Source organism: Myotis nattereri (assembly GCF_964212035.1).
Source record: "Myotis nattereri genome assembly, chromosome: 16".
In the NCBI taxonomy this organism is placed as follows: domain Eukaryota; kingdom Metazoa; phylum Chordata; class Mammalia; order Chiroptera; family Vespertilionidae; genus Myotis; species Myotis nattereri.
In genome coordinates, this window is record NC_138091.1 from 11,635,460 (window position 1) to 11,779,638 (window position 144,179).

Genomic DNA, 144,179 nt, shown 5'->3' on the forward strand with positions numbered 1-144,179 from the left:
CCGTACCTCCGGCATGCTTCCCATTGGCTAATCAGGGCGATATGCAAATTAACTGCCAACCAAGATGGCGGCCAGCAGCCAGGCAGCTGAAGCGAACAGGAGGCTTGCTTGCTCCAGTGATGGAGGAACCAAAGGTTCCCCGCCTGCCACTGCCGGCCTCTGAGCTGCACTCTAAGAAACAATGTTGCAATTATAGAAGCTAAACAAACCCCAGAAACCTGCTTTCAGCCAGCTGGGCCTCAGAGCTGGAGCTGCAACAGTGTTTCAATTATAGAAGCCAAATAAACCCAGATACCTGCTTTCAGCAGCCGAGGTCTCAGAGCTGGAGCTGAGCCTCAGAGCTAAAGCCAGCTCTCAGTTCCAGTGACAGCCATAGAAGGTAAATAAATCCCAGAATAAAAAGAAAAAAAAGAAAAAAAGGAGAGGTTGGGAGCTTCAGTCACCCACCAACCTGAAAACGGCCCTCAGCCCCTCACCCAGACTGGCCAGGAACCCCAGTGGCACTCCCACCATGAAGGGGGTGTGACCAGCTGCAAACAGCCATCATCCCCTCATCCAGGTGGGCCAGGCACCCAAGCGGGACCCCCACCCTGATCTGGGACACCCTTCAGAGCAAACCAGCCGGCCCCACCCGTGCACCAGGCCTCTATCCTATATAGTAAAAAGGTAATATGCAAACTGACCCTAACAGCAGAAGGACTGGGAATGACTGGTCACTATGACACATACTGACCACCAGGGGTCAGACGCTCAATGCAGGAGCTGCCCTCTGGTGGTCAGGGCACTCTCACATGGGAGGAGCTCTGCATCAGGCCAGGCTGATGGCTGCCAGTACAGCGGTGGTGGTGGGAGCCTCTCCTGCCTCCTCAGCAGCACTAAGGATGTCCGACTGCAGTTTAGGCCTGCTCCCCGCTGGCAAGTGGACATCCCCTGAGGGCTGCTGGGCTACCAGAGGGATGTCTGATTGCCATCTTAAGCCCAATCCCCTGGGGAGCGGGCCTAAGTCAGCAGGTGGTCATCCCCTGAGGGGTCCCAGACTGCAAGAGGCCAGGCTGAGGGACCCCCCTCCCCCCACAAGTGCACAAATTTTTGTGCACCGGGCCTCTAGTGTGTATATATATATATATATATACATGTATATATATGTATATATATGTGTGTATATATATATGTATATATATATACATATGTATATATATGTGTGTATATATATATGTATATGTATATGTGTGTATATATATATATATATATATATATATATATATATATCTATCTCCAATTCTCACTCTTGATTCTACTTGATCAACAGCACCATTTGGTCCAGTGGACTCACTTGATTCTTCTCAAAACAACTTTTTCTCCTACTTTGTCATGCCAAGCTCATTTTCATCCAACCCCACTGGATGCTTTTTCTCATATTTCCTTTTTGATTACTCTTTCTTTATCAGTCTTTATTTATAGAATGCCTCACATCTCAGAACTTTGTCTTCTTCATTTTTCCATTTATGCTCTCTCCTCAGGCCATGATTAAATAGATTTCCATGGGTCTAAATGCATTCAATAAGCTGGTAGCTCCCACATTCTATCCTTAGTTCCAATTTCTCCACTGAGCTCCAGATTTATATTTGTCTATTTGACATTTCCATGTGGATGTCTAATAAACATCTCAAACTTAGCATGAAACTGGATTCTTATAAATACCGCGCGCTAACCGATTGCGCGACTGGAGCTCCGAAACTGTATTCTTGATTACTGCTCCCAAACCATTACCTAACTGATTTCCCTAAATATTCCTCATTTATTTAAGTGGCCCAATCATTTTCTGAGTTGCTTAGACCAAAGACCTAGGAGACATCCTTGTGTCCTCTTTTCCTTATACCTCACATTCAATCCATCAACTGATCCCATTTATTCTACCTCAAAATATACATTTCAAATATCCCTTCTCACATTACCATCACCAATAACACCCTCTTTCAAGAGATCATGATTTCTTTCCCAGAAAACTATAATAGCCTCATCATTGGTATTACTGCTTGTTTTCTGCCCCCCAGCCAAGAGCATATTCTCCACACATTACTAGAGTGAACTAATATGCTAAGTGTCCAGATGTCCATTCAACCAAAGTGCAATATGCTAATGATATACTAAGGCCACTCAACCACTTGCTATGACGTGTACTGACCGCCATGGGGCAAACAATTGACCGGTAGACCAGTTGCTATGATGTGCACTGACCACCAGGGGGCGGATGCTCTGACCGGTAGGTTAGCTTGTTGCTGGGGTCCAGCTGATCAGACTGAACGAGATGGACCAGACATGCCCTGGAGCCCTCCCATGGTCCCTCCCCAGCTGGCCAGCCTCCCACGTCCCTCCCTGGCCTTGATCTTGCACTGGTGGGGTCCCTCAGCCTTTCCTGCACCCTCTTGCAACCCAGGACCTCCCAGGGGATGTCAGAGTATACTTGTGTTTCAGCCTGATCCTGCTCAACACAGGAGCTTCCCCCTGGTGATCAGTGCGCTCTCACAGGGGGAGCACTGCTCAGCCAGAAGCTGGGCTCATGGCTGGCGATCACAGTGGCGGTTGTGGGGGCCTCTCCTGCCTCCACAGCAGAGCTCAAGATGTCCGACTGACATCCCCCAAGGGCTCCTGGACTGCAAGAGGGCACAGGCCGGGCTGAGGGAACCCCCCAAAATGCACGAATTTCATGCACCAGGCCTCTAGTGTTTTTAATAAATGAATAAATAAAAACAAAAACAATAGAGTTTATGATTATAAGCTTGGGATCTGATATCAGATTACCTCTGGTCGTATTTTGGTGCCACTAACTGTTATGAGATCTGGGGGATTCAACTCTCTAAGGACTCTTGATTTTAAGTGATAGAAATCATTCAAGTGTCTGAAATAAAAACTTAATTGGCTCATTTAACCAGGACATTCAACGGGGTGATTCTGACTTCAGGTATATTTGGTTGTAGATGCTCAGATATTATTGGGTATTTGTCTTATTTCCTCCATAAATCAGCACAGGTTCCCCTTGTGTATTTTTCAATGTCAGGCTAACTCTCTCCACAATGGGGCAAAGTTATCTGTTTTATTTTATTATATAGCTAAAGATTCAATAGTAAAGAGTATTTTTTTTCTGAGAGTTTTAGCAAAAGTCTTATGAAAGACTCTAATTGACTGGATTTGGGTCATTTGCTTGGTTGTGAACCAATTACTGTGGCTAAGTCCTGGGTCATGTGCCCACCCCTCTACTGGATCCATGCTTTCCAAACCACATGGACTAAGAATGGGGAAGTGCTAACTCCCCAAAAAGATGTTTTGGGTCCTTGACATGTAAAATGAGACAAAATAGTTTCTACTTGTGTATAAGGCTCACAACACAATGTCCAACACATAGCAAGTAATTATTACTTATATGCAAACAGCACATAGAAAAATTTTGGAATATAAAGTTATACTTAGATTTAAAAAAAATTATAACCATAAAAATTTTATCAGTGAATAAGAAAAAAATAAGAATAAATAAAATATGATCTTTATTCTTGCTCAAAATTCTAGAACAGCACAACAAAATTTACCTTAAAAAAGAGAAGAAAGGAAATAATCAATGAATCAGAAAATAGAAAATGGGAGTTGTACTTCTCAGTTGCTACTTTGAACAACATAAATAAATTCACACTGGTAAGCTTAATTTTTTAAAAAGGGAGGACGAACACAGTGCACTAAATAATAATTAGAATTATGCTATAAACACAATATTTTAAAAATCATAATTGAGTGTCATACACAATGTGAATACCTTGATGAATAGAATTATTTCAACATGCTTTTAATGTTTATTAAGCAAATATTACACAAATGAAACATGAATATATTGTCATAGAATGAAATTGAACAAGTATAGCAAAAACAAGAATGTCCCCTTTCCCATATCCCTTCCTTTACACTTTTTTTTTAAAAGTAGCCAATCTCAAGAGTTGGGTGTTCATCCCTCCTCCCCACTGATTCATTTACATATTTGTGTAATCATGTCTTCCATGTCATATGGGAAAATCTACATGAGATATACGGTTGCCCATAATGCTCTGGAACTTACCTTTTCACTTAAGTAAATGAGTTGGTGACATATGGACCCATCTCATCCAATTTTACAGCTTCAGAGTGTTCTTGAGGAAGGTACTTAACCACTTCTCTATTGATGGACATTTAAGAAAGCAATTTTGCTATGACAAACAACATAAAAATTGAGCATGTCTGATATACATCTTTAGGCTCAAGTGCAAGTAGTTCTTTAGCATAAATTCCTAAAAGAACTTATCATTTCTGTTTTGACAGAAGGTGTCAACTTGCCTTCCTAAAATGTAACAACAATATGGTTTTCACATAACTCATTGAGCTTTTCTATTTTGGCTCATTCTTGAAAATATTTTCTATTATCAATATTTTTACCTTGCCAATTGGATGGGTTCACCAGTAATTCATTTTATGTTTTCACTGCTCCCCAGAAGCAATTTCTACTTGTTGATTAAAGGGGTCAAACGATAAAGCTGCTATCTCAGTTTTCATCTCTCCAGACTTGGGAATATTCATAACAATTTTCAGGATTATGTCCATTCAAAAGAATGGTTTCTGGGGACTGAAAGAAGACATAGGAACAGAATGAAGCCTTAACCCAGCTCTGCCCTGTTATGTTTCCACTCATTGTCTTTATTTACTCATGAATTTTAGAATGGGAGAGAGGTAGAGTATTTTTTTCATGTTTACTCATTTTTTTACAGTCACTATTATTCTGTATTAGTTTCAGGTGTACAGCATAGTGGTTAGATAATCACACTTTTTAAAGTGCTTCCTGGTATTTCCAGTACCCGCCTGGCACCATGCATAGATATTACAATATTATAGACTGTGTTTCCTATGCTCTATTTTACATCACTGTGACTATTCTGTACTTCACAATCCCTTCATCTTTTTTAAATATTTTTATTTATTTCAGAGAGAAAGGAAGAGGAAGAGAGAGATAGAAACATCAATGGTGACAGAGAATCAAACCTGGGACCCTTCAGTCCACAGGCTGACGCTCTATTTACTGAGCCAAACTGGCTAGGGCACCCCTTCATCTTTTTTACCCAGTCCACCAACACCTCACCCCTCTAGAAACCATCAGTCTGCTTGCTGCATCTTTGAGTCCATTTCTGTTTTGTTTGTTTATTTATATTGTTTTTTCTATTCCATATTATTTCACTTGGCATAATACCCTGTAGGTCCATGTATGCAGTCACAAATGGTAAGATTTCATTTTATTTTATGGTCGAGTAATGTTCATCTGTATATATGTACCACTTCTTTATCCACCCTTCTATTGATGGGCACTCAGGTTGTGTCCATATCTTGGCTATTGTGAATAGCACTGCAATAAACTTAGGGGTGTCCATATTCTTTTGAATTAGTGTTTGGGTTTCTCCAGATAGATACCAACAAGGGGGGTATGCTAGCTCATAAAGAAGTTCCATTTTTAATTTTTTGAGGGAACTACATACTGTTTTCCACAGTGGCTGCACCAGCCTGCAGTCTCACTCACAGAACACGAGGGCTCTCTATCCTCCACATCCTCTGCAACACTTGTTTGCTCATTTATTGCTGATAGCTATTATGACAGGTGTGACCTGATATCTCATTGTAGTTTTAATTTGTAATTCAATTACGATTAGTGATATTGAGCATATTTTCTTAAGTCTGTTTGATATATGTATGTACTCTTTGGATAAGTGTCTATTCAGATCCTTTGACCAGTTTTTAATTGAGTTGTTTGTTTTATTGGTGTTGAGTTGTATAAGTTCTTCATATATTTTGGTGTTTATTTTTATTGAATTAATTGGGGTTAATCCCTTATCAGATGTGTCATTGACAAATATGTTCTCCCATTCAGTGGGTTGCCTTTTCATTTTGTTAATGGTTACCTTTGCTTTGCAGAAAGTGTTTAGTTTAATATAGTCACATTTGTTTATTTTCTCTTTTGTTTCCCTTGCCCAAGGAGATATATCAGAAATATTATGCTAAGTGTCTGAGATTTTACTAGCTATGTTTTCATCTAGGATTTTTATGGTCTTACATTTTAATCTTTTGAGTCTTTACATTTTGAGTCTTACATTTTAACCTTTAATTCGTTTTTAGTTTATTCTTGTATATAATATAGGAAAGTAGTCTAGTTTCATTTTTTGTATGTATTGTTCAATTTTCCCCAAACCATGTATTGAATAAACTATTTTTACCCCATTGTATGTTTTAGCCTCCTATGTCAAATATTAATTGACTATAAAGGCATGGGTTTATTTCTGGGTTCTCTATTCTGTTTCATTGATTTATATGTCTGTTTTTATGTCAGTGCCATACTGTTTTGATTATTATAGTCTTACAGTATAGGTTGATACCAGGTAGTATGATGTCTCCAACTTTGTTCTTCTTTCTCAAGGTAGCTGTGGCTATTCAAGGTCTTTTGTGGTTCCATATACATTTTTGGATTATTTGTTTAAATTCTGTGAAATACCTCACTGGTATTTTGATAGGAATTGCATGGCATCTATAGTTTCCTTTGGGTAGTATGGACATTTTTAATTATGTTAATTCTTTCTACCCATAAGCCTGGTATATGCTTCCACCTATTTGTATCTTCTTCAATTTCTTTCCTTAGTGTCTTATAATTTTTTTGAGTACAGGTCTTCACTCATTCATTAAATTTATTCCTAGGTATTTTGATTTCTTTGATGCAATTATAAATGGGATTGTTTTCTTAGTTTCCCTATCTTATAGTTCATTATTTATATATAAAAGTGCAACCAATTTCTGAATATTACTTTGTATTTTACTAGTTTACTGAATTCATTTATCAGTTTTAGTAGTTCTTTGGTGAAATCATTAGGGTTCTCTATATATGGTACCATGTCCTCTGCAAATAATGACAATTTTACTTCTTCCTTTCCAATTTGAATACTTTTTATTTCTCCTTCTTGTCTGATTGCTGTTTTACTCATTTCTTTAGGTGTTGGGATATATATTTCCTGTGAATAAATTTAAATCTTAAGGCTGAAAGAAGTCCAGTTGATTTTTTCTATAAATACAATATTATCTTTATCCTCACTGATGATATTAATCTTACTTATTGGAGTGTTTTTGCTCTTGTTATTTCCTCTGTAGGTCATTTTACCTACATGTATTGTGTTTTCTCTTAATACAATTAAATATCAATTTTTCTGGTGTTTCAAATCATGTTAAGCCAAATGTCATTACTGATGTTTGGCTATTTTGTAAGCTACATAAACAGCAGTTTCATATTTGGCAAGTCTTACAAGAATCTGTTTTTCTGCCTGTGCTTTTCTCTGTAATTGGTCACTGATAGCAGTTGGAAGCTGTCTGCATGTGGGGTAAGCTGGCCCTTGTGAACCACAGCTCTGAGGGCTTCCCACTGCGGAGGACCACAACGCGAGATGGGTAGTGGGAGGGGCAGAGGGAGAGGGCTGAGTGTCACTTCCCCTTTCATTACCTCGAGGAATTCCCCTCCACTTCTTGAACTCTCCCTTTGACTACAGCATTGGGACTGTATGGGGCTACTCTCTTTTTCTGCAACAGCTCTTCCTACAGTGTTTTGGATAGCATTTGCCTCCATATATCTAACCTAGTTTTCTGTCTTGCTTTCCTGCATTCTGCAACATTTCTGATTCTCTTCTCTGTGGATTCACCTTGAGTGGATGAAAACGTGGATGACTGCGTTTAGTTTATTATCTTGATGCCATTTCTCATGAATTGTTTTAATGAATAATTACTGATTCAGAAAAAGGTAGGAAACCCTGAATGTAACAATCATGAAAAAAACGCGTCAGTGAGTAGCCTTCCACATTTGGGCTCCAGATCTAAATTATTGTATGCATCATTTTGAAAAATATTTTATTGATTTCAGAGAGGAAGGGAGAGGGGGAGAGAGATAGAAACATCCATGATGAGAGAGAATCATCAATCAGTTGCCTCCCGCATGTCCCCCACTGAGGATCGAGCCCGCAACCTAGGCACATGCCCTGACCAGGAGTCGAACTAGGATCTCCTGGTTAATAGGTCGATGCTCTACCACTAAGCAATACTGGCTTGGCTGCCCAATTTTTATATTACTTTTAAGAAATATACTTCCCATAAATTATTTATGCTCTTCTAGAGCACAAAGAATATAAAGAGTTCTCATGTAATCCTAGAGAGCTAATTTAATCATACTTTAAAAAAAATGACAAAAATTGAACACCACAAAAGGCTGGACTTTTTAATGAATATGGATAGATGCATGTATCCCAAATAAAACCTTAGCAAAACACACAAAATAACAAAATAAAATAATAATAACAATACCACATTGACAAGATAGGAAATGTGAGCGCACTGCAACATGAAAACAAATTCATGTATATGTATTTTAAATAAACAGAAAAACCAGAAAAAAGCAATTACCTCAGTATTTAGTACCCGTGAACGAGATGTAATTAATATTTAAAGTGAAGTCATACCGGTTGGGGGGGTGGGGGGGGCTCATAAGAAACACGGTCGCACAGAGGAAGATGGCCTTGTGAAGACAGAGCCAGAAATTGGAGCGATGCCTGTACAGGTGAAGGAACACTGAAGATTGCTGACATCCACCAGAAGCTGGAAAGAGGCAAGGCAAGGTCCTTCCCTAGAGCCTTTGGAGGGAGTTTTGCTCTTCTGACACCTTAATTTTGGACTTTTAGCTTCTAAAAGTATGAGAAAATAACTTTTAAATCCATCCAATTTGTGATAATTTGTTATGGCAGCCCTAACAATATAATACAATGTGCATAACTAATATTGTACTTTTAGTTACTTAATAATATGACTGGAAAAGCTATATTATTATGTAGAAAATAAAAAATTAGAACTAAAAATATGTATTTATTTTACTGTTGTACTACATGTGTTTTTATTTTTTAAAAAGATGCAATCATCCCTGGCTGATGTTGCTCAATTGGTTGGCCACTGTCCCATGCACTGAAAGTTGCTGGTTCAATCCCCAGTCAGGACTCATGCTCAGGTTGCTGGCTGGATCCCCAGTAGGAGGCATGCAGGAGGCAGCTGATCAGTGCTCCTCTCTTACATAGATGTTTCTCTCTCTCCCTCTCCCTTCCTCTCTCTTTCTCAAGAACTCCATAAAAATTCTATATAATAAAAGGCTAATATGCAAATCAACTGAATGGCAGAAGGACCAGTTGCTTGACATGCACTGACCACCAGGGGGCAGACACTCAATGCAGGGGCTGCCCCCTGGTGTCAGTGTGCTTCCACAGGGGGAGTCCTACTCAGCCAAAAGCCCTGAGCCAAGCTCACAGCTGGTGAGTGCAGCGATGGTGGCGGGAGCGCTAAGGATGTCCGACTGACGGCTGTCTGACTGACCCGTCAGTAGGACACCCCCTGAGGGCTCCCGGACTGCAAGAGGGTGCAGGCTGGGCTGAGGGACTCCTTCCCCCCTCCCCCAATGCACAAATTTTGTGCACCAGGCCTCTATATTTAAATAAAATAAAAAGATGCAATTATTTAGTTTCAGTACAACGTTTAAAAAACTAGTAGATGAGAAAAGAGAGAAGATGGACATTAGTTATCTAGGTTGGCATCATTTGGGTCTTCTTGGATTGTAACAATGAGATGGAGAAACCAGTAAAGAAAGGTGTGTTTGCAAATCACATTATAAGAGGCTGAGAATATATCTGACCTGGAACAGAAACCCCTGGGGGACAGAGAATAAAACATGTCCTCTTGCTAGCCACTGTCTACTTCCTTTTTTAGCCACCCAGCTCTTTACTGTGTGTGTGTGTGTGTGTGTGTGTGTGTGTGTGATTTTGCAGGTAATGCAATATTTTCTATCATTTATGAAATTTTATTTATTTCTCACCATCACCCTATATTTTACATGCTTTATGGACTTAAGTAAAAGGCAAATTTACTTAAGTGGAATATGGCATTACCGGAGGAGCATCCACAATGAGTATTCTATGTCCAGTTATTATTCCTGCTCAGCTGGATTAGTCATTTTTTTTCTTTTTGTTTTTTAAAAATCAATCACTAGCAGGGTAAATGAGATGGGTCCTAAGAGAACAATCAATTTAAATCTCATCCTATAAATATGAAGCTATTTATGTTTCTGTGTCTGCATGTTTATGTATGATATGCACATGTCTTATCTAGGTATTCCAGGGAACAATGGAAAGGAGATTATTTGGGCAAAGAGAATAGAAGTGATCTCTCATTTTGAATTTAAAGCACCAAATCTTAAAAGCCTTGTGAACATTTATTAACTTGATCAAGTAAGACCTGTTTATACTCCAGGAGATAAAAACCATCCAAACTTTAAAACTGTAAGTACTTAACTTTGCCCATGTTTTATTTTCTGTTCCCTCTGGTGCATAAAAAGTCAGCAGTAATCTTGCACTCCTAATTGCTGAATAATAGGACTGAAAAAAGCTATATGATTAGGTTGAAATAATATCACAACTGAAAAGAAAAATTAAAATAGCATTTGTTAAAAGAAGTGGTATCTGTAGGTGTTTTAAGGCATGCCTTATGCTTTCATGAGTAAACTAAGCATAGGGGCTTATACCTGCTTCCATGAGTGTGCAGGCACAAAAGGCTCAGGCTGGGAAGTTAGGTGTGCAAATATAACTCTTTTGTGCTTTTGAAAACTGACCTGACTTTCCATTTTGATTGTGAAAAATGTCATCTCAGTCCACTCCGGGTAATCTCAGGGTCTCCCCAGACTCTCCCTGCTCCCACACCTTTATTAGTTCCTCTGATCTCACCCTACAGCTCCAATATGGTCTTAGAGAATTCCAAGATGTCACAGGGAATCAGGGCTCTGACGAATGCTCCCATCCATGGGCACCTGATGAGCTGCACTTTTCCCACCTGTTCATGGGCAGCAGCTCGTGCTCTCCAGTTGTGTCAGGACGTGTTCCTGGCCCCCATCTTCTCCAGTCTGTGCTCAGGCCTCCAGACCTGCTTCCTCTGCATCTGTCTGGGCCCTTTTCCAATGCCTCTGGGGCCCAGACGGAGCTGTGGCTGGTGCGTTCTGCCAAGGAACACACAGCCCTCACCTCTTCCGCCTGATGCCACTTGAAGGTGGGGGCCTCCCTGAGGACTGGGGCACATGTCTCCTTTGTTCTCAGGATCCCCCCAGCTTACCTGTGGCCTATGCCTCCCCTCCCATGTCTGTTGGGTGTATGTCTTGGGAGTGGGAGGGTCAAGACACTGGCTCCTGCTCAGGAGACTGCAGGCTATCTCTCACCTTCCCTCTGACTGGCCTCTCTCTTCTCCAGCACAAGGAATGTTTTAGAAATCAGTAGAGGTGAGGGACCATGGAAACTCACTCAGACTCCCCTATTTTTCACCTCTATTATTTATGTCCCACAATCTTCTAAAAGTCACCTAAAGATTAACTTATTTTGTCTACTATGAAAAGTATGGTACAGTATGTCCTCGAGTTACGTCCGAGATCCGTTCCTACGGGGGGATGTAACACGATTTTGCCCGGAAGTCGGAACCCACCTACATGAGCACCTACGTCACTCACAGGAAGCACATACACAGCAGCAATGAAGTGAAACAGTAAAAAAAAAAAAAATTAAAAGAAAGACAACAATTCCTCACCTTTACTTGTGGTAAATAAATAAAAAAAAACATAAAGCACATATGTACATACATCGAAATGATGGAACTTGTTTTTATATATAAATAAATGGGAGATGGCGACGTAACCACGAAACGACATATGTCGAATCCGATGTAACCCGAGGACTGCCTGTGTCTTAAAATAAAACAAGGTATCGGTATTATAATAAAACAAAGAGAATTATGGACTCAGTGGTCTCTACTTTCAGAAGAGAAACTGAGAGGAGAACAAATAAAATAACTAAACAACCCTCATTGAATCAACTTTAGCCTCAGGTTACTTATTTGAATAAGTTCCGTTTTTGTTTGTTTGTTTTTTTTAACCAACAGTTCATCTTTCTTCTGTTGTTTAATTTTTATTGTAACCATGAGATTTTGAAAACTGGATGGTCAGTTGACTGGAAAAAAAAGTTTCTTGACCCTTTTGCATGCCAATACATTTCTTGATGCGGTAATTTTCAAAACCTGCACCTATTTTTTTTTTTAAAAAAAAATCATGTCACAAGATCTAAAAGAATTGACTTAGGACAGAAGCAGGAAGCCTGAGGAAATTTCTGTGTAATTATCAACCTTTCCCATTATTTTTGGCCAAATCAATAACTCATGAAAATTGCCATTTGTCAAGACATTATTTAAGACCCTATCCCTTGGGGAATGTTGGTCACTGGAGAAATAACAGAACAAAAGAGAATCCCAGATAGTCGGTGAAATGCCCCTGCCCTCAGGCTAAACCAAGGTCTCACCATGTGCAGCTGAGACCCCGGTATGTTCTGCAAACATTAGTCCTCCGAGGTTCCTGGCAGTAGCCAGTCCTATAAAACTTACTAGTAGGTCCTGTTTCTTTATGTGTGTTCCTCAGAACAGTGAATGTTACTGGACAGGGCAGGGGTAAAAGGATTCCATGGTCCCAAAAGCTTGGCGAACAGTATACGAAGCAAAGTTTATCCAGTTTCTTTATTGAAAAGTCATCTCACAGACTTCTATGAGGAATGCTCCTGTTTATCAAGGATGCTCAAGAGGTAAAAATGGTTTCCCAAAACTTACTTGGCTACAGGCTAGTTTGTCATGGAGAATTTCTCAGGGCTAGGGTTGTATTGAGGGAAACTCTGGCCTCTTTCAATGTTGGAAATGACAGGAAAAGACCTGCCCATCCACTCAGACTAAGATCTGCTGCCCAGCACACTGGTATCAGTAAACATCAGCCCCTGCTCAGTATCTCTCCCTCATCACCTTTTCTTGTCCAAACTACAAAGCGTTTTGCTCACTATTATTGATGAAAACACTCCTGAATGTTGCCTTGCCTAACTTTCTGCTTTATTTTTATTTTTTCAACCTGGAACAACCATCTTGCTCATCTTCACCTGAAAAAAATCTTACTATTTCTTCAACAAGGTCCTTCTTAAATTTCACTTACTTTGGGAACTCTTAGTGATATTTCTATTTTATTTGAATTCTCCATAACCCATAGCTTAGCAATTAATGTATTTTTAATCATCATGTCTCTTGAGATTGAGAAAATAATTTTGCCCTCAACATGCGATGAGTAGGAATCATGTATGATTTAGAGAAAAAGTCACTGCGATCAAATAGTCACTGTGATTTCATTTCAAGCCTGATCCAGCTTTGAGGAGCTCTGGCTTGTCACCAAGGCAGTACAGGTCCTTCTGGTAGTGACTGGACCCAGCTTCCAATCCCACATGGCCACTTGAATGCTACTCACTGAACTCATCTCTCCAGCCCCACTGGCAGGTCCCCATCCCCAAGTGCACCTAGAGCAAGGCACCAGCATCCTGACTGTACAGACAGAGAAATAAAAACCAACTACAAACCAACACAAGGCCAGTGTGGAAGGACCGACTCAGTGGGGACACTTGGAGTGGCTTTTGACTCTTACTTTCCCTTCATCTGCTCTATCTACCCTATCACAGGGTTTTGTTTCTTTCTCTGTAAGATATTTTAGATTCTCTCTTTTTGTTCGTGCCCTCTGTCAACACTACGATTGGCATTCTGTGATTTCACGGCCAGCATCTAATTCCAGCCTCTCCATTGGGTTGTCTCCTATAAACTTTCCTAATCTGTATAGCATTCTGTTTTCAAAGCAATTTTCCAAAATGATGCTTTCATAATTCCTGGGGCTGAGAACAAGAAATCAGCACTTAAATTTAAACGCTGAAGATCCTGGACCCCAATTTTTGTCTCTTAGTTCTGGTGTATTTTAATTATAAAGAGTTTATGGTATCAGGTAGTTTTATATCCCAAGCAGTGGTGAATCAACCTTTTCTTTTTCTAATAGTGTTGTGATTGAAATAAGTTGAGAGAGGCAAAGATTTCCATTCATGAAAAATAAATCCTTTAAAAAAAAAATAAATAAATCCTTTAAAATGGTATTCAAATGATGTGCACATATTGTTGAAAACAATATGTGTATCTGTGTATAAGAGTCAGCAATTGAATTTCGAAACAAACATTTTTTATTTATAGTAAAAAAAATTAGTCATGTCTTAAACCCCCAGTAGGGTAAATAAAAAGGCAATTTAAATGTCAGGATTAACTTACTGCCTTTGAGCTGGTCTCCCTCAGAGTCAGGCTAGGTGACCACAGTGTAGGTCTGGCTGATGTGCTGGGGGCAGGAGAACAGGTACAATCAGACAGGTGAGAGCAGGTGGTTCCTGGGAGACCTAAGCTGGTGAGCATGAGCGATGCAGGCTGGGGGCATTAATAGGACAGGAGGCCTTACTTGACCCGGCACAAGCCTGTTTGGGGGAGCAGAGGAACAGATGCGATGAAATCGAGGAGATATGCTGCTCTAAAATCCCAATGAACACTGAAGATTACGGCAGCAGAATGTACTCCAGGGCAGGAATGAATCTGAGATCAGATCAAGTTTCCTGAAATCTACCTCTGTTTCCTGTGTTGAGTTCATCCCCGGGTAGATTTCGCTCCAGAGAGGAAAGTATGGCCGCCAGCAGCTCGAGCTTGTATCCCACAAGCTGGGCAAACGTAGGGCAAAGGACAAGGTTTTCCAGGAACTCCAGCCGGGTCCTGCCTCGGAACCTTTGGGGCTGGCTTGATTTACTAGCATTCTCTATACAGACCCTGTGCACTGGAACATGGACTACTGTGACAGCTTAACCCAGGAGTTGAGCGCAGCTATCTCCAGATTTTGTGGCATGAGTAGAAGGAGGAGTGTTGGCCAGAGGAAAGCCCAGATGCTGCCATTAGAAGAGCAGGCAAAAGTATGGCTCTTCACTAGAATATGTATGGGCGCTTCCTATCTCTAGTCTAGCTTCTCGGTGTTTATGGCTGAAAGCACCTCTTCCCAGGACCTCACACGTGTCATAGGCAAACTTCATCCCGGAGTTTCAGCATCCCTGTGAGAACTCTTGACAAAGAGAAAGATGCTTATTTTATGCCCGAGTTAGTGTGGCTCAGTGGATAAAGTGTTGGCCTGCGGACTGAAGGGTCCTGGGGTAACCAAGGTACATGCAGGCTCCTGGCCCTGGTCAGGGGCATGTGGGAGGCAACCAGTCCATGTGTCTCTCTCACATCGGTGTTTCTCTCTGTCTCTCCCTGTCCCTTCCACTCTCTCTAAAAATCAATGGAAAAAACTGTTCTCCAGTGAGGATTTAAAAAATAAGAAAAAAGATACTTTGTTTTCAAAACGCTGTCCTGCCCTCTCACAGAAACTGTCACCATAAATTACAAATCTGCATGGCGCCCATGCTGGTGTCTCTGGAATGAACGAAGGGGAGTGAAGCTGGGATCTGTGAGTCCTCACACTCCCCTTCAGATGAACATGGCATTTCTGTGAGGTTCCTCGGTCATTTCTTGACCACAGTTTATCCTCTTGGGTCTTCAAGGTAGTTTGTGGCAACACGATGTCTGAGGCAAGTCTTTAGACAGAGAGAACTGGCGGGAGCAGGAATGCTGGGTGAACAGTAAGGACAGAAGAACGTGGCTCCTCACCGCATTCTCTCCTGACAGCAGTAACATCACCCAGAGAAAAGCAGGGTGCCTAGTCAGACAGACACTACAACGTCACCGAGAGGCCGAGGCAGTTTCCAAAGGCTGTGAAAATCACACGTCTGCTTCTAGGAAACCTTCCTGCATTAACAGATAATTGAAACATGTCCCAGGGCTGAAAGGAGGATGAAGGGAGAAGTGGTCACAGTTCATGGTCAGCATTTTTATTGGCTGCCTCTCATGCCTGCAGCATTGGTGCTTAGCCCTTGTGACCCCAAACACCACGCCCCTCAACCAATTCCTCAAGATTCATTTCAAAGTCCACCACCTCCACTGAATCTCCCTCCTAATTTCAAGCTAATTATAGATGATCACATTTTCTCTGTTCTACCTAAAACTGGGATCTTGACAATGCTAGGAGAAAGCATTTTAAAATTTTTTCTTTATTTTTAAAAGTATTACAGATGTCCCCTTTTTTTCCCCATTGACCCCTTCCACCCCACACTCATTCCCCTACATCCAGGCCTTTCCCACACTATTGTCGGTGTCCATGGGTTATGCATAAATGCATAAAAGTTCTTTGGTTAATTTCTACCCACCTACCACCAACCCCCCCTTTCCTCTGAGATTCTTCAATCTGTTCCATGTTTCTATGCCTCCGGATCTATTTTGTTCAACAGTTTATTTTGTTCATTAGATTCCACATATGAGTGAGATCATGTGATATCTGTCTTTCTCTTACTGGCTTATTTTGCTTAGCATAATGCTCTCCAGGTCCCTCCATGCTGTCTCAAAGGGTAACTACATATATAAATATAGATATATTATAATATACTAGAGGCCCAGTGCACAAAAAATTTGTGCACTGGGCGGGGGAGGGGGGGGCCCCCTCAGCCCGGCCTGTGCCCTCTTGCAGTCTGGGACCCCTTGGGGAATGACCACCTGCTGGCTTAGGCCCGCTCCCCAGGGGATTGGGCCTAAGCTGGCAGTCAGACATCCCTCTGGCAGCCCGGGAGCCCTCGGGGGATGTCCACTTGCCAGAGGGGAGCAGGCCTAAGCTGCAGTCAGACATCCTTAGCACTGCTGAGGAGGCGGGAGAGGCTCCCACCACCACCGCTGTACTGGCAGCCATCAGCCTGGCTTGTGGCTGAGCAGAGCTCCCCCTGTGGGAGCGCACTGACCACCAGGGGGCAGCTCCTGCACTGAGTGTCTGCCCCCTGGTGGTCAGTGTGTGTCATAGTGACCAGTCATTCCCAGTCACTGATCTTTTTGATCATGCCCTGCACTGGGGATCAAGCCTGCTCCCTGTGCCCTGACTGGGAATTGAACCATGACATCCTGGTTCATAGGTCAATGTTTAACAATTGAGGCATGCTAGTTGGGCTGAGATTATATTTCTAAGTTTAAAATAAAGTTTAAGTAAACACTCTGGGTAGGGATGAAGGAAGGTAAGTGATCTCTGGTACAGTAGAGTGGATGGGTCTATCAGACCCAGGGCTAAGAAGGGCCTGCGGGTAGGAGGCGCTGGAGGATGGTGGAGCTGAAGTGGGAGCCCACCAAGGGGAGACAAGCCTGCAGGGAAGGAAGCTGGACGGCAGGGAACATCACCCTCACCTGCCTCTCCGCTGCGCACAGACCAGCTTCTACGGCGGCAGGAGCTTTTCCTGGAAGAACCTGTGAGGAGTGGCCATGAGCTTTCTCCAGGAATGACAAACAGTAAAAAAGAAACAAGAAGGCCTGGCAGCAGCCTCCACAGCGCGTCTTGGTATTTCGGTACCCGTATTTCTCCCTCCAAAGTTCCACAATAATGGTTAGCTGTGACTGGCTGCATTCTAACAAATGCCCCCAAGTGAATGGAAAGAAGCTGTTTCTCTTAGTAAAGGGTTGTGGTGTGACTGTAACTGATGTTATCATGGGAGTTCGTGGGACTTTAATCAATCTTGTTATGATTAGACATATGCCACATATCTGTCCCCTATTGTTTTGTTGGTGGTTTTTTTCTTCTCTCTTTTTTTTTTTTTTGGTTTTGGTTTTCTTTGTTTGTTTTTGTCAAAAATCTGTCTCTCCCCCTGACCCTTTGTTGAGGACTTGCCTTGCGTGGGCTGAGCTCCTGCTCCACTTAAGGGCCTCCTTAGATGACCTTTTCCTTCTGGTTGGGATAAGCTCTCCTTTCCTTCTTTCCTGAGACTGAAATGTGGTAACAACCCCAATGCTGTAGTCCTAGGGTGTTGCATTGTACCTTCATATTGGCCTTTCCTCCTACTTTGTAACAAATCTTTTGTAAATAAGCCCTCCAAGAATTACCCTAATTTGAATGTGCTACCTGTTTTCTGTTGGGACTCAGAGATAAACCCCTCTTACCCATCTGTACTGTCCAATGTGGGAGTCACTAGCCACATGTGGTGTTGAGCACTGAAACGTGGCTAGTCCCAACAAAGAAGTGCCGGAAGGCCCTAACCAGTTTGGCTCAATGGATAGAGCATCAGCAGGTGGACTGAGGGGTCCCAGGTTCGATTCTGGTCAAGGGCATGTGCCTTGGTTGCTGGCTCGATCCCTGGTGGGGGGTGTGCAGGAGGCAGCTGATTGATGTTTCTCTCTCGTTGATGTTTCTAACTCTATATCCCTCTCCCTTCCTCTCTGTAAAAATCAATAAGATATATTTGAAAGAAGAGCTGGAAACGTGATGTTGAAGACTTGGTATGAAAAGAAAGAACGTAAATGACGTCCATTATTTTTATATTGATTACATATAAAAATCACACGTTTAGGTGTAGTAGATATATTACTAAGTTTAATTTCACCTGCTTCTCTTTACCTTTTTAAAGGTGGGTTAGATATAATGTATCTATATGTAAAGATAGCTGCCTCCTGCACGCCCCCTACTGGGGATGGAGCCCGAAACACAGGCATGTGCCCTGACCTGGAATCTACCATGACCTCCTGGTTCATAGGTCTATGCTCAACAACTGAGCCTCACCCACTGGGCTGTAGCTCATATTTATTTCTAACTAGAGGCCCGGTGCACGAAATTCATGCATGGGCAGTCCCCTCAGCCCAGCCTGCACCCTCTCCAATCTAGGGCCCCTTGGGGGATGTCAGACTGCCGGATTAGGCCTGATTGGGCCTAAACCAGCAGTTGGACATCCCTCTCAGAATCTTGGACTGCTGGCTCCTAATCGCTCACCTGCTTGCTTTCCTGGTTGCCCCTAACTGCCCCCCCTGTCAGCCTGATTGCCACAAACTGCCCCCCCCCCCCGCCAGCCTGGTCGCCCCTAACTGCCTTCCCCTGTTGGCCTGGTCACCTGTTACTGCCCCCCATGCCAGTCTGGTTGCCCCCAACTGTCACCTTCTGCTGGCTTGGTTGCCTCCAAATGCCCCCCTTCTGCAGGCCTGGTCACCCCTCATGGCCCTCCCACTGGCCTGGTCACCCCACGCAGCCTGCATACAGTCATTTGGTCATCCCTAACTAACCCCCTGCTGGCCTGGTTGCCCCATACAGCCTGCTTGTTCAGTCCTTTGGTCATCCCTCACTAACCCCCCTGTCGGCCTGGTCACCCCATGCAGCCTGCTTGTTCAGTCGTTTGGTTGCCCCTCACTAGCCTCCCCGCCTGCCTGGTTGCCCCATACAGCCATCTTGTGAGGGTGTGAGGGTTAATTTGCATATTAGCTCTTTATTATATAGGATGTACAGTGAGACCCTGGATATCTAGTGAGTGGTCCCCAAAACGCACATCTCTCCTACATAATGTGTATTTCTAACACCCACATGGAGGAATCACCTGTGCTGGAAATGTGAAAGCAGAAACACAATATCCCACAGTGTGGGAGCTGGGAGGGGGCTTGGAAGCCATCGTTTTCAGGAGGAGAAAAGCTAGACATGTTTGTAAGCACTTACCGGACTGCAAATGTTTCAGAATAACTTTAAAATGGTCTGATTTTTTGTTGTTCGTTTTTCTTCTGGAACGCAGACTGAAATACCTAGAGGAAAAACTTTAAAATACACTAAATCTCAAGTTAGTATTAAACCTCAACTGGTTTGTCGATATCCAATTTTAGCACACAACGAGGCATTAAAACTTGGCAGGATTTGTTTGTTATCCTTGTAAAAGCCCACTGCTTTATGGCATCAGAATGTAATAAGCTCTTCGCTGGCTTGTGGAAGAGGCTGGGATAGGTGCTTCATGAACATAAAACTACTCACGTCCAGCACCGCGCATTTATCTATCCAGCGGGCACACGCAGCTACTTTTCCCAGCACAGCTACAACCACTCCGGTCCCTTTGGAAGGTTAAAATGGACTTTCCTGACTGCCACTTCCAAGGCCATACAGAGCTCAGCCGAGGGGAAGGGCGCACAGTCCCAACACTGGGCAGCAGGAGTCCCCCAAGTTTCCTGCCACACTGATGCGCCCGCTGTGGGCCCTGGTCAGCACCCAGGCCGGCCCAGGCTGCCTCAGCCACTTACAGGGACTGGTATGCCAGCCAGGCTACCGCCCACATTGTGGGGCGTCCTGCTGAGAGGAGGAAGCCAAGAAATCAGGAACAAATCGGGTTGGAATAAAGACCTGCCTCATGCAGGTTCCATGGCCCACCTCCCTCCATTAAACTGCGGGGCGATTTGTAGCCCTTCCTGACCTGATCTCCCAGGGGCGCAAGGAGAGGATGTGGGGTCACGGGAGGCAAGAGAGGGGAAATCGCCATTTATGAAAGGACATTTAACTCCTTTACACACACACACACACACACACACACACACACACACACACCATTTAAAAAAAAATCCATCATCAAAAACTGGGCATATGAATTTGGAATCGAAGTTGATGTATTTTTTTAATCTTAATTTCTCCTCTTGATTTATTGGCTTCTCTCCTAAGAGGTTGTTCCTTTCTAGGTCGGGGAACTCCTGATCATCCTAAATTAACAGAAGCGAGAACAATCAAAAAGAGAAACAACTACAAACAGAGCCGCAGGGAGACCAGCCTCCCTGCAGGGCCTCCGCACCTAAGCGGTGTGCGCGGAGTCGCCGCGGAGGGCGCGGAGGGATCCCGCCCGCTCGGGACACAGGGCACAGCGCGCAGCAGCGCTGGGACTGCGCTGCAAAACTTCGGAGGGTTCAGGGAGGAGCGGGCGGGGCGCGGGAGGACAGCGCGACCAGGCGGGCGGGGAGAGGGGCGCCGGCGACTCGGACGGGGTCAGTGCTGCGAAGGGCTGAGCCGAGCCGGAGGCGTTGGGAACCCCTAATCCAGGGAGTGTCCGCCGGTGGAAGTCAGACTCGGGGATCTGGCGGCTCTGGCCGTCAGTCCGACGTCCTGGTGGCCGCTGCCTCCAGCTCCAGGAGAGGGGCGCGGCCGCCGGCGGGGGAGGGAGGGACAGCGGCGTGGAGAAGGGGCGTCTCCCTGGCCGCCCCCGCCTTCTCCGATGTCATTGGGCTGCGGCTGCGGGGTCCGCGCCACCTTTTCTCGATCCCACCCGGCCGGTCCCGGGGCTGGTCGGGCCCACCGTTGACGTCACCTCCAAGTTTGCTGCCCTGGGCGCCCCACGTGTGGCGGCAGCGGCGGCCCGGGAGGCCGGAGGGAGCGCCTGCGAGCAGCGGCCGCGGCGCTGACAGGTCCCTCGCAGCCCGACCGGCCGCGCGGCTCCCAGGTAGGGCGCCCGCGCGGTTGGGAGCCGCCGGGCGCGCCCCGAGAGGGGCGGACTGCGGGGTGCGGGCCTCGGGGGACCTCGCACCAGGTCCCTAGGAAGCGGAGACCGGGACTCGGGGCCGGGAGGCACTGTCGCTACCGCGGTCTGGAGCGCACGGAGCTCAGCGGCACCGCAGCAGCAGCAGCGCGTCCCCCAGAACGGAGCGAGGGATGCCCGGCCGCTGAGCGGAGATCCGGGCTGAGTGCCTCCCGGGCCGGGCTAAGACGCGTCCTCGCCACCGCCGCGGAGACCCCCCCTTTTCCGCGACTCTGAGAACTGGGCGCCGAAACCTGCCGCCAGGCTCCGGACTTGGCGAGTCTCAGACGATGGTCTCTTAAGCACCGCACCGCGTCTCCCGTCCCGCCCCGACCCGAGGCAGGGCTCCCGCGCCGGCTCCCGGGGCCCGGCTCCCCAGCAGGGGGGCAGCTCCCGGAGGATGTCCTGGCGCCCGGAGGAGTCCCGGCCTAGCATGGCCCGCGCGCTCCCCGACGTCGCCTCCGGCTAGGATGGCCCCTCCGGGCCTGGCTGGCGCGCACCCCGCCCCGGCCGAGCCGCTGTCCCGCAGCATCTTCCGGAAGTTCTTGCTGATGCTCTGCTCCCTGCTCACGTCCCTGTACGTCTTCTACTGCCTGGCCGAGCGCTGCCGGACCCTGTCGGGCCCCGTCATGGGGCTGTCGATTGGCGAGGAGGCGCGCGCCCCGGGTCGCGGCGCCCTGGCCGGAGGCCCCCGGGAGCTGGCGGCGTGGCCCGCGGCGCAGAGAACGCGCCTTTGGCAGCTGCGGCCGTGGCGGAGGCTCCGGCGGCCCCCGGGGCGCGACGGCGGCGAGGAGGCGGCTTGGGAGGAGGAGACCCCCAGCCTGGCCGGGAGTCCCGGGGGCTCCGGGGCCGGGAGCAGCGTGGCTGAGCCCCCGCCGGGGACCCTGGCGCTGCTGCTGGACGAGGGCAGCAAGCAGCTGCCGCAGGCCATCATCATCGGCGTGAAGAAGGGCGGCACGCGGGCGCTGCTCGAGTTCCTGCGCGTGCACCCCGACGTGCGCGCCGTGGGCGCCGAGCCCCACTTCTTCGACCGCAGCTACGACAAGGGCCTCGCCTGGTACCGGTGAGCTGGCGCGGGGCACTGGCGGGCGGCAGAGCGCTGGTGTGTTTGGGGAGGCAGTGGAGGGAGGGCTATAGAGAGCCATGTTGACCCCCTATTCACCTCCCTCCCCATTTCAGGAAGAAGGCAACAGGTCCTCAGTAATTGCCCTTAACTCGCGGGCGCCTTCCTTTTACCAGGAGAGAGGGTGATCTCCACTTTGCAGGTGGGTGGGTGGGAAACTTGGGCCTTCAGGGTTTTTTCCTTAGTCCTCAGGATTCCCTTTCCCCCAAATAGCAGATCTCATCTTTTCCTCCTGCTCTGTGAGAGGATGTTTGTTAGCTAAAGAAGAAAGAAACCTCACACAAGCTAGATCCTGTTTATCAATGATTGGGTGGACACCCCTCTCCGGAGGAAGCCTGTTTCTACTTCTCCGTTCCCTCCTGGGCAATTCCCTGTGATAAATGCAGTCTTGGCCCCCATGTATTTATTCACCTTGACCCCCAGAGCCTTGTTCTAGGTGGTAATATAGAAACTTCATAAAAGTGTCAGGAATCAGAGTCCAGGAAGTTGGGAAAAATATGTTGGAGCAAGTGCCAGCAACGGGTCACTGTGCTTCAAAGAAGGCGTCCTTGGAAATAACTTTTGTTTGGGGCGAGGAATGAGTTTTGCCTGGTGCTATCTATATTTACAAAGGAGAGTAAGTACCCTTTGTCTCTGGCTTGGCGGAAACTTTTCCAGAAACTTTTCCTGAGCGCTTCAGACAATTCTTTTTAGAAATTAGGTAGTCAATTAAAAAACAAACAAACAAGAAAACAAACAAAAAAAGGAAGAAGAGAGCAAAATATGAGGACTCTGGTTATATGGTGAAAAACCCTCCTAGTACAGTTTAGGAAACAAGTCTGATTTAGATCTTAATCTTAAATGTAGCAGTCCTCTCAGATTCCGTCCACTTTTAATAATAGAATCAGCCAAACTCTAAGAAATCCTAGTGTCACCTGGACTTTGTTTGCCATAAAATACTGGCCTTTTTCTTTACTCCGAGAACAAGGAAAAATCATGTGGCCAGGACTTTCCATTCCACAGTTGTAGCTTGTTCATTAAGTGTGCAGTCTCCTTGTCATTTGAACAGAAACAGTATTACAAAGGTTACAACACAATTTAAATATATATCAAAAGCCCACTAAATCAACCATGCATCCCCCCGAACAGAAATGGACATGATTTGACAAGTTTATTTACATGAGGGGTCAGACACACTCTCAGATAGCTTTCAGGAGCTGAATTTACAGTAACCCAACTCATGAGAAAACATTTGGTCCTAAAAGTCAAATTCAAACATTAAATACTTTAAAACAGTAACTTTTCATTGGTTGGAAAGAAAAACAAACAACCTTTCCTTTATATGGGATATATATCACTTAAAATCATCAGTCTCTTAAAAAATCCCCTTGTGTTTCTGTCATTTATGTTGTATCCTCTGGGAAGTTCTTATAAAAATGACCTGTTGAATCTGAAAACAACAGGTCCTTCTTTTTAGCACAAAGGCAGCTCTGTTTTTTCCATCAAGGACACAAGAAAGAAGTGATTAAAGACCCCTAAAACTCTTATCTGTAACAGTTCCCAATGAATTCAGCCTCGTACAGTGTATAAGTGAATGCATTGCAAGCTGACTGCCCCGAATATCTAAGACAGTGTTTGGCTCTGGGGTGCTATACTATATGGTCAAATGTATAGTACTAAAACTCTATTTAAATTTTACCTTTTTGACTTTATTTCCACAAAGTAGGATTGTTTCTTCATATTCCAGAAATGAGTGTTTGAGGGCCCAGTGTACGGTATGTAGAGACCTGGAGACCTGGATCTTATTTTCTGTGGGACTTTCTGAGCTTGTGAGAGAGAAGGAAGGCTTCAAGGTAACTAGAAACACAAGTATTGGGAGAGAGAGCGAGAGAGAAGGGGGAAAGTCATAAACATTTAGAGCACTCTCTATTTGGAAACGGGATGCACGTTGTAAAGTAAATCTTTCTTTGGATTGTTTACTCCAGCAGAGGAGTTCTATAAAGCAATTTATGGTGGTTACGAAAATAACTGCACAGTAGACTTCATGGTTTGGTGAATTTAATTTTCCAAGTGTTGGAGCAATGTCTTTGTTTTGCCATTTGCAATGGGTTTTTATTGGATGCATAAATTTAAGTTTAACTCAATTACATAGGAAACTCATTACAAAAAAAAAATCCAAGCTGTGGAGCCTGGATTATGTGATTATTTAATGAAATTTTGCCACAGTTCCCTTTCATTTGGCCCTGAAGTTAGAGTTTGATGTTTGTGAGAAAGACTGAAGACTTCACCTTGAAAAATAAATCTCCCACACAGAATGCCACTTAACTATTAAGCGCGTTTTAATTTTTTTGTTTATTGATTTTTAGAGAGAGGGGGTGGAGGAAGAGAGAGAAACATAAACTTGTTGTTCCACTAATATCGATGTATTCATTGGTTGCTTCTTGTATGTGCCCTGACCAACCATGGAACCTGCAACCCTGGCATAGCCGGTGGACACTCTAACCAGCTACCCTGCCAGTGGTTAGCTATTAAGTGCATTTCAGCTGCTTGTATTTAGCCAGTATTTTAGAATAAGGGGTCCAGTTAGACTTTCTTGAGTTAGACCAAAATTTGTAATATAGCACTTCTAATCCACACTGAGGACCACTTGTGTGTGCACACACACACAAACAGGAAGGCCTAGTATTTGCACCCTGATGTGAATTGTGGAAGAGAAAAATCTGTATAATAGCTTTTAGATGCTCAATGAATTATATGGGAGAATCATTCATACATGTCTAGCCCTGTTTTTCTGCCCATAATAGTTTGTTGTGGCAGTGCCCCCTACTGTCCAGACAAAGGGAGCAATTTGTTGCTGTTAGGAAGTTGGAGAGAATTCCTTGGGGAATGAGTTTGAGGGTTAGAAGTGCCTTGCTGGGACGTTTCAATATATTTATCATGCTGGGGGAAAATAAGGTGCTTTATAAACTGCATCCAAAGAAGAGTGTAACCAACTGTTTCTTTGAACAAATTGGTAATGAAGGCAAAAAGAACTTATTTAAGAAGGATTTCTTCTAATTAATTTAAAATGTCCTAACATTATTCTAAAATAAATGAGACAAAAAAGCAAATTTTCACGTTCTAGGAGATTTGTCAATGATAACTTAGGCTGCTTCAGTGTAGTTTTCTGGATATGAAACCACACTGATGAGTTTAAAATAGCAGACATGATATCAGTACAACAAATGTCTTTGGCTTGCACGTCCCGGGAAAGCAATCCTTTGCAATGAATAGTCTCCATTTCTGTTGTCCGTGTGGTGGGCTCATAAAGCAGAGCAGGGAGTTGCTTCATTGGCTTCTAGGCATTCAGATCTTTTCTGGAAGTCACGACCACATGCCTCTATGGGGTTCGAGAGCAGGTGAGCTTAGGATTGCATAGGAGGGCCTCCCGAAGACAAGGCATACCTACTCATGAAGGATTTAAAGATGCGTGTATTTATGTATATGGGTGTGTCTCTCTCTCTATGAATATATATATACACACATGTTTATATGTGTGTGCGCACAGAAATGTTTGGTTTCTCTAGCACTTTAGTTTCATATTTTAGGACAGGATAATAAGTATTTATCATCCTGTCGTTTATGCTGGCACATCTATTTCCTACGTTTTGATTTGCTTTCTTTGGTGAGACTGGACAGTTTCAGCGGAGATCGGTATCACCTAAATCGTTTCACTCCGCAGCGTTCAGGAAGATCAAAGATTGCTTCCTTGGTATTTGGGAGTCGGTTCTCCCCCGACCGAAGTTTTGTGGCCTTCCCCCATTACCATGTTTTTTTCAAGTCCAGGGAGGGACAGGCTGAGCGGAGGAGCTTCGGTTCCTCTCGGGCAGTCGGCGTTTGGCAGCAGCTGGGAGCAGCTGCAGAGGACCTCCGTGTGCAGTTCCCACCCTCCTGAGCCGCAGGCCTTCTGCGCGGAGGCTTGGAAACGAAATGTGAGCCAAGGGAGCTGCAGGGCTGGCCACCCGGGCTCGGTCACATGGCTGAAGTCCGAAGCCGTCTCTCTGTCCCTGAGGCCGAGTTAAGAACATGGGGAGGGGGCTAGGGTAGGAGGAAGCAGGCCGAAGTTGCTTTCGACCCTGAGTCTAGGGCACATGTCTACGGGGGGGGAGGGTATAGTTTCTCTCCTACATACAGTCCCTGGAACTCTCGGTGGTGGCCACCTCCGTCCCTGAGAGGTGGCACACTGGCCGGTGGAGAAGCCACAGTGTTGTCACTTGTTTGCGGAGCGTCGGCCCTGGGCACCTCCTCCCGGCAGACTGCCCAGCAAACAAGTCAGATAGGCTGGTTCTGTGAGTCTGTGGGTTGCATCCCCACACGCACTTGGGGCAAGACCAGACACCTCCAGGAGGGGGAAGGGATGGGACTGGTCACAGGAAAGTTATGAAGTGGTTAGAAACGTCTGAACAATATCAGTTACCCCGCTATGGGACAGACGGTGGGGATGCTGAGGCCAGGCCCTAAAAGCAATAACAGCAACGAAGCCACATTCAGCTTGGTCCTGGAATACCTCGTGTGAGCAAATATTTCTGCATAACAACGCGATTGATGATGTGCTGTTATGTTTCCTGTCAAATGCATAGCCACCTATGAGTGAAAATCCTCCACCATATTAACATCTTCTGCCTTCCCCTTCAAAGGAAAACACTCTGGCAAAATAGTTGTCTCGTATACGTGTGTTGGTTGGTCAGGAAATATGTGTCAAATCAGTATTTTTGGAGGGGTCACGGGAACGCCCAGAGCCGGTGCAGTTAGTGATGGCGGATGCTCCATCCTGCGGAGGAAGTCAGACAAGCAGGCCGCCAGGTGTAAACCACAGCGCGCCTCGCATCTCCAAGGGACGGATTTGAACAATCACAAACTGCGGTTACCACCAGTCCAAGGGCTGGGCCAAGTTGGGAATTTTATATACTTAGCACATTTCCTTAGGGGGATGTCTTTCTCCACCAAGTAATAGTAAACCTGGCTGCTAGAACGTACCATTTCTTGGTGTGTTTCCCAGGTATATTAGATAGACTCCAAGCTTTTAGAAATGTGTTTCTGCTTAAGTGATGAGCTAACATTGTGAAATTGAGGTTTCTTATTGAATATATGTTTTCAATGTGTAATAAGAGAAACTACACCTAAGTATTATTTCAGCTTCCTAGGCTCTGCAATTATAAACCTGTCTTAAACATGCTTGCCAGCACTTAAATGTGACACAGCTTAAAAATATCTGCAGGGGATATTGATATAGTTACTAAATAAAATTATGTGAACAGAACTTAGAAACCGAGGAAATGACCAGTTCAGTGGATTGAAGCATCTTTCCAGTTTTTTGCCTTCAATCATAGAAACTTCTGCTTTTTTGCAGTATTCACGTGGTCCCTATGATGCCTCTAACATTGACATTCATCCTATGAACACATCGAGAAGGGATTTCAGAAGTTCAAATTAGGCTTGATTCAGAAGTTGTCAGATGACAGCAAATGTCAAAAGAAAAGGGGAAGTGTTTATGAAGAATGAAGTACTTGACATTAAGCTTGTGGTATTCTTGAAAAAAAAAATTTTAATCTATTCACTGACTCCTGAGTGCAGCTTACTTTGAATGTGACCTGTAGCGCCACCTAGTGGAAGGGACAGTCAGCAAGGAACCGAATTGGCTGAACTTTGAAAACAATATTATCCCAATCTAAATTCAGTCTCAACTGAAAAAGGGGTGTGGGGTGGGGCTGTGTTAGGGAGCACTTACAGCAAGTACGATCTGCTGGTGTGGCTGAGCTGCCTGTGCTCGCTTCTTTTAGGTAGGGAGTTTATCCTTTGGAGAGGAATAAAAGAGACTTGCCTTCACAATAAATCTGAAAAACAAGATATAAATGATTAGGAGATTTATATTAGAAATGCACATGACTGAAAAGAATGCCATATGCCCCAGATTAGCTTTGTTAGTGTGTTTTGCCTCTGTTTCTGAAAGCCAGCCTCCAATGAAAATACTTCCAGATGATTTTATTTCAGCAGGCAGCCTTCTTCCTTCCCGTGCTGTGCAGGCTCTGGAGGAAGGTCCTGTGACTCCTAACGGGGAGCACACAGAAGTCCGTTTAACCCTTCATGCCCCGCGATGCACTGCCAAGGCCCTGCTCACCGGGATGCTGAATGGGAAGTGCGTCTAGCGTTCCAGGAAGCCTTCCTGGGACCCCCGCCCAGTGCCCAGCCAGGGCGGCATGCGGGGGGAGGGGCTCAGGGTAAAAGTAATGCAGGAGGGAAGGGAAAAATAGGAATGTTATGGTGGAGAAATCTGGCGGACACCACCCCGATCAAGTGGTAAGGTTAAAGTTAGTTGCCTTGTTATCATGTGGATGTCCCCTCCCCTCACCGCCCAGGGGGATTCTCCTCCCAATTCCATAATCTCACTGTAATCATGAGAAGACATTTGACCAACCAAATGCAGGGGCATCTACAAAATTCCTGACCGGTATTCTTGAAAAATGTCCAGATGATGTAAGACTGATAAACTGTCCCAGATGGGAGGAGGCAAGCGAGACTGCTCGCTAATGAGTAAATAAAGGTGATACTCTTGATTGGATCCTGGAACAGAACAAGGCCGTTCATGGGAAAGGGGAAATGCGAGTAATGTGAGTGGTCTAGTCCAGCGGTCGCCCACCTTTCGGACCTCACGGTTGGCGACCGCCCATAGTATTCTACCGAGGTTAATTTCTTGGTTTCGTTCATAGCACTAGGGTTACGCAAGATAACAAGCTTATGGGAATTAAGGCAGAGTCGCATATGAGAATTTATTGTACTATTTCTTTTACGAGTTTAATACCTAAAATTATTCTAAAACAAAAGGAAAAACAGCTCCATCAACAGAGATGGCAGGGGATGCATCGCACGGAGGGACAGGGCTTGTGCCTGCATGTCCTGTGGCACTTCCCTCGTGTCTGTGTCAGGGTCCTCTCTCCTCTCTGAAGGCCCCAGCGCAGGCTTCCCCGCCACCCCAGCACCTGTCGCTTCAGACAGGCACAGCCTCCCTCAGCTGATTTCATGTGAAAATCAGCTCGTGGCTCCCCTCCTACTCTCTTGTCTCTGAATCCAGCACAGAGATAGTTTTGTTTTTCTTTCTTTCTCCGGCAAATGGAAAGTGAGGAAGGTCTGAGAAGTTGCTCACCCTGACTGCATCCCTCTCGTGCTGGAGGGCAAAAATTCTGATGTAAATGACCGGTCCCTGGGGACACAGGAGCTGAGATAGGGGTCAGAGGAAAGTCAGACGTGGGCATCTGGCTCTTTTGCTACAAATACAGGAGGAACAGTTGCCAGGGGTGAAGAGATGGGCTCATGGCTGTGGACGTGACTTGTGGCTAAGGAAACAGCACAGCCTAGATTTCCTGGGCTATCTCAGACATTCTACCTGCTTACTCTGCACTTTTCAGAGTACCTGGTTTAAGCATGAGGTCTAGGAGGTCAGCCACAGGAGCAAGCAGATCAGAAGCAATCGCGGGGCTAAAGGACCAGGGGGTCCAGAAGCTCTGACCCTCAGGGCACAGGAGGGCCAGGCCTGGGCATCCTGGCAGTTCTTCCTGCTGGAGCTGCCCAGCCGGAGGCCGGTCATCAGGCCCAAAGTTCCTGCCTAGGGGCACGCGGGCATTCTCTGCTCTGCCTTCCAACACACAGTGTGCAACGGAGAGTCCAGCTTGATAGAGGAATGGAAATCCGACTTGAAGCATTTCCTTTGACATTTTCACAACTGTCATTACATGTTTACGTAAGCAAAACAAAACCGCACGCAAGCTATATCTTAAAATCAGAGAATTTAATAGTATTTCCTATTAATTGTTGAGTCACTTACCTTTATTGGATCTGTCTTATGAACCTGTTTCCTGCAAAAGACAGGCTACTTATGCTTATGTAGGTAAAATGAATTTCTGTGATTTAATGCCATTTCCAACTCGTTTGGTACTTTTCTCCGTGTGTTTTGAACCATTTTTTTTTAATTAGCAAAACACTTGAACCCTGCAATGCACATTTGATAAAAATCTATCATTTTAGTCTGATTTAATTTATTTTCACTGTTTTTGTTTGTTTGTTTGTTTTTGTTTTTTTGTTAATTCCTTCCTTCTACTAACTTTCAGCTTAGTTGTTTCTTCTCTTTCTGGTTTTTTAAAAGGTAAAACCAGGTTGTTTGAGATCTTCCTTTTCTCTTGACCTATTGCATTTATTGCTGTAAACCTCCCTCTGCAAACTGCCTTTGCTGCTCCCTTAAGTTGTATTTCCCTATTCAGATATATATATTTATTTATTTTAATTTCCATTTTGATTTCTTCTTTGACTTGTTGTCCAGGAGCAGATTGCTCAATCTCTATATATGTGTGGGTTTTCCCGTTACTGATTTCTAGTTTCGTACCGTTGTGTTCGAGAAGACACTTGCGATGATTTCAGTCTTCTTTCTTTTGTTCAGACTTGTCTGTGGCCCCGCCTAGGATCTCTCCTGGAGAATGTTCCATGCGCTGGAGGGGAACACGCGTTCTCCTGTTGGCGGACTGTTCTGCGTGTCTGTTAGATCCATCTGCTCTAAAGTGCAGTTCAAGCCCGTGTTTCCATCCTGATTCCTCCCTGGATGATTCATCTATCATTGTAGACATGCCAGAATGGCTACATTTGCTGGGCCCTCACTGTGTGCTGGATGCTGCTGTGCGCCCTGGTGCGTGGTCTGGAGACTTGCTGGATATGATTAGTATTATTAAATAGGTGCATTATCGATCAGGATATAGAGGCTCAAGGTAACTTTCCCAAATAGTAGGACTGGCGCTGGGCCCAGCATGCCCGTGCTCCACCACGAAACATTCTCCGTGTTCTCAGACAGTCGCCCATGTGTGGCTGCTGCCCACACAGCAGGCCTCGGTGGCTTGGCAATGGCAGGGACGGAAGGGCTGGCCCATGTGGCAGAGTGACTTGGAATGTTTGATTCTGGGTCCCGAATCTTCTGTAAAAAACAAAGCAACATATTAACGTGGTTGGAAAGTGAATTTTTAAAGTAGCTGATAAATACCCTTGTGCCCTCATTGGCCTGTATAGAATAATGGAGGCCACCTCTGCTTTTGGTGTAATTCTTTTTTTTAAGAAGTAATCTGATCACAGAACTCATTGTTCTGAGCATATCAGAAATCCTGGGCCATTCAATTGATTTTTTTCCTCACCCATTAAAATATCACAATAACCATGAAAAAAATCCAACTAGCCGTTGGTCCAAATGAGCAAGCTTCTTCCTTCTAAATAGCTGGATAGGAAAACAAAATATGATCAGAGCTATAATCAGACAGTTGCTTGTGCTCTTGGAATCGGTGAGTTGGTGGCTATGCCGCCTTGGCTGCTGTCATCAGCAATGCCTGCTCCTGTAGGCTGTAGGAATCCCCCCACAACCCTCTCACAGCACCCCCAAATTTGGCTGAGTCATTGCCAAAGTCCATCTTTCTCACTCTTTTCTGTATTTGCACTTTTTGATTGATACTTTTTTTATTCTTTAGATACATTAATACTCCCAATGAGGGCATGGCCCAGTTTTTACCTCCAATCATTATTCTATCTTCATTATTGTTATTAGTAACTTTCATCGAATTGATTTCTGGCCAGCTGGTCATTGTTCCTGCCCAGCCCTTCGGTGCAGTGGCCAGGTCATTGCCACATCAGACGTGGCTCTAGCCAGATAGAATGGTAAGTTGTAAAAGATGTTGGAATTAAAAGGCACTTAGACTCTTCTTTGTATGAAGAAACTGAGGTGCCTTGCCCAGGGTAAAGCCAAACCACGGGAGCTTGAGGCTCCTGACGGCCCGGGAACAATTCTGGAGAATACAACTGGGAAACAGTTGCAGGCTCTGAATTACATAAACGTAATTTTGGAGGATTTGCACCAATGACAAAAAAATATTCCTGAGAATGGACAAAGTTACAGCATTATTTTTTTCTCCTCCCACAACTGGTGAGCTAAAGCACTGAATTGAACTTGAGTCAGTGATGCTTAGAGATTTTAGAGGCCCGCTAGCGCGACTGGCCTGTGGATCCGTGTAAGTAATTTGTATTTTATGCTTGTTGCCTGCTTGTAAAAGATTAGTGGGAGAAATCCGAGCACAGGCAGGAAAAAGTTTGCTTTTTCTCTCTTGAGTGTTCAGGGTAGGAAGTAATCAATCAAATTATGGGAATAAAATTCCGTTCCCCTTTTACAGAGTTCTTACTTGGATTAGCCCTCTCTTTTCAATAGAAAATATCAAAGTTGCCAGGCTGGTTTGAATGACAAAGTCAGAAATGATGTGTTTGTTACGGTCATAAATCTTGGCAGAGTCTCATTAAGTTCAGGTATTTAAGAAGGGAACTGGATTAAGCAGCAACTAAAGTTCCATTCCCAGAGCCCACTGCTCCCCTCGGCACCTTTCTTAACTGGAGCCACGTTCTCCCGGACTCGCTGTTTTGAAAAGTCTGTGGTAGGAAAACGCTGCAGCCACCAGTGATTCCATTTCACAAACAACGCTTTTCAGTAAACAAAAACGGGCATCTCCTTTTTTTTTTTTTGTAATTTCCTGGTGGACTCTAATTATTTTTGTAGTTTCTTTCATCAAATGTTGTGGGTGTGTTTTGTTTTTGTTTCTGTTTGAAAGAAATAAAGGCCACTTGTTTTTCTTTCTAATGAGACCTTACTCTTTCTTCTCGGTGGAGGAGGACCTGGATTCCAACAGTATCTGTTAAAACGGCTTTCCCCAAAGCCAGAGGGCCTACTCGAAGCCCTGCCAGATTTAACGATGGAAAGAAAACAAATTGGATCTGTTTTATATTTATATGGGGGGGAAGTCATGGGGAGTTAATGCTTGTGATAAAAATTCTTGGGATTTTCAGGTGCATTTTTCCTGTGGCGAAGGCTGGCAGGTTGGAAGCAAATGTTGGACTAAGGACTTCTCAGCTCCAGCTGGTGGGGACCAAGTAAGAAAGTGGACTCTTGACTGCCGTGTCCTCTGATTTTTTAAATACTATTTTGAACACTAAAAGAGAAACATATTGGGGAACATGTTTTTAAAAAACGTATTGGGAAACAATATATATTCATATATTTAGAACCAAAACCAAATCTAAAACAAAACAAACTTCGGCCTGGATGAAGCAGATCACTCTTACCTGAGGGGAATAGTTGCTAGTTTGTAAACTAGGGGAGACCAGAGCTGGACAGTAAAAAGCTGGTGAACTAAGAGTCTTCAAACACTGAGTCACAAGACATTCATGTATAACAAAATCAAATGATTTAATGGAAGGGGCTACAATAGGATACAATAGAGGAGTGAATCCAGGTAGCTAGCAATCCATGTATCTTGACAAACATGGTTCAGGTGTGTGTGTGTGTGTGTGTGTGTGTGTGTAAAGGAGTAGGCATAAAATGTATTTGCTATAGTGAATCTCAATGGAAAAATAGTTTGGGAAACTCTGGCTGGTGTGAGCAGGAGTCCTGTGTGAAGAGACCCAGGTGAATATGCTGCATTCTGTGCTGGGGATCTAAACCTTGTATCTCCAGGGCCTGGAACTGTACCTGTCACGTAATAGATTCACTGTTTGTTTAATGAAAAAAAATTGAAAATGACCTTTAAGGCAGAGGTCAGTATTTTTTTTTTTCTGGAAAGGGCCAGGTAGCAAATATTTTAGGCTTTGTGGGCCATATGGTCTCCATCAATTATTCAGCTGTGCTTTTAGAGCAGGAAAACAGCCTTCGACAATATGTAAGTGAGTGGGCATTGTGATGGCCCAATAAAACTGTATTTATCGGAGAGCAGGACGTCTGGCTTGTTGAGCGGGGACCTCTGTGTCTCGCGTGACTAACGAGCGATTTAAATGTGGGTGATGTTGAGAAGGGCAGGAAGATTTTTGTTCAGAAGTGTGCCCAGTGCCATACTGTGGAGAAGGGGGGCCAGCACAAGTCTGGGCCAAATCTCCGTGGTCTGTTTGGGCGAAAGACAGGTCAGGCCCCTGGACTTTCTTACAGGGATGCCAACAAGAACAAAGGTATCAGCTGGGGTGAGGCTACTCTGAAGGAGTATTTGGAGAATCCCAAGAAGTACATCCCTGGAACAAAAATGCTCTTCGCTGGCCTTGAGAAGAGTGCAGAGAGGACAGACCTGATAGCTACTCATGAGTACTCGTTGGCCACGGCCTTGTTTGCTACAAACGTCTCGTGACTTTTTTTGCATGTGCCATATTTAAATTGCTCTCCTACACCAGAGTTCAGATCATGAATGGCTAACAGAGCAGGTCTTTGGGGCAGTTCTGATTGAAGTAAGATTGGCTTGTGGTTAAGCGACTATGGTCAGCTTCTTGAGCTTTGATGGTGGTTTGGGTTCAGCCAGGCGGTCACTGTAATCCCTTCTAAAAACATGACAGGACTTGATTGCTAGTGTTCAACTTTTCACTGAGGTGGTGGGTGCCGTCTCAAACCTGCCGGAGACTGGCTTACATTTAGATTGATGGAACCGGTTGTGTTAATATGTTTACATTCTGAGGAAAGCCCTTCACTGTCTCTTAGACCTGCAAGACTTGCTTGGGTTTCAAGTTGTGTTCATCGGCCTGTTGAAAGGCAAGGGCTGCAGGTACGCCGGCAGCGACAACCTTATCTTTTTGGTCCCAACTATGGCAATTTGATAAAATTCCCTGTCTTAAGCTGTTGCCCTTTACTGAATGAAAGGCATTTTTGTGTGGTGTATGGATAATATTAAATTAAGAGTATTTAACACTTCTGAAAAAAACAACCCATTTACCAACACAGGCCTTCAGCTCACTGGCCATAGTGAGCAGACTTCTAGGGAGGCTAAAGGTGGCTCCGTACTTTACTTACCTTGTCACTCTCAGGTGAGGGCCCGCCACCCAATTCATGGGAGGTGTGAGTGCTGATGTAGGCGAGAAGTGATACAGCTCAGAAATGACCAAGCTCCTTGCAGCTGTGTGAGGAGGGGACAGTCCATCCAGAACTGCAGGGCAGTGACCTGGGGAACTTTCTGAAATCGGTGGAGTGGTTTGGGGTGATGGCACTTCATGTGAAGTGATTATAGGCTCCACTACACGCATTCTGTTTTAGAAAAGGCACCACAGAAACACAAACCGAAGCAGTCTTGGGTCATTTTTTAAAAGCTCAATAACTCATTGATATTTCCTTGACTTGGTACGTTAATACATGTATAATTTACAGATCTCCCCCTTCTTTCCCATTGTCCCTTTCGTCTTCGGGATGGTGATAGAGCACACAATGAGGAAATAGCTCATCGTCTGACCTCCGTTCTGAGAAACAGTCCCACCACGTGGTTTAATTCAACCACCTACCTGCCTTGGCAAGTGAGGAGCGAGACACCAGGAAAGATCACGGAGGGCATGTTTAAAAGGCATGTTTTGGGAGTTGGGACCTTATTCTCGATCAGCGTTGTCTAATGGAAATGTAACGGGAGCCACATATGTCATTTAAAATTTTCTAGTAGCTGCCTTAAAAAAGTAAGAATGAAGAGGTGAAATTTATTTTAATAATATTTTACTAAAGCTGACATGTCTGAGATATTAACATTTCAATATGTAAACAAAAATAAAACATTATCGCTGAGATATGTTGCCTTTTCGTACAAGGTTTGATAGGCCTCGTGCGGGTTTTATGTGCGCAGCAGTCTCCGTGCTGACTAGTCGCACCTCAAGGGCTTACTAGCCGCGTGAGGCCAGTGGCTACCGTACTGGGCAGCACAGCTCTGTCTGGGGCAGGGCCTGGGGGTGCGTGTTGAAGATTTCAGCAGAGGACCCCCTCTTCGCTCTTCTCCGGTTCTGCCGTGGAGCCTAAGCCTCTGAAAGTTGGAGGATACTGAGCAGGTGGCGGTTAACCCCTAGAGTGAAGGTGAGCACCATCGCGCTCCTCCTGTCTTTCTCCTGCAGTGTCACTATTAGATGCTAGTAGTTCACTCTTTATTGAAAGATGGCACCTAAGTGCAGATTACTTATGATGCCGAATGTTTGTAGTTCTAAAATCGACCACTGGCATTTATCTGCCTAATTTTTTACAGGTACTACGATTTTATGAAGTTTACTCAGATTTTGTAGCCCTAAAGCTTTGAAATGGCATCCAGTTCTAAGTCTGCTTTTATTAGTGATGATGATATTGCTAAATATGTTAATTCTTGCTGTGAAGATGACAATTTTGTGGAAGATATTGGAGAAGGGTGTCCCTCTATTTTAACATTATATCTTTTGTTCAAATTTTTTTTCTACTAGTATTTTATAATACAATCAGCAAACAATATATGTCAAAGATGAAAACAAATGTAGTAGCCGAAACCGGTTTGGCTCAGTGGATAGAGCGTCGGCCTGCGGACTGAGGGGTCCCAGGTTCGATTCCGGTCAAGGGCATGTACCTTGGTTGCGGGCACATCCCCAGTGGGAGATGTGCAGGAGGCAGCTGATCGATGTTTCTCTCTCATCGATGTTTCTAACTCTCTATCTCTCTCCCTTCCTCTCTGTAAAAAATCAATAAAATATATTAAAAAAAAAGAAAACAAATGTAGTAAAGGTTTCCTTAAGTTTTTGAATATGTAACTTCATTTACTTGCGATTCATAATTTTTTTTCCCTAAACCACTGTAAAATCAGCAAACATGCCTTGGCAATTTTAGCATCGTTCCTAGGATATTGGTTGGCACTCAAAGGGTTAAAGGGCCTAAAAGAAAGATGGTGGAGGCTTGAGTTAGAGCAGTGCTGTAGGCATGGGGCTGGGGGGATGATGTGCTAGACATTTCGGTAACAGGAATTGTAAAGCTTTTTGTGGAATGATGGCAATGAGGAAAGGGGGAGAAATTGGAGACTATTTCCAGCTCAGGTGTGTTTAGTGGTAACTGTGACTATGATAGGGAACAGATAGGAATAACAGTGATCATGGAGAACGAACAGCTTTCTTTTTGACCATGAAGAGGAAAGTGTATCGGGGTGAGCCGCAGCTCACGAATGCGGTCAGGCTCGGGAGCCATCAGAGGGCATGACCGCTGAGGTTGTGCCAGCCGTGACCATGGCCACGACGTGCAAGTGTGTAGCAGACACAAGGAGAGGGTGGAAGGGGGGCAGGACCAGGAAAACAGGTGTGTATTCTTCCCCAAAGGGAGGCAGTTTCCGTAGGTTACGCCATGAAGGCAGAAGTGTTTAGAGGGAACTGTACTGATGTCTATGATTTACTTTGAAATGCATTAAAAATGACATCATGGATAGATGGATGAATAGATATATGATAATAAAAATATTGAAACTATGTATTTAGAATTTGGTGTCAGTGGGTAGATAGTGTTTGTTGTACAAGTCTCTCCTACTGTGGCCATGGTTAAAGTTTTCATGATACAGGGTTGGTGGGGGTGGGGTGGAGATGGTTTCAAGGTCAGTGGTATCGAGTGCTAAGGAAGGGGAGGAGGTCCGGAATGAAAGGATGTGTGCCTCTTCAGTTAGGAAGGGATTGGCGACCCTGCGACCGGATGGGCTGTTGTGGTGTGACAGAGCCAGCCGGCAGTGGGAGAATGGAAATGCTTCAGAGAGACGGGGAGTGTAAGAGACGTCACCAGGTGTCTGCTCTATGCCATCTCCTTTGCTGGACTGGAGTTGGCCAGTGAGTTCCTTATCCTTGTTTTAGGACCATCATCGCTAGTCATCCAGGTATAAAATTCCCTATAGGGCAAGGAGGCTTTAGGGTGTATTTAGTGTGTTCTTGTCCTGGTTACTGCCTTTGTGGGTAATGTTTTCTGCACTGACGTGGTTACATATGCATGGTGACTTGACCAACGGCCTTTTTTTTTTGTCAGAAGTTTCTAGAGAGATTTTTTTTTCATTGCAGATTGTGCTCTTTGGATGGATGCTACGGTTTCAGTATTATTTATTGAACACAAGTAGTGTCTGCTATGCCTGTTGAATGTTCTTAAACATTTTGGGAAAAGCATAGTGGCCCTGTTTTAAGGTGTGCTGCACTAGCCTATGCTAAACTGCATTGTGGGCGTGGAAAGAAGCATAAACTTGCTTTAAGAATCTCCATCTACCCTGACTGGTGTAGCCCAGTGGTTAGAGCATCGGCCTGTGCACCAGAAGTCACAGATTCAATTCTAGGTCAAGGGCGCATACCTGGGTTGAAGGGTCAATCCCTTCTCCCGCTTCGGTGCATATGTGGGAGGCAACCAACCAATAGTGTCTCTGTCACATGGACATTTTTCTCTCTCCTCCCTCCCCCCTCCCTTCCACTCTCCCTAAAATCAATGGAAAACGTATCCTCATTCCTTGGGTGAGGATTAAAAACATTATTTAAAAAAAGAGTCTCCATCTTTTTAACCTCACTTGAAAGGCCCATGAGAGAATGAAGAAATTTAAATGCTTTGTGTTTTCTCTCACCAACACTGAAATTTTTAAAGAAGTTCAACCATTGAATATTTTTTCATCAGTGACATATTCTTATTTTTCCTCCACGAATGCCAAATACCAAACATGCTTTCTTATGTTCCTGATGCTTTCTCATCTCGGGAAACTTTGGTGATGATGAGAATACACTAAAAAAGAGAGAGAGAGAAGAAGAAAACCCTGAGAAAACCAAACCAATTTATTCCTTAACTGTATGACTCGCAAATCGATTGCTCATGGAAAAACTGTAGTGTTTTATTTGTCATTTAGTTGATGGTGATAATTTCTCTCCAATTCATCTAAACTCCTAGAGAAAGGACTTGGAAGACACTTCAAGCTTAAAGTTGCTTAAACCAGGGGACTTGCTGCATAGAGTCAGGAATGATTTCCATGGCGTCTCTCTAGATTTGGTGCTGGCATGTTGCAGTCAGGAATCCACTGCACCAGCCTGTGATTCCAGTGCACCCGGAGGCGCAAGGTGGGCCCTCAGCACCATGCAGCACCTCAGGGCATCCGTTTGGAGAGGATGAGGGAGGAGAGCAGAGGGAAGGCGTGTGAAGTCCAGAGAACTAAAGAATTGAAAAGCTAGTGGGCTTACGTTTAGACAGATGGCTGCATTTTCACTCTACTCATCTACTCTCCTGATTGAGATACAGCAGCTGCCATGTACCTTCTGTGCATGTGTGGGAGCACTTGGGAAGGTTGAACTGCATGACCAGAACTGGCCATAATTGCAGCAGGGGAGAAAGTAGAAAACAGCACTGAACACATAGGTGCTCAGAGGACCACCAGGAAAGGGCCAAGGAGACCCAGGTGCATTGGAGTGGGATGAGAAGCAGTTTCAGAGTTCGTTCATGGTCAGCCTTGATGTTTTCAGTGGGTACCTCCAGAGACTCTTGTGAGTCCTGAAATTCTTAGATGTGGGAATGTCCTAAATTTATTGATTTTTCAATTTCTACCATAATTTTGTTCACTTGACCTTTTTTTTTTTTGATAAGTAATATTTCCCCATCTTTGTGGAGATGAAGACCTGGACCGTCTTTACAGGAATGCCAGTCATCTGCCTCCACAAAATTAACAATGACAGGATCTCATGACCTGCTCAGTCTGCTTACACATCATCAGAGTCACTGCTGGGGGATACTTTATACAACAGTGTGGGTTGAAAAGTAAGGCATTCAGAGAGATATGACAATATTTCAAATATGGTTTCTTTTAAGAGATGATTAACTTCTCAGGCAAAGGAAGCATGAAAATCATTAATTAAGTGATCTAATGTATGAACAGTGCTATGCAAATGCAGAAGCTGACTATTACGAAATGCTTAGAAATCCATTGGCCATTCATTGTCTTATTCCATGTGCAAACCCCTTAATTGTCTAGCAAAGTATGCCAATGGATGGGTTATATTTCAGCTTTCTTATTGCAAGCATGTTTCCCTCACTTTTACAAAAAAAGTAAATAAGTTAATAGTTCATTGATTACTAATTGGCTTGAATATGTGACTTATGTATAACTATTATTATGATAGTAGAGGCCTGGTGCACCGATTCTTGCACTGGTGGGGTCCCTCTGTGGGCCTGCAGGGGTTGGGCCGAAATCGGCAGTCCAACATCCCCCGAGGGATGTAGCAGTGTGCGAAGCAGCAGGTGGCTGGGGAGGCTGTGCTACTCCCTCTCATTCTGGCCCAGATGCACCTGCCACCTCCACCATTCGGTAGGCTTGCTGCCACTCTGCTGTGGTCTCCGCACCTGTCCGAGGATGATACCGGCATGCCCATGACCAAGAAGCGGCTGCGGGCTCATGCCCAGTTAGTCCTGATGCAGGTCCAAATTCCAGTCCCGGTCCAGATTGGGGAGGGGCGTGCAGGGGGAGTGTCCGGGGGAGAGGCTCGAGCCGCCACAGCAGCCCTTGCCAGCTATGAGCCTGGTGTCTTGTACCCATTGGTCAGCTGAGTGGCATTCCCACTGTGGGAGTGCACTGACCACCAGGGGGCAGCTTCTGCATTGAGCATCTGCCCCCTGCTGGTCAGTGGGTGTCATAGAGCGACCAGTCGAATGGTCAAGCAGACGCTTAGGCTTTTATATATAAAGATGCCAGCACATTGTAAAGTTTGGGTGACATCATTGTCCTTCAAAACAGGAAGTCCTCAAAATCAGATAATAATTAGATATGTAAGCGATTTCAATATATTGATTTATGAGTGCCTATAATCAGAATGTTATAGAATATACTAGCTCAGTTTGGAAAGCTTGGGCAAAATCATTTTCCTTGTAAACAGAAAGTTCTTTTCCTTCCTCCCCATGGCCTCTGGAAATCTGAACTATTGAACTCCGATTTGAGTAATGATGTTCTTGGCTTTGCCAAATGAGTCGTTTCCCCTTTTATAACATCCATCAGGAAAAAAGGGAAGTGTTCATTTGGACAAACTGTTTCCCAGGAAAGGCCTTTTCTTGTGTTTCTTTAAGTCACAGTAATTTTAAAAGAGAGGAAAACGTCCTATTGTTGTTGAGTAACATTTAGGGAATAAAAAAGTTTGAGTCTTTGGCTTGTGTTCTGTTAGCACAGAGAAGCTAAGACAATAGTTAAACAAGTGTCTTACGTCGTCAGAGGAAAGTAACTTAGACTATATAACAGCGTATGTTCATATAAAAATGACAGAAATAAGAGATGGTCCACATATTTGCAGTTTTCTTAGACACACAACAACATGTAAAATGTGCTTTAAACATATTTTTATAAATTTGAAATACTTAGGCTCAGAATGGTGTGACTGGATTTATTTTTATCGCATTCGATTCCCGTTTGAAATTCATGGAGTACTAAATCCCAGCCCACTGGGAACTGAGCTTGTTTACTGTGATCCAAAATAAAGTGCCTTAATAAGAAGAAAAAAGCCCACTATCGCCAGATCTCATTATCAGCATTGGGAATGGCCTCCGGACCATTTAGTCCAACACTTACCTGATAGACCAGAGTTTATTTAAACAGCTCATAGCTCTTCTAGTCATCAAGTAATGCTTTTGGGACATGTCTTCACAACAGCGATATAATGTGTTTGAAGAGTAAAATATTTAGTCAGCCCATTGCTTCCTTTGCCTACTGGTTGACAAGCAGGTTCATATGTCTTTATTCTTTATTCACGTGGCTAGTGGCTGTGAGATAGTACAGCGTGTGTAGGCGATTGTAGAAGTATGCTTTTACTAGCCGCTATCAAAGTTATTTACTCGGAAGACAGGACAGGCACTTCTGCTCTGATGACTGTTTTAATCAAGTGAGTCTGTTCCTGGGAACGAGGATATTAGGGGATAATTTGAGCATGAAGTGAATTTTGCGTTTGTTTATGTGCATTTTCATCCACAAGAAACACTAAAGGAATGCAGAAAACTGTACCCAGCTGTACCCAGCCACGCAAGAAAACACACGCGCGCACACAGCCCTCAGCTCACCACACGTTACGGGCACACACGTGTGTGGTGTCCAGCTGTAGGCACCACTTCACAGTCACTGACAAGCTGCAGCCCTTCCAGTGCCCACTTTCACAAGCAAACTTTCGGGTGTTTTCAGGGTTAAGTGCCATGTTTATTGTAGTATTTATGAATTTCATAACCATTTAAGGTGTGTAAAACTGTGCTACTCTCATTAGGTTCCCACCTTTTTTTACGGTGCTACTGGTTAAGTGTCTGAGTGTTGTACCCTAAGTGTATTTTCCCCATAAGCCCTGTAACTTTTACTGTGTGGTTTATGCAGTGTGATGATTTTAGGACTGCGTATGTTGGAGTTCTTCGCACAAGCTCTGCATGGCTGACACATGACAGAAAACATAGCAAATACAGCAAAGACAACCTTGCAACCTGCTAGATGCACTTCCTCCCAGGCATTCTACTACATAGCACTCATTTTTTATTTATTTTTTTAAAAATATATTTTATTGAGTTTTCACAGAGAGGAAGGGAAAGGGATCGAGAGTCAGAAACATCGATGAGAGAGAAACATCGATCAGCTGCCTCCTGCACACCCCCAACTGGGGATGTGACCGCAACCAAGGTACATGCCCTTGACCGGAATCGAACCTGGGACCCTTCAGTCCGCAGGCCGACGCTCCATCCACTGAGCCAAACTGGTCAGGGCAGCACTCATTTTTTTAAAAAACGTTTTAACCTAATGAGGCTCAGGGCATATATACAATGTATTATAATTTTATCATTTAGGAGAATAGTATAAAACTTGCTAAGTTTACTGTTAGGCCTTTTATAAATACTGTATTGACTTCTAAATCCCGTTTTAAGAATATATCATAATTTACTTATTTCGCCTTTAGGTACTTTTTAAATTTGGGACTATGATAAGTGGCACCTTGCTGGATATCTTTGTAATGTTATTTGTTACACTGAGTACAAGTTGTTTAGAATTTGTGCCTAGAAATAGAATCATAAGGCCAAAGGCTATGAACATTTCATACACACCGCTAAATTGATTTCCACATGGTTATGTGAATTTATATTCTCAACAGTATTGTACAGGTAGAAACGTGATAAAGTCTTCATGATTCTGAAACAACAAAGAGAAAATTTCATTTAAATGCCAAAATGTATCCAATCACACAAATATTTTAATAGAAAAAAAGATGCACAGTGCTCGGCATCCGGATATTTAAATATATAGTGTGTGATGTGGTCAAAGAATCTCCAGCTTACCTAAAATTGAAATGTTTTCTTAGGTATTTTGACATCAGACAGCTAGCTACATTTTATTCATACATGTACAATTCATATTTTGTACAATTAATAGAAATAGAGAATTTGGGGATCATAATAATGGAAAGTCAATGCTATTTTTAATACATGAAGTAATTCAAATTTAAATAATCACCATACTTGCAAACAATTATTGTTATTGACATGGTATTTGTAATTCCCCTTACCTGAGTGTGACTTTGTTATTAAGGCACTTTGGTGCCACGGTAAGAATAGTTGTTATTTCCTCATTTACTCATTCATTAACTATTCCAGGTCCCTTTCCCGCGAGAGCACTGTGCTGGGAACTGGGTCTCTATGAGTGGAGATCTGTGGGGCCCAGGCCCCAGACTGTACTAAGGCCGTGAGTGAGGAAAGCACAGCTCTCCAAACACCACTGCGAAGCCCCCGCCCTTACAGATGCTTAATGTGGCAGAGATGCTGTTGTCTGGCTGTGCCATGAGGCGCTTAAGAACTCCTTACTGTTCAAGTCCAGCATTTCACTAAGACAAACAAACTGCAGTGGGCTCCTTGGAACAGATGCTGAGTGTTCATCCCTGGTTATTTTTTAGGGTGACTTCTTGGGAGGAAAACGGTTGGGTCAGATGGCAGGCACATTGTTAGAATCTTTTGATAGACACTGCAAAATTGCCCTTTGGAAACACTGCTTTCAGATGCTCCCACTAGTGGTGTGAGAGAGTCCATTCGGTTGGGTTCTAGATTACAGCTACTCTAAGCAATCTTTTCCTTATGAATAACAGTGCTGCTGTCAGCCCTGCCTGGGGTCCTGCCGTAGCCATGGGCACAAATGTGGAGTGGAAGCCTGAGCTGATGCCAAAGGCAGTCATGTTGACGGTTGTGGAAAAGCCTGGAATCCAGGCCTGGTGTCCTCACTAATTAGTGAACTTATACCACGCTCTAGACTTCCTCGTGACTGAGGTTTTTCATCTGCAAAGCAGGAATGTCTAAGTGATTCCTGTTGGTTCCCACTAAGCCGGAAAGTGCACCGCTCTCCATGTTGTCTGTACTGGTTACAGATGTGGGCCACGGAAGCCTGGCTTTCCCGTCATCGTGAACAGTCCTGCTCTCATTTCTCCTCTTGCCTAGGAGGGCCAGTTGGCTTCATGGGTCCCTCCACAGCCAGACCTAAAGGTTCTTCAGGGAGGAAGGTGGTGGAGAAGGTAGGCCCGCTGTGGTGAGCACCTGGGAAGCCACTCCATGGGCCCATTGTCAGCGGAAAGTCCATACGGCTTAGAGGACTCTGGGCTGGCCAGCTCTCATCTCATGCAGACCAGTTGATTCTTAGGATGGTATGCTGGGGAGATTTTATTTATTTTTTTGAATTGCAGAATGATCACCACAATAAGTCTGGCTAACATCCGTCACCATACATAGCCACACTTTATTTTTTTCTTGTGATGAGAACGTTTAAGGTCTAATCTCTGAGAAACTCTTCAATATACAATATTATTAACTACTAGTGGCCCGGTGCATGAAATCTGTGCACATTAAAAGGGAATTAATTAGTGGAAATATTTTAATATTGCTATTTGCCCTTTCTCTATAATAGAAGTGTCAGAGATGAAAAAAATTAGTAAAATGTATATGAAAATCTCCCTCCTGTCTGGGGCGTGCTGTGGGACCTAGAGTCAAGTCCCTGCCCACTACCTGCATGCAGTTCGAAAACGCAAGAGACCCAGATCCAGCCGGCCCCACCCCTATTGGGTGAGACCCAGACCCGGCCAGCCCTACCCTTGTCAAGCCCCGTGGGGTGGTGGGCACAGCCTGAGGTCCCTTGCCCCGGCCAGGCGCCATGCAGCCTTAGGTCCCTGCTGTTCGGTCGTGACATTATGACATCCTGGCTAATTTGCATATTCCTCTATTATGTAGATGGATAGCCACCAAGCTATACATTACATCCTCATGACATATGTATTTTATAACTGCCACATCCTGATTAAAATGGGATGCTTCAGCTGCTCTGTGCTCTTGACGGTTTGTGGACCTCTCCGACACTGCTGTTCTGGTGGCTTACTAGTAGAAGCTATGCCCACAGATTCTGTGATACCCCTTCTTTCAGGGGGTGGCCTTAACCCTCTCCTTTCAGTGTGGGCTGGCTGTAGCCACTTATACCAAACTGAGTGTGGCAAAAGCGATAGAATGCTACTCTCGGTTCTGTTGTAAAAAGACTACTTTCCTACACGGGTGTGTTCTTTGTCTTGGATGACTTGAATGGGGGAGTCAGCAGCCCTTAGAGAGGCCCACAGGGAAGGGCCAGAATCTGCCATGGCCAGGCAGCATTAGTGTATTTATAATGGATCCTCCAACCTCGTCAAGCCTGCCTGTGACCGCAGCCTCCTCTGACCACAGGCCTGTAACCTCAGGGGACACCTGAGCAGGAACCGCCCAGATATGCTGCTCCAGGACTTCTGGCCCTCAGGAGCTGTGTGAGATCATCTGTCTGTTATTTAAGGTACTGAGTTCTGGATCATTTGTTACTCAGCAGTTGCTGACACAACCGGCAGCTCGGTCTGTTTGCTGAGGCTGCTCCAACCCAGTGGGCATCAGAATCTTCCAGAGCTCATTTACACACAGTCCTGGGCCCAGCTGCTGAGAGTCAGATGCAGGAGGCTTCCTGTGGGGCTGAGAATAGGCCCTTCTCACAGGTGCTCAAATGATGCCGAAGCTGTTGGATTGGGGGCCATCCTTTAAGTGAGAAGGCCTCACCAGCTGCCCAGAGAACCCCCCTGTCCCCGTGGCCTCAGCAGGGCAGCTTCTCCATGGTGCTGCCCTGGGAGAACGTTCTACCCTCCCAGCCACTTGCTGCCCAGCATTGGAGCTGGAATGAAGCTTAATACTTACAATGGAAGCTTTGGAGGCTTCGCAGTCTGCTGGTCTGTTGGTAGCCATTCCAGCAGTTAGTCTGTTTTCAGTTCACTCTTTCCCAATACAATTTCCCTCCGTTCTTAGCTTCTGTGGGAAGACTCTTGACAACACTTGGTATGGTCTTGTGTTGTCTGGGAATCTCAACACATGTGGAAGAAGCTGAAATCTCTGAGTAATGTTTAGAATAAGCTGGAAGCTGAAATTGTGGGAGTTGAAGGTTAACGATGGCTTTCCCATTGTTGGGACTAGGTGTCGACTGCCTGCAGACTCAAGCTTGTGTCTGTGGTTCTTTCTGTAACGCACACACCCACCTTTATCTGAGCTGTGCAGTGTCAAATATAAATGTCTTATGAACTGGAAAATTATGAAATCAAAATGCCGGCTGGGAATTTCCTTGCTTTATGACTTCAACCATTATTTTTTTTTCTTCTTGGTGTATATATATTTTTTTTATTGATTAAGATATTACATATGTGTCCTTATCCCCACGTTACCCCCTACCCCCCTCCCCGCTCATGCCCTCACCCCCCCATTGTCTGTGCCCATTGGTTAGGCCTATATGCTTGCATATAAGTCCTTTGGTTGATCTTTCCCCCTTACCCCCACCCTCCCCTACCTTCCCTCCAAGGCCCAACAGTCCAATCAATGCCTCTCTGTCTCTGGATCAGTCCTTGTTCATCAGTTTATGTTGTTCACTATATTCCACAAATGAGTGAGATCATGTGGTATTTATCCTTCTCTGACTGGCTTATTTCACTTAGCATAATGCTCTCCAGTTCCATCCATGCTGTGGCAAATGGTAAGAGTTCCTTTTTCTTCTTCCTCTTCTTAAAGAATACCTTTCAGCATTTCATATAATGCTGGTTTGGTGGTGATGAACTCCTTTAGCTTTTTCTTATCTGTGAAGCTCTTTATCTGACCTTCTATTCTGAATGATAGCTTTGCTGGATAAAGTAATCTTGGTTGTAGGTTCTTGCTATTCACACTTTGAATACTTCTTGCCACTCTCTTCTGGCCTGCATGGTTTCTGTTGAGAAATCAGCTGACAGTCGTATGGGTACTCCCTTGTAGGTAACTGACTTTCTCTTGCTGCTTTTAAGATTCTCTCTTTGTCTTTTGCTCTTGGCATTTTAATTATGATGTGTCTTGGTGTGGTCCTCTTTGGATTCCTTTTGTTTGGGGTTCTCTGTGCTTCCTGGACTTGTAAGTTTATTTCTTTCACCAGGTAGGGGAAGTTTTCTGTCATTATTTCTTCAAATAGGTTTTCAATATCTTGCCCTCTCTTTTCTTCTGGTACCCCTATAATTCTGATGTTGGTACGCTTGAAGTTGTCCCAGAGGCTCCTTACACTATCTTCAAATTTTTGGATTATTTTTTATTTTTTATTTTTCGGTTGGGTATTTTTTGTTTCTTCGTATTTCAAATCTTTGACTTGATTCTTGTGATCCACTTGTCTGCTGTTGGATCTCTGTATATTATTCTTTATTTCAGTCAGTGTATGCTTAATTTCTAATTGGTCTTTTTTCATATCCTCCAGGGTCTCACTAAATTTATCGTAGGTTTCCATAAAATACTTGAAAAACCTTATAAACGTGGTTTTGAACTCTAAATCCAGTCATTTGCTTTCCTCCATTTCTGTCATTTGTGACCTGTTTCTTTGTCTCCGCATTTTTTATGCTTCCCTGTGTTGGTAGAGTGGTTTTGTGTTCTAGGTGTCCTGTAGGGCACAGTGGCTCAGGCTCCTCAGTTACCTGAGGTGGACACTCTTGGTGCACCCAGAGTGGGCTTTGTGCAAAGTCTTGTTGTAGTTATGCCTTGATTGTTGTAGGTATCACTAGGAGGAATTGACTTCCAGGCCAATTGGCAGTGAGAATCAGCTGTGTCTGCAGTGGGAGAACTTCTGTGCTGAAGACACCCTTCTGGGGCAAGACTTGCTTCAGTGGGGCTTTGGTGCTCACTGAGTCTGCCCCCTGGGTGTGTCCCTTATGGATCTGAGGAGTTGTAATCTGGATGGTCCCACTCTGACCACTGGGTATACTGGCTCTTGCATCTAAGGAGGTGCTAATTTAGCCTCTGCCTGAGGTTACCCAGCAGGATCTACGAAGAGAACTGCAGATTCCCCTTCCTTTTTTGGAGTTTGGAGGTGCCCAGATGAGGCCCAGCTGTGAAGTAAGGCAAGCTGCTGTGGGGCCTTGGGCCTTCTCTTGGAAGTTCTGGGTCTGTCTGGCCCAGCTGCAATTTGTTAGGTAATTTTCAGGTTGCAAAGGCCAGGGCATTCATATGCAAAAGCCTCTGCTGCAGCCTGGGTGGGGCGGGGGGTCTCAGGGAATCAAAGGGCGGAGCAAGCAGCTATGGCTGATCCTCAGCCCTGCCCTAAGGGGCCTCGAGTCTCAATGTCCTGGTAATTGCTGCAAGCACCTCTGAGGGAAAGCCACCCTCAAGTTCCGAGTTCTGCCTGCTGCCAGACAGTCCAGTTTCTCCCGGTATGAGTCCTGGGTCCCCAGAGACTTCCCGGAACCAGATTTCAGAGCAGTCGGGAGCTTGTGACTCCCCCTCCCGATTCCAAAAGACAGCCGTGTCCTCAAGTGCCATCCCCTTTCCCCGCGTGCACTTGAGCCTCCGTACCTGTGCACTTTACCTCCGCAGCTCCTCTGGGTCTCAGTGTGCTTTTCTCTTTCCTTCTAGTTGTAGAATTTCCACTCAGCCAGCCTTCCTGTGGTTCTGGATGATGTCAGTTTTGTCTTTTAGTTGTATTTTTGAAGTAGTTGTGCGAGGCAGCAATTTCCAGTGTTTACCTATGCCGCCATCTTGGTTTCTCTCATGACTTCAACCATTATTATCCAACTTTTTTGAGCCAGTAAAAGATCCTTTCCCCTTAGTGCGGGAGCTTGCTGTTCGGTTGGGGAATCAGGAAAAGGCTGCAGTATTGGGTAGCCTGTGCAGTGCCACATGAGGGCGTGCAGATGATAAGCATCAGAACATGTTAAAATGGATAGTGCAGTAGAGACCTTCATGTGCTGGGACAATGGAGGAAACCTCTGGAAGGAGATGGGGTCTCAGAAATGAATAGACTTAGGTAAACAGGGAGCCATGGAGAAGAAAGTCCAGCGAGAGTACCTGCAATGTGGGGGAGGGAGTGCTGTGTGGGGTGCTGGGAGGTGGACCACTTTAACCAGAGCGGATAGTTTGCCTATGAGGAGTGTTGTGAGATAATTTGAGAAAGAAAAACTAGAACCTCCCTCTAGGGCCCTGAAAGTTCGTTTAAAAGTTTAGAATTTTTTCTTTGTGGAAATAGGAAAAGTTTCTGAGCAAGGCAGTGGTATAGGCCCTTAAATACTTTAAGGAGATAGATGATGATAGATAGATAGATAGATAGATAGATAGGGCTGACTGAATTAGGCTGATGTTCAGTGTGGGGTGGTACTGCGGGTGAGAACTCACCTAGGCACTGCCTGCGGTCATTGGGCCACAGCTAATGAAGACCTGAGCCAGGGGAGACTGGACGGGAGAATCATCGCATTGTGGTATCTGGTTGGTTTGGGAGGAGGAAAGGAATTAAAAATGACTCTCCCCAAATGTTATCATGTTCGTCTGGAAATGCATGAGGCTGAGTGTGGCTGAGGGGTGTGGATCTGAATGCACAGAGGTCGGGGCGGGGGGTGGGGGGCGGGACGGCGGCAGAGGTGTAACATGATGAATGTGGACGTGGAGTGCTCTTAGCAGTGAGAAGAGAAACCAGAGGTGGACTGAGATTTTACGAGACCGAGGGCAGGAGGCTTGGAGGAAGCCTGGCTGGGGGCCCTGGGCTATGGGTGCATGTTTTAAAGTGCATTCCGAGAAGTCAGACGAGACGCAGGGCAACTGTAAGGCCATGGCGGCCAGGAGAGTGTCCTCTTAAATTCAGGTAGGAAGGAGGGTGGGGGCAGCCATGACTCCGAAGATCGAACAGGTTGGCACTTAGCAGGTCAGGGTGAGCGTTCGCATGGACGTGCATATTTTGACTGCAATCCAGGTGTGAGGGGAAAGCTTTAATGGAGTGTGTTGTACTGTTTCTCCAGGACCTTCTGAACTCCAGGTCTTTGCATAAAAATCCTTTCTGCCTGCGGGGGTCAAGGTGTTCATTAAGCGTGGCCTATGGCAGAAAAGGGTCATTGCTTTTCTGCAGTTCAGTACATAAAATTTTCACTTACTCCTTTTCTCTCCCAGGTCCCTCCTAGGATGGTGATCTCCTTCTATCCGTGTTTTGCTCATTTTTAAAAAATTTCCTGAGGTTTCTGGCCCAGTACCTCGCACCTGGTAGAAACTCCAAAAATGGCTGGTGAATTTCCATCTTCTAAATCCTTTCAAATGAGAGAATGGGTCTAAAGGTCAGCAGGTGAAGTGCCCTCAGCAGGTTAAATCACACCCGGACGTCTGCCCAGGGAGCCAGCTTCTAGGAACAGAAGCCAAAGGTCAGTTGTGAGCCCTGTCTCAGACGCAGAGTCCAGTCACAGATGCTCTCACTTCCCTTCTGCTCACTTGTGGGCTGTCCTCAGCACCCTAACTTCTTTTAAACCTCCACTCAGTTTCCAAGTGCACTAGCTTCCTAGTCCTCCCAGGTGAAGGTTCACAAGGAAGAGATCCAGCTCTCCACCCTAGGGAGGCGTGTGGGGACGCCGTGTAAGCTGGGAGACAGGGCTCTGCGTTCTGCTGCAAACCCCCTGTGGTTACTTGATTTAGGACCTTAATCCCCTCTTTAGGACTCAGTTTTGTTCTCTTAAAAATGGGTTTGAGCCCTGGCCCGTGTGGCTCAGTTGGTTGGGCATTGTCCGGTTCACCGAAGGGTCACTGGTTCCATTCCCAGTCAGGGCACATTTCTGGGTTTTGGGGCTGGATCCCTGGTAGGGTGTGTGCAGGAGGCAGACAACCAATGTTTCTCTCTCATTGATGTTACTCTCTCTCTCTCTTCCTCTCCATTCCTCTCTCTCTCTCTCTCTCTCTCTCTCTCTCAAATCAATAAAAATGTTTTTTAAATAAGTGGGTTTGAATCACTATTTTCTGATCACATTTGGTTCCCTTTAGAGCAGGGGTTCTCAACCTGTGGGTCGCGACCCCTTTAGGAGTTGAACGACCCTTTCACAGGGGTCACCTAAGACCATCCTGCATATCAAATATTTACATGATTATTCATAACAGTAGCAACATTACAGTTATGAGGTAGCAATGAAAATAATTTTGTGGTTGGGTCACAACATGAGGAACTGTATTTAAAGGGCCAGAAGGTTGAGAACCACTGCTTTAGAGGAATGTTTTCAAGCAATTCATAGAAGTGAAAAGGACACGAGAGAGGGTGAGGTGAAGAGAGAAGACAATTATCTAAGCGGGAGCAGTTTGTCATTTAGGAAACCATTTTTCTGTGAAGTCTCTGTCTTGTTTTGCTGTTAAACAGCATTTTATTCCGAGAAATTTCAGTTCGTAGCGAAGCTAAAATGAGTTTACAGTGAATACGTAACTTCTCACCCTACAGCTCGTTCTTCACATCCCACTACACTTGTTTTATCGCATATCTTTCCACCCATTTCTTCTCTCTCTAGTGTGGATCCTCCTGTTTTCATGATTCCTCAGGGCCCGTGACTGCTCAGACTCCCTCCCAGGGCTGTGGGAGAGGGAGGGACGGTTGCTAGTTACCATCCAGACAAACAGGAGTTGGCACGTGGGCAGCCCTCGCCATCACGGATGCTCTGAGGGAGATGCTCTTCCTGCACTCGCAGAGCAGGAAAGTTGCTGAGCTAACACCCCGCTCTGCAATGGAAAGCCTGAAGCTAAGGAGACAGGGGTGGGGGTGGGGGTGTTAGTGGAGAATTTGCAGATCCTATTGAGCAGGTTCACCAGAGCCTAGGATGAGGCTGCTGCCTGCCTCGTGCTGCCCTCACACAGGCTTGTGGGGTGGGGTGGGGGGTTCTTTTGGAATTCCCTTTGAAACTAAATGTCTCCCAGGAAAGCTGGCTTCATTGCTTCTTGGGAGGCAGACACTGTAATGACTGATTAGACATGTAATTGCTTCTCTCCAAGCCACCTCTGTCCCCGCAGCTCCCCCGCGCCTCTCCTCATTGCCCAGGAGTCCGAGGTGGCCCAGCAGAATCGTCCCCTGGGCCTGCGGACACCCACAAAGAGCAACAACCTGAGAACAACCTCTCTCCTTGTCTCCCTGTCACACCCAGCAACTCGCCATCAAATGCCTGCACCTCGGTCTCCTTTTCTGTAAAATTTGGCCAAGAAATTTTGGTTTGCTCTGGTTAGAGGTTGTTAGATGACAAAAACAGTGAGATGTTTAGGAACCCAAAGCTTTCTTAAAGGCATTAAAAATGCATGGGGCACTATGATTTTAACTGTTTAAATAGAAATCATAAGGCAACAAAATAGACTGAGAGGAAATACATTAAGTTGTGTGTGTGCTAGAATGAAGGATGAGTGACTAGCCCTCACCAGTTTTGCTCAGTGGGTAGAGCGTTGTCCTGGGGACCGAAGTTCCATTCCAGTCAAGGGCACATACCTTGTCTGCAGGCTCCTCCCCGGCATCGATATTTCTCTCTGTCTTTCCCTCTCCCATTCTCTCTAAAAATTAATGGGAAAATATCCTCAGGTGAGAATTAAAAAAAAAAAAAAAAAAAAAAAAAAAAGGATGAGTGATTATTTCCTCTTCCTGTTTCCAAAATTGTTTATAAGGTGTTATTACTGTTATCATGAAAATGGGGAATAGGACTAAACATCTGTGTTTTTATCATTTTAGAACAAAAAGCAAGAGACAATTTTTGTGGTAGATAGTAGATAAAGGAAACAACCAGTCATTTGAGAAATGGAAATATCATAGCAATGAACACTTTTTGCCCAATGTAGCACTGACTGTTGATTTATACCTTCTACTAGAGGCCCAGTGCACGAATTTGTGCAAGGGTGGGGTCCGGCCGACCTGCCCTGATTGGGATGGGGGTGCTGATCAGGCGTGGGGTTGGCCACGGGGAGGGACCACAAGTGGTTGGTCAGCCGGCCCTGCCCCCTGGTCGAACTCCCCATCGAACTCCCGGTCGAGGGGACAATTTACATATTAGCCTTTTATTATATAGGATATCCTAAAAATATCCTTTATTTTGCATTCCTGGGTATCAGCTGGAATCTCCCAAATGTGATGAAAACATTAAAATGTCAATAATTCTGGAATACTTAATCAGTTTTGAGCTATAAGAAAGCTTTGGGAGGCCAGAGGAACTGCTGGTTAACCTGCTCTCTCTTAGCTTTTGCACTGTGCCGCGGTCCAAGCTGGATTAGTGGCAACTCCCAGAATAGAATTTCCTGTCTACCCATGTAGGACATAGCTTGCTGCACAGGAAGGTGGGAGGAGAGTGGAATGGCTAGAGACCCGTTTTAGATTATAGAACAGAGCATGTGAAGACCAGGAGGCTAAAGGGGGAGGCAGCAATGAGATTCCTTAGGTGTGCTATCCAAGAGTTCTATTTTAACTTTTATCCCCCACTACCTTCCCCAAGGGAATGAATGTACATCAGATTTTACTTCCAGACTAGTCTCCAGCATTAAAGTTTCAGAAATTGATAGTTGTGAAAAATGAGCATCTTAGAAACCATTACTGGTTGTGCAGGCAGATGAAAATGGAAGGAGCTGGCAGGCACGCCTGGGGACATGAGCAGCGAGTGATCCGATTCACTCTGTGTCACCCTGGGACATCCGGGTGTGTGTACCTCGTACCAGCCAGCACCCCCGGGAAGGCTCAGGCTGGTGCATCTGTGAGCATTACGGCAATGCAGTGGATGTGAGATGTGGTACCAATATAGCCTCATAATTAAAACCTTTCATTATCTCAGCAACACTTCCAGCAATGAGATGGACTGAGTGGAGGAAAGATTTGATCTAATTCCCGCCCTTCCGCCCACTAACAATAAACACATAGGAATGTTGCATAAATATAACCACCACAACAAAAGCGAGTTCACCACGCTGAAGTTCAAAGAAAGGAAATTCTGCCGGAGCAGTAAGTAGAGGCTGAGCTGCAGGAACCCACAGAGGGTAAGCAGGAAAGGAGCTGGAATTCAGCTCCTGTAGGAGGGAGCCCGAGGCTGGAATTCGGTCTGGTGTTTGTCAGGAGAAACAAAACTGTGCCCCCTCCAGAATGTCCAATGCCCAAACCCCATGGTCTTGACCTTGTGGGTTAGAAAACCTCACTTCCCAGGACCAGAACACAATGCTGAAGAGACAGGATTTTGGACAAAATTTTAAAATCGACTGTAGGGAATGAAAACCACAGTCTGAGCTGTATGTTCACATGTGGTCTGAGTTCATACTTCCTGTGAAGTGTGAGAACCACAGCTCAGACGTCAACATAAGGACTGGTCTCAGGACCATTGACACCCTGATATCTTTGGCAGAAGAAAAACTGAAACCTGTCCCATGATTTTTCATAACTTGGTTCCCAGGAGACTTCCCCACAATCAGCAACCACAATTGAGGACAAGTGCACAGTTAGCAATTTAGGAAAGAAATCAACCATGAGAGGGAGGCAGCAGACACAACAAACCCCAAGACAGACCTCAAAAATATATACTCTGAAAGATACTTACATGCTTGTTTCAAATTATTAAAGAAATAAAAGAAAATATAAAAATCATAATGAAAAGGTTGGACAGCATAAAGATTTGAAAAAGAGCCAAATAGAATGTGAAATGAAAAATAGAGTTGAAATTAAAAAAATCAGTGAAGATAAAAGAGCAGAAAAACATAATAATGAAAATATCAACTTGATAAACAGCAGAGCAAAACAGCCGTGTAATGTTAATCACTGAAATATTTGATAAAGTTACCGAAGAGATAAAGAAATGGGGGATTAGAAAAAAGGTCATTTATAGAGACAGAGAATAGAATAACTAGGTCCAATATATGTTTATTAAGACAGAACTTGGAGAACTTTCAGATAAACAAAGAGAGTTAACCACACACAGACTTCCCCTGAAATAATGACTAAATGACATACTTTAGCCAGAAAGACTGAAGCCAGAGGAAACCATGATGTAATAAATGCAATGTTAAGCCAAGAAATCGGTAAACATGCTAGTGCATCTAAATGAGCAAAGACTGTAAGATTAATTAAAGTAAGAACTTGGTTGGATCACTAATGAGAATGAGAGGAAGGTGAAGTGGGGGCAGCGTTGAAGTATTTTGAACTGTGTTGATAGGGTGAAGGTTAGAGATACCAGCTTTAGGTTTTCTTAAGTCAATTGTCATGCAAAACATTTCAATGTAACCACTAGAAGAATAAAAATAACTTCAAACTGGAGAGATGCTAAGCCAAACTACAGCTAAACTTGACCAATCCAGTAAGACGATAGAAAACGAGGCCAAATTTATAAGTAATGAAAATTAATGTGAACCTGGAGAGATTTCCTGATTGGATAATTTTCTCAGAAATATGGATCTCTATCAAGAAGAGCCTGGGTCTTTGGAGAAACATCACTCTCCCAGCTTCGTCAATGCACTTCCCACCCGTATCTTCACCAGGGGATAAAAATACATGCTGCTGTGCAGAGAGCAGAGATCTGTATATAGAAACATATTATTAACACATGTCCCGAGGTGCTGCTGATGCAAGAATTGCTTTTCTTGGATTAACATTAGAAACTTCCTAAAATCAATGGTAAACTCCAGCTTCCTACAGAGCAATGGCGATGCAGGTTTTGGTCAATGGGATGAGTCCAAATGTTGCACTGTATAATAATAGATCGGACCCTTCATTCACTGATAATTCAGAAAAACTTTATTCCTGGCACCAGTGCTAAAAGTTGCAATTTTGTGATTTTAAATTGCTCTCTCACAGTTAATTATAAGCATTTACCAAGTTCAGAAGCTTGGGCTGAGGGAAGGAAGGGCTGCAGCTGTGTTTGCCTGGGACAGATTTCCCAGCCAGAGAGCGCGGCAGCCTCCGGCCAGCATCAGGGCCCGTGCCTGGAGGTCGTGCCGTTTCATGATGCTTTGCTGGGCTGACACCTCTGGACTCTGTCCACTTAGTCAGTCCTGGTAGCAGAGCTGGTCAGAGTTGGTAGGAACCTTCCGAATATCAACCTGTCAATCTGCTGCAGAGATGAAGGGAGCGAAATCCCCCACCCCTCACGTAATAGCTGGACGTCCGCACGTTTCTCAGTTGCCTGGACTCCCACTTTCAGATGCCCTTCACAAGCCCTGCTCCCATTGAACAGCCCCGCCAACACCAAGTCCTCCTGCACAATGACCGAGTGAGACATAACGTGGTCCTGGCCTCAGTGTCCCCCCACTTCTTGTGCTCCGGCCTCAGTTTCCCCCCACTCCCTATGCTCCAGCCTCAGTTCCTTTTGGTACTGCAGCCACTCTGAACGATGACATGTGGTCTCCCTCCCCCGGGCTCTGGGCTTAGTTGCACCCATCCCTGACTTCCCCTCTCCCGTGGGACCCTGCCCGCTGCAGGAGTGGGAGCTGGCATGTGTTTTCTCGCTTGCAGGGCAGCCCGAGGGCCTGTAGGGTTGTTACAGCCCCTTTAGGTCTGACTTACTCCTCTACCCCAACAAAGTGAGCAAACAACAGCTGCTGACCTGTCTCTTCAGGTCCCGTGTCTGCTCCTGTAAAAGCAGCTGGGGCCTGCAGGCAAGGCAAGTCAGACAAGAACCATTTTCTTATGAGCGTGCGCACTGCTCTGTCATCATAAACATAAGGTTTATGGTCACAGGCTTGTGGACTGGCTTCATGAACCGTCTTCTGGAGCTCAGCCGGGTGCCATGGCATTTGACTCTATGAGTTTGGCCCAGTGGATGTGTTTGTCAGTGATTTCCATCCATGTAGGGAAACGGGACCCATAGACTGCCTCCTGGCCAGGGGGGAGGTATGGTGGGCTTGGGGGAAGGGCCTGAGGCAGAGGGTGGAGGGTGCTGAAGGACCTCATGGGATAAGGTTTCTTGGGTTTCTGAACCTGTCTTTCATGCTGGACATTTTTATGGGGCCATTCAATCCCAGGATGTAAGGAGATCAGAGTGGGTAGGAGGGGCTGCAGTGCCAGGAATCAGATAGGGTTACTGCCCCGGCCACCACCCTGGTGACAGGATGTGCCATGTTCACAGGATGGCCTGGGTGTCCATCTGTCTGAGGCAGGCTCGGTAGCTGCTGCCTTCTGCAGAACGAGTTGCCCTGGACCTACTGCCCGGCCACCCACGTGTGTGACTCATTCCATGGCAGGTGGCAGGCTGCGGCTCCCCTCTCCCAGAGTGAATCTGAGTTACTACTTGCCTGTCCCCCAAAGACAGGGTGGTAATGGCCACCCATCCTGTTCCCATTGGTAGGTATTTTGAGACAGTACCAGAACCGGCCTTTGCTTGAGGATACAGCTGCCCACAGGGGCCTCTGCCTGTGCTGTGTCAGCTACGGCTTTCTCTGTGGCTGCGCTCGCTGCCCAGCGAGGATGCCCACAGCTCTGAGGACGGGCGTTCAGCCCCAGCCAGACTAGCACACCGCATGCCATCCTCACTTTGCTCTTGGCTCCTGCTCTCCTCGCCTATGTTTGGGCATCTGTGCTGGTGAAACACACCGTTGTCTTTTGGATGCTTGTGTGAGCGAAAGTGTTGCCATTGGCCACTGTGTCTGTCTCCTGCTAGAATCCCTGGTGTCTTGGGCCTGGTGGGAGGGCTGTGGCCAGTGAGTTGAGGAAGGGCTGTGGCCTGGCAGTTTCTCAGGGTGAGTGCCAGCCAGAAAATCAGCAGCAGGGAGAGAAAAATGCAGCCTGGTGTTACCTCCTAAGGCGGGAGACTTACACTGGCTGGAGGAGGACAGACATACACAGCTGCAGGCAATGTCTGGGCTCCCACTGCTCCGGGCATGGGGCCCCATACTGGCTGTGAGAGTCACCTGGGGAGCTCGTAAACACTGGTGCCTAGTTCTGCCCAGAGACTCCTGGTTAATTGGCCCGGGGGCCTTGAAGGCATCTGTGCGTCCTTTAAAAGGTCCCAGGGTGCTTCTGCTGGGCACTAGGGAGGAGCCCTCGCTCAGATGTGGTGTGAACAGAAATGAGACCACGGAAGCAGTTCCTTTCTGCTCCGAGTGGCTCCAGCCCCCAGAGGGTAAGACTTTTGAGGCTCTGTGTGTAGCTGGGTGACATTGCTGGAATTAGTCTCAATGTCACCAAGTGGTAGCTCAGGAATGCCACTTTAAGTTCCTAAACTTTGGTGTCTGTATCTTTTTAAAAGAAGGAAACATTTTAAATGGTTTTCTTGGAGCACTAAGCACTCTAGTTCAATGTCAGGTTCTTTTCTAGGCACCTCACTGGGTTGCAGTTGTCCTCTGAGTTAAACAGAACGACAATACTTAACTATGTTGAGGTATTTGTCCATGACATGAGTGATGGAGCCTGCAGTGTTTTGCGCTAAAAGAGGTCTGATCCCCTTAGCCTGGGCATCATCAGGCTAAACCTAAACACAGACACATACTGTGACCAAAAAATAAATAAAATAAATACTAGTAAAGGTCTCAGTGTGAACTATCCTGACGGTGATAATTGCATTAGGATTACTTCTGTTTGTTCTCAGAAGATATACCCAGAATATTTGCACGTGAGATGTCACAATGCCTGCAACTATATTATGGTTATATCAAAGGAACATATGTGTTTGCACACACACAGAGGCAAGTGTGGCAAAAAACAAGTGAACACAGTCAATCAGTATGGAAAGAGTATATGGACAATTCAATCTCACTATTGTTGTGACTCTCCTGTAAGTTTGAAATATTCTATATAATAAAAGGCTAATATGCAAATTGACCGAATGGCAGAAAGACCGGTTGCTATGACACGCACTGACCAATGCAGGAGCTGCCCCCTGGCAGTCAGTGCACTCCCACAGGGGGAGCGCTGCTCAGACAGAAGCTGGGCTCACTAAGAATGTCCGACAGCCAGCATTAAGCCGTCAGTAAGACATGTCCTGAGGACTCCCAGACTGTGATAGGTCACAGGCCGGGTTGAGAGACCCCTCCCCCCTCACGTGCATGATTTTTATGCACTGAGCCTCTAGTTTAAAAATAAAAATTTTCAGAATTAAGAAATTGGTTTAAAAAGCTGGTGGCCCAGATATAACTTAAACTCTTTAAAAATGAATGCAGTTGTTTGTACAATCTGAGCAAAGTAAATAAGTAAATAAAAATCTGTATTTTTGTGCTGTTTGCCAGTCTCCTCAGTGACATCAAGGTCCGTGTGTGCTTACACTCTGTGCCCAGAATGTGAGGAAGAAGTGCTAGTTGCTTTCAGCTGCCTGTTAGCTGAGGTTATCTACTAGCAATGAGCTCATTTCTAGAATTTTAGAAGGGAATGGTATCGTAGAGATAATAAATTGCTTAAAACCTTTATATATGTATCACAAATAGCTATATGTGGTATATAATACATTTGTCCCTTAGTATCCACAGGGGATTGGTTTCAGGACATCCCCACAGATATCAAAAGCTCAAGTGTCTCATGTAAAATGATGCAATATTTGCGTGGAACCCATGCACTTGTTCTGTCTCATCTCTAGGTTACTTACTATACTTAATGCAATGAAATGCTCTGGAGAGGCTTGTTGCACTGTATTGCTTAGGAGCTATTACAAGAAAAAAGGTCTGTACGGTTCAGTACGGACACATCACAGGCCTGACAGCATAGTATGCGTCAGCAACAATGTAACTATTTTGGAATATTTTCAATCCGAGTATTCGGAACCCACGGATACGGAGGGCTGACTGTGTGTATGATAGACATTTAATCTCCCTCCTAGTTGTAAGTGTAACCTGGAACTAGAGTCTCACCCGTGAGTGTTTGAGTTCCTAGATGTTTGGGGAGGCACTTACTGTCCATATGTGAAATGGTCTCCCTCAGGTCCCTCCGTGAGAGTGCCCAGCCCAGGGCCAGGCGCTGAGGGCGATGCTCGCGGCCACACCCAGCATCCTGGTGCAGGGCCGCCATGCCCAGGGATAAGGTGCTTTTTCAGATTTGCATCAAGGTTCTCTACGGGCAACCAGGGGTTTTCATTCTTACCATTACTTAGGTCATTTATCGGTAAACTTGGACTTATTTGGTGTCTCTCTTCTACTTAAATTGTCCATTAATTTTTGCTTGTTCAACTTCTTTGCCTGTACTTTTACTTTACTTTGACTTGCCTTAGGTAACTCACTGTGCTCTTTGTTTGTTCTTTTTTTTTTAAGAAAAAAAAATATTTTATTGATTTTTTACAGAGAGGAAGGGAGAGAGATAGAGAGTTAGAAACATCGATGAGAGAGAAACATTGATCAGCTGCCTCCTGCACACCTCCTACTGGGGATGTGCCCGCAACCCAGGTACATGCCCTTGACCAGAATCGAACCTGGGACCTTTCAGTCCTCAGGCTGACACTCTATCAACTGAGCCAAACCGGTTTCAGCCTCTTTGTTTGTTCTTAACATTTTGAAGCATTTACCGGGACATCCTGTGTTTGTCCCCTTTCAGGAATTTTCCTGTCAGAGGCAGACCTTCCTGGCTGCAGACCTGACTGTGAGGATCGCCCCGGCACAGCCCGAGGCCAAAGCTCTGCTCCTGGATCTCTGGGTCTCTGGCCGCCCTTCTCTCTCCTCTTCTCGTCTCTGCCGAGGGTTTCTCTGCACTTTAAGGGGAGACTGCTTCGTTTGGCCTCCACCGTGATCATTTACTTTTTACTTGTGTGTTTCTTTTAATTACTTTCCTTATCCCCTTTCCATTTCTCTTTACCTCTCAAGTAGCGTTTCCATAGCCTGTTTTATCCTTAGTATTTCTTATTTTCTTTCTGGGTTTAGAAGATCTATATTTAAGTTTTGTGAGCATATTGGCAGGTAGCCCTTAAACTTCCAGTTTCGTGTGTTTGTTATACATCATCACTTTTTTTCTCTCCACTATGTACCTCTGTAGTCTCTCCTTATTTAGGGCTTTGTTCCTTTCTTTTAATTTTGCGGCTGCTCTTTCAGAACTGATGTCCGCTGTTGACTCATAGTTGACTGTTCAAGGTTTTATTCAGGTCTTTAATTTGCTTAAAAAATAGGGTGCATGGCTCACCTCCGATACACGGGAGGTCGAGCTAATGACGTGACTCAGCAACTGAGAGGAGGGAAGAGGCCGCACCTCAGCACCCACCAGGGGCGCTCCTGGCCGCCGCCCACCCTCCTCTGGTTGTACATGTGCTGGGCTGGATGGCCGACTTCGCGTGGCTTCTGTTTATTAGCAGTGTTTTGTCTTTGTTTGTTTTGATTTGGTGTAAATGACAGGGCTGGGTCTGCCCTACTCCCGGGTCTCCATTTATTTTGTGATGTCTGCCCAGATTCAAGGAGTCCTTCGCGGGGCGCCCCTACTTACTGCTCATCATACAGTCTACCCTCCTAGGAAAGATGCTCGGGTATGCTGGCCATAGGTACCATTTCTTAACTTAGCTTGACTGTGTCCGCACGCCGAGGTCACCTTACTGGTTGTCAGTCCCAGGGGAGGGATTTCCGCACATTCACCTTCCTCTGGTCACTTCGCCTAAGCCTGGGGAAGGATGTAAGGCAGGGGGGGTTAACGTGGTCTTAGGTATCTTTTACTTTCAGGATTTGTTCCTTTGCTTTCGTGCTTAGAAAACACTTCACCAGGAGTGACTACATATCTTCAGTTCTGTATATGCAAATACACGTGGAACTCTTAACACCTAGAATTTACTGGGTGTGTGGTTTGGGGTGCAGATGGAACTTTATTTCTTGTCTCAAATAGTTCGGCTTCTGATGAGTGTAGATACCTTTCTTATGTTCATTATTTCATCAAAAATGTGCCACATTCATGTCATAGGGGAATCGTGTCTCATTTGGATGTTAACTTAAACTCCACATGGACGGTACATTCTCATAGAGTCGTTTGCCTGAGGAACCTGGAGTCAGGTGTAGTGTGCGGCCTGGCGTGGAGCTCTGCAGGGCCCCAGGGAAGCAGCGAGGTGGGACCATTCCTTCTTTTTCGGGCATATGCACCCGGCGAAGGCCAGGGAGAGTCCCCTGCATTGTTTCAGAAGTGTGCCCTCCGTGGCCACGCTGACCCTGTGTAAGTGAGATGGGTGTCAATGTGACGCTCCTTTAAACAAGGGTGGTTGCACTTCTCCATCTGGCTGCCCTCTTGCATGCGGCATGAGCCACATGGTGGGTTTATGAGAGCATGGCTTTGGGAATGCTTCCCAGAGTGCACCGCAGCTGGTGAGCTCTGGGCAGGCAGCTCAGAGGAGGCATGAAACCGTGTTTTGTGTTCAGGCAGCCGTGGGCATCCGGGGTCACAGAAATGTGGGTCTCAGAGCGGGTGGTGACGCTAAACAGGCAGGAGATCTGGGACAACTGTGACTTCCAGACTCAGATGTCCATTCATAATGTGCTCATCAGCCGGGTGCCACTGAGTTAGTGCCAGTGACACCATCCTCGGGGGCTTGAGGAAAAGTGATTGGGCAGCACGGAGGCTCAGGGTGGAATCGAATGGTAGTTTCAGGATAAGAAGGCAGAGTGGAGTGGGGGATGGATGGTGGTGAAGGGAGGTGGCGTGTTATAGCCTCAAGGATGGCATCTAGCCCACCCGGCAGGGTTTGAAATGCTGGAGAAACTTGACTCTTTCTGTTTGAAAACAAACCTTTGCCTTGTCTCTTTGGAAGGACGGCTGAGCTTGCTCTACCTGGACTGCCCTTGTAGGTTGGAGACTCAACAGTTGCTAAGGCACCAGCACCCAGTGAGGGAGGCAGTGATCAGCTGCCTGGTCAGGGCGGGCAGGGATGCTGAGCGTCCCCGGGGCCTGCCTCCAGGGACATCCACTCCCTGTGGGGCCTCGCGCTGTCAGGTGGTGGCTCTGGCAACAACTCTGTCTGGGGACCTTCATGGACTTGCCATTCCCCTGGTGAACACTTATTCCCCGTTTTTAGTAGCTTCTCTGGGTGCTGTGAGTTTCCTGCTACTCCCCTTCATCGGCAGAAGGCTCCGAGCTGCTCACACCGCATGACTTGGGCCACGGGCTCTGCAGCTGGGCAGGTAGATGCTCTGAGTCTGGAGCACAGGCTTGTTACTCAACAGGAACTCTAAGAAACTGAGCAGAAGGAAACAAACTAACCCACAAGAGAACCAAAAGGAAGAAGCCTGTGAACAGTCAAATGGAGAAGATGTCTTGTCTCTGCAGCAGAAGTCCCCAACTCTGATTAATGCGCCAGGAATGTCCTTTTCCCTTGGAATCTCTGATTGTTGATGTCTCCAGCCTCCGTACTTGCTGGCAAGCACGTGAGAGGCATCATTCCCTTATCTTGGTGCCTAATTTCCTTTGCAGATTGCTGCCTAGAGTATTCATAGGAAAATTATCAGATTATCCATTGCTCTAAAGTCCCTCTCTGTAAAGGATATCAAAGGAATACAGTTTCTTCTGAACATCATTTTAAGGGGTGCTTGACAAAGACGGATAGTTAGGCCAAGAGCCTACGTACACTTTTAGAAGGAAACACTGGGATGATGAACATAACATTTTTTTAAAGAAATCAGTGCTATTTCAAGTGCCTCAGAAGAACTCCAGGGGCATTCAGAAAGCTGTATATCAGCTGCCCAGGGGTACCTCAGAAGAAAAGTCTTTAAAGCAAGAAGGGCTGTGGATGGGGACTTGGTTCATGAGGATAATCTCAGAGATATTCAGGGAGATCTGAGCTATGTTTTAGAATTTTGGTGCATGGACAAGTCTGAGAACGCTGAGGGAACCACAGGTAGAGAAGAGCTTAGTTTTTGCAGCTAAGGGGAAGGCACAGCGTCATCATGGCAGGCACCCTCATCACTGCCCCTGTGCATCTGCAATGATGGCTAGTGATGGGCGGCCTGGAGCTCCCCTCCCTTCCTCAGCAGCCTCTCCTGCACAGGGCCTGTGGAGATGCCCTCCTTGGTCATCCCCGGGTTGCACCTGTTGGGCCAGGCAGCACCACATTTCCTGTCTTGTGAACCCACAGTCCCCCACTGAGAAGCTGACGGGAGGAACTAGCTCCAACTCTACACTCAGCCTCAGAGACATCATCTGATCTGATTGGGTTCTGCATTTTGTTCTCAGCTTTGGGCCACAGCAGTTCTTGCTTCTTGTGCACACTTTGTACCATGACCAAGAAACAGCCACAGGAAAACCAGGAAGCCTTAGGCCTAGGGATCCACAGGTCAGCTGACAATTCTCCTCCCCGTTAAAGGGGAGCAGTGTTGGTCAGTGACCAGAGGGGAGAACTCCTCATTGGGGTGTAGTCAAGGTCCAGGTGACTTGCTTGGGTGGGAGAGGTAAGGCCTGGGAAGGCCCCACCCTAATCTGCTACTTCCATTTCCCTTCTTGGGCACAGGGGCTGCTGCTGAGGACATTGTAGCTGCACCTTTTTTTGTTTTAATTTGAGTTTGAAAAAGTCCTGGAAGTGTTCATAATAAGTGCATCTCTGAATAATCAGGAAGGCAGAAATGGCACCATCCCTTCAGCTAGCAGGCAGGGTTCTGGGGAAGAACATTTCAGTGCAGATGGGAATCTTCTGTAAATAAATTTACAAATAAGATGATAGGGCATAAGCCAGCCACCTAAGAAGAGGCAGAAGGAGCACCCCTCCCCCACAATTCCCTGCACACATCCACTTCCCACACTGCCCTTGAGAATGCCTTTATGGGGAAGTTGTATTGATCAGTGCCTCAGTCGTCTTTTCCCCTGACATGCCTGGCTCTGGGATCACACCGCCATGGTCAGCCAGGGGAAATGAAAGTGTTCAGGAGCCACATATAGCAGTGGCCAGTCAGACAGCCGTAAACTCGGGTCTAAATCAGATCAGTGAGTGTCATCAATTGATGTCTCTGTGTGTGGGGATAGACAGAGGATGAAGACAGGGTCTTACTTCACGAAATCTGCTGCTTCCTCGGGTAGAACAGATGCTGACCTAAAATGTTAAATTGTAATTCTCGAGTTAAATAATATATGAAAAACATAAATGAGGAAAAAGACCTGCCACGAGGCAAAGAGATCACTATGATAAAGGCATGTGAAGGAGATAGTGGGACCTTAATGGGGAAGTGTGGGGTATGATGGAAAAGATAGAGAATAGGAATGTAAGAATGGAAACAGTTGAAGCATCGCATAGAGACAGAAGTGCATCCAATTTATTCAAAATAGAGATTGAAAATTACTTTTTTTTCCTTAGAGAATGCGATTCATTTAAGCAGGGACAATATTTCGGAGCCTGAAAGTAAGGGCTCTGCTAAGCAGGTCAGCGTCCCCAGGACCCCTTTGGATGAGGCTGGGTGTGACCACAGTGGTATGTGATTCATAGGCTGCTGTGTGCACGTGCAAAGCTCTGTCAAGTAGGAAAACGTGTCTGCTGAAGCAGGTAAATGGTGATCCTGTCGTTATTTAAAATATTGATAATGTGTTCCTGATGGATTTTTTTCATCAATGTTGATTTTTTTTAAATATTGCGTTAAAATCTTGCTCATCTTGATTCCTGAATTTTTGGGGCCACCTTAAATTTTGCACCTGAGGAAAACATCTCAGTCATCTCACCCTAGCCCTGGCCCTGGATAAATCCTCAAATTTGAGCATTTACATAAAAGTTTACTTGTCACTCAGGTAACCGACGGTGCAGGTGTTTTTGGTCAGGTGACACTGCTGCAAGTGGTGATTCGGGGACCTCGGTTTCTGACATACACATACCGCCCAGCTTGCTCTGGTCCAGCCATTGGAAGTGGGACAGACCAGGGAGGGCTGTGGAGGGGAGGTCTGCACAGACCAGATTTGGAGGTGGTGCAGTCAGCTCTGCCTTCAGACCGCTGGCTGGAGCTCAGCACCTGCCACCTATGGTGGGCAGTGGGTGGCAAATAAGGTGTAGCTGTGTTCTCAGGAAGAAAAGGAAATAGGTTGGGTGAACAACTAGCCAGGCCCCTCTGTCACAAGTCCTGCAAAAACAATTTAAACTTATGCTAAAAGTTTGGTCTTGATCAGCTGCCTCCTGCATGCCCCTTACTGGGGCTAGGCAGGGGTGGGCAAACTTTTTGACTCAAGGGCCACAATGGGTTCTCAAACTGGACCAGAGGGCCGGAACAAAAGCATGGATGGAGTGTTTGTGTGAACTAATATAAATTCAAAGTAAACATCATTACATAAAAGGGTACGGTCTTTTTTTTGTTTGTTTTATTCATTTCAAACGGGCAGGATCCGACCCGCGGGCCGTAGTTTGCCCACGGCTGGGCCTGCAACCTGGGCATGTGCCCTGACTGGGAATCCAACTAGCAACCTTTTGGTGCATGGGACAACACCCAACCCACTGAGCACACCAGCCAGGGTGGATAAATGAAACTTTAATTTAACCTTATGTTCCCCAAACATAGGTAGCCATGGAATCGTCTTTTCCTAGAATTCTGTCAGTCTCCTGTGAGCATCTTGGGGAATGGTGTGTCTAGAGCAGGGGTGGGCAAACTTTTTGACTCGAAGGCCACAATGGGTTCTTAAACTGGACCGGAGGGCCGGAACAAAAGCATGGATGGAGAGTTTGTGTGAACTAATATAAATTCACAGTAAACATCATTACATAAAAGGGTACGGTCTTTTTTTTTTTAGTTTTATTCATTTCAAATGGGCCGAATCCGGCCCATGGGCCGCAGTTTGCCCACGGCTGGTCTAGAGGAAAGGGAAGTCTTGAGATAATCAATAAGAAGTGAATAAAAGGACCTCTGAGTACCATTAGCCATTAACGGGGGCAAGAATTTATGGTGAACTAACATAGGACAGCTTTGTGACTTTTCTTAGTACCTTTCCTTGAGGCTACAAGGGGGAAAGCCTATGGCTCTGGAGTTCCAAGTGTGACAACAGGTACAACGGATTAAGTCCACGTGGTGGTTGGAGGGACGTGTGTGAGTAAGTGTGAGGAATGTGTCCGACGCAGAGTCCAGCAGGGTGAGGTGTGGCTACTGTCAGAGGAAGCCAGATGGGTCTGGTTCACTGGGAGGGGTCAGTGCTGGGGAAATTTCCCTGAGCTCAGAGAACCATTAAACAGCAGTGAGCAGGGAATCATAGCAAGAGAAAATGTGTACGTAGAAAGCAGGAAAGTTCGGAGAACTCGGGGACTGTGTGGTGCAATAGCTGAGTGTGTGCCCATTTGTGGCTGACAGATGCGGCATGAAGATTTATCAGTGAAGTCTTTGAGGATGATGGACCACAGGTCAAGGGTATAGATGGGTCGTTAGCCTGAATAGTATCTAGGATGCTAAGAGACATGGTGGATATATGCTTTGGATTGACTATCCATGCCCCCCCTCCACTTTATATGTGATGATGTTTGAAGGTGGGGGCCCTTGGGAGGTGATTGCATTCAGGTGAAGGCCTGCCAGAGGAGCCCCGGTGCTGGGATCAATGCCCTCCCTTGCCAGTGCGGATGCAGCAAGGCGGTGATGTCTGCCGACCAAGAAGAGCTCTCGCCAGGCACCATATCTGCAGGCACCTTGATACTGGACCTTCCAGCCTCCAGAACGGTTTGTTGTTTAAACCGCCCAGCCTGTGGTATTTTGTTTAGCAGCCTGAACTGATTAAGACAATATATAAACGCAATGCAGCCAGAAAATCATTAAAGACCAAGGAAGTGGCTACTGGGAAGCATTAGAGTATGAAATGAAACTTGGACTTGTTAGGGAACTTAAATAACAGGGACTTAAAAAGGTGAGGCACAGTGCTAGCTGCTGAGAGGAGCGATTGAGTCAAAGACTGCTTTTCTTCCTCGGAGATGATGGTCTCAATGTGAGATACTGGGTCATAGAATGTAATAGGTTATGAATATTTAACAGAATAGGGACGTCGGTGATCACTGACTCTGATGTGTGTTCTGGGAGGGCTTCCTAGGCAATCCACACATGCACCTGGCAGTTCAATATGTTTGCTAAGTGTCACCGACCATGTGATCTTGGAGTTTCACAGTGCCTACTAGCACTTACAGGATTTGAAAGCTCCTAAAGATTAAACACATTTATCTCAACTCTTCCCAAACTTATTTGTCTATGAAATCCATCTTTTTCATGGTACATGTAGTTTTATGTATTCAACACATATTTATTGAGCATTTACTACTTGGTACTCTAGTATGAAAGGTTGGTGATCTAGAGAACGCAACTGAGAAGTGCTGATCTTGTCCAACCTCTTTATGTTTCAGAAGAGGAAGTTAAGCCTGTGAATAGTCAGATTTCAGTAAAAAGATGAGGGAAGGAGAGAGGCTGAGGAGGTGGTTAATTTCCATATGGACGTCAGTGAGGGAAAGCCCACACAGGATCTTGGAACTGAGCGAGTGGTATGGTGGGAACATCATTGGGGGGCAGGCACATTTTTCTCGGGTGGCATATGAAAAAGGAATAAGACACGATGAAGTGCACCATCTTCATGGTGAGGAGAGGGTCTACCCAGTAGACAGTCAGTTTTATGATATTGGAGAGGAAAAAGTGGAAATTAAGCAGAGGAATACACATGCATAACCCCCTGCTCAAGTGCTCAGAGGCTGGGAAGTGAAGATTCACCGGGTTTCTGAGTTTCAGGCTGGATGCTCCGGGTGATGCAGACATGATGAAGAGAGCGTCCCTCCCGTAAACTGACGGAGAGGTGGCACAGCCTCAGACCCCGCTCTGCAACGGGTCACATCCCAAGCACAGCCCGGTTCTTTGGAAGCCACATGACCACAGCTTCTACGGCAGAAAATCTGAAACCTCTCCCACGCAGAGAGATGCTTACCTCCCAGGTCCAGGGCGAGGGAAGTAAAGGTTGCTCAGATGGCAAAGGCAAATCATGAGAGAGAAACACGCAGAATGAACGCTCCTCCCCTGGGGACAGACAGACGCTGGGAGGAGTCACTCGTGGACGTGCTCCCTGTGGAGCAGAGAGCTCTGATTTCTCCATTCATTGTGCACGTCCCCCTCACCCTGTTCATTACTTGAACACTATCTGGTGTCATTAAGATATCAGTGTTATTTAGGGGTATCTGCATTGGCAGTTTAATTATGTCTGGGTAAGCCTGGGCGTTTGTTCAGGGTGGTCTGGGACTTGTCAGACGGCGGTGCCTGAGGAATGCTAATGCTCCCCAGCGCTCACTGACACACCCGTGCTCGTTATTACCAAACTGATGACTTCAATCATTAGCAACACATACATCAGCCTCCTTCGCCCGGGACTGCCACACGCGTTCATCTTTTCATAAACAATTATCTGACAAGGGCCCTGAGAATGGATGTTCTGTGGGGAATTGCCTAATGCAGGTCAGCCAGGAGATGCGGCAAACTGACACCCCGTTAGCATCATCATTTCATTAATCAGATTAGGACAATCGCCCGGGAGTGAGCACCACATCCGTAAACAATCACCTATCAGAATGCCTTTGTGTTGCCCGTGGCGGTGGCTGAATCTCTCTTTAGAGGATGGTGCTTTGCAGGTCCCCTTGGAAAACCTGCATCTTGGCTCATCCTATCACCCGCCCATTTATAATAATTACTGTTGTTCAATGGATCGGGGCATGCGGAGGGGCTCTGGGGCTGTGGAGGCACCATCTGCTCCTTATTGCTCACCTGAGTCAGAGCCCCCTGATCACTGCTCCACAGCGACGTGAGCCAAACCGCACAAGTGAAGAGGGTGGGGCTGTGCCAGACTTGCAGGGCCTGACGGTGGTGAAGGAAAGCGATGGGACACAGCAGAGCTGCTCCCGGCAGACAACCCTTTCCTGCAAAGGGTGACGCCCGGAAAAGGCAGCTCTGCCCCATTTTCGAGGCCAGCAGATCCTTTTAATGACTCTTTTGAGTTGTCTCTCTATAGGCACAGCTTGTTCCGATTGCATCTCAACCATATGGGAAAGGAGAACACCCGTCCAGTCCCACCTACCCTTTTTCTTCTGATGAATACAAAGTTTCAGAATCTGGTTTCTAATGAGTCTAGAGATCAGTGGTTCTCAACCTTGGCTGTACATTAGAATCACCTGGGAATCTTTTCAAAATCCTGATTTCTGGGCCTCATCCTCCAGAAATTCTGTTTCTTTGTTACGGGGTGGGGCCACAACATTAGTAACAAAGAAACAGAATTTCCTGAGGATGAGGCCCAGAAATCAGGATTTTAAAAAGATTCCCAGGTGATTCTAATGTGCAGCCAAGGTTGAGAACCACTGGTCTAGATGATTGCCTTTCTAATAAATAAACATTTCTATTTTTAAGCAATCCACAGGGAACAAAGAGCTTTGCCCTTGGAGTGCTTTCATTTGGCGGCACCTGCGACATGATGGTGATGGTGCCGACACTTCCCATCCACGTAATGCTTCACCAGCGCAGTCCTTATTGATTTTCACAAAAGTTGGACTTGTTTCTAAAAAAAATTTGGGAACAGAGGCTAAGAGACCTTATGCAACTTGCCCAAGATCCTGAGTTGGTTAGTGGTAACCCCTTATGAGAGTGTCCTCTCTCTTAGCTTTACCACCTTAAATTCATCCTGGAGTCGCAGCAGCCAACATTCTATGTGATGCTTCCATCCTGGCGAATGCTTATGCACTCCCTTTCGGTGTCTAGCTCATCTTTTGAAAGGCTGTAAAAATTACAAATTCTTTTTAGCAATTGGGCCAAATTCTTTATTGTTTCCAGCTGATTCTAGATTTCCTACCAGGTGCACATAGAACAAATCTGAGTCCCTACACAGGAGCCTCTCAGACCATTAAAGACAGCCACACCGTCTTCCTTCCAAAGGCCAATGCCTGGGATGGAGGTTAAGTGGTACTGCACTCGCCTTCTAAGGATCCATCACTAAATACCACACACGGGGAAGTTTCTACAACAGAAATTTATTTTCTCATAATTCTGGAGGCTGAAAGTCCAAGATCACAATGTCAGTCAGGATAGTTTTTCCTGAAGCATCTTTCCTTGGCCTTCTTGCCTATCCCTGGCGACTCTGTTCTTATAAGTACGCCAGTTTCATTAGTTTAAATAAAGCTCATCCTTATGACCTCATATAACCTTAATTACCTCTTTTTAAAAAATATTTTATTGATTTTTTACAGAGAGGAAGGGAGAGGGATAGAGAGTTAGAAACATCGATGAGAGAGAAACATCGATCAGCTGCCTCCTGCACACCCTCCACTGGGGATGTGCCTGCAACCAAGGTACATGCCCTTGACCAGAATTGAACCTGGGACCCTTCAGTCCACAGGCCGATGCTCTATCCACTGAGCCAAACCAGTTAGGGCCTTAATTGCCTCTTTAAGTGTCTTATCTCCAAATATAGTCACACTGGGGCTTAAGGTTTTAACGGACAAATATAGCAGGGGGTGGGGAAAAAACTCAGTTCATAACAGGTACAATTAAATGAAGGCCTCCATTTCTTTAGCATAGTTTGCTGTTCAGGAAACAGAGAAAGCCACTACCTTTCACAAGTGAAAGGGGTGTCTGGAGCTGTGTGAAAGACCTGACCTCTGTCGTCTTCAAGTAGCCTTCAGATGTTGGTTTTCCTGAATGTGCGATGTAAACGGCCAACAGATGGTCCTCCGTCCATGATGCTCAAAGACTCAAACTGAGTTCATATTGAAATGATCAAGCCCAAGGCAAGAGATATCCTATATAATAAAAGGCCAAGGACATAAGCATAACGACCAGAACAACCGCTCGACCAGTTGCCATGAGGTGCATTGACCACCTCTCGGTCCCTCTCCCGCCCGCTGCCTGGCCAAGGCAGGGCGGCTTGCAGCTCACGGTGGCAGGTGGGGCGGCTCACAGCAGCAAGCGGCAGCGAGCTACGTGTGCATGATTTTGTGTGCTGGGCCTCTAGTGATTCCATAAGGGAGCAGAATTCTCAAGTACCTCGGGTTTCTTGGAACTGGCTGTTCTGTAGCACAGGGTGGAAAATTGGAAGGTCACCCACTTCAACCTCAAAGAAACCAGACACAGGCTTTGTTTTCTTACACTACGTTTGAGAAGGTGGAGAGGGTAATTATATAACTGGCTCTTCCATTCCCAATACGTATACTAAGGGTGAGTGAGACAGTGATGAATTACCCAGGATGAGGTTAGAATAATTTAATAAAAAGAAGTGGAAATGGGGTCTTTCACTCCTAACCTTTGGTGCAGTGGCTCAAATCCATCACTAGACCATGGATTAAGAAGTCCAGAGCAAGATTACTCAGCATCGCCCACCAGTGAATCACTCTGGCACTTGGGTCAGAATTAACATCTGAGAATTCTTTAAAACTTCATGACTGAGATTTTTTGTGTGGCTTGACTTCTTTTGTAGTCTTCGTCTCTTTATCTAGCGAGATAGGAAATGTTTGGCATCCATTCAAAACTCATTCAAACCACAGGGCAGAACTGTAAAAGAGGTTTTGGGGAGTATGCAGGGTCAGTCTGAATAGTTTATATCGTAGCTTTCAGTAAAAAATAGTATTTTACAGTATCAGTACAGAGATTTAGATCAAAATATGTAAGTAGAGTTAGCAAGATTTACAAAACTACATGTGTTCCCTTAAGCCAGCGGTTCTCATAGCAAGATTTACAAAACTACATGTGTTCCCTTAAGCCAGCGGTTCTCAACCTGTGTGTCGAGACCCCTTTGGTGGTCGAATGACCCTTTTACAGGGGTCGCCTAAGACCATCCTGCATATCAGATATTTACATTATGATTCATAACAGTAGCAACATTACAGTTATGAAGTAGCAATGAAAATAATTTTATGGTTGTCACAACATGAGGAACTGTATTTAAAGGGCCAGAAGGTTGAGAACTACTGCCTTAAGGAGTAGTTTTCAAACATTTGATGATCTTAGAACTCTGGGATCAAATGAAATTTTTCATTGAAGTAAAATTCTGTTTAAATAAGAATGTGCATTCTCAAGGACCCCCACCACTCCATTTCATTCTTGTGGGTAGACCATAATGAGAAGGAATGCCACGGTCGTTCAAGAAGATAGATTGAATGCCTTTTCTCCGGAGGTTCTTATTCTACAGTGAATTTCTCCAATAAAGCACAGAACATATGTGAGCAAAGTTGATCATTAAGTAGTAAGTCACACTTCTTAAGTTTTGAAAAATATTTTTAAATTTATAGTTTGTCTTCCAACCTAAATGTAGAGGTTAAGGAAAATAGATTTCCCTCATAGCAGGAACATTTAAAATTCTTTGACTGTTTAAAGCAAACTGCTGAAAGCAGGTGTATTTCATCAATTGAGCATGCATTTTTAATCCATCAAATCATACAATGGTGAAAATGAAAGGGAACCTAGCAATTGAAATCAAATGAGTTAATTAGATAAAAGTGACTTCTAACCTGGAAAACATTCTGCAAGGATAAGCATTCATGATGATGATGTCTACCCCCTTCCTTTAACTTTAATATCCCTTTGATCTTTAACCCGTGGACCTTTAGCTAGAGCTCAGAAAAGGGTAAAAACATCTTGCTCAGTGTCAAACAGCTAGTCAGTGATGTAGAGGACACTAGAATGTTATTGATTGCTGCTTGAGGACATTTCGATCAGTGGTATACACCGAATAATCAAAGGTCAACAAGAAATTTAAAATCAACCATTTGCTTTCTCTTGTGCAGAAATGTATTTCATTTATGGTTGAGATAGATGCCGAGGAACAGCTTTTGGTTGGAACACAAAAGATAAGTCTATCAGCCTGGACCACATGTCTAAATAAAACATGTTCGTGGAAGGATTTTAGGCTCATTTACCCAAGCCCAAGCTGAGGGGCAGAGGGGCACCCTCGCTATAGCTCTGCACTGGCAAGTTTGGGACATATAGAGTGGGCTCCCATCTGACTTGGATGATGGTGAGCTTCTAAAAATCAGTGTAAAAGGTAAAGATCCTACAAAATCAAAATCACCTCTGAGAATCCTTCAGGCTCTTAGAAGCTCAAAGACAAGTTCTGTATTTTGTCTCTGGAGAATTGGCTGATATATTACTTTTCCTGTGATGTTGGAAGCCAAGGTCATTTTTCACCTGAGCAAGGCAGCATAACTATGTTATATGCTTGGTTCTTTTGAGCTTCATTGGTTGACTGTGTTGAGGAATTGCCCTTGATCTGACTCTACTATACAAGTGTCCCACTTCGCCCATGAATTGACTCATGGTGTCAGAACTGACTTGTAACTCAAATAAGTTTAAAGTGAGGATGTAGTAACAAATATGTAGTGATGCTTAATGGAAAAGGTGTTCTTTGGCAATGTTTCTAAACTGTGAAGAGAAATTATGGAGGGTGACTGCAAATTTCCTCGGATGACCTTTAGTACCCTCCTCTGAGCCTGGATCTGGGTTTAGAAGAACATTGGTATTATCTCCGATGGTGGCCACCAGCGATTCTTCCCATTCATATTTGTGCATTCCACTCCTTCCATCAAGAGGGGGAATCTAATTTCTCTCCCCTTGGATCTGAGCTGGCCTTGTGACTTGCAGTGGCCAACTAAATGAAGAGATGCTGTGCCATTTCCAGGCTTAGCCATGCAGAGGCTTGACAGCTTCAGGTTTTGCTCCCTTGGACCCACGAGCCACCATATAAGAAGGCCAGCCACCCTGCTGGAGGGAGAGGCCAGCCAGCCCCAACTCTTCCGCCACCATAGTGGAGGACCCAGCCACACGGATGGAGCCATCTTGATCATTATAGCTGAGCTGAGCTCCTGGATGAATGAAGCTGTGTGAGTCCTACTGACATCATATGGAGCAGCAGAACCACGTAGCCAAGCCCTTCCTAAAATGCAGAATCATGAGCAACTAAATGCTTTGTTTTGTTTTAGGCATTAAATTTTGTTGCTTTGTTAGGCAACAGTGGGTGACAGTAGAAAACAGTAGATCTCTCTGCCCTGATTCTTTTCCTTCCTCCAGTAGAGTCTTCTGCTTTTGTGTGCTCCAAAGCTGCCCAGATTCTTGGTGAGGAAAAGCAAAACAGAAACAAAGCCTCAGGGACTTCTCAGTGGTGGGCCCTGCACAACCTTCCGTTTCATCCGAATGGGTGATTGGGCTGGGGGACCTGGCCACAGTGTTTGCCTGTGGCTCTCAGTTGTGTAGGAGTGGTTACTGATGCATATTTTATACATTTCATATTGATACATTCCATATTATTTTATTCCATGTTTTACTTTGCTTGGTTTCAGTTCCCATTGCAAAGCAATATAGTGACACTTGACACACAATTACTTCCTAAAGGATTTAAAACCTAGGGAGAAGGAGGCAGTGATAAGGATCAGAAGTGAAAAATTAGACAATGATAGAGTAAGGGTGGCAATTGAATTCCAGGAAAAGAAAGCGCTACCACAAAAATATCCAGAATCTACTCGTGACTTGCAAAATGAACGACTCCACCAAGGGAGGTGGAGTCTGTGAAGTGGCAGATCCGACGGCTGGGGTTTGGTCAGTCATTGAGCCGTCTAAGTCAACTGTGAAGAAAAGTTGTCTCGGAGAAAGTGGAATCCCACCTGTAAACACAAGGGTGGCTTGCCCATGCAGTAACACCGAGAGCTTCACTCCGGGAAACACAGATGCTGGATGTCTGACCATTAAGCACTAAGCCATGTCCCTTTTGTTGGGTCGAAAACACTATAAAATTGATGTATCAGTTAAAATACACAAGTGCTGCACTTCCATATCAAATACATATTTCTTGATAGAAAACACCTTTTAAAACCTTGGCTGGGCAAAGCAATCTGCTAAAGAATGTTCATTGTATTATTTGAAACTCAGTTAAATTGAGCAATGTTGCCACTTAGGAAAACACCGAAACCCAGATTTTAACCTTACGGAAGTATTGACGCACACAGTGGGGGCTGATGAAATAAAGGATTCTCATTACTGTCACTGCCTCGGAGTGACCTCTGGCTGTAAAGTACAGGGCACTGCTTTCCCACCACCATCTTCCCCCCTCCCCCCCACACACCCCCTTGTCCTGTATAAGAGACAGCTCTACCCTCAGTTGACAAGTGTCTGGTGGAAATTTTATAAGAGTTTTCAGTGAGGCATCAGTTGTCTTTACTACCTGAGAGAAAATGGAAAGGAAAGATTCAATTACTCTTGTGAAAAATGAACCTTCTCCGAAGGTTTGGCCACTGCTGCTGTGCTTGTTTTAAAGCTGAATTATAGGTGCAATACATTTTCCAGAGACACCGGCATTAATTCTTCTCAGACCATTCAAGATTGGTAGGACAGAGTGGGAGGGAGCAGAGAGAAAATAAGATAATAAGAGTTTCACGTTGATTTATTCACCTTTGTGCAATGTTTGGGGACAGGAGGGAGGCCGCTTCAGGAGCCCGAGGAGACGAGGAGCTGCCGGAGAAGGGATGCAGGGCAGCCTGCCAAATAGAGAGGGTTGTTGTTCTTAGATGATAAAAGATCGCTTCATTTCTCTGGCTACTTTATAAAAATACATATACATAAAATATGCCACTTGATGCTGCTCGAGTGACTGGAGGCCACTGTGTCCAGGAAGCAGTGTGTTCCTAACCTGCCTGTCTCTTAGCTCATTCTTTTCATTCAGATAAACGGGGTCTGTGCAGAGCAGAGTCGAGGCGCTGTTCCCAGGGTGTGTGAGTCTGGTAGTGCAGAGATTGGCTCCCAGCCACCCTGGCGGATGGATGGGTTCAGAGGCATGAGGTTGACGTCACACAGAAGTGTCTGTGACCTGTCTTGCAGACCTTGTAGGACCACTTAGAGTAGATGGGAAGCACCGGACCATGAATCCATAGTCCTCTCTCAGTCATTAGCTCCAGGCAAGACCAGGTTCATAATGTGTGGGCAGTGTGCAAAATGAACATGTAGGGCTCCTTGTTTAAAAAGTGTTGAGAATTTTTGGCTGCAACTTCAAAGCACTAAACAGAGGACAGAGCCTTTCTAAGCGAGGACCCTGAGAGACTGCACAGGCTTCATGCCCACCAGGCCATCCGGGCTCCATGACTTTGTAACAAGAAGCTTCTCCTTGGAGTTGTCAGTTTCCATGTATTTAACATGCACTGATGAGACGTGATTAGCAACGTTAACCTTGGGTGTGGGGGTGAAACATTGATGGAGTCAGCACCATTATTAATGGAATTCAAGTCTTATTTCCAAAAAGCTGCTCTTCATCCTGTTCTTCAAACCATGGATTTGGATTCTCTGAGGTACCCAGGAGGTGGGGAGTAGAAAGCTCATGGCCATTGTCTCATAAAGCAAAAAAAGAACTTAAAAAATTAAGAGCACGTTTTCTTGCATCCTATATAATAAAGAACTAATATGTTAATTAGACCAGACAGCAGAACAACCTTCTGGAATGACCAGTGGGTGGGAGGCAGGGCTATGAGGCAGCCAGGGCTGCAAAAGTTTACTCTTGTACGAATTTTGTGCATTGGGCCTCTAGACTATAAAATAAAATAAAATCCATTCGGTTGCATTGAAAATTAGTCTTTGCCTTTCTTCTAAAACAACTTAAACCTTTTTTGGTTCCCAAATAGAGATTTTAAAAACAGCACATGCTCATTTATCTCGGACCTGACTCTTTAGGCTATGCTGGCAGGTTTATCTGTTTGAAAAGAAACCTTGAAACCCAAGTGCCTTCTGTAAAGCTTGGGCTCTGAGATTGAACTTCTGGGAGATGACAAATGAGAATGGGATGAAGGCTCACTTTTCTTGCTGTGACCATAACAGGATCACTAACCCTGAGCACTGAGGTTTGGATTGTGAGTCCTGAGAAACCTCACTCTGTGTCTGGCAGCTGTGAAATGAGTAACTCTGGTTCTCCAGGACATTTAGGGAAGGTTCTGGAGTTGCCAGGAAAACATGCTGATGCTTCAATTTCTGGTTGTGATGAAAGAAGCTGATATAATTCTGCAGATCTGCTCTTTTCCCCCTCAGGTCCTAGGGCATAGACAGTGGTACAGTCAAGCTATTCACTTACACAGGGAAAGTGATTTAACATTGACTTGTCATTTTGGGTGTGTTTCTGACCAATTCATGTTTTGCTTTATTTTATTTATTTATTTATTGTCTTGTAAAAGGGAAAAACCTGATTTGGAAGGATTCTTGCAATACATTTGGTATACTTTTACAAGTTTTTAATTCAACCACTTAGCAAGTACAGTTGACCTTTGTTATTCATATATTTTCATTTGTGAACTTGTCTACTTCCTAAAATTTATTTGTAATCGCAAAATTAATACTTGCAGCACATCCACGGTCATGGATTGGCATGTACAGAGCAACAAAACATTTGAGTAAAGGGCACATGTGTTCCCAGCAGAGGTCTAATAAGGACACACTCTGCTTCTCATTTTAGCCCTCATACTGCAAACAAGTGTCCTCTTCTGGTATATTTAGTGCCATGAGGGTTTTTTGGGTTTGCTTAATATATTTTTTTTTTTGTATTTTTGTGCTTTGTTGTGTGTTTGTTTTTTGTGTTTTTTTTTGTTTTTTTTTTTTTTGTTTTTGCAATTTCGCTGTTCAAGTGTAATGCTAAAGTGCTGTCTAGTGTCCCTAAGCTCAGGGCAGCTGTCATGTATCCCACAGAGAAAATAAGTGCCGTTAGATCAACTTTGTTCAGGTATGAGTTATAGTGCAGTGGACTGTGAGCTCAACGTTATGAATCAACAATATATATATATTAAAAAAGGTGTCTTTAAACAGAAACAGACATAAAACAATGTTATTAGGTATTGATTGGTTGACAAAGTGCTACAAACAGAGGCTCTTGGGAACCTAACCCTGTGTTTCCCTTAGGAACAGCAGGTCCGTATTTGCTAATTCAGTGTTCACTTTATAGGACATAACTACACTGAATAATGAGAATCCATTGTGTATGTTGAGAACCATTCTGTTCAACTGTCCTGAAGCTACAAAGTGCAATGGAAGAGGGCATCCATCCTCAGGGAGTGTGTTTCATCATAGTGTGACCATTTTTTGCTACCATTTATTCCAGGCACCTCATACAGTACTAGGGGCCCAGTGCACGAATTCATGCACCGTGAAAGGAACTGTGGGCCATGAAGCTGCAGTAGACATAGGGGTGGGTCTTGACCCATCCTCCATGCCCCTGCCTGGCCCCTTCTGCTGTGGTCCCCGGTCCCCTGTCTGCTGGCAGCCCCACTCCTGTTGCCACTGCTCCCCCACTCTGATAGTGCTGGCCCCACTCACAACCTCTGAAGGCACAAGTGGCAGCTGCTGCCCAGATTGCCCCTCAGGAGCAGGGGGAGGTGGAGAAGCCCTGAGGGGTGATTGGGGCCGGCAGCCACACCTCGCACCTGCTGATGGCGCCGAGTGATTGGGCCAGTGCCAGGTGCTGGCAGTGGGTGTGAGCAGTGGCTCCAGCATTGGCAGCAGGTGTAAGCAGGGCTGGCTCTGGCAGCAGGTGCAAGTGCCAGGCGGGACCGTGGCACATGGGTGCAAAGAATTTTCAGTAACCACCAGAGGCTCTCCCCGATGACAGCGACCGATGCCCTGCCTTGGTCTGGCGCCCCTGCTCACCTGCTCCACTATCTCATCATGGCCAATGCCTGCCAAGTTCTGCACATGCCCTCTGGTGGTCAGTGCACGTTATAACAACCGGTTGTTTGGTTGTTCGCTTGTTCCAGTTTTTCCACGGTTCCATCTATTTGCATATTAGCCTTTTATTATATAGAATGTTTTTTTAATTCTCCAAATAATCTTGTAAGTTGGGCATTAAACCATTTGTTGGAACAAAGACTCAAGTTGGCACAGCTCCTAAGTGGCACAGCCAAGAATTGGACCCGAATCATTGACTCCCCAAATCATGCATCATCCTCTCAAGCTCTGCTGTCTAGTCAAAGAGAAAGAAACACACACGCTGCCACTATGAGAATGACAAAAGGAAGGTACCACACAGATATTTCTGGTTTGTTTTCTCAAAGCCACCGAGCCCATCTTACTTTCTCCCTCTAGCTTGCTTTGAGATATTTATAAAAATCTTCTCACAGAAGCTCTTGTAAAATTTACAGTTCTTCATATCAGTTCTTTTTTCCTGAGTTGTTGGATTAAATATAACACATGAATTTTAAACAGCAAGAAAACAACTTTAACTCAAGACTATGATCCTTTGCTACAATAAATATTATTTAATTTGGGGGGTATTGTATTATTTAATCAACTTATAGACTGTATCCAAAGTTTTAGGAAACTGTCTCCATGAAAGTAGCATCTTTATACCCCCAAACAATCACATTCCTCCAGTTGTATTATTTTAACTTAAACACTTTCAATAGAGCAATCAAACTCAATGACAGGTGTACATGGAGTGGTTTAATCCTGCCTTAAAAATGAATTTAATAGTTTTCCAATTGTCCTGTATTCCCTTTAAAGGTTTGGGGACTCTTTTAAAGTCAGGTCTGTGTCCAGGACTTTCCCATCCAATCAGGACTTAAAGACATTTTTGTCCTGTTCCTTCAAGGTTGCTGTAAGGATAAAGGAAAATGACATAAAAATCACCTTCAGCAGCACCTGGTTATAGCAGGACTCATTAAATATTAGTTTTTACTTTCTACTCCCCTTACTAAGCAACTTAATCTCTGGTTAGCAGTCACGGCCACTTGTGAGGCTAGTGTGTAAATAAGAAAACCCAACTTGTACATTATGTAGAATTCTCTACAGTTTGCAGAGCCCCCTCCCATCTCCTGCACATATTTTATTCAATTTAATCCCCACAGTGTTATTGGTCCCTACCAGTTGCTAGTGGAAGTGGGAGTCTTGGGGTGCCACTGGACTAAGAATTTCCAGAGGCTACCATGGGAGAATGAGGCATCATGGAAAGCTTTATTTCAATGAATAAATCCCTGAGTTTCCAATGTCCCATCTTCCTCCGCCCCTCCAAGCAAAAACTCCCATTTCATCTTCAGCAGAGCTAAGATAAAAGCCACGGCCCCAACTTTCCATTCCACATGAGGCACAGTCCAGCCACATGAGGCACAGTCCAGTTTGGCCATGTCCCCAGTCCATTGCGTGCAGGGCCTAGATGGCGGTGGGGCTTCTGGGGCCATGTGGCTAACATGGGAGCAAGGGAGCAGGAGTGAAACAGGATGAACAAGAGACAGAGAATTCCTCTGGGGATTTCGTATTCCCAAAGTTTCACTGGCTTGCATTGGTTCACCCTCCTAGCCAACGTTTGTCCCAGGTTAGACTGACAGGCAAGCACCTTCCCTGCACCACCCAACCTTTACTGCTCCTGTATCCATCTTCCCCTTTGTTGGACCCCTACCCCCAGTGATCTGTGGGGAGTGGGCCCGTGGTTCCCTGGGGAGTGTGAAGTTGCAGCTTCCTGGTGAAGCTGCCCAGATGACCGTGCTTACAATGTCTGCCCCTCTTAGCTTTCTTCCTATTAGTAATATTAATAACTAGCTAGTTACACCAACCTTGAAAAAAGGACAAAGCAGGTGTCATTGCCTTCTTTAGTAAGATGATGACATGGGGGTCTACAGAGGATGAGATCATTCAGAAAAAGATCAAACATGTCATGGAAGGAACCTGTTCTACTTCCTCCATGTTTATCATGAGTCAAAGCATAAGTCACCATATTGCTTTAGTAAGAAAATACTTCTTAAAAATGTCCCAAACCACCAATATTGTAAAACCAGCAGAACCCGACTTAAAGAAGCTGCTCTGTGATCCTCTTGTCTCCTGCTGCCCAGACATCCCTATTCACACTTGGCCTCAGGACTTCCGGAGAATGATGGTTTTCCCCCATCTTGGGTATCTTATCAACAGATTCCAACGAAATTCTTAACTCTCCCTTACTTTCTGAATATCCAGATTTCTTCTCTGTCTTATCTCCACTTTGTTCCCCTTGGTTTGGCCTCTCAGGCTTTGGTTTCTCCGGGAACACTCGTTCCCTCCCCAGATGCCCCTGCCTCCTTGTGGCCAGGTCTTCTGTGGCTTGTTCCTCAAGTGCTGGGCTTTGGTTCCAGAGTTCTGGAAACTTGCCTGATGCTTCTTTTTCTTCCTGCCTTAGGACCACCCATTTGCCAGTTTGCAGTTTGCACTTCCTGGCGGTTCGCTCCCGGCCCCCTGTTCCTCAGCTGCACAGAAGAGTCTGCCTCTGGTGCCCCTGTCACGTGATAATCAGGGTTTTAGAAAATGCAATTTTGATGGTGCTGGTGTGCAGTGAGGGTTGGCCAGTGCACGAGAGATCTCTCTGTGTGCAGGAAACCACCGAGGCCCCAGTTCAGCAGTCCCCACTCCAGCGCAGCAGCAATTGCCAGACAAGTCAGTGGTGAGCCCTGCCCATGGCTTCTTGGCCTCAAAATGGGCTGTTTCCACTCATCTGGCTGATTGTGCTGCAAAGAGGCTTGGTTTTCAACTCTAATTACAGCGCTGATTCAGGCCTGGCCTTCTGGTCATTCATCTTGAAGTGTTCGCTCTGACTCCCATTTGGTCCCCTGTCCCGTCTCTCCTACCACCTCCCCTTGATGTGGCCAGAATAGTGAACTGAGACAATTAGTAAATGCTGAATCATTGAGTCGCTGAATGAGGCGAGTGTCTGTGTGAGGTATACAACTTCCTGAGGGGGCTTCATGGAAGCCTAAAGAGATTTTTCACAGATTCATGGGTTTTCAAAGGAGAAATTTGCATATTAATAAGAAGCTGTTCAGACTGATTCCCTTAATGTGTTTGGAGTGAGTATAATTAAATGTCAAGGGAGATATATCATGAAGTAATGAAGCTGAAGCCAATTTATCAAAAATAAGGTCCAGGGAGACATTTCAAATAATAAACAGTCCTCTAACCTTCCTTTTTAAGGTGCTTTGCTTAGTCTGGGCCCAGATTTACATGGTTTTTTTTTTGAGACTCAGTTCAAACAAAGCTGCTGGGAACAGAGTGGGGGTTGGGAAGGAGAAGAGACATTTTTCCTATTCAAGTTTATAGCATTGACGGAGGTCTTTCCTGTCTGAAGCACTTTTAAAGGGGACAAACCTGTTTAGTCTTCCTCTCTCGATATTGGGATGTGACTAGGGGTCAGCACCCCCGCTGCACCCCAACACACACAGCTGTTCACTCCAGAATCACACCTATAACAAAAATCGTTGGAAACATAATCCTGGCTTCTGCGTTTTGAAGAATAAGCTATGTATTAATACATATGTCTAAGGAGTTGGCTATTCTTCAAACAAATTCAATCCATGCTTTGCTTTGAATTCCTTTAGAAGCGAAGTAATGATAACATTGCACAGCCATCTATTTATACTTTATCCCCTCAGTGTTTGATTGAATCAATCAAGACATTCAGGCTCTAGCAATAGATGGGTTCTCCGGAATTCCGGATAACACTAAAGTGCCCTTGGAAGAGTTGCATGGCTGGGTCACATGGAGACAATCAGTAGCATCCTGACTCTGTTTATCGGTGTATGAGAGCAGTGGGTTCACTCCTGGGTGGACTGCAGGGAACAGCCCGCACTGGCCCTCCTCAAAGAGGTCTCAGGGACGGAGGAGAGACGTCAGGTTCTCTGAAGCCACGGCAGAGGAGAGGAAGTGCCTACCTTGTACTCGCTTATCACACTAGGAAAATGAAAAGACACATATACGAAACGGGGAGACTGAGGAGTTTCCACCTACAGTGACTGCGTTGGACTGGCTGGGGCCACTGGATGGAGTGAGCAAAGGAAGGCCATGAATCAGGGGTTTAAGCTTCTGAAGCTTGTAGCACTTAAATCCGGGTGGCAGCAGATGACCCCAAGTTCCGCAAAGCAAGCTAACCTTAGAAGCTTTTTTTTTTAAAAAAAAATATTTTTAATATATTTTATTGATTTTTTTACAGAGAGGAAGGGAGAGGAATAGAGAGTTAGAAACATCGATGAGAGAGAAACATCGATCAGCTGCCTCCTGCACACCCCCTACTGGGGATGTGCCCGCAACCAAGGTACATGTCCTTGACCCGAATCGAACCTGGGACCCTTCAGTCTGCAGGCCGATGCTCTATCCACTGAGACAAACCGGTTAGGGCACCTTAGAAGCTTTGAAAACAATCTAGTTTGTCCCATTTCTGAACAGACCATGCTTTCGTAAGAGCACTTCCTTTGAAACCTGCCTGCCTGGGGTTCCAGCCCCAGCACTCATCCTTATCCTCTGGGTAACTGTGAACAGCGGCTTAGCTTGTCCATGCTTTAGTTTTGCCATCTGGAAAGGTAGAGGTGATGCATGCCTTGGTTGGCTTGTGTTGGAGTAGAGATGGTGCATGTGAACCGTCTTGTTACTGTTGTGATTTGGTCACTTGCCCCACGACCTCAGGAAGCCATCATTTTGGGACCATCATTAGTGGACATCTTTTTTTTTTTTTTAAATATATTTTATTGATTTTTTACAGAGAGGAAGGGAGAGAGATAGTTAGAAACATCAATGAGAGAGAAACACCGATCAGCTGCCTCCTGCACTTCTCCCCACTGGGGATGTGCCCGCAACCCAGGTACATGCCCTTGACTGGAATCAAACCCGGGACCCCTCAGTCCGCAGGCCGACGCTCTATCCACTGAGCCAAACCGGTTTCGGCAATTAGTGGACATCTTTACACTTAAAGCGATTGGAGACATTGGGCCCTGCAATGTTTTCTTAAGTTTCAAGGGTAGCAATGAGAACAATGAGAACGTATTTTAGACGGGACTGTGGCTGTCTGACCAAAAGAATCCCTTGGGACCTCTGTGTTACCTCTATTCGGAGCACTCAAAAGGGGGGCATTTCTTTCCTCACAGTCAAGCCCCTGGTCACCCCCCTTACCCTAATGACAGACTAACCTTCCAGTGTGTGTGTGTGTGTGTGTGTGTGTGTGTAGATAGATTACAGTTGGCAGTTGTGGTTACAAATGACTGTACACCTAGGACTCATCCTTAAAAAAAAGGGGGCCAACTCTTACCATATCATAGAATCTGTGCTGATTGATTGAGGGAGGAAGGGTGTCTGCCACCCACCTGCTTAGCCCACTTTCTCACTTTATAGAGTGATACCTTCAAACTTTATCAAGCAGCCTTTAGGGTTGCCTTCAGCCTAGTTTGAATGCATAGCTCAATGGCTTGCATTGTCTCTGTGTTGGACAGGTTTGCATCATTGTTTTAGTAATGCACAACGTCTACCACATCACTGAAACTTAAAATGAGCACAAGAATATTGCACTGTGGTCACAAACACTAAGACAGACTTATACAAATGTTCCCTAATTTGGCAGAATTGGAGGTTCTTTCCATAGATGATTGTTTGGCAATCCAGCAAACCATAGGCTTTGAACTTCTTATTTATACCTTTAAACTGTGTTCCAGCTGTAAGCTGCTCTCTTTCTACCACAGAAAGAACACTTTGACTATTCCTTAGTCCCACTGCCACAGGACCCTCCACAGGTGACCAGTGAGGACCATCCACGTACCAGGCTAGGAACAAACCTTCTCCAACTTTATTCTGAGTCCAGGGCAGCAAATTCAGGAATAAGAGGTGAAACTTTATGAAACTAGATGACAATTCTTTTGTTTACTATGATCACATTTTGATATGAAATGTTTATGGATTCCTCAAAGTCAGCCTGCAAAATATATTCACTGTAATGTTACTTCCATGATGTTATGGAAGTAGGAGGATTTTGTAGTCAGATGGGAATGGGAAATGAATTCAAATGGATTTTATTACAGAGGACTTATTTTTATAGAATACAAGGTCTTTTTAAAAATATATTTTTATTGATTTCAGAGAGTAAGGGAGAGGGAGAGAGATAGAAACATCAATGATGAGAGAGAATCATTGACCGCCTGCCTCCTGCATGCCCACACTGGGGATCGAGCCCACAACCTGGGCGTGTGCCCTGATCTGGAATTGAACCGTGAGCTCCTGGTTCTTGGGTCGATATTCAACCACTGAGCTATGCCAACTGGGCTACAGTGGACTTTTAAGATTTGTGTTTCTAAGATTCACTGTTACAAGTCAAATGGGTTTTGTCATTTGCCTTGTTTCTGACAATGGAAAGTATTTGTAATGAAAACCCACAGAACTATGTGCTCCTTGGAACACAGTTTGGGAAATGCTGTCTTTTCTTTAACTATAGCAAATTGTGATTTATAAAATGAAAACTTTGCTAGGATGACTGAATTTCATTGTTATAATTTGATAATGGTCTCAAGGAAATTATTCTGGATCCCATGAGCAGGTCATTTTCTCCTTCTGAGTAAGTAGATGGTGATGGGAATATTAACTGTCAATTTCTTTCCTGGAAACTTAGTTTTAAGACTGATTTTTACATGAGAGATTGGTGTTAGATATGATTGATTTTGCTGTAGCATGGGACAAGCAGTTCGTTTTCTCCCTAACAAATAGCAGGTGCTATTCGTTCAAGGAAACCACCTACGTAGAATAAAACATATTTTTTTCAGGCTGTCAAAAGTTCTGTGCTATGGAATTTTCCACATTTCATTGCTGTAGGTGCTCATTATTCTCCAAGGATTTCCATTTTTCTTATCAGAGTCTACAAACCAACAAGGCTACGTATGTAGACCATTTGTGACAACTGTATACCCTGGTCCCGCATTTTCCAGCGTCATCTTCCAAGTCCTCCTCCTGCCCCCACCACTGTACACTCACTTCCCGCCCAGTACCCAGTCTCACATCCTTCCTCCTCATACCGTGGCGCCTCTGAGCCTGTGTCCATCCCTCTGCTGGAAATGCCTATTTTCTTCTTTTCCACCCATTAAAACTTCACTAATTCTTCAAAGATCAAGTCCAGTTCCTGTGAGATTTTTGCTTTTCCCAGTGTCCCCTTCGTGGTTGGATTTAACATACCCGTTTCTCAATTGAATGCTATGTTGGCTACAACCCATTCTCTGTCATTCTTTGGATTTTCCAGAAGGCATTCAGAATACAAAGGTGTTAGGAGAGGTTTCTTTCTCTATGAAGAGAAAGCAAAGGGAGCGGACGGGGCAGACCTGTGGGCAGTGCCAGCCACCAGGAGATCTGAAGCCAAGATCACTCATCAGAGAAGCTGCAACCAGGGCAGACTGGGCTACGCTCCTGTGTCACCTCCGTTCAGCCACTGACCAAGAGCCGCCTGTGCAAAGTCAGTGCCAGTAGCTGAAATGACCCTAAGGATTCTGGCAGCTGGAACCTGTCAGCGGACCGCACTTCACACAGTTGGGCCGCAGTCCTCCGGGGAGGGAGACCAGAGTGCTCAGCGGTGTGCCTTCCATCTTTGTCCCCGTCAGGTCATTCCTTCCCCTACGTGCCCGGGGTGCTAGAACCAGAGGGACTTTTGAGGTCATGCAGTGGAGCCTCCGCATTTTACAGACACGGAGACAGAAACCCTTGTCAGCCACACCGCCTAGGATCGCCTTCATTGCAGGATCCACACTGAACTGAGTCCCAAATCAGAATCCACCGGATCAATCCATCCATCCCATTCCTACTCCTCATTCCAGTGACATTCAAGGATCTATCTGTCTGGCCACACAGGAGGCGCTTGCCTGTTCCTGGGGCCTAGAGAAATGAACGTGGGAGGACGTTAGGTAAAAAAAAAAGGAGGAAATTATGAATGAGATCTGCAGAGACCGTCGTAGTTCAATTGCACATGTAACAGAAACAGTACTGGCGCTCTGGCTTTGTGACTGGAGGTCCCCAGACAATTATAGACAATGAAGGGGGCTGGGGCCCCAGAGCCAGGGCACTGCAGCCGAGGGCAGAGGCTGTGAACAAGGCTTTGTCTATGGGAGGAAGACTGGCCGGTGAGCAGGATGGGAGCCAGTCTTGGCGTGGCTGCGTGTTTGCTCTCCCCTGGTTGTCAGTTGCTCTTCCAGAACCTGCCACCGGCATTCAAGGCTCCTGGCGCCGTGGACATCTCCCCTGGGCCGCCCTCCCTGGAGGGACTGCCGAAGCCTTAATTACCAGACCCGGAGCAGGTGAGGTCTGTCTTCTGGGGCCTGGGGGCGCTCGATTACTCAGCTCCCTAAAAGGACACACTCTTCGCATCAATAATTGAGCAGAGCAATTAGGGGGATACAAAATGTATAATTGCACAGAACCACCTCTGTGTCCCGTGAGCATTCTGCCTCTTTCCTCTTTCAAGCTCTGGTCCCTCCTCTTCCTGAAAGCGTCACTGTGGACATGGAGTGGGGCGTGCAGGAGGAAGCCCTGGTCTGTGCTTCTAAAACCAGGCAGAAAGGGGAGAGGCATCAGAAAGGAACAGGCGGAGGGTGGGGGAAGTGCCCTTCTCTCCTCTCGGTAGAGCCACCAGCTCCGGGTGAGGCGTGGACAGGGCCCGGCCGTGGGGCTGGCACATGCTGCCATGCAGGCCCCTGGAACTTGGGTCCCTGTCCCCCGCACAGCATGGTGGCCCCCTGAGGCCCCACAGGAGAGGACCTCCACCAGAGCCGCTTCCCTCGCTGATACAGCCAGGGTCCTCGGGTGAAGAGAGTCCACCTTTTCCTAACATCAGTCACGGGCTAACAGAATAAGACACTGAGATGTGCTCCAGCTCACTATGGTAGCATGGACCTCGGCATGTAAGCCCCCCCTTTCCCCAAACCCCCAGTGAAACGGCCAAAGAAATCGTTTCAATAAGAAAAAGGCAGTATCAGCAATGAAACAAGTCACCTCCTCATGCCAAAGAAACTTCTCGCAGAGATAAAGCAGGGGAATCTGGACTGAGGAGGGGGCGTCACGCCAGGAGCCCAGGGACCATCAGGAAGCCTCGGGGGAGGGTGCGAGCAGCGCAGAGACTGGGCGGAGATGTCGAGTTCACTCTGGGAAACACCGAGGGCCAGGTGAGCATCAGCACCCACACCTGCCTTGGGGGCCGGGCCTGGAGATGCCCTGCCTCCAGGGGGAGTGGGGTACAGGCGGGGCTCAGCACAGCTGGCTTCATAGTAGCTCCTGTGTTCACCCCCCACTCCTCCCCTAGCCAGGCTATTTATTTCACTTTTAATTTGACAAAGTAAATCCCAGAAAATACCTGCCATTTCTCTTCGCCCTCTTCTGGCCCTGACAGATTGCAGTAGGAACTGGGAGATATAAGTCATTTCAGCCTACATGTGGGCAAATGTAGATTCACCCTTGGTGCCCCGTAGGGTCAGCAGGCAGAAACAGGAACAAACCTAAGTGCTGGTTGTTCAAAAGAACGCAACCAATGGGCGGAATCGGAAAGAACACCCTCTCCCCTCCCTCCCTGGTGCAGAGCTTCAGTGTGAAATAGGAGAAAGCCAGAAAAAGCTCTCAGGTGTTTCCTCAACAAGATTTCAGTCTCCGGTTGAAAAGATTAACTGAAGACCATGCAAAAGTAATGAAAGTGGCCCAAATGTATCCTGACTCCAAAGAGAAAAGTTTGGTCAAAGGATGAAAGGGGGAGGGGAGGGACAAAACGAAATGCTCCAATCATCTAAATGACAAAAACAGTTTCCTCAAAAGAAGAAAAGTGAAGTTGGCATTAGATGTCTTCCTCAAAATATTGTATTTCAGAAAACTTTAGCCTCTTATTAGAGAGTTTTGAAGGGAAAATTTTGTGCCTTAAGAATTTTTAACCATCCAAATGATCTCAAATGGCTATGGTACAGAAAGTTAAGACATCACAAAAAATGAGTGAACTGAAATTATATAGTACAACACGGAATTAATCTATGATGGGAATTACAATTACAATTACAATTGTTTACAAGAGGCATACTCAAGCAATATAAAATAATACTTAGAAATATAAGAATGGTCAAAGCTAACACAAACACATACTCAAGCTGAGAAAAGGAAATAAAAGTAAGCAAACTGCAGTGATATAAACACATGACATTTATATCAGTCAATGTAAAATTCAACATAAAGACTAAATGAAATAAAAGATCTGTTTTTAATAATCAAGAGTACAACCTTTAGCTTAGCTCCTGAGATAACATAACCATTTAGCATAAAAATATATGAAGTGAAAGCTGTTAGAAAGGCAAACAATTTTTACTTTATTTTTTCACCTTATGTTTTGAAATCATTTATAGATTTATAGTATTGTAAATGAATGTACAGAAGTTTCTGTGTATCATTCATCCAGCTTTCCTTAATTTTAACATCTTGTATAATTATGGTATAACTAGAGGCCTGGTGCATGAAATTCTTGCAAAGGTAGGGTCCCTATACCTGGCCGGCGATCAGGACTGATCTGTGGGGTTACCAGCATGGTGATCAGGGGGCGGGGGGATGCTCACACCTACCCACCTTGGCTGGCCTGGGGCCTGTAGGCTGGGGGCAGCTTCTGCATTGAGGAAACACATGAGAGCTTTCGTCTGCCCCCTGGTGGTCAGTGTGCATCATAGCAACCAGTCATTCCACCATTTGGTCAATTTGCATATTAGGCTTTTATTATATAGGACAGGGGTCCTCAAACTTTTTAAACAGGGGGCCAGTTCACTGTCCCTCAGACCGTTGGAGGGCTGGACTATAGTTTAAAAAACAGCTATGAACAAATTCCTATGCATACTGCACATATCTTATTTTGAAGTAAAAAAACAAAATGGGAACAAATGCAGGAAATTGACATGGATATAATCCACAGTACAAACAGAGATTTTTTAAAAACATCAGAACTTGATGGCATATTCTAATATGCTCATTTGAATCTTTGTCATAGCAATTAAAAATAATAAACATATGAAACTCTCAAAAAGGAACTTAATTCTAATTTAATAAATAGGTATAAGAAAGCTACCTATACTACAAACAGAAAATAGGAAGTCTTTTAACAAGTCTGAAGAACATTAATAAAAGTGTTTATATGGTCACAAAAAGCATAAGTTTCCTGAAAGTTTAAGATTAAACTCACACTTTGAATACAAATGAAAATTTAACAGAGGGAAACATAAAATTTATAAAATTACTACAAGGTTAAAAGGTATTTTCTTTAAACTCCTTGAATTAGCAGGGAATTAAATCTGCAATTACGTAAGAGTCAAATGATAACACTGCATACCTGTTATTATTGTAAAGTCAGTGATATAAGTAAAATGAATTCAGTCCTCACATATTTTAATATCAAGCTAGAAAGAATGAAAATGATTAATGTTGGCATTCAAATCCAAAAAAAAACACACAGAAAAAGCTAGAAATAATAAAACAATGAGAATAGATATAGCTAAAAATGTCAAAGAAATAAGAAAACATAACTATAAGAGTGAATTTAAAGAATTTCTGAAATAATTTATAATCTATAGAAAGATAAAAATTGCCAAAAACTAGAGCAAAGAAAGAGGACATCAGTTGTTGAGAGACAATCCAAATTAAATCAAAAGCAGCCAAACAAAAGCAGGCAAAAACTTGCAGAGAGAAACCGTCAGGGATTGCTCCTTGCTAAGCTCGCTCTCATCTGTCATCTGAAGCACAAGGAAACCTGCCCCACACGGGGACACACGTTCTAGGGACACCGTTCTCTGCGAGGGCAGCGGCAGGGCACTGTGCTGCTCAGCAGTCATCCTCACCATCTTTACTCATATCTCCGTAGCATTTGATACTTGACACAGTTGATTTGACCTCTTTTTAAGGGCTTGTCCTGTATCGCCTGGCTTCACCTCCCATTGACACCACCCTCCTCTTGCATTTGCCTTTTCTTCCTAATTTCCCCATGTGGGTCCCCAAGGTCCAGGCTTTGTCCTACAAATTGTTATGTCCTTTGTCTTTATTAATTGATCCTGTTTCCTACTCAAGAAATTGATTGGTCAGGTCACATTCTTTGTCTTTTTCTTATTCCACCCACTTTCTGCACAACTACATCGCCAGGTCTTAAAATCCCGTTTTTTCTAGAAAGGAAATATGTAAGCGGAAACATGGAAAAACTTCACTTGTTCTTTTGCTTGCTTCTAGTCTGAGATGCTGGAACCTTGAGACCTAGCTCCTCAGCTCTTCTTTGTGAACCTCTTTGCTTGTAAAACTTCTCACTTTTGACTATACCTCCTGCCTCCACTTCTTATTTTTACCCACATCTGTTTCATTCCCACACACTCAGCATTTCTAGCTCACTCCAGATTTTTTTTCCAGCTTGAGAACTTGCTCTACCACCGATTCTAAAACTTCACTTCTGTTTTCTATGGTAATGTGGCAAAAACTAAGAGCGTATTTTCTGTACGTGTGTGTGTGTGTGTGTGTGTGTGTGTGTGTGTGTGTGTGTTCTGGTCTGTGAAGCTTGACTTGAAACTGAAGCTTTGGTGTTGTTAGACATTATTTTATCTTTATATACTTGTTTCAGTCTCTATATGTTCATGTTATACATTTCTCACTTAGAAGATACCATTTCTTGTGTGATTTGATATTCATCAACTAACTCTGTGATCTGACTATAAAGTGAGACCTAAAGAGACATTGTTGAATAGATCATGCCCTGAAGTAGATGACAGTGCTGAGTGGGCAAGGTTTTATTCCCACATTTTTCTGCAGCACATAGCAGACTCACTAATCTGCTGGATGATTAGTGATGTTCTATTTTGATAATTTTGTATCCTCTGATTTGGAGATAAACCACAATTGCCGTAATTAGGTAGGAAACAAAGTGCCCATTAGTTGTTGAAATGAAACCACATTAAATTAAAAACAATCAAACAAAAGCACGCAATAAATTACTGAGACAAAAATAGAGCTTCTAAGTGTGAGACAATACCCATCTCCTAGCAATAGTGCAGATAAGTAATTGGTTTTTGAAAGTCAAGATACTCTCTCAGGGTTTTTCACACTTTTTTTTTTTACCATGATCCACATTATTTCTATGCATATACATACAAATAAGTATGAAATATGTGTTCATAAAGAATACTTTTCTTACCTTATGTGATTTTTGTCTGATATTTTCTATCCTATTTTATTCTATTCTATATTTTTAATGTAGATTGTGACCTTCTAAAGCATTATTTCTCAACGGGGTGTTTTCCCCACAAGGGTCTTTATACAATGTCTGGAGACATTTTTGGTTGTTGTCATGCCTGAGGGATCTGGGGAGGATCCTTGTAGTGGGTAGAGGCCAGGAATGCTGTTCATATCCTACAATACACAAAATAGTTCTCATAACAGAGAATTATTCACCCCAAAATGCCAATAGTGTTGAGGTTGAGAAACCCTGATCTAAAGGATTGTTCCCACAGATTGCAAATTACTTTCATTCTACATTTACCAAAAAGGAAAGGACATTGTCTATAATAATATGCCAAAGTTTTTCCAAGAGGAATGGTAAGAACAATTTTTGTCTTTTGGGGCCTTTACAAAGTGAACCCATTTTTCCCTATTACAGTGTTCGGTGTACTCTTTCTTCAAGTTTACGTTAGCTTGTGGGACTTGGGTCTTCAGGCCGAACAGGGCACTGTGAGGTTAAAACGTTAATGAAGGCCTCCTAAGTGTCCCTGAAAGCTGAATCAGCACTCGAGGCGATTAGCAGAGTTGGGTTGGAACTAATGAGCTTTGGGTGCCAGTAGCTGGCATTAGAGCTCAGTGAGGCATTGAGACCCAACAGCACTCACCTTCTTTCTGACCTGCTTCGGCTTCTAGTACTTCAAAACCCAGTAGTGAGAAAACTGCTGAACTGGCTGTTTATTCCCCATCAGGCTAATTACTTATTTTCCCAAGATCAAGTCTGTATTTTGGAAGGGCTGTGACATCTGAAAGCAGAGAACATCCTGCCTACCGGGGCAGGGAAGTTCAGGGAGTTTTTGTGCCCCTGAAAGAACTAGGCGATTAGCAAAGAATCTGAAAGCAGATCACCAAGTGGAGGGACTTCTAATGTAGTCTGTGGACCAGCCCGGCCAACAAGCCGGCTGTGACCAGAACTCAGAAGCATGGGTTTGGGAGGCGTGCCACCGTGGACAGCTGCTGCTGTGGAGCAAGAAAGGGTGGCAGTGGGACTAGGAAAGCTCAACGAAATTCATGTAACAGTAGAGAATTTGGAAGGGGCATGTGAAGTTGCTTTTGGTTGGAAGGTTGAGGTTGTCACAGCAAGTGCTCATCAAACTTGACATGTAAGGATGATATTTTAGTTTTTTTATGAATAAGCAATATGTTTTTATCTAAACAGAAATATTCTGCATGTCCTTCAACATTCTTAGCCATAATCACTATGCATGAGTTCTATAGACGTGCAGTAGTTGGGAAATGTTTTCGAGGTCACTCTGACCTGGGGGTGGAGGCCTAGATTTGTGTTCCTATTTGATTGGTGTAATGTTGGGTTAATTACCTGGTCTCCCAGCCAGGCTCTTGTAATGTCTAAACGTGTGGTTGGACTGCTGTGATTGCTAAAGGCCTGTTTCCCCTTGAACATACTATGGATGTAAGAGGACGGGTAATGATGGAACTGTAAAGTACAGCAGCTCCAGTTTCACATCACTAATCTAGCAGACATTAGAAAATGGAGGCATATTGGAGGAAGAGAAGTTATGAGTCAAAATATTTTGGTTATAAGGCATATGGAGAGCGTCAATGGCAATAGCACATCAGTTCTTCACTGATCCTTTGCCAGGCTTCTTACTAATTTGATGGTAGGGTAGAGGTAGGGAGATGGTGGCAAATGACTTAATTTGATTTTTATAACAAAGGTACCTTAATTATTTCCATTGAATGGATGAGGAAACTGAGTCAGGTAAATTAAAACACGTATGGGTCACAGTTATGAGGTAATGGAACCAGATACTTACAGTCACCAAACCTGACCAATTTTCTTACTATTTTTTCATTCTATTCCCTCTAAGTTCCGTGCTTCACACCAGGGGATGAGCCTCTGGTATTTCAGATTTATAGTTATTTTAAATCTATTTCAGGCAGTTAACAGTAAGCTTAATGTGGGAATAACAATCCAACTGTATCAATAATAGTTTGCGATTATTTTTCCTAGACTTGATAAAGGTTAAACAATAATCATATCTTTTCCCAGACAATTGGCATGACTGAATGAAGTAACTAGATACATCAGCATCTAATTATTTATAAAATATCTCATGTATTTTAATCATCTGAAAGTCCAAAGTAGATCCACTGCATGATGTTTAGAGATCATACAGCAGTCGGCTGTCACTGTGCATAAAAATAAACACATCATCACCATCATCTCCACACTAAGCACTTTAAGCTTCTTTGCTCATTTATACAGCATTTCGGGTAGTTTTAACAGTTTCTCATCATGGCTTCCCTATTCATAGTAGAGACAATTATTGTCTTGATGACTCCACTCCAACAAGAGCCACTTTCGTCTTTATAAAAGAAAAATTGGCTAAAATAGGGGTTAAGTGGCTTGTTCACTGATTTCAGACCATCTGTGTGGCAGATAAGAACAAAAGCCAACCATTCTAAAAGTCAGTACTGTAACCATTTAGACTTAATCTTAAGACCCTAGGCAGCTACTGGAAGTAGGACTATATTTTTTATCTAATCTATTTTGACATTTTAAGAACAAGCTAAGGAAAAAAGAATGGATCAAATCAGAAATAGCAACTCTATTTCTTAGAGAGTATAGCAATACTTTCAAGTGTTTGGAAATACAATGTTAACCAATAATTCCATTCCCTAGAGGTAACCACTGTTAATAGTTTGGTGTGCATCTGTCCAGATTTTTGGCAAGTCTATATTCTATACAAATACTGCTTTATAACATTACTACAAAACCTCAGAAACATACAATAATAGTTATTTTACAAGTCTACAGAGTTCAGCGGATCCAGGCTAATTTGAGATCTCAGCTGGCCTTGCTCATGGGCCTGTGGTCAGTTGTGAGTCAACCACATTTCTTTCCTGATCTTGGCTGGGTCTGCTCACATGTCTGGGGAATCAGCTGGCTCAAGACAGAACTAGGGTGTTCTTTGCTGGGGTAACTTGGGTGGCTCAACCATTTGTTTTTCATCCTCCAGAAGGCTTGCCCAGACATGTCCTTGCAGTTGTGGCCAGACACAGGAGCATGAGCTGGACATATAAGAAGTTTTTCAAGCCTCTTCTTGTATCACAACTGCTTGTGTCCATTCGGCCAATGGCTGAAGTCACATGGCTGAACTCAATATCAAGGAATGAAAGATAGATTATACTCGTGATGAATAATTTGCAAAATCTATGCTTAAGGGTAAAAATAGAGAGGGATGAAGAATTGGGGCCATCAACACACTCAACCTAATAATCATTGAAACATGTTAACACACAGGCATTCTTTTTTATTACCTGTTTTTTAAAATGTGGGATAATATCCTATCACTGTATGGCTTATACTATTTTGAAGACTTTTTAAAATGTGAAACAAATGTAAGTCAATGTTCTTAACTTGTTCCAAGATGTCCCATTGTATGGATATACTGCAGAAGTTTTTATCCAGTCCCTTGATGATTGACATTTAAGTTGTTTCTTGTTTTGGAGGCTTTTGTAAAAGTACTACAGTGGACTCTCATTTACAGAGAGATTTGTATTATTTGTATTTCTGTCTATTGAACCTGCAGAAGTACGTCTGTGGGCTCCCTCATACTTTGTCCTCCAGGAACACTGAGCCATTTGTAGTTCCCTGGACATGCCTCAAACTCCAATGCTTCCATGTTTCCAAATACCTATCCCCTAGAATTCTCTCCTTTGACCCTCCTAAACTACAGTGAAACCCATGATAAAGTGAGTCTATATGTAACATGATTGGTGATTGGCTCCAAGCTTCCACATCAGACTCACTCTGAAACATCTCAACTTCACAGTATATGCAATTGAACTGTTTGGGAAGCCACTTATAGCTCTACCCTCATCGACATTCTAGTCTTCACTCAAGCACCACTGTATTTGTGAAGCCATCTTTAAATCTTTAGCAGATCAGGTGTTCTTTTTCTGAACCTGATAAACACTCTTATTATAGTAATTATCCCATTGAAATACCTTGGCTATTAAGTCTATCTGCCCCTTAGATGGTAAGGTCTTTGTGGACAGGGACATCATCTTTTTTGTCCATGTAATTCCATTTTTTAATAGGGAGCTTGGACAAAATTGGCACTCAATAAACATTTGATAAATAAAAATTTTATACTTGAGGTAAAAACCTAAAGGTAGCCATATAATAATAATTCAATAAATGTTTATTTGTTTGTTCATTCAACAAATATGTATTGAATATGTACAGTGAATTGGACGTGTTTGAAATGAGAGGATGGAGAGAATGTGAATGTACCTTCTCAAAATGGAATGGTCTCTTTAGAACATCTGATGAAATTTCAGGCTTTTCTCTCAGAAAAATGCATGTATGCTCTTGTTCACGTTTTACTTCCAGTGAGCTCACTACTTCTTGATATTCATTCTTTGGGATTCAGATTAAGAACCTCTGCTTTTGGTTGATAAGATCATGGCCCTGTGTCAGACTTAGCTACACCAAGGGCAGATTTGGAGACCTTGAGCTTAGACCCACCCATCAAGGTCTTCATTCTTTACTCATGACAATAGTCAAGTTGCCAGAATAAGGAGTCTGTCATATCTATACCTTTATCTACATTGTAGATATCTTTCCTACCCCTAAAATAGTTTTAGAGACACCCATGTTACTTTAGACTACTGATAATGCCATAGATGCAAATGTAAACCTCTCCCACATGTATGCCTCATGACTTATTTGACACAACTTAACCATAACTCTATGCAAATACATAGATGTTTGATTTATTGGAAGAAAAACATTACCAGATAGAAAATATGATCTCAGCATTTTAAAAACATTTTAAGCTATTTTCAGTTTAAATGTAACATCAGGATCACATTCAAAGTAGCCTGTAAAAAGTTTTACTGTCGCTTCCTGACCTGGGGCTGGGCAAAGAGTTTTTAGACATGACTAAGAGCACAATCCATAAAATTGTGCTTCATAAAAAATTTAAAAAATATTGCTAAGTTATAGACTGAGATACTTCATAGTGTCATTTATATGTGGAATCTTTAAAAAAAAATGGCAAACTCAGAAACAGAGTAGAAAAGTGGTTGCCAGGAGCTGAGTATGGGGGAGGTAGGGAGAGGTTGGTAAAAGGCTTCAAACTCTCACTTATAAAATGAATCAGTCTGAAGATCACATGTATAACAGGATGCCTATAGTTGATAACACTGTATTGTATAATTAAAACTTACTAAGAGAGTAGAACTAAATATTCTCACCAAAAAAAAATAGAACTGAAAAAAAGAAGTCCAAAATTTAATTATTAATGTTGTCTAGTATTCATGACAAAAAGAAAAGAATGATAAGACAAACTACAGACTGGGAAAATATTTCTAAATCCTTTATCCAACAAAGGACTTCTAGTTAGAATATATAAAGAACTCAACAGTAGAAAATAGACCACCCAGTTTTTAAAATGGGCAAAAGGCTTTAACAAACATTCAACAAAGAGGCAATTAAGCAAATGAGAAGATGTTCGATACCATTAGCCATGCAAGTTAAAAGGCACTGTGAGATACCACAGTATAACTGTTAAGAAGGCTAAAAGATACGGGAAAATTATATCACATGCTGACAAGGATGTGGAACAAATGGAATCATTACACATTGTTTTGAAGAATGCAAATGGCACAGCTACTTTTTAAAATAATTTGGCAGTTTCTTATAAAGTTAAACAAAATTACTTATCAAATTATTCAGCAATCCCACTCCCTGCTTGCCAGGGATCAGAGGAAAAGGGAGGGAAGACTACAGAGTGGTAGCACATTGTTGGAGTGATGGAACTGTTTTATATTCTGATTGTGGCCAGGTTTCACAAATCTACGCAGATACTGAATTGCATAGACTTGTACTCCGAAAAAAAGTCAGTTTTACTACATATTAACTTAAATATAAAATAAAGGCTTTAGTGAAGAGTATTAAAGAAAATTTGTATAAATGAAAGCCCTATCAGATTGACAGACCCAATATAGAAAAAATGCCATTTCTTCCTAAAAGTGATCTTTACATTTTATGAAATCCCAGTTCTAATGGGAGAAGGTAGGGGATTCGATACAAACATTTTATAATTGTTCAGGTCATTTGGAAGAGAACACATTTAATAGAAATATTCAAGAATAGAATAGATAGGCAATTTCATGTTAGATTTAAGACATATTAGGACATTACAGTAATTAAAAGAGTGTTCTAGTAAGGCCAAAATAATCAGAGAACAGAATCTAAAAACTTAATGTACAAACAGCATATAGAATCTTGATATACAAAATGCAGGTTATATAGGAATTTACTATAAAAATTGGTGGATATCAGTATTAGAATTCATTTTAGATAATTGCTGAGGTTGAATTTTAAATACTTTTCTTTTTAAAGACTGATAGAGAATGAATTCCAAAATAAATAAAATTAAGATGGGTATTTATATTATATTAAAGTAAGAAAGAGCTTATTTAGACAACATCATAAAGAAATGCAAAAGTCATAAAGAAAAAGACTGATTGATTTAGAAACAAAAAAATCAAAGGCCACAAAAATGGAAATGAGAAATTATAAACTAGAATAGATGCTGCATGAAAGAAAAGGGATAAATGTGATTAATATAAAGGAAATGCTTAAGATCTAAGAAAAAATCATTCAGTAGAAAATAATAGGCAAAAAATAATACACAACCAGGAAATGTCTTTAAAATTTCTATTTCTAATAGTATATGAGATAATGCTCACTAGTTTAAAACATAGGTATTAAAATGTCGAAAATCATTTTCCTATGTTTATTGGTAGTAATTGTGCAATATGATAACACAGTATTAATGAGTGAATGAGAAAACATGTACTTTAATATATTGAACTAGAAATAAAATATTAAAAATGATATATTAAAATTCAAAGATAAACTTTAAATACCTTCGCAGAAGGAAGTTTGTAATATGATTCTTTAAAAGATGCCTTTAAACATGCATGCTTTCATTTTCCCTTCCAGGAAATAATTAAACATATGAATAAATTGTTTAACTTTGGAAACAACCTAAGTGTCCAACAGTAAGGGATTCACTAAGCCCTTTATCACAGTTCACCTCGTCAATACTGCACAGTCATTTAAAATGAAGTTGACATGTATTTAACACCAGGAGTGATGTTTCCAATTTATTCCTAAGTGCAAAAAGCATTTCAAACAACCTATGTACAAAATGATCTATTTTATAAATAATTTACAAAGATCAGAATAGAATCGTCTGGATGGATATAGTTCACAAGGCTACATCTGCATGCTAGGTGGGTGATTTTACTTTTTAGGATTTTGTATTTCTTTGAAATGTTCTATAATGAACTTTTTTCATTTGTGTAATTTTTAAGTTTTGAAACATGTAATTGTAAAAAAGACCATTTGGAAAGCAGCTATTTTCTCCGTAGCCTTCCCCTGGAGCCTGTGGTGTTTTGTCTTCTGTGCTGAAAAAGAGAAACTTGTTTAATCACATAGATGTCGGATCCATCTGTGGCATCTGCCGTGAGGAATGCCTAGTACCCAGGAATTGCTCCATGGCAAAGTCCAGCTCCTGGGGCCCCCAGCTTGCTGGGAACCAGAGCCTCGTTTTCTGCTGTTGTTTCCTTTAGACCCACTTCTCCGAGCCCTGGCACATGCTCCCTAGGCCCACCCTTCACCCTGTCGGGTCGCTGGACAAGAGTACAAATGGAGGCCCCACATCTCCCATGTCTAAGCATTTAAAAAGTGATACATTAAGCTTATAAACTGTTTAGTGAAATATACTCTATTCTCCGATTTTGACAACTATTCCTTCATGACAACAAAGCAGAAAAATATGTTTAAATCTACTGTTTTTATATGTCTGAAAGTTTTGGCAAACTACCAAAGATGACTCGATTTAATTATTATTGCTCAGCGGGGTATTCTGTTGATGGGCCAGCGATGTTTGGATGAGTAATAAAGATCTACACAAATCATGAGCTCATATATTTATGCAGTGCAATTTGCTTTTCATGCTCAATTTCAACAAAATACTAATTATGTTACAATCAAGATTTTCTATTAATTTTCTTCTATTGACAATAATAATCTAAAGCAAGAATTGACAAACTTTCTGAAACAGTCACGATAGTAAATATTGTAGACCGTCTGGTCTCTGTCACAACTGCTCACGCTGCCGTTGCTGCTCAGAGGCAGCCATAGACAATACGTAATCAGGTAGGCATGGCTCTGTTTCCATAAAACTTTCCAATAAAAATAGTTGGAGTTGGCCTGTGGGCCACAGTTTAGAAACTCTTGGTCTAAAGGATTGTTAAAGGGCAGTGTACAACTTTAAATGTATCTTTATCCAAACTGTAAATCAAAGTAAGTATAAAAGTTAAAATTATTTTCATCTTTTTAAAAGTCATTTTTTTTCTTCTGAAGTATTCCAAGATATCTATCAACATCTCAAGACAAAAATATAAGTTATAATGAATAAATAGCAAAATTTGAAATCAGAATTAAAGTTTAATTTTATTCATTTTTAAAATTCTAAATTTTAGATAGGTTCTTTGTTAATTATATTTATCCCTTTTCTTATTAAAGATTTTCATAAAATTAGAACTGTTTTCAGTTCTAAGCTGAAATGCCCATGGAGTTGCCAATTCATGCCCCACCTGGTTCCCCTTGACCTACATATTTACAAGTTTTCAAGTACCATGATCGGCTTAATAATACAAATTGTCCCTTCCCCTCTAGGGACTATAAATTGGAATAGGAGCAGTCAGTAATTCTAGCAAATGATACTTTTAACAAGAAGCCATTCCATGCTCTTTGATATGAAGATCCGGTAAGTTACTTACTTGTCTTTTCTCTCTGCTAACTCTTTCCCTCACTCAACTCTTCCTGAAGCAGAGAGATGCTCAGGTTCAATGTTGACAGCGTCTCAAACCCACTCCATTCTCAGCATCCTGATGCTTTGTTTTGAAAACACGGGGCAAGAGGCTTGGGGAAGCATGTCCTGGTGCCTGAGCAGTGTCGGTCACCAGAGTGGGTATTTGGGCTTAGGGGTTGCACCGTGCAGTGCAGAAGTGACAATCTCTTTAATAAATTTGTATGTCGTGTGGGACTTTCCACACTGTGGGACATGGAGCTGGGGCTCGTCTTGTCCTACTGGAGCAATGGTTTTCTCCTTCGTGGCAGCACATGGTACAACCACGCTGATGGACTGTGTCTAATGGACACGCACTGATTTACTTCCTGGAGTCGGTTTTGTCCGCAGGCTTCATTTCATAATGATGCTATTATCTTGAAAATTTGTTTTATGTCAAAAGAGTGAGATTATTTGGTACATTTTGCTTTGATGTTGGTGAGACAGACTGTGCCATTGTCTACTGTTGAAAATCATGGAGGCTGCTATCAGGGTACTGGTAGCCAATTTCAGGAAGAACCTCGAGGCAGGCCAAGGCCCCAGAGCATGGAAATCTTGGTTTAGGATGGCTTTTTCTGTTTTAAACTCAGAAGATATATTAATTTAGCACTTACTCTGTGTCCAGAACCTAATAAACAAACAAACAAAAATTAATCAAAGGAGCCCTGGCTGGTGTGGCTCAATCAGTTGAGATTCACCCCTTGCACCGAGAGGTCACCGGTTCGATTCCTGCTCAGGGCACATGTCTGGGTTTCAGGCTTGATACCCAGTAGGGGGCATGCAGGAGGCAGTGGATTGATATGTCTCATCCATGTTTCTCTTCCTCTCCCTTCCTTTCTCTCTCAAATCAATAAAAGCATATTAAAAAAAAATTAAAAATCAAGGAAACAAAAAACTAATGAAAACCCATTATTGCCAAAATGTAACAAATAACATATCTAAAATTTTAGGTTTTTCCCTCAGCATGTTTCTGTCTCACTTGCTCTTAGATTGTTGATTTCCAGGCCAGGAAAGCAGCTCTTCCCGTATCTCCAGCAGCACAGGAGAGAAGGCCTGGGCTGAGGCCGCTGCCCACAGCATCACGCAGCTGATAGCCCAGCTCCCAAACCGATCACTTAGAAAGCCCCTGTCAGGAGCCAGGAGGAGCTGCGAGGCTGGGTGGGGCATTTGCTGGGCCATCCCATGGAGCTGGGAGGTGCCTATCCCTGGCCCACGCTTTGGGTATTTAGAGAATTCCGAGTTCCTCTTCCAGACTGTGGGTTGTAAAGCAGTTAACAGTGTCCATCTGCTGCTTCCCCCTTCATCCGGGCTCATGGGGAAGGGCACTCCCCTCCTTCAGGAGCACTTCACGGGAGTTTTGCCTCCCTCCGCAGATGAATTTTATTTTTCAGGGATCTGGAACATCAAGGTGGTTGAGCCCTGCACATATTTTATGTGGAGAAAGTTGGCTGCGTGAGAAGAGGCTGGATTAGGAGACTTCTGTGATTCCTCTCAGGTCTAATGTCCAGAAAGGCTGCTGCTAAGGAGGACACAGCCCTCCACTTCTCCTTTCTTCCGCACTTTCTCTTTCCTCCACCTTCTTGGGCTCCTCTTCTCTGTATCTCAGTAATCAGTCTCTCTCTCTCTCTCTCTCTCTCTCTCTCTCTCTCTCTCTCTCTCTCTCTCTCTTTCTCTGCTTTTAAGGGTTTGTAAATATCAGCTTTAGATCCTGACTAGTTTAATTTTAGTTATTTCTGCCATTTATTTATGGTCATTTTTTTATAACTAGATTTGGAATCATTCTTTGACTTATTTCTATTCCACCTGATTTTAGATTTCCTTCATTCTTGAGCTCTGTCCAATTGAAATGGAACTTCAGTGTTTGCTTTTCTCATGTAGATGCTAAGCATCCCTGAGTGTTAAGATTTTTGACTCTTTGCTTCTCTGGAAAAGTCTTTCTGAGGCTACTTCAAATGAAGTAAAACTTAGCAGAGTACAGGGTCTTTTTTTCTTTACTCGCTCACTGCCGTTGAGCACTTCTTACTAAAGTCTAAGGCCAAACTCCCCCTCCCCACCTGCCAGTAGCTTAGTTATTGTGTAATTCTGTTTGTTTTCTGCATGAATGCCTAGGAAATACTTTATTCTGAAACTAAAAATTGTGCTAATATTTTTCAAGGTGTGGCTCCCTGCCACACTAGAGTAAGGAGTGAGGTGAGGCACGAGCAGCACAGTTCTGAGGAGCTGCTCCCAGAGGGTCCTGCACGCCTCTCAGAGTGTTGAGCTCTGCACATGGATTAACAGAAGAATTGCCACTAGCTTGATGCATAAAGCCTGTTTTAAATCCAGAGATACCGTGCAGGGGTGGGGCATGTCCCTTTATTTATCCAGGTGCTTTCTTAGGCTCTGATTGGCTTACATATTCTGACATTATTAGGTTTGTCTGTGAATTTTAGTTTTTAATGTTATTTTTTTTCTGGATATTCTTTGATAATTTGATAGGACACTAGGAGAACTACATGGTTCCCAAGAGCCAGACAGAGTTTGGGATAATGTCTACAGGGTTAGAAATGGTAATTATGTCTTATATGTACTAGAGGCCCGGTGCACGAAATCTGTGCACAGGAGGGGTGTCCCTCAGCCCAGCCTGCACCTTCTCCCATCTGGGACATCCCCCCCACAATCCGGGACCACTGGCTCCTAACCACTCACCTGCCTGCCAGCCTGATTGCCCCCAACTGCCCTTCCCTGCCAGCCATCATGTGGCAACCATCTTGTGGTGGTCATCTTGTGATGACATGAGGGCATCGCACGAGGTGTGATGCCACCTAGGCTTTTATTATATAGGATGAGCTCCTCAGTCAGATAAACTGAGGAGAAAAGCAGAGGGTGTAGTGGTGAGCCTGTATTCCCTAAGAGTCCCTGCATGAGCAACATGCGGGATTGCTTGGAAAACAATAAGGTCCTACACAAAGAGAAAGCATTGTTGCTGGAGTTTATGACCCAGGATAACTCTTACCCCTTCCATTTCAGAACTCTTCTCTCTGGCCTGGATGCAGAGGTACTTTCTGTCCTTTTATGAGGTTCCCCGAAATTATCAGCCCAGAATCCCTGACCTTTCTCTCCTCTTCTGGAGGGCCACGGCCATGGTGTTGCTTTCTTGAAATAAACTTTATTCCTTTGTTGTAAGCCTGGGGAGAGTAAGAGCCTTCGCTTTCTCTTTCTTTATTTGATAGGTCAGAGACTGAGACGGAGTCTGCTATCACTGGCACTGGGAGGCGTGCCAACCGTCAGGTTTACTGCGTGACTTATCTGGACACTGGTTTGATGACTAGAATTACACATCTTCCTTCAGTCAGTGTGGAGCTGGTTTAGCAACATAAGTCTTCTCCTTCCACAGAAGCCAAGTCAAACAACAACTAGAAGGAGGCTCCTTTCCAGCTTGACAAGTCACGTTTTGAGTGGGATTGCACTTAGCAGCAGCAGGAAAAGGAATATTGATGTGGTCAGGCCTGGCCCGAGGCACGTGGGCTGACAGCTCCGGGGTTTGCAGCAGCTTCCTCCGCTCCAGCCTCATGCCACTGGGGACCCACGGGAATGACCTTCACGCGATGGCCATGAAAAGAGCGTGTTTTCCTAGAATTTGCTGCTGCCAAAGGCTTCACAAAAAGCAGACACATGGATCTGTTTGGTTGTGTAGACTAGAAAAATGTTATGTGTCCGCGGGCCAGATTTATTTGTTCCTCAAGGTGAATAGCCTCTGCGTTACAGCTCAGGGACTTCCCTGGCGGCATATCCTTCTGCTGCAGAAGCAGCTGCTGAAAAAACATGGGATGGTTTTACCTCCTCACAGCGTTCCAGGCGGGCGATTTGACCTCTGAGGTGAACAGTGAAGTTTGCCTTCAACACTCACATGTTTTGACAAAATGCCAAAGACAGCCAATAGCAGCAACCAGAAGAGTGCCACTGATGTTTCCTAGGTGTCTGGAAGGTTGACAGGATATGTGCTTTAGAGCTGTCCCTTTCACTCATCCCTGTGTTTCTTGGGCAAGTCACATGACCTCTCTGAGCCTACTTACTCATCTGAGAAATTCTGATAATTCTAGCTTTTTATTGTGAGAGGCAGGAGATAATGCATCAGATCTTTGTCTATAATAAATGCTTAATAAGTATTCATTTGCTCTGCCTTCACCATGTTCTGTCTGAGGCACCGAACTTGAATTCTTGGCTGCCCTGTATCTGTTATTCTTAACTTAGTCTTATCCGTGAACTTCATCTTCTCGCTATAACATCTTTGATGTTTCAGGCACAGAGGGAGCAGAGGAAGAGATGGGTTTTCTTAGTCACTGTCTTATCAGATGCAGTGAGATCACTCAACTCGTGGGCTGCCTGGTCTTTCCTTCCCTCCACATGCTAGGGAAATGCCAGGCGAGCCTACATTTAAACTACCTCAGTGCCTTCTCATGGCAGCCACTGTATGAGCTGCATTCTTTCAAACCTCAGTGATTTTGAAATCCATTCTGTTGATGCAGAATTGCCTTGTCTGATGATTTACACAAAATCATTTCTTTGATTGGTGGAGTCTCACTTCGGCCCAGAGCAGTGTGAGGCTGTGCGGAGCTTTCCATTTGACACATTAATAATTAATTAGTGGGTGGAAAGGCCTTGGAGACACGGGGGACAATAGTCTTATTCGTCTAATGAAGAAAACAAGGCCCAGCAAACTAAAGTGGTTTGTTTAAGATCACCCCGACGGAACGATCAAGACTGAATCCAGACTGAATCCCCACACTTGTTCCCAGATTTGAGCTTCCAGTGAAACTGTTGTCCTCATGGAGATGTCTGTCTGTGCCATGTTTTAGGATCAAACCAATAATGTTTGTCTTCATTAGAATTCTTGGGCAGAAATCCTAACGTTTGAAAATGAGTCTTGACTCTCCTGAAAGAGAAACTTACGTTTCTTTCCTTGTTTAGTTATTTCAGTAACTGTTTTGTTGTTTGTTTTACTACAATTGCCATCATTTTCCACTTCAAAATGCTGGGATCTCCTTCTGCTTGGTTCCCTCCATGAATCAGCTGTCCGCGCCCCATCGGCTCTCCCTTCGGTACTTTCCATGCTCTCACCACCCCTATCTCCCACCCTTATCCCTCTAATGCAGGTTGTTAGCTACCAAGCCGGGGTTATCCTGGAAGAGCTTCCTAAAGGATTTCACTACCTGCTGCCTGTTCTTACTCATTCTATTTATGCATCACCTCGGATTGAACTTACCACTGATGTTAAATGCACCGTCATCTTCTCATTCTAATTTTACAAAATCCTCCAGTTCAAGCAATCAGATTCCTTCGTCTGTATTAAATTCCGATTAGGGGTCTTTCAGGACCTACACAGCTCCCCACTGAATAACTTTCTCACATTCTCAATCTGTCAAATTTGCTCTGAGCCAACTTCTGCGTGTTATTTTCCTGTCCTCTTTGCTGACTTTCTCTTATCCACTGCAATAGAAGTAACCTTGCCCTGGGCTTTGGGAAGACCAGCCATTGCCTTCCATACATAGACTGTGGGAACTTGCCCACGCCACATAGCCTGTCTACATCTCAGCTTTCTCATCAGAAAACTTGGAGAGCATATCAACCTTATCCCTCCTATGTCTGTGTAAAGATTAAGTGAGAAAGTAATTGCTAAACTGTTGTGCAAATATAATATGTTCTTCAGCTATCTCTGTACTCATGTCCACACTCTAGGACACTTCCTCTATGATTCTGTGAGCACTGTGCTTATGGCGCCATGAGAATCAGTGGCCCATGAGTGGGATAGAGGCTCAGCAGCTCCTGTTCTGATAACTTAAATGGGACGAATGGGATGTGGCCACTGAGATGTCCACTGACTCCTAAGTCTGGGAGCTCAACTGCCATTCCTTTATGATCTGAGAGTCCACAAAGTGAAGATATAGTTGGTTTGGCAAATGCACTTTTCTGAAATGAATGTTTTTCTTGGAGGATATAAAAATGTTGTCCATTTATTTTTTTATATTTGTTGTAAATGTTTGTTGAAGTATCACAAAATTCAGAAAAGAATACAAATTCTGTATAGCTCAATGACTTTTCACAAGGTGGGTGTACTGTGCAACCAGCACCCAGATCATGGCCAAGGACACTTCCATCTCTCCAGATCTCTTTAATGTCCCCTCCAGTCACTAACTCCTCCACAGGTGTCCACTGTCCCGACATAAACACTCTGGTGAGTTTTTGCTTGTTTTTAAACTTTTTATAAGGAAAAACACACAGTATATACATTTTTGTGACTGGCTATGTTTGCTAACATTGGGTGTATGAAATTCACAGATTTGAGTCATTCCTGCCAACTCTGAATATAAACGTAAATACATTTATATATAAACATAAATGTATATATCATACAAATAGAAGGATATTCATGTTTGGTTAGCTTGCATTTGGGGCTGTCATGATTAACTGTGAACATTCATGAACGTGTCTTAGTGAACATGTTGTGGTGATGAGTATTTCTCAGGCAGTGAAATTGCTGGGCCACAGTACATGCATATGTTCAGCTTTGGTAGATAGTGCCAAACAGTTTGCTAAAGTCATCGTGTCGTTTACACTCCTACCAGTGGAGAGTCAGCTGTTCCCCATCCTCCCCACACTCAGATTGCTCTGTGGTTTTTATATTAGCCTCTCAGGAGGGGTTGTCATCGTATGCATTCATTGTGTTTGAATTTGGGTTTCCCTGAGGGCTAATACAGTTCCGCACCTTTTCATAGTTGTATTGACCATTTGGAGACTGTCTTTTGCATTCAGTATACATTCAAGAAATTTTAGAAATCTTTACCCCCACTAAAAATTAATAAGATATCTCTTCATTTCCTTTCAAACTTTTTTTTTTTAATTTTACCATTTGTATTTATATCTTCGTGCCATTTGGAATTGATCTTTGCATATGGTAAGAGATTAAGATTTATTTTTCTATGTAATTAGCCAATTGACCAAACACCATTTGTTAAAAGTATGATGGGGAAGGATATGGTTTTTAGGAAGAAGTGCCTCTAGAGAGAGCCAGTAGCAGTTCCAGTGGATGGTGGGGGAGCAAGAAGACCATAGAAGGGCAGCGAGGATTTAGGGGAAATGGCACAAACAAATAAGGGGGAAGCACATAAGGTGGGTTTCTTTTTGGTACTTTCCTGATGTGACATATGCACAATGAACATTTGTTGAATGCCATTGAGGACTGCCTCTGGGGTGGTTCCCCTGACCATGCAGGGGGTGGTGGTGTAGACAGTGCTAACGTGGTGGGCCATTTTGTCCCAAAGGAGGCCCTGCCCCCATAACTGTCAATGGAGCATAGCCCTGGAGGCAGGTCTGTCCAATCAGCAGCGCGGCTTGAGTAGAAAAAAGCAAACTACTTGCCAGGATATATTACCCAAAATGAAATCCCCAGGACACTGGTGGTCCAGCGCCTGGAATCAGATGGAAGCGTTACCAAACACTTTCCCTCTTGGCACAACTGCACTACACCTCCTGAGAAAAAAATGATTCCCCTTAAAAACTGAGCTCACCTCTCTCACATCACAACAGGCCAGCCTGTGTCCTTCCACAGAACTTGGCTTCACCAGCTCATGGCTCTCAAATCAGGTGTCTTCACTTTCTGCATGTTGTACATAGGAGGCCTCAAAGGGCAGGTGTGTGGATGTCCGAGGGCCATGCTGGCGGGCTCCCACTCCTCTGGGCCCTGGGAGCTGGGGATTCTGTACAGCAGCAGATGTCACTTTCCGGAGAGCAGTGTTTGGTATAATCCCTGTAGTAATGGCCGTGCCAGCACTCCGTGTCCAACCCAGATTTCCCAAACCTTGGCTTGATTCTTCTGGTGTGGTGAGTTACCTGAGATTAAAGAGGTTAAGTGACTAGCTCGTGGTCACCCAACTGGGAATGGGCAGAGACAGGCCACTGACCTCATCTTCTAATTTCATATAGTGCCACAAAAATCTTATAAATTTTTCTATTCCCCTTTGGTTCAGCAAGAGAAAAACAAAACCACAGCCTCCTTGAGTACCTTGTGCTAATGTTTAATTATCTTCAAGGCCAAAACAATGCCCTTGTTTAATTAAGTTCTATGGATACAATTAGAGTCCTTGACTTCTTGGGGAGTTCTTTTTTAAATAAAGTATGGTAAAATAGGCATAACCTAAAATTTACCCTCTTAACTATTTTTAAGGGTACAGTGCAGTGTTAAGCAATCACTCTCCAGAACTCTTTCAACTCAAAGAACTAAAACTCTGTACTCAGTAAGCAACTGCTGATTCCCTCCCCACAGGCCCTGAAGCTGCCTTCCTACTTTCTGTGGGTGTGGATTTGGCTCCTCTAGTTCCTCACGTCCGTGTCTCTCTGTGGTTGTCTTGTTTCAGTTAGCATGGCCTCTTGAAGGCTCACCCATGTCGTAGCACGTGCCAAGTGCTATCCCACTGTGTATGCACACCACAGTTTACTTATCCGTTCATCCACATGTGGACACTTGCGTAGCTTCTACCTTTTGGTTATTGTCGATTCTCATGTGGTTTAGGGACAAAGAGCAAACGTGCGCCGCCCACCTTGTAGTAATCCTTAATTTGCTTGTGAAATCCCTTTGTATCCTTGTCTTCTTCAGGAGAAAACAAATAAGCTTCACTAGTTTTCTTTGTAATTTTGGTTTCTCCCCATTTATGCATCGCCATACTTATTATAAATGTCTTCAAATCCCTTTTGTTATATAGAGGGAAAATTGGAATAGCCTACACCAAGCATGTCAAACTCAAAGGCTAACACGGGCCAAATAAGCGAGGCATGTGGCCCGAGGGCCGCAAGTTTGACATGCTTGGCCTAGAAGCTAAGGCCTCCTGGGGTCTATCCTTGCCATCATCCAGTTGAATTTCTCATTCCCACCCCAATGTTTTCTGTCTTCAGCTGAACAGACCTTTCTGCCCCACAGCCTACCGCATAGTTCTACAAAGCTCTCATCATGGAGGGGCTGGTTCATTCACTGCCTGTCTCGGCCACACCCTGGTATCGAGCCGGCCACAGCACATACTTCACTCGGGTAGGGAAAGACAGTTCCATTCCTTCCAAACACTTTGAGATATGGTACTCCAAAGCACACGTGCATTTCATCTTATGTGAGAGACAAGCCCTCTTCTGAACACTAAAATTCAAATTGCAATAAGAAAATGAATGAGGAAATTAAAAGGGACATTGTTGGTTTAAGAAAACTGTCCTGAGTCCTTTTACAAAGCAACCATTCTCTACACTGTACGCTCAATTAAGGATCTATTTAGACTATCACTTCATCCTTTTTGGAAAAAGTAGCTTGCAGTCAGTTTATAATTAACCTGGACTCCCACCCCACCCCATGCTAACCCAGCGACTTTTCTCATTCTGTGGATGACAGTAATTAATGTGTTTTTCTTCTGAAATTCTATTTTAGCTTTTCCTCTTCTAACCCCCCCTCTTTGGGATAGCATTTCCCCTACTCTGTTGAGATAACTTAAAATATGGTTTCTTTTTTCAGAGATAGTAGTAGTATTTCCTCTGGCCCAGCCCAATCTGCAGCTTTAATCTCTGCTGCCTTTAAGGGCTGCTGGGGACCGGCCTCCTGCTGCGACTCAGGGAAGGAAAGCTGAGACCGCCAGCCAGTAGCTCCGGAGTGAAGGATGTTATCTCTATTTCACAGGCCAAAATAGGAGGTCGAATAGTTAAAAGTCAGAGATTCCAGGAAAGGAGGCAAAAATGCTGCTTTTTTTTTTTTTTTTTTAAATCAACGTGTTTTTTTTTTTTAATCGTTATCACTTTAGTGATATTTGATGTTTGCTTTTACATCCCAAACTTTTTCACACATCTGATCAAATTTCCTTAACTGAGATATTCCCACAATTTCTGGATAGATCTCCTGCCTCATCTGATGAAAGTGTAACCTAAGCTTCCAGAGTGGGTTGGCCTAGCCAATTTCTTGAGTCCAATGAAGGGAGGTGTGCAGTGACAAAATCTGTGAAAGGGTCTCCCAGTGGCACTGGCGTAGCTCAGGGAGGAGTGGCAGCCTGCAGCTCCCTGTGCACTATTTGGTTACCATTACCCAGATCTTAGGATAGGTAAGAAATGGAGACTATGGCACATTAAAAGTTCATTTGAAAAGGGAATTGCAGATTTCTTAAAAACAAACCAAAAAAAGCTATCAGACATCTAATTATCATTTTCCCTTTCAAAAAAAAATTAAAGATAACCTGATTGCAATATCAAAGAAAGCAAAAATGGGGGAAACCTGCATCATTCAACGGAGGCACTGTCAGGCCACTAGATTGCCACGAGGTTGGAGAACCTGTGCCAGACCCAATGCAATGTCTAAGATGTGCCAGTTCAATGCACTGTCTAAGAACCAATCATGATCTCTCAGCTAGGCTTCCAGGGAATCCACTTGGGGTCTTAGGAAAGTAGGAATGGAAAGTTATGAATGAAATCAAACTGGCCACTAGCGATCACTTCTTAAAACTGAATGTAGGGCACTGAGATTTATGTTACAGTTCTTTGTATTTTTGTGTATCTTTGAAATTTTTCACAATATAAAGCTAGGGAATAGTAGAGGTGAGAAAAATTATAGGAAGTCAACAAAAGCAAACTTACATATCACAAGTACATTCTTTTCTTACAAAGGCAAAGTAGAAATTAATAAAATTACCACACACACACACACACACACACACAAAAAAAAAAAGACAACATCAAATCAACCATTAGAGTTAAAAATAAAAATAAAGAATCAATCCTAGATAATGCCTGGACCATAATGGAAATAACAAATGCAAATGCAAAATGCGATTCCTAAGTAATCATGAAGTTATGAAAATTACGACTATACATATTAAAACTTGTGGTATTTGCCCTACCCGGAACAGTGGCCCTTGGACTGAAGGGTCCAGGGTTAGATTCTGGTCAAGTGCACATACCTGGGTTGTAGGCTCAATCCCTGGCCCTGGTGGGGGCATGTGTGGGAGTCAACCAATTGATGTGTCTCTTTCACATTGATGTTTCTCTGTCTCTCCCCCTCCTTTCCACTCTCTCTAAAAATCTGGAAAAAATATCCTTGAGTGAGGATTATAAAAACAAACAAACAAACAAAAAAACTACAACTTGTGGAATTTGACTAAGTCTGTACTTAAAGGGAAATTAGTATCATCAAAATGCTATTATTAATTGAGAAGGGAGATTGAAAATAAATGAACCAAGCACTCAGTTACATAAACTAGAAGGATAACAAAGCATAACTAGAAAAAGTATAGAGGGGTATTAAAGAGCTAAAAGGGAAATCAGCCAATTAAAGAAGATAGTCTAATAGAGAAAGCGGAAAGATAGGCAGAAAATGCTAAATCAACTCTTCAACAGGGTGATTTTTAGGAAAATATTTATTGCTAAAATTTACACAATATGAGGCAGAGTATTACAAAAACAAACAAACAAACCAGTAACAAGGGAAGAAACTGAAAAGAGATTTGAAGACTCTAGTTCCTTTGCTACCCTCACACTAGAAGTGCCAGGATTAGATGGCTGTGTATGTGACACCCATCAAATTTTGAAAGACTAGAAAATTATTTTGCTACTTAAAGTTTTCTAGGATATATAATAAATAAGATGAAACTTTTCTGGACTCATTTTGTTTGTAGAATAATTCATATTTTAACAATTCATTAAGCTATTAATCAAAGGAAAAACTGCAGAAACATCTCATTAATGAATATAGATGAAAAATCCAAAACAAAGTAAAGAGGGTTCAAATGCAGGAGTCTATTAAAAGATTAATACAGCCAATATAAGGATATTTATAAGTTTGATTTTTCTTATCTATGCTAATAAAAGGGTAATATGCTAATTAGACCAGATAGACTGGACATCTTCCAGACGTCATTCTGAACATCCTTCTTGACAAAGCTGGGGCCCAGGCAGTGCCGCCCGGGGGTCCCAGGTGCCTGCAGTCGGCAGGAAGAGGGAAGCCTGGGTCCTGGTTGCGGGGGCCAAGGCAGAGGCAGTTAGGGGTGATCACGCAGGCAGGCAGGCAAGCGGTTAGGAGCCAGTAGTCCCAGATTGCGAGAGGGATGTCCTGGATTGTGAGATGGTACAGGCCAGGCTGAGGAAGCCCCTGTCCCCGTGCACAGATTTTGTACACCAGGCCTCTAGTTGATGAATAAAAGGACAAAACACATTCAGCCATTGTAAATCTCCCAAAATACAGTTATTTTAATATTGATTTGAGGAACATCTATTTCTTATAAAACTTGAAACTGGAAAAACACTGCCTTAACATATACATATTTAATATGTATTTTTCTAATAAATAGTGGATTTAATGACAGTACACTTAAATTGGAGAATAAATAGGGTTTCTCTGTCTGGCTCATAAGTTTGACTGGCCCTGAGACTCACCCATTCTCAGGAGGAAAGCATGCTTGAACAGGGTGGCAATATCCACTCTACGGAGAGTCCCCTGGGCTCTGGCTGGGTGGCTCAGTTGGCTGGAGTGTCGTCCAGTCGTCCAGTTCACCCAAGAAGTGGTGGATTTGACTCCCTGTCAGGGCACATAGCCCCTTCCTCTCTCTAAAAAAAAAAAAAAAAAAAAAAAAATCAAAATATTCCAGTGGGATTTGTGTGTGTGTCTCAAAGTGATTCTAACATTCATCAGGAAGAATAGACAGACAAGACTCACCAAGAACGTTTTGAATAGAGTCTGAATTTATTTTGATGTACATAAAAATGTACTCTAATGTGATAATAACCCTATAATTGGGCCAATGAAGAGAGGAAGCAAGATATTTAGAATATTGTAATAATGACATTTCAAATTATTAGATAAAAGATGGATTATTTAATGTCTTGTTTGTTATAAGAAAATTCCAGAATTATAGAGAAGTACTTTGTGTAATATGCTATGGTATGACATTAAATACTAGGGGCCCAGTGCACAAATTCATACACCTTAAAAGGAACTGTGGGCCACAAGGTTGCGGTAGGCACAGGGGTGGGTCTCGGACCATCTTTCGTGCCCCCACCCTGCTCCTCCCAACGCAGCCCAGTCCTCTGTCTGCCAGCAGCTTCGCTCCCACTGCTGCTGCTCCCAGGTGCTGATCGTGCCAGCCCCGCTTGTACCCACTGACAGCACGAAGCAATTGGGGCCAGCACCAGCAGTGGGTGCAAGTGGCGGCTCCTGCACCAGCAGCAGGTGCAAGCACTGGGCAGGACCGCAGCTCACGGGAGTAAAGAATTTTCAGTAACCACCAGAGGTTTGCCCTGATGACAGCTACTGGTACCCACCTTGGTCTGCTGCCCCCACTCACCTGCTCCACTGTCCCATCATGGCTGACACCCTCCATATTCTGCGCATGCCCCCTGGTGGCCAGCACACATCATAGCGGCCGGTTCCTGTTTTTCCACTATTCGGTCTATTTGCATATTAGCCTTTTGTTATATAGGATAATTGCTTTGTTTTTAAGAAAATTACAGAAAGTATTCAGGGTATTTTATTACCATCTCATAGCAGTGTGATTGTGTTTATTACAATATTCTAATTCACATAAAGAATTTGATCAAGCTTATTTTCTACAGCATTGTGGTTTGGTAATAATAAAAAATAAAAATTAGACAGCATTTATTCTGTGTCAGGCGTTTTTCTAAGCTATTGAGATACATTAACTCATTTAATCATCACAATAATCATCTGAGATTATTATCATTATTTATTATCATTATTATTATTTCCCATTAAATACACAGGCACCTGAGGTACCGCAGTCACACATCTAGCAGGTGGGAGAGCTGGGATCGGGTCGCAGTCCGGCTCTGAGTATATACTCACCCCCTCCCCTTGGAATGAGCTCTCTGTGCAAACCAGGGCCAATCGCTTTGTTTCAGGCTCACGTGCCTTTTTCTTTCCTCAGGGACCTGATGCCCAGAACCCTGGACGGGCAGATCACCATGGAGAAGACGCCCAGCTACTTCGTGACCCGCGAGGCCCCCGCGCGCATCTCGGCCATGTCCAAGGACACCAAGCTCATCGTGGTGGTGCGCGACCCGGTGACCAGGGCCATCTCGGACTACACGCAGACGCTCTCCAAGCGGCCCGACATCCCCACCTTCGAGAGCTTGACGTTCAAAAACAGGAGCACGGGCCTCATCGACACGTCGTGGAGCGCCATCCAGATCGGCATCTACGCCAAGCACCTGGAGCACTGGCTGCGCCACTTCCCGCTCGGCCAGATGCTCTTCGTGAGCGGCGAGCGGCTCATCAGCGACCCGGCCGGCGAGCTGGGCCGCGTGCAGGACTTCCTGGGCCTCAAGAGGATCATCACCGACAAGCACTTCTACTTCAACAAGACCAAGGGCTTCCCCTGCCTGAAGAAGGCCGAGGGCAGCAGCAAGCCCCACTGCCTGGGCAAGACCAAGGGCCGGACCCACCCCGACATCGACCCCGAGGTGGTGCGGCGGCTGCGCGAGTTCTACCGGCCCTTCAACCGCAAGTTCTACCAGATGACCGGGCACGACTTCGGCTGGGATGGTTAACCATGTAATTTAAAAAGAAAAAAAAGAATCAAATATAATATATTTTTTTACCAATCGGTAGAGAAAAGGCAGTTTAATATTTGTGCTGAAAATATTTCTTGCAGTAGTTTTTTCAATGACTGTTAAGATTGTCCTCACCTCTGACCCCATCTTCATGTGTTTAACTTACACCAAACATTTGGATAAACAAAAAATGGAAAACTTTACTCATCTAAATACTTTCCATCTTTAATTTTTATTTTGTTTTATATGCATAATTATAAAGTAAGAGCATCAGTTGCCATTAAAACTTTTAAGAGAACTCTGAGGGGAAATCAGTCTCTCTCTCTGGCTTACAAGGCCCAGACAAAATTGATCCCTAGCCTTGTGTATTTCACCCTTTAAGTTATTTTTTTCTCCTGTGCCACTTTTCCTAAAAGTATTTCCCAACTGATAATACTGTATGGTTTTACACCACTTCAGTTATCACGGTGTTTTTAAAATAAAACATTTTTTGATCCTTATACTACTGTGCGGTACAAGAACATGGTACCTAGAGATCATTATCCCCATTTTACAGATAAGGAAACTTGAGTCTCAGGGAGGTTAAATAACTTATCTTAGGGCCAGATGGTGACTCCTGGACAACCCTTCTTTCACTTGTTCTTTATTACATGCCACTTTTCCCAGGAGAATTGGAAATAAACATCTGTACCTTTAAAATCGGTTAGCCAGGTTGGACACGGGCTCGATGGGACGGAGAGGGTTTCCTCTGGCTTTCTCAGCACCTGGCCAGCCCTCGGCCCTCGGTCACACCACAGTTCACTCCAGGAGAACATCAGACCTGGGCACGCATTCTGTTAAGAGCCAATCTCGGTTTGAATGAAGCTGAGAGAAATTACTGGATTCTTGTATCGAGAACAAGGGGGACAGTCATGCTGGCAACATGACAAGGTGTGGTAGGAGCACAACTTACCTATTTGTTCTTTTGACCTGTCCGTCCTATTTTTTTAATTAAGAAAAAGCCATTTCTGTAAGAGCTTACAAGTATGAATCTCCTTTTTATTTATCCCTTATCTTAACAGAGAAAATCTGCTTCTGTTGGTGATATCTCATTCCTAACCTTGGAGCTGGCACTAAAGATGCATCAATAAGCCTCTGCTACCATGCCCTTATTTTTCATGGGTGGAGGACTGTCGACTTTGACACTTTATTTTTCCCCACTTCCTATTCATACCTAGTCTAACCTAATACTCATTAATATTTGGAAAATAGTCTCAGAATTGCAGGTGGATAAAAATGGTGGTTTTTTTTCCTCCTCTCCCATCTGTTTCTGCCCATCCCCCATTGATATATCTCAAATAAGTCAGTTGTTTATTAAAAGGATTCCTTTCCTCTCCGAGTGGGCAATAACAAGATTAGCATTAATGGGAATTAAATTGGTTTAGAGAGGAGCACATATGCACGAAATATATAAAGCATGTATAATTAGCCTGTTGGCAACATTTTATTACAGGTTTAAACCCAAGAGGAAAACGTTTCCTGTCTCATGGAACTTTCCTGTATCTGGCAGAATTGAAAGGGCCAAACACTCTGGTATTCTAAAAGTGCATTCTCTTTCTTCTCCAGTGTTGTCGTTCAAAAGAAACTGAAGTTGTTTTGAATATGCAGTACAATTTCCCATTTACCGCAGAGGTTGCATCAAGAAGGAAGTATTTCTTGAGAAGCCTAACACAGGATTAAAAGGAGGGAGGAATCATTTAAGTTTCTAGATAGTTCATGATTGCTCCAAGTCTTTGGCTCTATTTATTAATCCTCACCTTTAGGAGTTCAGTAAACCCCAAATCCAGGCCTCTTTTTCCAGGCGACCTCCTTCCCCGCTGTGCCCTCAGCTTTCCAGTGCCACAGCCTGTCTTTGTTCCACTAGAATTGCCACTATCAGCAACGACATACTCATTTCGAACTCTTTATCTGTTTTTCTAAACTCATTTTGTTTGTGCTTCTGACCCTTTTATAAACATTTGTTTGACATAATGCAAAAGTAGCTTGCACAAGGAAACAATTGTATTCAGCAATCTTCATCTTTTTTTGTGTTAAGAAACAATAATAATAAAAACAGAACTGAGTGCAAATGATCTCTTCTTGCATGTAGATTTTTTTGTTCAGATTACTTTTTTTTTAAATGAATGACTACACAGCACTCTAGGAAAACCTGACTTCTAAGATTTCATGATGGTGTTAGAAGTTACAGATTCCAGAAAAAAAAAATGTGTAAAGATCTAGAGTCAGAGTACTCTGTTTCCTCCAGAAAAGGACTTTTCCGTATCTGCTTCTCTGTGGCACTTACACTTGCTGCGCATGGACTTGGGCTCAGATGTCTCTTTCCATTTAGCCACGCCCAATAGTAGGTTTTGCTGCTCCCACCTAACTGCCTGCTCCATAGCCTTGCCTGCTGACCACCTTAACTCTTCCTAAAAGTGAAGAATTGTCTCCAGAACAATCAGAGTCCACAGCTTCTTTCTCTGTAGTTTCCTTACGAGGTGACATCTACTGTGTGTAAATTCTCCCAATAACTTAGAAACTATTAAGGGAAATTACTTTTATTCTAATAACCTGGGATTAATGAGCTTCTAGAGAATGGATGTTAAGTACTCTAGGAATATTAATCCCACTCTAATTTCCCCATTTCCACAAATACTTAAAGTTAGAATAAACCTCAAGGGTCATTTGGATCACTTCCCCATTTGGCATTTGTACTCATTCTTGAACTGGGCATGAAAACATTGATGTGTCTAAATTCTTAGCTCTTGGTTTTTCAGTTGTTAAGAGGATAAATTTCCTCTCTGCACATTGCTCCTGCTCTGTCAGCTGAGACCTGCCAAATCTGTTACCCATGAAAGTACCTAAATCCCATGTGTGAACAAATATGTCTGTAAGAAATAATACCTTACAGTCATGTAGCAGACCAACCTCTCGAGTGCAGCATTTCACCGTCAGCCCCCAGCAGCTCTCCACTCTCATGGGCTCTACTTTACCGTGGAGGAAACAAATCCTTAAGACAGGGATTCTCAACAAAGGCTGCTTTTGCATGCCAAGGCCACGTGTGGAGGAGATATTTGGGTTGTCCCGAAGGTGGTGGCGTGCAGGTGCTTCTGGTGGGTGAGTGCCAGGGGTGCTGTTAAACATCTCGCCGTGCAGAGGCGAGTCCCCATCAGAGTCACCCACCCAACGGCCGGTGGTGCTGAGGCTCCCGGTGGAAGAGGTAAACCCGTCGCAGGTCGTGTGTGTCTGAACCATGTCTACGAACCAGGTTCTAGTGAAGCCTGATGGTAACTCTTCCACTCACCTCTCCGGGTTTTTCTCCTGAGAATCCTGCTCTCTGTGACTCCGCACGTGACTGCACCGTAATAAACAGATCGGCGTTTCCTGTTGCGCTTTGCCAGGAGTTGTTCCAAAGAGAAACAGCAAGGAACTGGGCATTTACGGAGATACAGGAGCAGCTTGTAACGCGCAGATAGTTATGTTTCTGTGAAGCAGGATCAGTCGGTTTCAGTTGGAAAATGACCTTCCAGAAGACGTTCCCAAAGGCCTTTTCAAGTTCATGTGGCGCAGTTTCAATTTGCCTCCATGACAGTGCTGTGACAGCATTTCTTGTCACCAGACACAACCAAGTGACAAGAGCTAGGCTCCTCATTGGCTAAGCAGCTGTTTTCAGATGGATGTGCTATGGTTTACGAAATGCCCTGAGTTACTGAGTAATAGCAAAGGAAGAATTCTCACTGGGACACATTTTCTAGAAACCTGGGAACATAGTATCTAATGACCATAGAATTGGGAGAGAGAAGAGCTTATGGTTCGCAAAGATAGACATGTGGGGCTGAGATTCAATGCAAGTCTTGGTGCAGAATAAAGGGCCCTACCCATCCTCCTCTTGCATCTCGGGGTCACTGAGGGAGAATCTGACTTCAATAACCCAAACATCAGCCCTGTCAGGGAACATCAGCGTGACTGTAGGATTTGTGGTCCTTAAAACACCTTCCTCAGCAGGAAAACAGCTCTGCATTCAGAATCTCAAGTATCTGGGTGGGAAACATGGATGGTGAAAGTATCACCCTTTTGTCATGGAGTTTGAGATGGGAGGCCTTTCCTCTTAAAAAAAGGTGAATTTTGGGAAATTTCAAAGCAGTGCACCTTCATACAAAGAGTAGTAAAATAGTGAATTTTTAATTATACCAGGAGGAAATAAAACTGGAAAAAGACATCGCTTCTAATATATGGACCCAATTGCGGCGTATTCAGGATATTTAGTTGGTATGTTTCAGGCTATCAACCTAATTTTCTAGTTTAATTTCTAACTGTTGGTTGTGTCATTTTAATAGCTATATGTTCCACAACCTACTTTCCTCTAGTTTTACTGTCAAATAAAAGATAACAATAAATTGGGAGCCTACTTTTCATCCCCAAATTCTTGCGTTTGCTACCTTAAGTGCATTCAAAGGATCAGATATGAGAAGTGGCATCTTTGATGGGCTCTGCTGGCTGGGACATGGTAGGCTAGATTTCTAGCTGGGTGTAAGCTGGTAATTCCTACGAGAGCTTTAAAGTCCCTGTCTGGTCCCCACTGTGACAAACGAAGCGCATGTGTCCTGGTTTCTCCCAAAGTCACTCATAGTAAACCTGGAGTGTTCACTGTCCCTGGGGTCTCACTTCCATGGCAAAAGGGAGGGATGTGTCTATCCCCCTCCCACCTCCCATCTCCTTGCTTCTTCCACCTGGTAGTGCCTTCTACCCTGCTGTGTCCAAGGATGCCCGGTATCCCAGGCTCTTCTAGCCTAAGTTCTGCCCTCTCTTCAAATGCACCAAACCCAACGGTGTCTACTTCCTACTTCAGATTCCTGGGGAAAGCCTGTAGTCACCTTGGGCCACTGCTCTCAGCTTCAGCCCTAGGGAAAGCCATCCAAGTATTTGATGCATGTCCCCAAACCGATGAAGGTCAGATGGGTTTATCTTTCCCCAAGAGTAATTACACTAGGAAAATGGGGCCCAAAGGGAGGGGGGTGAAGTAGAGTAAGAAAGCATGGGGGGCCGGTTTTTGAGAGGAGATGGAGGTGCTGCTGGAAGGTCACTTACCAGGTTCCCCGCCCCACCCCTTACCACTGACCTGAGGAACCAGGGTCGGCCACGAGGCATCTCACTTCTGAAAGGTTGTCTGCCTCTGGTCTGGGCAGCGGCGTTTTCTCCACCTGTTTTCCCATAAACCCGTATCTAAGCTCAGGTTTCCATATTGCAGGCCTGCAACAGCTGGTCAAGCAGAGGACAGGAGGAAGCAAGACAATTGCACAGTCATGTTACTGCAAGTTTTCAGAGAGAACAAGAGAAGCCCCGTTCTCATTTCAGATGACTTGATCTTCTACCAGATCACATGTTCTTTGTCATGAAAAGTCCAACTCAATAGCCTATAATAATACTCTTATCTTTAGAGGGAATGACTCAAAGTACTTTACACCCCACTTAGGCTTGAATAGTTTTTTTCCTTTCTTTCTAGATACAAAGTGTGTGTCTGCTACAGCTCCTTCCCCCCACCACACTTCCTCTCACCTGAGCTACTGACAAACATCTTTCAGCCTCGCCCCTCCACATCATTCTTAGTCCCATGCCATTTCTCTTCTGAGGGAATTTTTCCCCTTCAGTATTTTCCTGTACCAAAATCTTTATGCCAAAATGTCATCTTGTGGCTTTAATTTTGTGGTTGTTCTTTTCATTCCTCCTTTCTTGTCAATGTGACTCTTGTTACTTTTTCCCTTTTTGTAACCATCTGGCCCCAGAATGATACCTTATTTTTTATTTCAAAACTCAACCTTTTGTCTACCTTCCTTTACCTCCTGTCCCTTTCCTTAGATTGTGCCCTTACCTCATAGGAGTCGTTCTCTCTGGAGAAAGTGCCTTTCCCTGGCCTCTAGCATGTGCCTTCTGATGCCCTCTGCCCACTGAGATGCAGCAGTCCTCCGTGGCATTGCCCCCCCACCCCCCCGTGAGGTGATTCCACATGCATTGAACTTGTCTGCTCTGCTTCCATCGAGCGGTCAACAATGAGCTCTTTCTCAGACTCTTTGGCCCTTGCTATCTGATGAGGTCATTATTAGAAAGTTCTGTATCAACAAAATAAGCTCTACTCCCCAGAGCCATAGAGAATGAATACACAGAAAAACTGGAAGCAGATCTGCTTTTCCCAGCCCCACCCTGTCCTCTCACTCAGGCAGCATGTCTCCCACGTGGCAATAATGCCCCCAGATTCCGTTTCCCTCATCAATCCTTCCGTGCTGGATCCTGTGTTTCCATCGGTGTGTTCTCTGCTTTTCATGCCCATTCATCCCAATGACGCTTCCATTATTTAATTGACTCACAGTGCCAATTTCTCCGGCCTGATTGTCATCATTTTTACGATTGCCTTCCTGATTTCTGTTAGCACCACTATGCTGTTTTCTGGTGTCTGCGTCTGCTTTCCCTGACACCTACCATCTTCATAAGCAGCCCTTCTTTATTTCCTACATCTCTTAAAACTTTTCTCTACACACTGTTTGAGGCCAGAGATATAGCTCTACTGATACATAATATGATTACATAGTCCTTAGATTTACCTACCATTGTGTGAGTGTGTGTGTGTGTGTCTGTGTGTGTGTGTGTGTGTGTATCCTGAAAGGAAACCATAGTTTTTCCATCCATTTTCTTGACTCTACCTTCCATTTTTTTCCTTTTTTAAAAATATATTTTATTGATTTTTTACAGAGAGGAAGGGAGAGGGATAGAGAGTTAGAAACATCGATGAGAGAGAAACATCGATCAGCTGCCTCCTTCACACCCCCTACTGGGGATGTGCCCACAACCCAGGCATGTGCCCTTGACCGGAATCGAACCTGGGACCCTTCAGTCCGCAGGCCGACACTGAGCCAAACCAGTCAGGGCTACCTTCCATTTTTAAATGACATTTGTTCCACTCATCAGCTCTATCTGTGCTTTAATGATGAAAAATCATATTTTGTGGGTAATTTTCTGAATAGTCCTGATTTGCCTAGGAATATTGAGGTCTTACATGAATCATTCAGGACCAATGAACCTCGGTTTCCTCATTCATTGAAAAAAATGCAGAGGCCGCACTGTGCTGGCAGCCTCATGCCAGCGGGAACGTCTGCAAGCATTGCATGCTTGGGGCTGTCACAATCATTCTCTTAAACGATTATCATTAAATCCATAACTTTTCTTACTTCCCATAGGGCACTGAAAACTCTTCACAAAAATGTGCTTTTATTAATAAGAATCAGAGCTGGCTTCCCCAGACCTCGCTTCCCCTGCACACAGCCACATTGCGGAGGCTCAGGAGTGGCGTCTGCGCTCACCCTGGCCCCTTTCCCGCTCCTGCGGCCCTGCTCCCTCACACCGGGCCATTATATCTTTTCTGGATTCTGAAAAAATTTCATTTAAGAAAAGGTCCTTAATAACAGTTTCTAAATTGGGGCTATCTTAATCCATCCAGTTTGGGCCCTTTAATTTACAGACTACCCCCCACCTTGAGCAGTAAAATAGAGCTATAAAAAAGCTCCTCCGTTCTCGTGCTAAGCATTGCTTTCATCATCACTTTGATCTGGTCCAGACAGACCGCGTTTTCCTTTGAATTTTTATACTCTGCTTTTCCCACCTTCCGGACCACGCCCTGCTCTAAAAAGGAGGTTGAATCCTAGTGTTCAAATCCTGATCCTGAGAGAAGGCAGCATGTGTCATCTTTTGGAACTAGGGACACTTATATTCTAAGCCTCGGGTTCGCCAAGATCAGTGGTTCTCAACCTTCCTAATGACACGACCCTTTAATACAGTTCCTCACGTTGTGGTGACCCCCAATTTCATTGTTACAAATTGAACATAATTAAAGCATAGTGATGAATCACAAAAACAATATGTAATTATATATGTGTTTTCCGATGGTCTTAGGCGACCCCTGTGAAAGGGTCGTTCGACCCCCAAAGGGGTCGCGACCGACAGGTTGAGAACCGCTGGCCAAGATTGTCATCAAGTGGCCAAAAAGTGCATATGCATTGCCTGAGTCCAGGTCTGTGGTGCTTGCAATTAAATCCATTCTGCTTTGGTTCGTGAGAATGTACTTCGTTTCCGAGGTACCTCTTGAAGTCCGTGTGGAAATACACATAACATAATTTTTTTAAAAAATATATTTTATTGATTTTTTACAGAGAGGAAGGGAGAGAGACAGAGAAATATCGATGAGAGAGAAACATCGATCAGCTGCCTCCTGCACATCTCCTACTGGGGATATGCCCGCAACCCAGGTACATGCCCTTGACCGGAATCGAACCTGGGACCCTTCAGTCCGCAGGCCGACGCTCTATCCACTGAGCCAAACCGGTTTCGGCCACATAACATAAATTTTACCATGTCAGCCATTCAGCTTATGATTCAGTGCAACCATCACTACTCTCCATCTTCTGAACTTTGTCATCATCCGAAACAGAAACCCAGTACCCATCAATCACGAACTCCGCCCCACCCTCTCCGCCAGCCCCAGGGAGTCTATTCTACTCTCTGCCTCCAGGAATTTACTCCTCTAGGTACTCCATGTAACGGAATTATGTAATACTTGTCCTTTTGCATCTGGGTTCTTTCACTTTTAATGTCTTTTAGGATCATCCATATTGTGTGCTTGGATTCTCTTCATGTTTAAGGCTGAATACTATTTCATTGTGTGTATGTGTGTGTGTGTGTGTGTGTGTTGTATATCCCACAGTGGACACCTGGCTGTTGTGAATAATGCTGCTGTGGACATGGGTGTGCACATATCTGCCCCAGTCTCTGCTTTCAGTTTTAGGGAACACACCTCAGAGCAGAATCCTGGATCAGGCAGCAGTTCTGCGCTTACCTTTTTGAGAAACTGCCAAAACGTTTCCACCGTGGCTGTACCCTTTATATTCCCACCAGCAAAGCATGAAGCTCCCATGGCTCCACATCCTCTTCAACTCTGCTGTTCCTGGCTTCTTTCTTCACGTTAGTTTTATAATAGCCATCCTAGCAGGTGTGAAGAAAAAGGGTGCTGTGTCCTGTTCTTACTTTTTAACTCCAAGTCCTTATTTCTGGCTGCCCTGTCTATCTATCTATCTATCTATCTATCTATCTATCTATCTATCTATCTATCTATCTATCTATCTATTTATCCTTCTTGTCATCCTTCTAAGGTGCTTTTAAATTGTTATTTCTTCTTAAGTACACAGACTTGTTTTTCATTTCCTTCCCTTTCTTATCTTCCTTCCCCCTCTCTGTCCCTGAATTTTCCCCTTTTCTTTCCACAAGAGGAACTGAGTAACCCTTCACCTTCTTCACTGCTTCCTCTGCCTTCCTTTTAAACCCCCCAGGTCTTAGCAGCCTCCTGACCTTCCACCCTGAGAGCATGCAGCGGCTCCTCTGGATGGAGCTGAGCCACCAGACAGTCGGCCTCTCCACCGGGGCCCTTGCAGCTGAACAACTTGTACCTTTTTTCTTCCGGTCCCAGGAAGCACATGGCCAGGGCACCCACCATCACTAGCCTCACCCATGCTCACAGCCCAAGTGTCCGTTGTCCGTCCCCAAAGGTTGCGTTTAAGTTGAATCTCACCCTGACCTGAGAGATTGCCAGGTGCTGGTTTTGCACACTGGTGACACTTTTCCGATGGTATCAACACTCAGGTGACCCTCTGACCCACTCCAGACCTTGAGTAAATGGTCTAGGTCTCTGACTACCAGCCATAAACACACAAGTTCCAAATAGCAGACCCCATTGTCTGCAGGCTACGTTCCTCTTTCACATAATATGTCCATTAATGCTTGTCAACCTGTAAGCACAGCCCAGGGCTTCTCTACTCAGTCACAATGTCTTTCTATTTTTTAAATTTAAATTATTTATTATTTAAAGTATTACTTATGTCTCCTTTTTCCCCTTTGACCTCTCCTCACCCGCCCCCATCCCCCCAGTGCATGCCGTCACCTCCCCCACCCCGTCTATGTCCATTGATTATGCTCATATGCATGCATACAAAGTCACAGCTCTTTCTTACCCTGAAGGGATGCACACATTTAACTTGAGCCTACTTACTAAAATTACTATTAACAAAAACAAGTCGAGCCATGATGCATTGTTTTCACTGCCACGTGATGGAAATGTCACCCAATGAGAGAATCTACATGCATTCCTGTTGCTTCATCTTGGAAAATGGGCATCAGAAAAATGCTACCTGGGCACATCCAAAACCACCCCAGGCTCAGACTAATCTGTCCTCTGATGGGATGTAGATGCCCAAACCTTACACCGGAAGCCATAGCACTAAGCTTCACCTACCTGGAATTTGGCTCCAATCTGATAATTGGGCTCAATTTGCTTTTCCATCACTAAGCTCCCATTCTCACCATTCTGCCCCATAGCTGTGTAGCCAGCAGCCCCTGGAGCCGGGTTCTAGGCTTTCTGCCCCCACTTATTCCACCGTCAGGAGATGTGCCCAAACCTGCCTCTGTGACCACATTCTGATGTCTGCTGTGGGACTTCCCTGGACTTGTCTACCTGGGCGAGGCAGGGGACAGGACAAGGGCCTACTGTGTGAACTCACCCAGGCACTGGACTGGCCTGAAGTGCTCTGTTCCTTTGATCCCCTTCGTGACGTCCTTGCTGACCCTGTGAACGCCAGGGAGGCCTGATTCTGAAGAGCATGTGGCTCTGCTCCAATTTCTCCTCATACAGTTTCTAAAACAAACCAGTTTTCTCTCTCGATGTGAATGTATTCCTTGTAGGAATTTGAAGGGCAGCTTTTGCAGCTTTGGTTCCTCCCCATGTAATTGCTATTCCCCAGGGGGCTGTGGTTTCTCCTAAGGCAGTGGTTCTCAACCTTGGCTGCCCATTAGAATCACCTGGGAATCTTTTTAAAACCCTGATTTCTGGGCCTCATCCTCCGGAAATTCTGTTTCTTTGTGATGGGGTGAGGCCACAACATTAGCAACAAAGAAACAGAATTTCCGGAGGATGGGGCCCAGGAATCAGGGTTTTAAAAAGATTCCCAGGTGATTGTAATGTGCAGCCAAGGTTGAGAACCACTGCCCTAAGGGCTCTCTGGAAGAAATCTGCCACCTACCTGGGCACACAGGAGCAGGCGTTTTCTCTGTGGGCTCTGGCCTCCCCCTGAGCAGGTGGGTGCATTGGGGAGGGAATAAGCTTGAACTCCGGATCCTTCACCTCGTAAGCCCCTCCAGGCTCCTCTACCCCCTCCCAGCTGTGCAGCTTTGTGTCCTGCTCTTAAAGAAGCCCCTACAGCTGTCGGAGCTTCAGGCCCCATGAAAGGGAATCCGCTTCTGCTTGTGCAATTTGGGGGGAAGTTCAATTCGCAGGATGCAGTTTCTTCCCCTTGCACCCTCTTCTTAAGTTAGTACATCCCGAATTCTCTCCTCCCTGACTCCGCAGCTATACTCTCCAGTTCTGCCTCCTTACCCTTACCTTGCACCCGGCCGACAGCGGTATACAAAGAGGCTTAAGGGTGTGTGTAAATAGCAGTGACAAACCAGGGCAATGGAGGACTCTTCTCTCATTTGAAAGGACTGATAAGGATGCATTTTAATTATAGTTGGCAATGCCAGATGGAACTAATCAGCACAGGCTGAAACCATTGGTGGCTATGGGTACCAGGATATGTTACTACAACTCACCAATCACCTGGCAAGCTCCTTAAGCCTATTTCTAAGAGAAATCCTCATTACTGAGAGTCAGAGTCAATTGTTGATTAAGAGCATGGGCATTCTACTAGTGTTTGAACTCTAGATGTGCTGGTCTCCAGCGGGAGACTCTGGGAAACAATTTCTCTGAGCCTGTTTTCTAGCCTGTGAAGAAGGGATGAGAGCAACAGCCCTCACAGCCTAGGTTGTTATAAGGACTAAATTATTATGTAACGTGCTTATACCAATGCCTGGCATACAGTAAATAGGATATAAGTTTCAGTTCTTATATTAGCCTCTGTTTAAAAACTGTATAGACACACTCTTGGCTCTAGAGCAGTGGTTCTCAACCTTCTGGCCCTTTAAATACAGTTCCTCATGTTGTGACCCAACCATAAAATTATTTTTGTTATTACTTCATAACTGTAATGTTGCTACTGTTATGAACCATAATGTAAATATCTGATATGCAGGATGGTCTTAGGCGACCCCTGTGAAAGGGTCGTTCGACCACTAAAGGGGTCGCGACCCACAGGTTGAGAACCGCTGCTAGAGAATGACTATAGTTTGCCTGAATATGTTTGCGTACATGTACGTCCCTATTTTGCTGCGCACTTCCAGGCCTCTTTGCACGGAGATTATACAATTTGGGATCATTGTAAAACATTTTAAGGTTATTATATCTTGAACTTAGAAGATTACCCAAGCACACACTGCAAGTTTCCGAATCCTAAAGCTCTCTAATAGTGAAGTGGAAGTCAGAAGGAGAGAGGAGTGATTTAATCCCAGTGGTGGAGTCTACATTGGTCATTGCGGCAAGAGGGAGGCCATTTGACTTCCTCATCCGGAGTCACCAACAGGAAGCAGACATGGGGGTTGCACGGCAGAGTGAGTGCGGGTCTCCCATCGCAGGCTGGGAATCGGTGAGGAGCAGCCCAGGACCTGGAGTTCTGCTCTGCCTGACACTGTCTTGTGACTTGACATAAAGGCCGAGGGGCTTTCAGAGTCTCAGTGTGCTCGTCAGGGAACAGATCAATATCTTCAGAGATTCCTGCCAGCCCTAAGCAAATATACACGCAAGTTCCATCAAACTGCTTGGCGAGTCCTGTGATGACGCGTTTCAATGGCAGAATACTTAGGGTTTGCACAGGTCTTTGATGTACAGACTAACTTTCTTTTCTCTCGCAGTCAGTGTTCCTAAAGGGGGGATACTTCCACCTTCCTCACTGAACACTCCTAATGGCACCTAAATTCAATGACACTTTCACATGATACCTTTGTGACAACATGGCAGACTATTTCTGTATTTAAACAGTCATTAGCATGGGCACACTGACCTGGTAGATTTTGTAGACTAGGCCAAATCCCACTTCTGCAATCATCTAGTCTTGAAACAACTTAAGTTGACATTTTACATTTTTTTAAAATATATTTTATTGATTTTTTTTACAGAGAGGAAGGGGGAGAGATAGAGAGTTAGAAATATTGATGATAGAGATACATCCATCAGCTGCCTCCTGCACACTCCCCACTGGGGATGTGCCCGCAACCAAGGTACATGCCCTTGACCGGAATCAAACCTGGGACCCTTGAGTCCACAGGCCGATGCTGTATCCACTGAGCCAAACCGGTTAGGGCACATTTTACATTTTTATTGGAAGAGGAAAGACATGGTGATGAGAAAGTTTAAAATATATTGATTTTTCAAGAAACAAGCTTTAGGGGAAAAGCTTAATGAGAGCTGATTCATACATTGGCAAGGGTGTTGCTCAATTCAACAATTATAGATCCAGGGTAATCAAACCAGAATGCTCTGTTTATCAGACTGTTTTGGGGTCATGAGTTAACTCATGCTTGTAGTTACAAAACTCAACATGATGAAATGGTCACTGGCAGCAGTTGCATAGATGAAGAGATTTACCATGAAATAAGAGGACTCTGCTATGAAATAAACTTTCCAGGCTCCCAGCCTTCTTGACTAGGACTATTAGCACTTTATATACCTGTCAAATTCGTTAAACAGCTTTAGCTTTCCTCCTTTCTTTAAATTAAAAGGTGTAATTTTCAAGGGTAAATCTGGGCTTCCTAGGGATTGTTGCAAATATGTATTAAGATTCATAAATAACAAGCAAAGTAACAGTTTCCCTTGGTGGCTGGGTTCAGTTCAGCAATTTACATTTTGTTTATTTTCATCAAATTGTTTTGGGAAAAGAACTGAAAAGAGATAATTTGTGGTGGTGGATGTTGACGTGATACAATGTATTTTCGCATATTTGTTGAAGTAGAAATTTTATATATATAAATTTTAGAGTGCCTTCATATATACATATATGTTCCAAGATTTGGCCTTATTTAATGATCCTTAACATTTTAATAGCCTCTCAAAGCTTCTTTAAAATATTCTTCTATGACTTAAGTCATCAAAAAAAAATGTAGTTTTATGCACTTCAAGTCTTTGAATTTATTTTTAGTATTGCAAATTTTCTTCATCTGAGAGAACTCATCATTTTCTTTCTTGAGGAAATACAGTTTCTTCTCTGTTTTATGTCCATCATTCTTGATTATTGTGTACAAAAGCTGCTATTTATTTAAAATGCTTGTGGGACTTTTCTTAATTCTGTAACTTTTCTACTCTAGTCATTGAAACTAGAAAGTGTTGAATGTATTAAATGTAAATTCATTGTGACAAAACTACCAGGAAAATTAGAAGCAATAACAATAATTTAAAAATTAAACTTAAAAAAATCTAATTTTAGGTGCATTTATTAAATTGCATAACTATGCCAGGCTTTTTTTCTCTTTCTATGTAACATAAAATATGTATATGTTTTCTATGCTGAAGATTTAAAGAGTTTAAAACATCTGCCTTCACATAATATTTTGTTGGGCATTTTTCTTTCAGTGTTATTTCTCTTTAAAAAAATAAATTTTGTTTGTGTGCTATATTTTACTTAATAAAAGGCACCATTTCATACAATACAGCCTCAGTTAATGTCCTTTTTGGATGAGTAACTATAAAACACATTACTTAAGGATCTTAATATTACTGATGAGGTATTCATTATTTCAATATTTAATTAAAATAAAAATTATTAAAACTTTAGACGTGTCTATTATTTTTATTCCTTAAAATCAGCCATGACTAAATTTATTTATTTATTTATTTATTTATTTATTTAGGTCCAAAGGCACGATATTGGGAAGGTTTTGATTTTCTGATAAAGCAAAAATTTATGTTAGTTTATTGATTATTTAAACAGTTTATTTTATTCTTGTATCTTTCTAATATAATTTTAAACATACCATTGAACATAATAAACTATAAACATTTAAAGCATATATTCGATGTGTTGAGATATGTAAAAACTCATGACCATACTCAAAATAATGAAAATGTTAAATACTGTACTCCAAAATTTTTTTATTTTCTCTTATAGTTCTATCAAGTATAATTTCATATATTCTGAGGTGCTGCTATTAGGTGCATACACATTTATGATTGCTATGTTTTCTTGATGAATCAACATCTTTACCATTATGAAGTAACCTTCTTTATCCCTAGTCACATTCTTTTTTTGGAAATGTACTTTGTCTGGTATAAATATGGTCATTCAAGCTTTATTTTTAATATTAGTACAGTAAGCTTTTTTCTGCTCTTTTGATCCATTTATGTCTTTATATTTGAAATACTTTTTTGTAGGCAACATATAGCTGAATATTGATATTTTTAATCTATTATGGCAGTCTTCCTTTTAATTGAGGTATTTAGACCATTTACATTTAATGTGATTATTGATATAGTTGGGTTTGAATCTATCATCTTGATATTTGTTTTCTATTTGGCCCATCTGTTTTTTATTCCTTTATCTATTTCTGCCTTCCTTTGGATTTTAATTGGCTTTCCCACAATCCCATGTTAACTCTTTGTTGGCTTATAGAATTAGGTTTTTGACACATAATAAATGTTGTTCTTGTGTGAGATATCTCCCCAAAAGTGGTATTGACCCAGTGGTTAGCCTTAATATTTCCAAGATAAAATCAAAATGACTATGCTCCTTCCACTTACTATCTAGCATTAAGTTCCAACCATTGCCTGCTTGTTATGTGGTTTGAATGAGCATGTACACACACACACACACACACACACACACACTTTATTTCATTTCACCACAGTTCTCATTTTGTCCTGCACATCTCTAACTCTGTCCTGGTAGCTTCTCACTCTAAAGAATTTGCATTTAGGAGTCTGAGTACTTGGGTCTCTGAGCTTACTTTTCAAGGTGCTTATTTTAGTTTCTTGGGCTTCCCTAACAAATTAGCACAAACTGAGTAGCTTAACACAACAGGAATTTACTGATTTATCCCAGGTGTCAAGATGTCTGAAATGGAGGTGTTGGCAGGATTATTTCCCTCTGTACACTGTGAAGGAGCTCCTTTCCATGCCTGTCTCCTGGTTTCTGGTGGTTGACAGAATTCTTGTCATTCCTTGGCCTATAGCTGAAATTTCTGTGTCTATCTTCACATTCCTTCTTTCCTGTACATATCTGTGTCCCCTCTGTCTCTAAAATTTCCTTTTCTTATAAAAAACACTAGTTGTTAAATTTAAAGCTCACCTTAATCTCTTATAACCTTATCTTTGTAAAAAAATATTATTGAAGTATAATTTACATATAACATTATATTAGTGTCAGATGTATAATATTTTTAACTGAGGCCCAGCACACGAAATCGTGTGTGGGTAGGGTCCCTAAACCTAGCCTGTGATCAGGGCCAGCCTCCACCCTCTCACCAGTCCCCTGTCCAGCCCTGCCTCCACCACCCACCCCAGCTCCTCCAGCAATCAAAAGAACAGCCCACTCTGCCTTAGGTGCCTTGTGCTATCAAAAGGCACCTGGCCCTTTGCTCCCTTTAAAGAAGTAAAATTAATGCCCTTTCTCTGCACCTGTTTCTTCTCTTCCTTGTGAATCCTTTCACAGCCGGCATCACCAGCCAAAACATAATAAATTTTATTCTTGTGTGAGATATCTCCCCAACAGTGGTATTGACCCAATGTTTAGCCTTAGTATTTCCAAGATAAAATCAAAATGACTATGCTCCTTCCACTTACTATCTAGCATTAAGTTCCAAATCATGTGGAAAACTCAACCAGGAAGGGCTATACCTGTGGGAGGAGGTGCAGGAAACTAGGGCTGCCCCCTTGCTCCTGCCCTGCCCTCCCTCTCTCCCTCCCTCCTTCCTTCTGTCCCTGCACTGGCCCAGCTGGCTGGCTCGGCCCCTCCCTCATCACAGAACCACTCAGCTCAGGCTCTGGCTCCACCCATCCCACAGGGAAGAGCATGCCAGTTTCTTGGGGAACCAGAAGCTGCTGTGGAGAGGAAGGTGGCGGTTCTCCCTGAGGAGGGTGTTTGTGCTTTGAAGCTGATGCTTTCCGTCCACCTCCCAGCAGGGAAGGCTGAGGGTAAGCTGCAGGAGCTGAAGTCCTTCTTGGGGTCCCCCAGAGCCTCTCACAGCGGTGAGTCCGTGTCCTGGAAGGCTGCGCAGTGGAGGCACCACATTCCTTAGGAAGAAACTGAGGGTCGATCACAGCCTGCGGGCCGGGGGGTGGGACCAAGAGGTCTGCTTTCCGCCTGCTCGCCAGTCCCCAGTCCTGCCCACCAGCACCCAGCCGGGTTCCCCGTGTTTCTCCATTGGCCATCCAATGATCAGAGCCTGCGGGCTGGGGGGAGGGACCAAGAGGTGGTCAATGCACCTCAGTGACTGGTCTATTGGTCATTCTGATCGTTATGCCATTATGGTCGCTGGCCTTTTATTATATAGGACTAGAGGCCCGTTGCACGAAGAGATTCATGCAATAGGCCTTCCCCTTCCCTGACTGCCAGCACCGGTTTTCCTCCAGCACCGGGGACCCAGGCCTTCGCTCCAGCCAGAGCCTTCAGCCTTCGTGGCTCCGGATGGAGCCTTCAGCCTTTATGGCTCTGGATGGAGCCTTCAGTCTTCGCTTCGCCCCTATGTATGCAAATTAACTGCCATCTTTGTTAGGTTAATTTGCATACTCTCCTGATTGGCTGGTGTGCATAGCGGAGGGACAGTTAATTTACATGTCTGTCTATTATTAGGTAAGATTGTAAAATAACCACCACAATAAGTCTAGTTAACATCCATCATCCTACATAGGTACAAGGTTTTCTTTCTTGTGATGAGAACTTCTAAGATCTACTCTCTTAGCAACTTTCCATGTAGCTGTACAGTACAGCTGCCATGCTGTGCTTTACATCCCCATGATTATGTGGAAGGCTGTGCCCTTGAACCCCCCCACACAACCACCCATGACAACCATCAATCTGTTCTCTGTATCCATGAGCTTGTTTGTTTGTTTCTAGGTTTGACACATAAGTGAGATCACATGGTATTTGTCTTTTCCTGTATATCTTATTTCACTAGGCATAATGCCTTCAAGGCCCAACCATATTGTCACAAATGTCAAGATGTTCTTCTTTTTCATGGCTGAATTATATATATATATTCCATTCTGTATTTATTCATTCACTGATGGACATTCAGGTTGTTTCTAAGCCTTGGCTATTGTAAATAATGATGCAATAAACATAGGGTGCATAGATCTTTTTTAGTTTGTACTTTTGTTTTCTTTGGATAAATACCAAGAAGTGGAATTGCTAGATCATATACATGGCAGTTCTATTTTTTAATAGATTTTTTATTGATTTTTTTTAAGGGAGAGGAGAGAGAGAGAAACATCCATGTGAGCGTAAAACGTTGATCGGGATCGTGCTGCCTCCTGTATGCCCCCTCCTGGAGATTAAGCATTCAACTAGGGCATGTTTTCTGACAGGGGCCATATGTCAGGGCCCTGGAAGTTCTATTTTTAATATTAGTATTTTAAAATAATATGGTATCTTAACTTGATTACATCATCAAGGACCAAATGGGGTCACATTAACAGGTACCTGGGGTCAGGACTTGAACACAACTTTCTGGGGGAACATAATTCAATCCAAGCAGTACCATAAATACAGGGCACAGAAACAAATATTTTCTGATCTACACTGAAATTACCGTAGATGAATAATTTATCCTTCCCGGGTTGCATGTGTGTGCTATATGTTGCTGCAGAACAAATAGCCATGATTTACTATGCCACAGTTTCTGTGGGTCTGAAGGCAGGCCAGCTTTGTGGGTGTTTGGATCAGAGTCTCAGAAAGCTGCAGTGTCAGGCTGCATTCTCATCTAAACACTTGTCTGGGGAAGAATCTGCTTCTAAACTCATTCAAGTTGAGTTAATTTTTTTTTAAGTTATAGGACTGAGGACTCAGTTCTTGCTGTTGTCTGGAGGCCCTTTCAGCTCTCAGAGCCTGCTTCCAGCCACGAGGGCTGCCTGCAGTTCTGGGGCCACCGCAAGTCCTGGCCATGTGGCCTTCCCCAAACACACCGCTTACTTCACCAAGCCAGCCAGGAGAGTCTCTAGAGTAAGTCTGCTAGTAAGATGGCATCTCCTATCATATAACATTATCACAGAGTGGCATCCCTAACTGTTGCCATATTCTGTTGGCTAGAAGCAAGTTCTGCCCACACTCAAGGGGACAGGGTTACATTGATGAGGTGAGTATCACCAAGGGCACCATAGAGTCGGTCTCATGTTTCCCAACCTGATGAATGAGGAGACTCAGTAGGCACTCCCTAAGGTTCCTTTCAACTCTTGCATCTAATTGTCTAGGACCATGGTCGGAAAACTGCGGCTCACGAGCCACATGCGGCTTTTTGGCCCCTTGAGTGTGGCTCTTCCACAAAATACCACGTGCGGGCAGACGTACAATGCAATTGAAACTTCGTGGCCCATGCGCAGAAGTCGGTTTTCGACCTGGGTGAGTCTGTTTTGAAGAAGTACTGTTGATATTTGGCTCTGTTGACTAATGAGTTTGCTGACCAGTGGTAGGAGATTCCGTCATCCCCAAGCTTACATCTGCTGGCAACCCCACCCATGTCCATCATGTCTCGCTTCTGACATGCAAACACAGAACCATTGAAAATGTTATCCGTCTTTTTGCCACAGACTTGGTGATAGATAACCTTTGTTGACATTGGTAGCCATTCAGGGAAAGGCTTTTTTAACCAATGGAAGGTGATTTTAATTCCTAAATAAAACAAGGCCTCCACTTTCCTCTGAGTAGAGTAACTTGAATTTATTACACTCTCAACTTGTTTCTTCTTGATACGTTCTCTTATGTAGTCTCTTGAAGAATACTGCTGACCTGAAGTTATTATCAAAATCCCCTGCTTCCAAAAAGGTGAATTACAGAACTGTCTTTTTTATATAACTCCCTAATTGCTAAGGAGCGTCCCATCATATGTTTTCCCTGCTCCGCCTTTATCAGACCCCATCTTCATATTCCTCTGCTGAGAAGACCTTCTTTTCCTGGAAATGCCACCTTATTTCCTGCTCACTCTATCTCCTTTTCTTCTTTCCTCTTTTCTTTTCTATTCTCCAACCTGCTCAGGCTATGACCAACCCCAGCCCCGCCCCAACTAGACTGTTCAAGAAAAAACAACAGCCAAATAAAGCACACAGGCAAGACGCTGAAGTGTCTGCTGCCTCTCTTTGCCTTTCTTCATAGCCCTGTTGGTGCACCCCTTTCTTGTCCTGTTCCAGAGCTGTTACCTCTGGCTATAGGCCCTTCCTCCTCTTCACGATGTTGTTTATGGTTAAAAGCAGATGCTCTCTGGGAGAGAAGAGCTCAGAACTTCTACATTCCCACCCCAAACCCCCTGCTGGGCTGCCACTCTGTTCATTATACACACATGCACAGCCTTTCTTCTCTGCCTCTTCCCTCTCCTGGGTTTTTACCTTCTGGGCTAAGTTGACAGAGCCCAACCAACTAGAACCCTCAGCCTGGTCCTCAGAGCCACTTCTTGCCACACTGGCGAGAGAAAGACATTCTCAAACCTGGGTAGAATGATATAGAGCTAGATCAGTTTTACACTGAGATTCAAGTCAAGTATAATTCTGGCTGGGAACCAATTTCTGTTGGAATTCTTGGAAGTGCCAACCTCATGACACTGAGTCCATTCCTCAGCGCAGTAGATTCGACTGTTGCTTCACAGGATGGATAGGGTTGTTGTTGGTGGAGGGAGGGCAGGAGATAGCACAGAGCTAACATGGAGAAGCTTCTCAGAATAGATGCTAATGAACTGATTTATTGTTTCAGCTCCCTATTGAAGTATCGTCAAAGGTACAATGACAGCATTGTGGGGAAGGACATGACACAGCACACCTGCCTTGTAGGCTTCCTCCTGTACCCACAGAAGACAGGTATCATTAAGTGATCACAGCGCTCTGACACACTGAACCCGTTTCCCTGAGAATCCTCCCCATCACGTGCTTTGGGATGCTACTACCAATTGATTGAAGCTGGTACAGGTGATGAAACCTATTTGCCATGTTCTATGGAATATAAAGGGATAACATGAGAAAGGAGGCTTGGAAAGGAAAATGGACAAGATCCCTGGGATCTCAAATGACAACTTACTCTTCCAACAGAACATTTACCTTGATCACATTTTAGTTTCCCTATTGTAAAACTGAAATGCAGGTTCCCAGAAGTTGTCTGGGTTCCCTAAGATCACAGAGCCAGATTTTAGTGTCTTTAAATTTTTTCATTTTCATTTGTAAAGCAGGGGTGATGATGGCATCAAATCTGTAGACTTGCTCTTAAGAGTCAATAAAGTTCCATGCATTAGATTCTTAGAGTAGTGTTGGCAGGTGGTAGGTACTAATAAATATCAGCTATCACTGAGATTAATGTTAGTTATGACTTGTGAGCAGTTGCCCCCTTGGCGAGGCTGGCAAGACATCTTTTACCACCAATGCAGACTTTCCGGTGGCATTTTTCCCTGCTCCAGAGAAAAGCCATGCGAAGGAACTGGTGAGCTTGTTCAATCCGTGTTTACCCGGTCAGGGCAGAGTGGACATGCCTGCGGTCCACAGCATTGTGCGAATCACAACCAACCTCCCAAATGCAACCTGACCCAGCTGTTCACTGTGCCTCCCGTTAACTTTCACTTCACCTCAGAAAGACCTTCCTGGGAATGTGGTTTTATAAGTGTTGGAGGAATTTGTCATCAGGGACCTCTTGAGTTACAGAACCCAGGTGAAGTAACCAGGGCAGGAAATCCATCTGTTCCGAAGCACCGGCTGCCCCAGTGGGTGCGCAGCTCTCCAACTGCAGGGGAACTTTTGCGCACCGGCATCCTATATCAGAGCCATCTGCCCAGCCACTCCTGTGCCTACTGCATGTAAACCACCTGAATCCAGGGATGGAATGTGTGATTCATTAGCTACCGATGAGGCTAGGGATCCAAAGACCTGACTTCTCTTTTCTGCCTCATTGCATTCAAGAGCAATTAAGAAAAATGATTTCTGTCATCACACTCTTGGCAATAAATGCAGTTTTAGTGGGTAAAGCAGTCACCTAGAAGCAAAAGAGGGTCATGGGTTTCTATCACATTTTCAGGTTGAAATTAATGGTGGTCATTGTCACAACCTTTTTGCCTAACTGTGTTTCTATCTTACTATGTACATATATCCTATCTAATAAAAGAGAAACATGGTAATTGGCGTACAACCACTACCCTTCCCATTGGCTAATCAGGGCGATATGCAAATTAACTGGCCTCCAAGATGGCGGCCGGCAGCCAGGCAGCTTGAAACTAACATGAGGCTTGCTTGCTTCAGTGACGGAGGACTCCAATGTTCCCCGCTGGCTGCTGCAGGCCTCTGAGCCTGCAGTTTCAAACATTGTAACAAATATAGACGCTAAACAAAACCCCAGAAACCAGCTTTCAGCTAGCCGGGATCTCAGACCTGGAGTTGATACAGAGTTTCGATTGTAGAACCTAAACAAACCAGATACCTGCTTTCAGGAGCGGAGGCCTAAGAGCTGGAGCCTCAGAGCTAAAGCTGGCTCAGAATAAAAAAAGAAAAAAGAAAAAAAGGAGCAGTTGGGAGCTTCAGTCCCAGCCTGAAAACAGCCCTCAGCCCCTCACCCATACTGGCCAGGCACCTCAGTGGGGACCCCCACCCTGAAGGGTGTGTGACCAGCTGCAAACGGCCATCATCCCCTCATCCAGGCTGGCCAGGCACCCCAGTGGGAACCCCACCCTGATCCGGGACACCCTTCAGGGCAAACCAGCCAGCCCCCAACCATGCACCAGGCCTCTACCCTATATAGTAAAAGGGTAATATGCCTCCCAGCACCGGGATCAGCGGAGCCGCGAGGTCTCCCGGCACTGGGATCAGCATGACAGGGGGCAGCGCCCAAACCCCCTGATCGCCCTGTGGCTCTGTGTGTGACAGGGGGCGGGGCCACAACCTCCCTATCGGCCCTGCTCTGTTCCTGACAGGGGAAGGCGCCCCAACCCCCTGATCGGCCCTGCTCTGTGCCTGATAGGGGGGAGCTCCCCAACCTCCTGATCGCTCTGCGGCTCTGTGTGTTACAGGGTGTGGCGCCCCCCCCCCCCCACGGGCTCTGCTCTGTGTGTGATGGGGTAGAGCCATAACCTCCCCATTGGCCCTGCCCTGAGTGTGAGAGTGGCGGCGCCCCAACCCCCTGATCGGCCCTGCTCTGTGGGTGATAGAGGGTGGCACCCCAACCCCCTGATTGGCCCTGCTCTGTGCATGACAGGGGGTGGTGCCGCAACCTCCCCATCGACCCTGCCTTGAGTGTGACAGGGGGTGGTGCGTCAATCCCCCAATCGGCCCTACCCTGAGTGTGACTGAGGGTGGCATCGCAACCTCCCAATCCGCCCTGCTCTGTGCATGACAGGGGGCGGCGCCCTAATTTTCCCTAATCGGCCCTGCTCTGAGCCCAACCAGGGTCTGCACCTAGGGATTGGGCCTGCCCTCTGCCACCCGGGAGCAGGCCTAAGCCAGCAGGTCGTTATCTCCTGAGAGGTCCCAGACTGCGAGAGGGCACAGGCCGGGCTGAGGGACCCCTCCCCCTACCCCCCGAGTGCACAAATTTTTGTGCACCGGGCCTCTAGTATATATATAAAAGCCTAAGCAACTGTTCAACCATTTGACTGTTTGACTAGTAGCTATGACATGCACTGACCAGCAGGGGGCAGACACTCAACATACAGACATGAAAATATGGAACAGACTAATGAATCTCAGAGGGAACGGGGGCTGGGGCAGGAAGCAATTAACCAAAGATCTTATATGCATACTAGAGGCCTGGTGCATGAATTCGTGAACCGGTGGGACCCCTCAGGCTGGCCTGCAGGGATTGGGCCAAAACTGGCAGTCTGACATCCACCAAGGGGTCCCAGATTGCAAGAGGGCTCAGGCCAGTCTAAGGGACCCCACCAGTGCATGAGTCCATGCACTGATCCTCTAGTCTAAAAATAAAAGGAATGAATAAGTACACTGACCTCCCTTCAGTAGAGCAATGAACATTGGAGTAGCTACCCTCAGAGACCCTCTTGTTCCAAAGTGGCTCATGATTTGTGTCTGAGATGCTTAGAGGGCAGGTGTTATTTAAACTGACCCAGGGATCAGAGATCAGGGGATTGGCAACAGGGGTAAAAGAGTCCTCCCAGATTTGGGAAGTGTTCTGAGATTTCAGCTGCCATCCCCTAAACCTGGCAGGCACATCATTCACTGCCCCGTCCTGTGGGCCAGGCATTGCAGCACTCCAAAGGGCTGTAATAGAAAAAGGTGGAATGATATTAACAAATTTGGCAAATCAGAGTTTTGTTTTTTGCTTGTGGTACAAATAAAAATTATTTTAAAAGAATGAAAACAATACATACTGCAATGAAATCAGTGATTGCAATTATTTCCCCTAAAAATACTGTTTCAACTGTAGTTATATTGACAACCTATAATACTTTTTATGAAAATAAAAGAGGTATTAATTTAAGTTTTCTAACAACTAAGAATTTTAAAAACAGCAAAGCAATTTGATCTTTTCCTTAACCACCTGGACCAAAATCCAAGAATTTAATCTAACTAACCAGGGGTATCAACACATACAAGACTGTCAAAGAAATGTCAAATGCAGTGCAGAAAATCTTAATTTACAATTTAATTTAATCTTGGATTTTAAAGATATCTTTGGGAGTAACTGTTCCAACTTCCTTAAGTTCTATACAAAGCCACAGTGGCTACCTTAGTCCTTTTCTATATTTGGTCACATTGGTAAGAGAACAAATGAGGAGGTCCTTTCAGCCCTTCTTCCTCTAGTAACTGTTTAGAAGTAAAGAGAGATCCTGGCTGGGCCCTCCAAGCAAAAGCAGGAGCTTTTAACTGAATCCCTGCAACTTTAAACTCCACCCAGTAGCACATGGATGCCATTTTTTGAGATTCAAAAGGGTGGAGAGGGGAGAGCCCAGTACATCCAGTAGAAGTTGCTGGATGCCGCTAACAATCCCGTACATCAGTCACCCTTGGCTTTGACATCTGGTCATCATCAATGCACACCTGTCTCTGTGGACTCTGTAATTTGCCTGAGTATTGCCAGTTGGTCTGACTTTCTGACTAATCACACCTTTACCTCCTTATCCCATTTCCTGATACTCTATGCTGCTAGCCACAGCCTCCACAGTCCACAAACTGCTTAAGCTGTCCGCTTAGCTCTAGGCTTATTCTGATTTATCTTAGAACCTCGTGTAGAGAGAATCAGGGCATTCACATGTGAAAACAGGAGCTTCAGGGTTGTAGAGAAGAAATGAATACCATTGTATTGTGGAGCTTACTAGGCTCAGCTCAACGGTTGGCATAAAACATTCTTCCTGATATTAATGCAAACCACATGTGGTATAGACAGAGAGGGGTTTGATCCAATTTATAGAGCCAGAGTCTAGCACAAATAAACCCTCGTTATAGCAGTTAAAGGGACTAATGATTGAAGACATTTACTACTTGCCAAACTCATTCTGATGGAGGGATGGCATGGGTCAAGTGAGAGAAAGTAAAGAACAAATGGAAATAAGACACTGTGAAGAAAACCTTGTCCAAAGGGACTTGGACAGAGATGAGAGGGTCAAGGTTGTGAGACATGACTTGATTTAACTGGTAAGGCTCCACTCCTTCACTCCCAGTTTATTCCAGAGAATATCTTCTCTGGCCAAAGGACACCACCTCAACCATCCCAGAAGTTCCTGGTGGGTGGAATGACTAAGAATGGGCACAATCTGATCAACTGAGCAAATGACGAAATTAATTCTTTTAGGTCTATTTACACACACATTGCAAGCAGTAGTAATAGTCCCTGGTGGGTGGGAGACAGCACCCATTGAACATTTTATCAGACTCTATAATTACATTCACACTCTGAGATTTGAATCCTGGTGGATGTGTGCCCGAAGCCAATTCCAGCAAGTCATAATTGCAAGAATTTCATCAAAAAGTTGATGGAACTTGGGGACTCAACAAGGGCTGAGGCACACCTGTTGGGAATGGCTGAGGGCATTTCCCCAAACCTGAAAAGGGATGATTGTTGGCTGCCAGGCAGCTCAGGGCATCTTAATCTACATGTTATTGCCTACTGGCCAAACACCTGAACAGCCCTAGGCTAATTCCCCCATTCTGACAATGCCTCTGTACCAAACCCTGACCCTTTGAAGTGTATATCTCTGCCTCACCTTGGGACAAATTGTGTTAATAAAAAGCATGGGGTCCTGAGAGGAGATCTTAGAACTTAGTTTCCTTTAAGCTAAGCTCCTCTGACCCCCAAATGCCTTTCAAAATTATATTTCATCTCTGGACTCCTATTTAATCTACACACAACCTTCTCCAGATTTCCTAAAACCTTCTTAATGCTGAACAAGCACCCCGACAGATGTGTGCTGGTTTCTTCTGTGAGTTTTCAGTCGTTTCTTTCGGACTCCAGCACATACTCTTGCTCAAGCCACCCTAAGGACGCCTGTTCTGAAGGACGCCACTCAGGAGGCTGTGCTCAGCTGTAGGAAGTGCACCTTGCACATGCCCCTCACTGCCTCTGTAAACCAGTAATGCCAAGCCGTCGTTTAGCAGAAAGCTGAATAACCCCCAGCAGGCCTTTCGGGAAATGGCCCAGTGTCCAGTTTTCGGCATTTGTCTTCCCACATAGCAAAACGTATGTTTCTCCAGTAACTTGATCCACATTCTGTTTATTCTCTTAGCTTGAAGATTTTCTTGATTTTTAACTATAATTTTTTACTTCATTAACCCAATTATAATGGCTCTGAGGGAGAAACTGAGCCAATTCCTTTACATCTTCAGCAAAGTGAAGGGTGCTCATCTGGCTCAGGGGTTCCAAAACGGTTCATTTCAGCGCCCTTTCCCACCAAAGGCCACGCGGAGCATCTTCCCACCACCTCTACCGCCTCTCCGCTCCAGCGGCCGGGGTCTGCCGCTTCTCCAGGCTGGTGGCCGCTTGGGGACATTGCACAACACAGATGAGACTCAGCAAAGGTCTCTGAACCTGGATGTCCCTCTTGCGGAGCAGCCACAAGGTGAGAAAATAAATGTCAGCCGACCCCAGGAAGCCGTGTGTAGTGCCGCGGGGCATTCTTGGCATATTTTAAAACCAGATGCAAGGCAGGGGCATCCA

The 144,179-nt window shown here is 44.2% G+C and overlaps 1 protein-coding gene across 2 annotated transcripts; it reads left to right on the forward strand.

Annotated features, from left to right (window-relative positions):
- Window positions 1-21,868: 21,868 nt before the first annotated feature.
- Window positions 21,869-118,964, forward strand: HS3ST3A1 (heparan sulfate-glucosamine 3-sulfotransferase 3A1; the record flags this gene model as incomplete). Of its 2 annotated transcripts, none has more annotated exons than XM_081109771.1 (2): window positions 21,869-22,461; window positions 116,241-118,964. In XM_081109771.1, 2 exons carry the CDS (start codon window positions 21,869-21,871, stop codon window positions 116,860-116,862), a joined length of 1,215 nt encoding a protein of 404 aa, XP_080965897.1. In that variant the 3' UTR covers window positions 116,863-118,964. The 2 variants fall into 2 exon arrangements, with proteins under 2 accessions (XP_080965897.1, XP_080965898.1); XM_081109772.1 differs by lacking the exon at window positions 21,869-22,461 and adding an exon at window positions 102,067-102,222.
- Window positions 118,965-144,179: the final 25,215 nt, after the last annotated feature.